The sequence below is a fragment of the Stigmatopora argus genome, chromosome 13 (assembly GCF_051989625.1).
Source record: "Stigmatopora argus isolate UIUO_Sarg chromosome 13, RoL_Sarg_1.0, whole genome shotgun sequence".
NCBI lineage: Eukaryota > Metazoa > Chordata > Actinopteri > Syngnathiformes > Syngnathidae > Stigmatopora > Stigmatopora argus.
In genome coordinates, this window is record NC_135399.1 from 5834733 (window position 1) to 5946377 (window position 111645).

The window sequence follows — 111645 nt, forward strand, 5'->3', positions numbered from 1 at the left end:
TATACATTTAGGGGAATTGTAGTATCACATCCTCCACATTGTGGATAATTTGTTAATTTTAGGGCATTTCTAACTCATTTCCTGTTGTTTTGGGGCACTGATGGTTCAGTTTTTGTTCATTTTGGGTTACTTTGTTCATTTTAGGGAATTTAGGGGGACTTCCTAGACACTGGGGCATTGGTGTCTAACATGTGGCATATTTTGGGTCATTTGAGAATTTTAGGCTATTCTTGTTGATTGTGAGGCATTTCCGTTTCACTTCCTGTTGATTGTGAGGCATTTCCGTATCATTTCCTGTTGTTTTGGGGCACTGATGGGTCAGTTTTTGTTTATTTTGTGTTACTTCTTTGTTCATTTTAGGGGATTTAGGGGGACTTCCTAAACACTTTGGGGAATTGGTGTCTAACATGCTGCATATTTTGGGTCATTTGACAATTTTAGGCTATTTTTGTTGATTGTGAGGGATTTCCGTTTCACTTCCTGTTGATTGTGAGGCATTTCCGTGTCATTTCCTGTTGATTGTGAGGCATTTCCCTGTCACTTCCTGTTGTTTTGGGGTACTGATGGCTCACTTTCTGTTAATTTTTGGTCACTTTCAGATGATTTGGGGGCATTCATTGGTCTTTCACATTTTGGGTCACTTCCTGTTAATTTTGAGGCAATTCAAATTTAGTTTCGGTGCCAGATGGATGCGACGCCACTGTCGACGGCGGTGAATTTTGCAATTTTTCGTAGCAGTCTGTGTTTTCACCCGAACCTTACTAAGGCCCCATTTGGGGGCCCGCGTTAGAGCGTCTCCTTCACACTGCTGCATTATTGTCGGACCCTCCGTCTACTTTTTCAAGACCGGGAAAGCAGCGGGGTCCGGCTTTCTCAGGTTACCCTCGCAGCCCCACGGTCCGCTTATGTGGGCTTCCAGAGAGTACGCCCAGGAACAGCTGACAATTTATGCCGCTGGGGCCCCCGCATTCTCAGTGGGGGGAAGGAAGAGCAATGGGGGGAGGTTAAGGGTAAAAAAGCCAGGACAGCTCATTCGCCGAGGGTGAGAATGGCCCGTCTCGTTTGCAGCGCGTCAGCAATTGCCTGAGACGAGATTTTTTTTTTGTGCTTCCGTGTGTGGAAGCCACTTGGCAGGAATGCTCGGAAGGAACCAAGCGCGGCCTGCCGAGGGAGGAGTGGGGTGGGGGTTACACAAGAGCGGCGTCGAGGAGGAGTGTGTGTGGCGCAAATGAGCCTTTAGCGGCGCTTTCATGTGTGTGTGAGTGAATGGGGGCTGGAAAGAGAGAGAGAGGGGATATGTCCTCTCTCCCTCCCGAGAAGCAACAAAAGATGGGGAATGAGACACCCCTCCTCCTCTTTGCACTCCTCTCCATTCCCTTCTTTCCCTTCTCTAGAGAAAGAAAGCAACTGAGGGGGGGGTATTGATGAAACTCAAAGTGGTCCTGCAGTGTGAATTGTTTGCATGTCTGTGTTTGCCATGTTGTTGTTTTTGGGTGTGACAACAAGTAGCCTGTTGCTTTTTAACTACAACCTTAAAAATTGAAGAAAAAAAAATAAAAAAAATAAAGAGGAATGTGAATGAGCAGATGCTGCGGGATTACTCCTCCGCTTTCACTATGTTCATATTTATATGGGCGACACACAAAATGAGAAGCATAACCCGCTAGTTTCCAGTGGGGATAAATCTAAGTCGCTTTAAAGATGGACTGTTTTTACATTCAGCATGTAGTTTTGGGCAATTTGACAACATTCAAACTAACAATCTTTCTATACTTTAAACAGCTTTTAACCCCATTGATACCCAAATTTAACAGTGATCAAATTATCTATATATATTAAGGAATATTTATTTTTCAATTCAATTAAAAAAAGAGAGAATATTCCGGTTTTTAAAAAAATGTTTCTGTCTAAAAAAATTAAACTAACTTTTTAAGATGTAAAAAAAGAAGATTTACGTTTTTATATTTTTCCTGTTCAATAATTGGGCAAAAAGATCATACAGTAATCCCTCGAATATCACGGTTAATGTAGACCAGACATGGTCGTCATAATTGAAAAATCGCGAAGAAGGATCACCCCTATTAGAAGTACTCTTTATTTTTATAAATACATATATAGTTATATATATATATAGTTATATATATATAGTTATATATATATAGTTATATATATATAGTTATATATATATATAGTTATATATATATATAGTTGTGTATATATATATAGTTACATATATATTTATATATATTATTATTTTTTTAAACAGACATCCTCCAAGAACCCCTGCGATCTTTGTGAGAATAAGTCGTACGAAAAAATATGCATTCCTTCTTTTGATGTTTTTTATTTTGTATTTAAGTAAGCCGTGCTGATACATCCTCAAGAAATACGTACATTGTGTACAAATATTTTATTATCATTCATTCATCTTCCAAGCCGCTTATCCTCACCGTGTTGTTATTAGTTTCGAAGAATAATTAGTCCTACCGCATTTTCTCTCATATAAGCCGTTGCCGCGTATTAATCACACTCTTAAATTGCCTTAAAATCATTGAATTTTACAATTACCCGCGTATAAGCCACCGCCTGTTTCACAATTTTCACCTCCATATTCATGGTTTTAATAGAGAGCACATGTGTTACTTTGAAGGGAAAATCTTTAATAGTTTTTACATTTGTTGAATAGTCAAAATTATTCATAAATTCACTATTAAAAATAAGAAAATATTTACCTATAAAACAATTATTTCATCAAGCAATGTAAGCAAATCCGCTATCAAAATAGCAGTCAATTAATTTGAAAATCTATTTAACGATCAATCGTGGCAGGCACACTCCTTAATTCCAAAACATCACAATGATCATGAGAAGTTTGGTCTACACATTCAATGCACAATTGAATATTTAATATTTAATTCAAACCAGCACACCATAATTACCATATTTTCTCACATATTAGCCGCCCCGCGGATAAGACGCACCTTAAAATTGCCTTAAAATCATTGAATTTTACAATTTCTCGCGTATAAGCCGCCCCCTGATTCCCAATTTTCAACTCCATATTCATGGGGATTACAAATGTGTTACTTAGAAGGGAAAATCTGAAGAAAAATCATCGCACGTGGTATTTCTGAGATACGATATGAATCAAAAGCACATTATAAAGGTCAATATCATAAGGAAGTTAGTAATTCATCCAGTAATGGTGGTTTTCTTCCTGCAAAACAGAAAATAACCACAAATAGTAAATATTAATTTGCCGACATCTACTGGTAAAAAAGAGTATAGCAACACTAAGTCTTGTGTGCATATAAGCCGTAACCTTGATTCAGTCATCATCTTTTTTAGTTACAAATGCGGCTTATATGCGAGAAAATAACCGTACTTAGCGGATATGTTTGACTAACGGTTTGCTTTACAGTAGTCGAAAGGCACTATAGCACTGAAAACACCCACAACCACTAGAACCGATCCGATCTTATGACCAAATCCGCCAAAAGTCGGCGTACAGACAGTCATTTTTCGCAAGATTTTAGTTCCTATGCCTGTGTGATGGCATCCATTTGGACTGGGGAGGGTTTGTAGCGATCGGCAGGCAAGGAGTTAAAGTCGAGCAACCTGAATGACGTGGGAAGGAATAAGCGGGCAGGCACTCGGGGTGGAGAAGAAGATGGGAAAGTTAAAGGCGAAAGCAGGAGGAGGAGACGGATGAAGGCGCCGGTGAGGGGAGGGGTTGATCTCTGGGGTTTGAAGCGCATTAGTATTCATGGGGAAGAGGAGGCCACAGACAGCCGAGAAACAGAGGGACCAGACACAAAACACTATCACACACGCACATACACACACTAAGCTGGAATATTATGGCCAAGCTACACATGCTGTTAGAACTGAGTAATGACATCTCGTGGTTGCATGCAGCCACTGGAAATCCTCCCCAGAGACGCTTCCCCAGACGAGGGAGGCCTCCCCCAAAATATTCCCCAAACAGGGCCGTCACTATTCATCGACTGGTCCCAAACTGACCGAATAGCAAATTCATTGACAACTATTTTTGATAGCGGACAAATCGTTTGGAAATGTTGACCTCATAATTATGCAAGTCGTCTTTTTGTTTTTTTCCATAGCCCTTAAATTCATTGGCTGCTTTAGACGCCCAATCCTTTTGAGGTGAGAGGGTTGGCAGTCCAAATGAATTGGATGACGGCAATTGATGAACTCATTTCAATTTACAGAAAGAATGAAGAGCCACATGATTGGATGTTTATGCTTGTCAATGACAGGCATTACCAATGGCATTAAAGGCAAAAATAGATATATAGTGGTATGGTACTTATGTACAGTGGTACCTCTACTGGTAACTCGAACGAAGGTTTCCCATTGAAATGAACTAAAAACAAATTAATTTGTTCCGACCCTCTGAAAAAACACCAAAAACAGGATATTGGATTGGAAAAAATGTTTTATTTCTTCTAATTTGCCATCTATTTACAAAGTAACACATAACTAGTGGTTTAATATTACTAAAATGTGTTTAATAGTACTAAAATTATACAGATTTCACGGAGGGGAGAGAGTCGCACAGAAAGGGCGGGGGCCGGTTTGGGGGACTTTCCACGACAACGCACTCGTAACCGAACAAACAAATTTAAATTAACTTGGATTAACATATACAGACACACTCAAACATACGTTTAATGTAACTTTACACAAAACTGAATTCTAATTTAGTTTTACATTTTTATACCTTCTGGCCGGGTTATCTGTTTGCCACGCCTCCACCCTCATGTTCGCTATCGATGGGCTGTTTGCTGTTGTACTACGTATTCCCTTCAAAATATTCCGAAAATGATGCACACAAATGTCCTCACAATAGGATAACGCACGACCACTTGCCAACGAGAAGTAGTCTTGAATGAGCGATCGTGAGAGCTAACAGGCTTAGGAAGGAATAACAGGAAATGCAACAACTCAGCCTAGTTTTATTCTGAGAAAGGGTGCCATTGGCAATCGGTGTTGTGTGCACGAGTATACTTCATTACCCAGAAAGCCCTCTTTTTGCCCGCGCATGCGCGTTGTGCGTTTTCTGGTCCATGTGTAGGAGAAACTCGTGTGAAGAAACCGCCCAGTGCTCGTAGATATCTGTTATACACGAAAGAGATGCGGCAAAAAAGACAGTGCGGTACAATGACAAACAACCTCTCATGTCATGGCCACCTGGCTTTCTCGCAACTCGAAATTGTTCTCGTATCTAGAGATAATTATTTGCTCGAAATGTTCCTCGTATCTCGAGCATCTCGTAGGTAGAGTTGCTCGTACGTAGAGGTACCACTGTACTTCTGATTCTTCATTTCATTCTCACTAGTAATTGTAAATAAAGAACAACGTTGCTTTGACCACACTCAAAAAAACAGTTGTTTTTGGGAGACAGCCAATGGAAGGCCAGAGGAGTGTAGGGAGATTGTCAAACAGGACGCAACGCTACCGCAACAATTTCAAAATAAAATAAAGAATACAGGAAAGGTATTGTACCTTTTGCGGGATTTTGTAACTTGGATCCTGTTTTCGTATATTGGAACAGCAATTTTCGTATGAAATGGTTTTGTAATGTGAACATTTTGTATGTAGAAGCATTTGTAAGGAAGGTACGATTATATATATATCAGTGGTCGGGAACCTTTTTGATGGCGAGAGCCCTAAACAATTCATATTTTCAAATATTATTCCTTGAGAGCCATACTAAGTAAAAATACACGCAAATGTGTGCCTTTTTGAGTCATATCACCACTTTTAAAGTTTAAAAAAAGCCTCTGAATTCTCCCGACAACATTGTTACGCTATTGCTAATCAATTAGTATCAACCACAGTATGCATGCAGAAGAGTCTATAATGAGAATAAATCATGATTTTAAAAGGCGCTTCAGAGGTAATGACGTGACGTTTCGTATTAGTGCGTTTGGGACTTACCTGCAGGTTCCATATTTGACTTCACAGGTTAGCGGAGAGCCATATGCACCCATGAAAAGAGCCACATATGGCTTGTGAGCCATAGATTTCCTACCCGTGGTTTCTATAGTGGCAGGGGGCGTAGCAGAAAGCAGTGACGATGTTTAAACCCACCTATAACAAAAACCAAAGAAAAAATCCGACCAAAGGAGTTTCTGCCTAGAGTCTAGACATTAATAAATAAATTGCATATATGGAATATGAACTCATATGGAAAAGGATTTAGAAGAAAACACAAATGTAGTCGTCTATTTTTATTGAGGATTTCTAATATCTAGTTGTATTTTTCATTGTGATTTTACACTTATATATTTCATGGGCTTAGATATTTTTTGTATGTATATTTGTTAAATGTAAATTGAAGGATAGAGGGGTTAAATCACATGTGTCAAAGTGGCGGCCCGGGGGCCAAATCTGGCCCGCCGCATCATTTTGTGTGGCCCGGGAAAGTAAATCATGAGTGCCGACTTTCTGTTTTAGGATCAAATTAAAATGAAGAGTATAGATGTATATTGAATTTCCTGATTTTCCCCCTTTTAAATCAATAATTGTAATTTTTAATCCATATTTTCTTTGTTTTTAGTTCAAAAATCATTTTGTAAAATCTAAAAATATATTTAAAAAAAGCTAAAATAAACATTGTTTTAGATCTATAAAAACTGAATATTCAGGGCTTTTAATCCAGTTCTTTTAATCCATTTATAAAAAAAATCTAAATATTATATCTAAAATGGTCCAGCCCACATGAAATGGAGTTGACGTTAACGCGGCCCGCGAACCAACCCGAGTCTGACACCCTTGGGTTAAATGATGGTCAAAATAATGGTTTGTGGTAGCCCAACCCTGCAATAGTGAGGGAAAGTAGATGATGAGGTAATGAGGTGACCTTAGCTTGTTTGTGTACCTGAAGATGTTGTAGGCGGCAGAAAAGGGGTGGGGGGGCTGTCAACACTGTGGCTGTTCTATTCATAGGCGCTCGCTCGGGCGCGTTTTTCAGATTTTCTCCGCGTGGGTGGGCAGGTGGTGTACAGCTGGCACTTGATTTGCTGTGACACCAGACACACTGGCTGCTGCCACAAGGCCTTCTTTGCACCCTCCGCGCACGCATTAGCTTAGCATTTTCATGCTTCCGTACCATTGTCGGCGATGGACGTCCGATCCTTTTAAATGAGGAACTTCATCGTGGGGATGCTGTGCAAAGCTTAGAAAATCCTTTTTTCGGTCCATTTTTTTCAACACCTTTTGACCGATTCACATTGTTTCCACTTCCAAGCGTTCCAAGAATTCACGCGGCTCTCATGTTCACGGTTTTGTGGTGAAATATGTTATCAAAAAAAAAAACACAAGGAGCAAGCTGTGTGGCGCTGGAGACGGAGGAGGCTGTTGCCATGGCGGCAGGGGCTGCATCCTTTTGTTAAGGATGTCACTCAGGGGGAATGAGGGCTAATGAGGGAGGACTCGGTGCTCGCCGCTGTCGGTTTCTTTCTACTGTAACTTTTTTTTTTTCATGGCACGTGTATTATGGTATCCGTAGGAACAGAGATGAAGAAAATCAAAGCGAGGGTCGGTGGGCTCCACATGGAGAAATGTCAATACGGCATGTGCCGCTCCGTCTTCCATTAAATCGTGTGTGTAGGTGGTTACTGTCATTGCGCTTTATCCGGTTGCAGATTTTGCCGGAATCAGAGAAGCCTGCAGTTAAAGCGTGCAACAAAGTTAATGAGAAAGCATTTTTTTGGTGGCTAAATGTGCCTTCTTCTGTATATTCCCATTTTCTTGATTTTTCTTTTCTTGTTTCTTTTCCTTTTTTTCACTTTTCATTCTGCTTTGCGTTGATTTTTTTGTTCCCTTTTTTCTTTTCTTTTGTCCTTTATTTCTTAGTGTCCTAACTCCTTTTTCCTATCTAAATATTTTCTTAAAAATTAGAAAAAATGGATTTAAAAAAAAATACCAGTTCAAAATTCTTTATTCTTAAAAAAGAATTATTTTTGTTTTATAATTATTATTTGATATATTTAATCATATTTAATATTTGTAAATAATTTGCAGTATTTTTAATTAGGATTTTTTTCTTTTCCATTTTCCTTTTTCCTCCAAAATAGAAAAAAATGATTAAATTTTTAACAGTTCAAAATTATTTTCTTAAAAAAAGAATGCCTTTTGTTTAAAAGTATTTTTGATATATTTACTCATATTTAATATTTGTAAATAATTTTCAGTATTTTTAATTAGGATTTTTTCTTTTCCTTTTTCCTTTTTTCTCCAAAATAGAAAAAATGATTTAAAAAAATATATTTTTTAACAGTTCAAAATTCTTTATTCTTAAAAAAGAATGCCTTTTGTTTAAACGTTTTTTGATAGATTTAATCATATTTAATATTTGTAAATAATTTTCAGTATTTTTAATTAGGATTTTTTTCTTTTCCTTTTTTCTCTAAAATAGAAAAAATGATTTAAAAATATATTTTTTTTAACAGTTCAGAATTCTTTATTCTTAAAAAATGCCTTTTGTTTAAAAGTATTTTTTGATATATTTAATCATATTTAATATTTCTACATAATTTTCAGTATTTTTAATTAGGATTTTTTTCTTTTCCTTTTTTCTCATTTGTCTTTTCAAATATTAAAATAAAATAAAATTGGGAAAATAAAATATTCTTTTTTTAAAATGATTTTTCAATAGGAAAAACACATTGCAAAACATCCCTAAAATGCATCCTTTTCTTGGATGGAAGCAGGCAGGCGGTCAACACAGTGACATGGAAACAATGATGCCAAGGAAAAGAGGTCTCACTCCTTTTTTCATTTTTATTTCCCACTCTCAACCATCCTTCTCTGTGTCCATCCGTCTGTGCCTTCTCTTTGATCTCCCCCATGCTCCGTCCCCCTCACACTGAATATTAACATGCCCCAACCCCTGCTTGGTATTCCAAGGCGGGCGCAAGGATGCCAGTCTCCGTATCCTCCCTGTCTGTCTCAAGATGCTTATCCCGCTAAATAGGTCTGGATTTGCAACTGGGAAATTAACTCCTTGATGCCTGAATTTACATCTATCAAAATACATAAAACATTGACGCAGTGCATAAGAATGTCATTAATACAAAAATACTAATTATATATAATTGAATAGATGGAATACGGCTCTAATTTTCAAAAACAAAAAAGTAAATGCAATGTAAATATAGAAATATTTAAAAATCTGAACATTTAGTTAACTCCTTGCCTGCTGATTAAAAAAATAGATTTCCATAATCACTTATGTTGGGAAAAGCAGTGCCATTGACGTGGCTAAATGTCTACTTTTAAAATAAATTGAATAATAAACCCTTCCTTTTTATGTAATTCATTTTTTAATTGATTTTTTTTTCTCGTTCCTTTTAGTTTACATGAATTTTGATAATTTCATCATATATATATAATTAGGATTTTAGTTTTAATGAATTTTGATAATTTCATCACATATATATATATATATATATATATATATATATATATATATATATATATATATATATATATATATATATATATATATATATATATATATATATATATATATTCATTCGTGGTCTAGCGTTATCAATGACTGGCATTGAGTTAAAATTGAGTAAAAGTAATTTCAGTTTGATTATTATTATTGAACACTTCTAAAATAAACTAAAAGTGAAGAACGAATAAATTCCTCCTTTTTATTGTAATTATGTAAATTGCTATAATATTGTAAAGTTTTTGTTAGTCAGTATCTTTCAATTTTTACTTTTTAGGATTTTTGTTTATTTTTGTCTGATTTAATTTTGCATATATATATACATATATATATATATATATATATATATATGCAAAATTTTGCATATATATATATACATATATATATATATATACATATATATATATATATATATATATATATATATGCAAAATTTTGCATATATATATACATATATATATATACATATATATATGCAAAATTAAATCGGAAAAAAGAAACAAAAATCCTAAAAAGCATATATATGTGTATATATGTTTGTGTGTGTATGAATGTATATATTTTCAATGTAGGTTGAGGCATCAAGGGGTAAAATATCACAACCACAAAGGAGCAAGAGAAAAGAAGAAGGTATGCACATATTAATAATAAACAGCCGTGTTTGGGATTAACGCTTCTCTCTCACTCTCGCTATCTTTTTGCCTTTTCTTTCTCGTGCTCGCTTCCCTCTAAGCCCCGGGGGAAGGCACAGCTTTAGTTAAACTGCTCTATTAAACGGCGCCTGCTGAGAAAATCAAATTATAACTTGCTTTAATCAGTGTGTATCAGTGGCCCACACAGGAGCAGCCAGCTCTGACGGCACAGAATTCCGACGTCCGTGCGAGCGGGGAGACCTGAGGGATCCAGACCTGCGCCGTCTGCTTCCGTTCCCATGGCAACAAGCAAAAGATGGGGCGGTGGGGGGTACGTGCACGTATTGTTTCCCGTCTGCAGAAATAGCGCGGCATCGTCATCCTGCTTCGTCTAGCCGTAAATCCGCCGCTCATTAGGACGCCGTCTTAATTGTCCTCGCCCCTGATTAGTCTTTAACGGACCGCTTTAGTGGAATGGGAAGGCACAGGTGGGTGGGCTCGTGCCAAAGGGGAGTTATGAGTGCCTAATAAACATTGTTTTTATAGGTAGAGCTGGGCTGCTTGGGCTAAAAAAATAAAAAAGGGACATTTTTTGCCTTTTTAAAATGAGACATTAAGAGTAAAATGCATAGAAGCTCAAACCTAGTTTAACCTCTTAATTTCTGGATTTACATTTAACAAATATACGTAAAGCATTGAAGGAATGCATTAGCACATAAAGGAGTTCTGAAGTTCCTATGAATGTTATTCTCTATCCCAGTTGACTTCAGGCCAGAGACAGGGGACATCCTTAATTTGTGGCCAGCCAATCGCAGGGCACAAGGAGACAAACAACCATTCACGCTCACACTCATACCTAGGAGCTAAGTAAAGTGTCCAATCAGCCTACCATGCATGTGTTTGTAAAGTGGGAGGAAACCCTGAGCACCCGGAGAAAACCCACGCAGGCCCGGGGAGAACATGCAAACTCCATATATATAGTATTTATCAGTGGCGGTCCGTGAATTTCCTAGTGACGCCTTCAGCTCTCGGAAACAATCCAACCCTCAAAAACTATTTTATGACTATAAAACCTCTACTGCAGCTACAGCTGTGACACAAAAAAATCATCTTTACGTCTTTTTCTTGAGTCTGTATCCGTTTTTGCAATGACGTATCCTTACGCCTGCGAGAAGGCCTTTGTGTCACCAAATCGAATTCTGATTGGTTAAAGCAACAGTCTTATCGACGCTTGTTTAATGCAGCAGAGCCTGCAGAACTGATTGTGAAGGCCTTGAGGCAGATTTCTGACCCTGGCAACAAATAATGGCTGAAATGTGATTGGTTAAATGCTTCAATATGAAAACACATCTGGAAGCTATGCAACCAGGGGGGAAAGCAATGAAAGGAAGCTAACAGACAATTTGGAATTATTTAATAAGTATTCATGGAAAAAATATAATTAACATCAGTCTGTGATTCAGATATTTCTTAGGCCAGCAGCGAAGGCCTTGAAGGCCCTGACGGCACACCACTGGTATATATATGTAGTGGTTGGTGTGTCGGCCTCACAGTTCTGGGCTCGAGGGTTCGATCCCAGGTCAGTCCTCACTGTGTGGAGTTTAGATATTCTCCCTGGGCTTGTGTGGGTTTTCTCTGGGTACTCTGGTTTCCTCCTACATCCCAAAACATACAGACAGGCTGGTTGAACACTAAATTGCCCCTAGGTATGAGTGTGAGCGTGAATAGTTGTCCGTCTCCTTGTGCCCTGTGATTGGCTGGCCACCAATTCAGGGTGTCCCTCGCCTGGTGCCTATAGTTGGCTGGAATAGGCTCAAGCACCCCCCGCGACCCTCGTGAAGATAAACGGTTCGGAAAATGAATGAATGGTTTTTCAACCGTTTTATTAATCGGGCCTCTTAATTGGACCTCTAGCTGTGTTAACGGCAGCCAAATGAATTAAATATTGAGATAGGTCTTCTAACATAAAAGTCCTTGGGAAAAAAAAACATAACTGAGTTAAATCATCGTCACCTATCCGGGATTGCCGCTGCATATTTGTGACTAGTGAGGAGGCGAGCTTGGTTCCATCGGACATGTTTATGCATGCAAGACAAGATGAGCGAGCCACCGCAACGCTCTCCCTGGTTTGGCTGATTCCCACACTGGCTTTCATTAGACACACGAGGCACCTAAAAAAAGCCGCCCGCAATTCACATCGGCGTCACACGACGACAGCGCGTATGGCGACGGCTAGCAAGGACGCTTTGTGTGCGAGCGACCCATCTGTTCGCCATCCCTCTTTAAAAGCGTGACGCCAACATTGACTGCTCACTTATCATATTACCATCTGCATTATTTAACGCTTCCGTAAACAGTCTTATGCTTCACGCCGGTAGGCAGAGGACGGAGAGATATGTTGTCCTTCTAGCTATAAAGATGCTACTCTGCCTCAATGTCAATGACTCAAACCAGAAATGGGGGTTTGATTATTAGCTCAGACCCGAACTTTGACAGGTACATTTAAATCAATCACTACTTATTTTATACTTTACTGCAGCGGTTCCCAACCTTTTTCTCACTGTGGACTGGTAAAGCTCTTTCGATTTTCCCGCGGAGCAGCTAATGGGGAAAATTGTGTGGGGGTGGGGTAGGTCCATGAACGACGTCCACAACGGAAAAAAACATAGTCCCAAGCATAATAGCATTTTTTTTTTATTATTATAACTTTTCTCATTTCAAGTAGGAGGGCGAGATTGAAAACGTTAATATTTTTTACTCTGACAGACCGGGACCAGGTGATTCACGGACCGGTACCGGTCCACAGACCAGTGGTTGGGGACCTGCTTTACTGAATGTCATAGATTGCACTTTGCTAAACCATAGATAGCCCAGACCTGGGCAATCCGGTCCTCGGAGGCCGCTTTGGGTGCAGGTTTTTTTTCCAACCGATTCAGCACAGACAGTTTAACTAATTAGATTTCCGCTGAAACAAGAAGCACCTGACTGCAATCCACTGATTGCACTTCTAACAGTGGTGTGCCATCAGGGCCTTCAAGGCCTTCTCTGCTGGCCTAAGAAATATCTGAATCACAGACTGGTGTTAATTATATTTTGTCCATGATTAAATCATTCCAAATTGTCTGTTAGCTTCCTTTTATTGCTTTTCCCCCTGGTTGGACTGCTTCCAGATGTGTTTTCATATTGAAGCATTTAACCAATCACATTTCAGCCATTATTTGTTGCCACGGTCAGAAATCTGCCTCAAGGTCTTCACAATCAGTTCTGTAGGCTCTGCTGCATTAAACAAGCGTCGATAAGACTGCTGCTTTAACCAATCAGAATTCGATTTGGTGACACCAAGGCCTTCTCCCAGGCGTAGGGATACGTCATTGCCTTGTCGCAGGCGTAGGGATACGTCATTGCCTTGTCGCAGGCGTAGGGATACGTCATTGCCCTGTCGCAGGCGTAGGGATACGTCATTGCCTTGTCGCAGGCGTAGGGATACGTCATTGCCTTGTCCCAGGCGTAGGGATACGTCATTGCCTTGTCGCAGGCGTAGGGATACGTCATTGCCTTGTCGCAGGCGTAGGGATACGTCACTGCCTTGTCGCAGGCGTAGGGATACGTCATCGCTTTCACCAACTATGATTGGCTAGTGATAGAGTGGACTAGCCAGAGCTAGCAAGCTGTATCTGGAGCGAGCTGCACAAGAAAATATATTGTTGTGTTGATTTAAAGCCATTTTCAAGACGGACTTTTCAAGAAAAAAAAAGCTGGACATCATTAAGAAAGGTCGGACAACTCCAAAGCAAGCAAGCCTGTCACAACCGGGAACGAACATTTTCAGCACCAAATCGAATAAAAACATATGCCAGAAATACGACAGGACAGGCTCGACTTTCAGCATTTGCTTCGATGGCGACAGAAAAGAAGGAAGAAAGAAAGGAGGATGGATATTGTGTACAGTTAAAAAGGATTTTTGGTGAGTAAAATATGGCTATATTCCTAAATAATATTTCAATTGTAGGAGGTTATTATTGATTATTTTTTATGTGTCACAGCTGTAGCTGCAGTAGAGGTTTTATAGCCATAAAATAGTTTTTGCTGAAGGCGTCACTAGGAAATGCACGGACCGCCACTGACTTCTAAGTTACCAGGTTGGTGGAAAGGTTTCCTCTTATGGGTTGGAACGAAAACCTGCACCCAATTTGTGGAATTAATTGCCCAGGTCTGCCATAGTCCATAGTCCTTTTCTTTGTATTCATTCATATATATTCTGAACTGCTTTATCCTCAATTAGGTTCACAGGGGGTCTTGGAGCCAGTTGACTCCGGACAAGAGGCGGGGGACACCCTGAATTGGTGGCCAGCCGATCGCAGGGCACGAGGAGACGGACAACCGTTCACGCGCATACTCATACCTAGGGGCAATTTAGTGTCCAATTAGCCTACCATGCATGTTTTTGGAACGTGGGAGGAAACCGGAGTACCCGGAGAAAACCCACACAGGCTCAGGGAGAACATGCAAACTCCACACAGGTGGACCAACCTGGATTTGAACCCAGGACCCCAGAGCTGTGAAGCCGACGGGCTAACCACTCAAGCTGCTGGGCCTCCAATTATTTATACCTTAGTCAGGAAATCATTCCTACAATTTTCAAGTAACTATAAACAATAACCATCTTATTATCAGAAAAATAAGCTCTTTTCAACCTTCCTCTGTGAATTGAAATGACTATCACTAGTAGGTACCCAACCCATTTCAAGATGTCCATCAATGTCAGCCAATGAGTTCATTTTGGAGTATATGAGGTCATTTCCTGTTGATTTTTGGTTACTTTCTGTTAATTTCTGATTGTCTTCCTGTTTATTTGGGGGGCATGTACAGGTCACTTCTTAATAATTTTGGGTTACTATACAGGAGTGACCCAGGAATGTCACAATTAAATTGCAAGTAACTTAAAATCAACAGAAAGTCAGGCTTTAAATGGTCTAGTAAACATCCTATTTATTTTGCCTGGGGGAGCGAATGAACGTTTGTTCGCGCACTTCCGGTCATAACGAATCAGACGTCTAATTGCGTCAGTGGCAGCCACTTAGTTAAAATAGACACTATTCTAGTGGAAAAAGTTGCTAATGACACCTGTTTAAATTCATATATTCTTAGCAGGCGCATATCAATAACTTTTTTAGATACAAAATATCACATACAATAGATCGCAATTTCAATATACAGTGGTACCTCTACTTACGAAATTAATTGGATCCAGAACTTTTTTCATTCTCGAAAATTTTGTGAGTAGAGTAGTACTTTATATGTAAATTCTCAAATTCGTTCCACGGTCCTCACACAACCGCCAACTAAACCCTTTAAAATTGATCAAAGTGTCCCAATTTTGTCTGAAAGATGTGATAACCCCAAAAATGAGAGAAAATTATAAGAAAGTGATTTATTAATGTCTTAAAATGAATATAATAGCCTGGTGAAAATGTGCCCTGCACCGTTGAAATAGTTCCCTCCGTGGCCATTAGAATGGGAGATGTAATACCCGTGTTTGTCCACCAGATGGCGGCAAGAGCCCATTCTACCAGGGCCAAAAGCCGTCCACTTTGTAGTACATTTTACACTTTTACGTGTGGCCTATGTGTGTGTGAGAAAATATGTGCTGCGTTGCATTTTTAGTTTTTAATCACTTAATAATGGGAATTGCAATCATTAATAAGGGGAGCATTTAGCCGAGGTGGACAGGTGTAAGAGAGAATCTTGAAACATGGATAGGGGTTGTTGTGAGACAGCCAATGAGAGCCCAGTAAAGGGTAGCGAGGGAGAATCAATGCATCTGTGATAATATTTTCAAAATAAAATAACAGATAAGGAAATGCATTTACTTTTTGGGGGATTTCTTAACTTGAATCTTTTTCGTATCTCGAGTAACTCATTTGCATCAAAATAAATTCGTAACCTGAAAATTTCATACCTAGAGGCATTCGTAAGTAGAGGTATGACTGTATTTTCACATACCTAGTGTGGTCCATTCACAATTTTGAGATTGAAGGAGAAAAAGCATGACGCTTGAAACGGCATCCTCTGACATGTCTTGCCGTTTGTAAAAAATATCTTTACTTTGAAAGCCCTTTGGGATTTAACAGAAGCCACACGCTGGCTGGCGTATACAACGAGGCAAGTTTAACAGTGTGTACACTTAAATAGCAATTAATACAATTCCCACTCGTCCTGATTATACATTTGGGTTACATTTGAAATGTATCTTGATGAATAATTGAGTAGGGCCACTCTCACGTTGCATGTCTTTAATGTTTCACTCTTCCTCCGAGGCTTGTGATAGACGTGTGCTCGTGCGCGCCCACGCATCAGACGTTTCGTCAAGTTTTATTTTCGGAAATTTCTTTCAAGTGCCATTGACATGATAGACGTCCAATCGTGAGGCTTTTTTCCATCCTGCTGGGAATTTAAATGAGTTTATTGCTAGTAGACATCTAATCCATTTGAAGTTGGAGGGCCGGCAGTGAATACGCTGATGGATTAATCGTCTATTGCCAGTAATTTTACACAATGAGTTAATAGAAACAAACGAGTCTGAGGAACTGTTCACAGATAAATTAATGTATTTAAAAAAAAATACTTTTGTGATTTAAAAAAAAACACTAAATAAAAAGCGAATAAAACAAAGCTACTCAGTAAAAAACGCTTATTGAATATTTTCACATTCAATTATTTTTTATTGATCTATAGACATATTATATTATCATTATAATTGAGATTCTATTATTATTCATTACCTATCAAGAGGGCACATAATGGTTTAGTGCAAGGGTGTTTTTAGTTCAAAAATCATTTTGTAAAATCTAAAAATATATTTAAAAAAAGCTAAAATAAACATTGTTTTAGATCTATAAAAAACTGTTGGTTCGCGGGCCGCTTTAACGTTAACCTGATTTCACGTGGGCCGGACCATTTTAGATATAATATTTAGATATTTTTTTATAAATGCATTAAAAGAACTGGATTAAAAGCCCTGAATATTCAGTTTTTTATAGATCTAAAACAATGTTTATTTTAGCTTTTTTAAATATATTTTTAGATTTTACAAAATGATTTTTGAACTAAAAACACAGAAAAAAATGATTAAAAAATTAAAAAAATTAATTTAAAAGGGGGAAAATCAGGAAATTTAATATACATCTATACTCTTCATTTTAATTTAATCCTAAAACAGAAAGTCGGCACTCATGATTTACTTTCCCGGGCCACACAAAATGATGCGTCGGGCCAGATTTGGCCCCCGGGCCGCCACTTTGACACATGTGGTTTAGTGGTTCACTTGCCTGACTTCGATGCAGGCTGGCACATGCTCAATTCCCTCTGGTGGCGGTATGATTGTGAGTGCAAATGGTCGTTTGTCTAGGTGTACCTTACGGCTGACTGGCGACCAGTCTGGGGTGTGGTCCACCTTTCGCCTGAAGTCAGCTAGGACAGACTCCGGCAACCCCCGCAAAACTTGAGACAACAAACAAGGAGAGGTGTGAAAAGTTTGTGGTGTTGCATTGTGGGATAGCTTTACATGGTTATCATGATGATGAGGAAGGTCATCTAATTACCGATGGCTATGGCACATTGCATGTATTATTTTAAAAATGAATAAAATAATTTACTATGCATTCAGGTTTATAGCAATATAAAATTAATTTAAAGATCAAATTTTCACCATTGTTTTTGCATAAAAATGTGTTATTTAAGTCCAAGTTCTCTCATCTCATTTTCTGAACCGCTTTATCCTCACTAGGGTCGCAGGGGGTGCTGGAGCCTATCCCAGCTGACTTCGGGCCAGAGGCATGGGACACCCTGAATTGGTGGCCAGCCAATCGTAGGGCACAAGGAGACGGACAACCATGCACACTCACACCCATACCTAGGGGCAATTTAGAGTGTCCAATAAGGCTACTATGCATGTTTTTGGAATTTGTGAGGAAACCGGAGTACCCAGAGGAAACCCACGCAGGCCCGGGGAGAACATGCAAACTCCACACAGGTGTGACATGGATTTGAACCCAGGACCCCAGAGCTGTGAGGCCGACGCGCTAACCACTTGCCCCACCGGACCGCCCCATTGATCATCAAAATACATTAAATAAATATTATGGATACATATTTTTAATTTATTGCAGACGCCAGAATGGATGTGCAGATCGCAAAAGTCAATTGCCCAAACATTACGTAAAATGAGTCCAATATTTCTATGGGTTTGCCCACATCATAGCCCTCGAAATGAAAACAAAACTACAACGTGGCCCGCGACAAAATTGAGTTTGACGCCCCTGTAATTTCGACGGCGACGTCCTCACGCCTCCCCAGCATGTGTTGTTGCTCCTCAAACTCCATAAAAGTGGAAAGAAAGTGGCCAAATGTGAAAGAGTCGTTTGCCTGATTGTTCGGATATCTGATTTGTCGGGTTTTTTCCCACCGGGAAGGCGTTGACTGGTGCGTCTGTGTTGTCCGACGGCGGGCGAGCACTTGAAGCAGTCAGGCAGGCAGCCTCACTGGCACACAGACCTGACCTAGAATTGCTACTTAGAATTCGGAGCAAACCATTCCCCCGCATTAGAGAGGGGTGTCTCTGCTGACGGGAGTGCTCGTAAGAGCGACGTCAGAAAATCTTTACTGGGATGCAATGGAGTATACCGGACCGCTGGAAAAACTCGAGTGAAAATGGAGGGGAGGCGGCGACGGAGGGGGACGTGTTTGTGTTTGATGACGCTGCCGTGGAAATGTTGTGATTTTGGCGTGCCGCGATGAGGAATCCGAAGTCCCAGGTGAGTGTTACGTTTGGGGCGGATAGGAAAAAGGAAAAGTGTCGCTAGTCAACGTAAAAGGCAGAGCTCGCCTCCTGGCAACGGGGCACACGCGGGGTCCTCCTCCCGGGGACGTCTCACTCCGGTATCCGTCCGTCCGAGTCCGAGCGACACCCCCTCCCCACTCACACTAACCCACCCACCCACCCGAAGGCTCTTCGGCTGCTGGCTAGCAAAGCCCCCGCGTCGCGTCCACAGCCGCGGAGGACAACCGAGGCGCTTCTTTTCCACGTTACAGAAGCTCCATTTCCCCCCTTTCCTCCTCTGCTCGTCTCCCCTCCTCCTCCTCCCATTCCCAGCAAGCAACCAGCGCGACAAAAGCGGATTATTCACGATGGTCTCGGCATGGCGCAAAAGCTACGGAGAATTGCTGTTTTTTTAGCCGCCGACACTGGAGGACCGCCCGTTCTTGGTGGGGAAAATGGAAAAAAAAGGATACAATGCCCGCCGCGCATATTGTGCATTCCACGGGAGCTCCGCGGACGTGGGGTATTGTATTTTCTCGTTTCTCATTCAGAAAAAAAACAGCTCTTCGGTGTGATTCGTGTGATTTATACACGGCGGCGATGAGAGATTAGAAAGGCCTTGAGCCTTCTCATCTTAATTGTTACATTGTTAACGGAGCTAGCATAACTTGAACAACGCGGGCCCTCGCGCGGGGGGAGGCTTTTTTCTTTATGGAGCCACGGTGTGACCGTGAAGGCAACCCTCGCGTTGCGTTCGAGGGACCGGCAGGACGTCGTGATTCTCGCCGCCCGGTGGCCTCCCTCTTTGGGAAGACTTTGTTTGCGCTGGCCGAGAGGCTCCATGAATGCTCAAGTCCTCCCTGCCCCCCCGAAGCTACTTCACCCCCCACCGCAGCAGCAGCAGCTCGGGCTCTGTGGCGAAACAGGAACAACTTCATTTTTTTAGGGGAAAAACAGGGGGAAGAAGTTTTTCAAGCGCCATTGGTTTGACTTTTCCTTTTTGTAGCTACCAGGAGTTGCCCAAGTGGGGCGCTGAGATTCAATGGGGGGGAGGCGAGGCAGGACTCTCGACTGATGCGTAGCCGATGTGTGCTTTAAGTTTATTTATAGTTTGGGGTTTGTAGCCGTGTGTGTGTATTTTTGGAGGCCGTTTGTGAAGAACTTTATGCGGCTTTGTGCTGTCTTACACACACACTTGAAACACGCCAAAGTGGGAGCTTTGTCTCTACTGGACCAGAGCCACAGGTTCTTCTAGTGTTAGCATACTTTTTCTGCGTTCCACGGAAGAAATCCGTTCCAAATTCAGTTGTTGTTCATTTATTAACATTGTTTTGACACCCAATTGTAGTTTGGTGACGCTCTTGGCAAGAATCGTGTTCAAGTGTCACCCACAGACAGAATTGCTAAAGCTTTTTAGCTTCCTGAACACTAGCCACAACATGAACATTTGGAATTTGCTTCCCTTTAAAACGTAAAGAGAGAAAGCTTAAGTGGTTAGCATGTCAGCCTCACAGCTCTGGGAGACCTGGGTTTAAATCCATGTGACGTCCACCTGTGTGGAGTTTGGATGCTCTCCCCGGGCCTCCGTGGGTTTTCTCCGGGTACTCCGGTTTTCACACTCCAAAGACATGGCTGATTGGACACTCTAATTGCCCCTTGGTATGAGTTTCGTCGTGAATGGTCGCTTGTCTCCTTGTGCGCTGCTATTGGCTGGCCACCAATTCAGGGTGTCCCCCGCCTCGAGCACGAAGTCAGCTGGGATACGCTCCGGCACCCCCCGTGACCCTAGTGAGGATAAAGCGATTCAGAAAATGAGGATGAGAATGTGTATTATGACTGTTTGAATGGCAAATATTTCAAAGTCATTTTTTATGGCTACATGCTAGGGTTGTGAAAAGTATCGATGCTAAAATCTTGTATCCAGGTATAATATTTGATTGCAAAGTTATCCACACTCCGGTATTGTTTTTGCACTACCACGTGTCACCAGGGTGTTTGTATCTCATGGGGTAAATTTGATATAGCACTGCTTTTGACCATAATGGAGGGTATTTTTTTTTTGCATTTTTCTTGGTAATTTATTGGCTGCCACTGACAATGGATGTCTTCGTGACCAACACCTTAAAAGTGACAGCAGATGATTGAATGCTACATTGGTTGGTATTATTAAAGGCACTCAAGAGTTGATGAAAACATTTAATTTGGGGATTTTTATTTGTTTTGTATCATAAAAGGTTCAGGTATTTTAGGAGTATCTATATCGGGTTTCGAGAAATTTCTTTTGTTCATTTACTCAAAATTGCAAATTTTTCATGCGGAACGTGTTTGTGCTGTTGTCGCAGAATGATCATGTACAGGAAATGCCGAAACCCGTTTTCAAAAATTCTCTTTGGTTGAATAAACAATCTTTAGGCAATATCATCCCCAGTCAAAGTTTCTAAAACTAATAAATTAACATGCAACTATTTTGATATGAATTAGCTAGAGCCATTGTTCAACTTAAAATTGTCCACATGCTCCAACTACATCCTTTTTCGATTTCTGTTACCTAAAAGCAGACTTTGTGTTTACCCAAAATAAGAAACGATGACCAACATGTTTCCTTTTTTTGTAACATTTGACAAACCAAACTGTTCACTGAAAAATCATTACCACATATTGATTTTCATGTATTTCATCTTTATTTGCAAATATACTACTAATCTGTAATGGCCATGAAGTTAAAGCGGCATTATGGAATATTTGCTTTCAGGTATTTGTTAAATGGCCCTGATATGGAAATACTTCTAATACGATTCTACATAGTTAAGCTTAAGATTTTCCCATTTTAATAGACAATTTGTGACCTGAAAAGTTATTGCGTTGATTCTGTGTTTACAAAGGGTGTCCTGCCCGCCACCGTTAGCCAATCAGAAGGCAGGTCTTTGTCTTTGTCCAGGTTGCCACAGCCAGGTAGGCTAAGGTTGCTACCACATTCATAGTTAGAATTAACAACATTGTGTACCAATAGAGCTAAATATTTTGTTCCTTATTTCAAGTGAGTCATGTCAAATTCAGAATGTGTTTTGGAGATGCGTTTCGAAGAATGTAGACACAAAGAGCCAAAATATTGAAGAAAGATTGTCAAAGTTGCCCGACTTCTCAAAAATAATGTAATTTCGAGTTTTCCTATATTTCTTTGCTGTATGTTAAATTGGCAATAGGAATATGAAAGAAATTTGTGCGTTTATGCTAATGTTGTGTAGCATCTACAAGGTCCATTGACCAGGGCAAAAATTGTGTTTTATGCATGTTGGTCGGTAATTTAAATAAAAATGAATGGAGGAATTAAATTCCCTGTGGATCCTGTCAAAGCATTAACTAATGAAATATTATTTGGCAGCGCGCTGATGTGTATTTTGAGAAAAGTACTGTACAGTAATACCTCAACATACGATTGCCCTGGCATACGAGCAATTTGAGATACGAGTAAAATTTTGAGCAAATATTTATCTTGAGATACAAGACCAATTTTGATATACAAGCATACAGCGGACACGAGAGGCTGCTCATTAGAACATCATGGACACTGTCTTTCTGGTCGCAACTCCCTCGTGTAATGTCTCTACAAGCACTAGGTGGAGCGTTGCATTTTTTCAGTGTTTTTTTCCCCATTAGTCAGTGCGAATGGCGGAGCTTGTTCGCTAATACGAGAGGAGTACCACTTCCCGGGCAAGTCAGCAAGTGGTCGTGCGTTATCCTATTGTGAGGACATTTGAGTGCATCATTTTTGGAATATTTTGAAGGGAAGACAAAAGCAAACAACCCTCGATAGGTTGCATCTGAAGGTCAGGGTGGCGGCGGGGCCAAAGAGCCAACCCCCAGAGAAGAAAGGTCTAAAAATTTAAAACAAAATTAGAGTTAAGTTTAGTGTATGGTTAGATTAAACTTATTTTTGAGTGTCTGCATCGTAATCCAAGTTCATTTAGATGTGTTTATTTTATGTTACGAGCGCGTTGCTGTGCAATAAGTCTCTCTTTTTTTAAAATTCCCGTTAACACAAAAGAGCTAACTTGCTAAAATGATTTGTACACCAACTTAACCTTAGTGCAATTTGACACCATGTTGTTAAGACTTGCATAAACTCATTTAAAGTCCCACTTTCACTATTTTTTAAAGACTAATTACGTTATTGAATCTTGTCAGAGTTTTCAAAAATCTATTATCAAGATCCACGGATCCATAACTATTGAAATTTAGCATTTTTTATTTTTATTTTAGCTTTTTGCCTCTGCACAGTTGAAACCGATGACATAAGCAAAGCCAAGAACTCTAGCACGATTATATGACACAATGGAAAACAGTCAAAACTCATAGACTTTTTCCTAATAGAATACTTATCGGCTGGTCTACTTCAGTGCACAATCCATTCTGCTCATCGCTTGGTCAGACGGAGAAAAACAGAGGCTTGTATTGGCAGTGTTTTTTTTAGCAATTTCTTACACAACACGTGTTAACCATTGTTGTGTATACAACACGTATTAACCATTTCTCTTATACAAACGATTGAATTTCTTTGTTTCTTATCTGGCAACCTGAAAGGGGAAAATATGTTGTTTTCTGTATAGCAATGTTTTTTTTTTTAAGTCTTACCTATTTCGTTGTTAAACTAATTAAGCAATAAAATTAAATCTTAACATATAACATGACAGGTCTCACCAAGTTCTTATAGTATAAGCACGCTTCCAGGTACTCAATGCAAAAGTTCACTTAATTCTTATACTTGTTTTTTCCTATTGCCCCGATCAGCTTTAGCATTTATATAAAAATAACTCATTAGCTGCATTTAATGTCGCTAGATGTCCAATCTATTTGAATTGGGCCGGCTAGCAACGATTTAAACAATCGCTTTTAGCTCCTCCCAGTCCTTATGGATCGGACATTTCTCGCTGTAATTGGTGCTTAAACATGATCATTCAATGCCAGCCATTGACTAATAAAATCATGTTGACCTCTGTTGCTTTAAACTGCAGCAAAGGAGTTAAATAAGTCCCACCTGTGATTTTTTTTCTATTAAGAAAATGAAGCAAAAATACAACAATCTGAATGGTTTAGTTGAAATTTTTTTTTTAAACTCTTAATATTTTAAAATAGATAATATCAAGCATGAGCACCAACGCTAAAAATGCCAACACTCTTCATATGCTATACGCCGAATATCACAGGATTAAATTCCAACGTATGCTTTGCTAATGAGCATAACCAATGGCTTTATGAGATTGTTGTGGGCAGTAGCGGTACTTTAAATTGCGATGAGATGTCTCAAATCCTATCTTGGTGGCCGTTTTGTGCCTCTAAAGAAAGCATTTAATGGACGCCGTGTATGCGCTGTCCAAGCTGTTTCCAATCACACAAGGCACACTTTCTTATTTGAGGACTGAGGGCCCCCTCAATTGCTAAGCAACACCGCTGTCTGCTTGCATCATTTATGCGATGCACACAGGTTATTTTTCTCGTCTTCCAATTCGTCGTTGTCTTCTTTTCATTATAGCCACCCGTCAAATGCTGTCGCTCGTTGCTGGTCCATTTCCCATTTTGGTCGACTTTGGAAAGAAAAAATCTCAATGAGAGAACTTCCCATGTCTCAATATTTATCTCTATCACTACAAATTTGCTGAAAACAATCAGCTCCCAAGTGTGCTGAGCACAATGACGACTGCTTTTCAGTGGTTAAATTTGGACCGGTTTATTACATTGTTTTTGTCTGTTGGCTAGTGAAAACGACAACATCGATCAGCTGTCAAATTGTATAAAAAGTGAAACGACTACTTTTGATTGGAAGTCTACTAGTAACAAACTCATTGACATCCCCATACATTTTGTCTGTCCCTGCCAATGGCAGCCAAAGAGTTAATATATTGGTAAATGAATTGCAAACAGAGGGCCTGTGGTCCAGATTTGTCCCACAACACATTTTTCATACCATCTGCATTCGACTTCATGTTTCTCGCTAAAATAACATTGAAATTAAAATTTTGTCGTTCTTGATGAAAGATCAATGGCTCCAGAAATCAGAGAATATTTAATGATTTTTCAACCTCCCCTTTTGACAAATATGTTTTAAAATTTAAATAAATAAATACATTTTCCAAAGAAAAAAAAAGATTTTTTTTACAGTTTTATTTGAAAACAAAGAACGAGGGAGAATAATCAGTTTTCATTCAATTTAAGAAGCATGTGCATAAAGTATTGGATGAATACACATGGACATAAAAAAATAATACAGATGATTAAAAAATGTAGAAAATTAAATTCAATATACATTTAAAATCCTTAAAACAAAAATCATAATGTTTAAAAAAATAATTGTATTATAGTAATTAAACTATTTTAATTTAAAAAAAATAAGTAAATGGGGAATGTATATTTTCCTCAAATTACCGTATTTTCACCCCTATAGGGGGCACATAAAAGCAAAGATTTCTCTAAAATGGACAGGGCGCAAATAAAAGTCTAAAAAACAATTCTAAAAGGGGCAAGACGCACATAAAAGTCTAAAACTTTCTCTAAAATGGACAGGGCGCCCAATCCGTCGGTGCGCCTTGTGTATGGACTAAATTCAACATTTTGTAGATGTCACTATATGACCCTTGGCGCTTGACTGCCAGGGTACATTTCTTGCCAATACGCTACTTCTATGGAGAAGAAAAGGATTGATGTGTGATTATGAACATATTTGGCTATGCATTTTGCAAAACCATATTGATTTGACCCCCGCCAATAGCACCTGCAGTGTTCAAACTGGGAAATCTCTACTTTGCGGAGGAACGTGGCTATCGAGCGGCATCGTGCGCCTCGATAAAAATGAGTCCTCGGTTTGCAAGTGCAGGGAGCTGGAAAATCAGCTTCGCCAATTAAAAAAGACAACGCTGAGTTTCCGCGGAAGTAAGGCGAGCGGCTTGGGAGCGATAAATGTCCGATGGCAAATATAATTATACAAAGACTGAAAGGCAGCGTTGAGCAAGTTATGCGATGATTTGTGAATGGCGTGTGGATGACTGGGCTAAAGTGTCGGTGAGCCGGCCGAGCTTTCACTTAAGCCGGTTGGCGTCACTTTTCCGAAAGCCACGGCGACAACTCAGACAGACGGATTTGTCTGTTTTAATGCTGTGACGTGAGTACACATTACGTCTATAAGAACAATCCAACTCACTTTTGCAGCCTTTTTTAAAACATGTGCAACATTATGGTAGTGCTAGCATGTGTTTCATGCTAGCAGTACAGTACTGTAGCGCCCATTGAGCCAAAGCACCTTTGTATTGGCAAAATACAGAAATTGAACCTGCAACTGAGACATTGCCCTTTAAACTGGTGAGCCCTATAAGCGTGAAAATTGGTATTTAATTCTGTATTTAAAAAAATGCATATGAAATTGTTTTTTATTCCTTATTAGTATATATTTTTTTTAAATCTTGGTTTTACTTCAATTCAATGTCTGAAATTTGACATTTTAAATAATTTTCTATTTTTTAATTTACTTTTTATTCATTTTCTTTTTTTGAATCGCTTTATCCTCATTAGGGTTGTGGGGGGTGCTGGAGCCTATCCCAGCTGACTCCGGCGGGTGACATCCTGAATCGGCGGCCAGCCAATCGCAGGGGATAAGGAGACAAACAACCATTCACGCTCACGCTCATACCTTGGGGCAATTTAGAGTGTCCAATCAGCCTATCATGCTTGTCTTTGGAAAGTGGGAGGAAACCGGAGTACCCGGAGAAAACCCGCACATGCCCAGGGAGAACATGCAAACTCCACACAGGTGGACCGACCTGGATTTGAACCCAGGATCCCAGAGCTGTGAGGCCGATGCGCTAACCACTTAATGCGCCGGCCCGTCCCATTTATTTTTTTAATGGTTTTTATATTTTTAATTCCGAATTACCACAATTGTAATTGTGTTTTTAATGAAGCTATGTGTATTTTTATAATTATATTTATTTTCTTGTGCTTATGCATTTGCCCAATTCTTTTTGTTAGAGTGGGTAACCTCACAGTTCTGAGATTGAGGGTTTGGACCTTCCTGTGTGAAGTTTATAAATTCTCCCCGGGTTTGCATGGGTTTTTTTCCGGATACCCCGGTTTCTTTCCACACCCCAAAAACATGCATAAAAGGTAGGTTGAACAGTCTAACCTTGTGACCCTTGTGAGGATAAGCAGTGCAGAAAATTGATGAATGGGGTTATGTTTTGGGGTTACTAAATTGTTTTGTTTTTAAGATTATACAAGCATTATCAAGAGTGAGGAAATAAACATCACATGGCTGATGCATCTCGCGCATCTTATTTTTTAACATTCACTCCTACAAAAGTATCAAATCAAATCAGGCACTAATGTAATATAACATTTTAAAACATAACCTTATCTAGAAGCCAGTGCAGCCCGCTACATGGTTACTGGGATGACAACACAAACAAATGAAATCAACTTTGTCCACAGTAGTCACGCAAGATCATAAAATGAATTGACAACCATTAATTCATTCATTTTCTCAACCGCTTATCCTCACAAGGATCGCGGGGGTTGTTGGAGGGGGACATCCCTGAATTGGTGGCCAGCCAATCGCAGGGCACAATCCTAGGGGCAATTTAGAGTGTCCAATCAGTCTACTATGCATGTTTTTGGAATGTGGGAGGAAACCGGAGTACCTGGAGAAAACCCACGCAAGCTGGGGGAGAACATGCAAACTCCACAAAGTGAGGACCGTTGTGGGATCGAACCCTTGACCCCCGAACTGTGAGGCCAATGCGCCAACCACTCACCTACCCGGCCGCCATAATTGAAAGCTATTTAAAAAAAATTGTAGACAATATTTAAGCGCTGGGGTTATAGTTTTGTCTTTTTTAAACACCATGAGATTGCACGAGATTGTGGTGGCAAAAAGGAAGTAGCAGGATGACTGGAGTTGTGGACCAATTTAAAAATAATAGCATTAGTCAGTGGGATTTTATTTTCATCTGGCTGGCGTTATCCGGAGATTGTTGCAGCGAAAAATATCGCCAAAGTAATATCAAACTTTCTCTTGACATTTCAACATCCTGCAAGTTGTTTGAGAGTAAAGCATGTAGGAGAATTTCAAATAGCAACGCATAAAATGCTGTAGTGCTTCATTTGACTGACTTCGGTGCGGGCAACATTGGGGGTGTGACTGTAAGTGTGAATGGTTGTCTGTTAATGTCTGTGCCCTACGACTGGCTAGCCAACAATCTGCCTTTTGCCCAAGGTCAGCTGGGATAAGCTCCAACACCCCGTGACTCTGACAAGGATTGGTGGTGTTGAAAATGAGTGAATAATCACAGAGGATACAGACAACACGATATGTTCTAAATTCCAATACCAATATAGTTTATTAAGTCTTGAAAGTAAAAACCATAAGTATTGGTAGATAATTAGATATCTGGAGATTTGAGCAAAAATCTGTATTCTACAGTGGTACCTCGAGATACGAGCTTAATTCGTTCCAGGACTGAGCTTGTATGTCGATTTACTCGTAACTCAAATCAACGTTTCCCATAGAAATGAACTAAAAACAAATTAATTCGTTTCAACCCTCTAAAAAAACACCAAAAACAGGATATTGCATTGGGAAAAACATTTTTATTGGTTCTAATTCGCCATCTATTAACAAAGTAACAAATAACTAGTGGTTTAATAGCACTAAAAGGTGTTTAATAGTACTAAAATTAGACGGATTTCGCGGAGGGGAGAGAGAAGGGGGGACTTTTTGCAAAGCAACGCGCTCGTAACATAACCTAAACAAATTTGAATGAACTTGGATTATGATGCAGACACACTCAAAAATAAGTTTAATCTAACCTTACACTAAACTTACTTCTAATTTTGTTTTACATTTTTATACCTTTCTTCTCCCGGGTTGCCTCTATTTGCCCTGCCTTCACCCTGACTTTCAGATGCAACCTATCAACGGTTGTTTGCTTTGTCTACCCTTCAAAATATTGCCAAAATGATACACACAAATGTCCTCACAATAGGATAACGCACGACCATTTGCCAACAATAAGTAGTATATACTCCTCTCGTATTAGCGATCGCTCCGCCATTCACACTGACTAACGGGAAAAAAAATACTGAAAAAAATGCAACGCTCGTATATCAAAATTTGTCTCGTATCTCAAGATAAATATTTTCCCGAAATTTTACTCGTATCTCAAATTGCTCGTATGTCAAGGTATTACTGTATTGAACTGCATCTGTTTAATCTGTATAGTTTTAGGTTGCAGCACAATTTGATGTATTTTAGCTTTGTTGCAGGATATTGTAATGTCAATTCACAAAGTGTGTATGTGTGTGTGAAAACCTTTCATAACTGTTGTATAATGTTTCACCAAATGCTAGAGCACTAGCTTGTATCGTATGTTGTCCAATCAGCAGCATTTCTTTTCCTCGCTGTGCTTGTTAGTGCCCTGAAAAAGCAAAGTTTTCTCTCTCCCTGTGTGTCGCAGGTGTGAATGACTTGTGGCTGTAGGGTGTCGTGAGCGGGCCGGCGTATTGCGAGCGTAGACACACCCGCACGCGTGCAGCCTCCAAGGGGGGAGGGGGCTGACTGCCATCGCTGCCCAGGGGACCTGAGGCCTGGCCCTCCATATGAGGCCCTGCACAAAGGGCAGGGGGGGCTTCTGAGGTAAGCCACACTCATTTTTGGCATTCACTGCCAACCCTTGATGGCAATAGACGTCTAAATCATTTGAACTGAAGTTGCATGCCTTTAGTAGTGTTTTAAAAGGAGATTGGGAATTGTACAGAAGGTCAAAAAGTTGTGCCGCTGCACAGAAAAATTGTGATATTACGAGATTGAAACAGGCATAAAACTTTGGCTATGTGAAGTCTATGTGACCACAAAACTGCTTTTCACATAATATTAAGAGATTGAAGTAATCTTGGGAGAATAAATCATAAAATTAGGAAAATAAAATCTGTACATTATATATGTTTTTTACATCACAAATGGGAACTTTTGGACATGTAAGGTCAGTGTGAAAAATTTGACTTTTTTGTGCTTTGATTTCTGTGATATATTTTGAGAATTACTTTATATTGTAAATATCGGTGGCAGAATTTTAATTAAGATTTTCAGATGGTGGTGGACCTTGAGATTTTTGCGATGAATAAAGTTTTCTATTTTGTGATCACTGGAAATAAGTTCAAAAGCTTGTATATTGTTATACCATATTTTCACGACTGTATGGTGCATCATATTTTAAGCCGCAGTGTCAGTAACGAGTGCTATTTCTGTATTTGACACACACAAAGGACGCACCGTTTTTAAAGACGCAGCCAGGCATGGCAAAACATACACCAGCTTAAACATACACGCTACACCCACACGCTAAAAACACGTTTTTAAAAAGGCAACGGAAGCAAAACTGAGTTCGGTTGTACTTTATTTAGCCATTTTACAATGTACTCACGTCATCATCACCCACAAATCCATAAAAGTCCTCATTTTCTGTGTCCGAATTGAACAATTGACCAAATGAGTCATCGAAAACGCTGAGTTTCATACGTTCGTCCAGGCGGCCACAATCCATTCGCAAATATTAGCTAGCTAGTAGCTAGCGTAACTATTCCAACGCTGCCTTCCATGCTTCGTAAAGTTGTGTTGATGTCGATGGGCAGGCCACAATCCATTCGCAAATAGTAGCTAGCGTAACTATTCCAACGCTGTCTTCCATGCTTTGTAATGCTGTGTTGATGTCGATGTCCAGGCCACAATCTATTGGGTGTATTGACAAAAGAACTACTACATATCCCAGCAGTCACTGCGCAGTACTTTTTCTACGGGGAAAATAGTAAAGTCGGGGGCTGCTTGCCGTAGTTGTGAGAGCTGTAGAGGATGGTGTACCCTATCGACTGATTTATTTTATTTTATCGTGAGGACAATTTTAGTATTGATCCATATATAAAGCACACTGGATTATAAGGCACCCTGTCTATTTTGGAGAAAATTTAGGACTTAAGTGCGCCTTATAGTCGTGAAAATACGCTAATACTGCCAAATAAAGACAGTTCATTTTATTGAATTCTTATCTCTGTAATTGCCAGCTGTTTGGATTGTGTCATAACTACTACTTTTCTGTGGTGCTAAGCCTGAGCTGTCAGGTGAATTGTTTACATTTGGTGGCCGAATCCAGCCTGCCCTATCATTTAATTTGACCTGTAAAAGTAACGCATGTGCGTCAACTTCATTTATTTGCTAGAATAAAATCCACGTAAAATTGCTGCAGTCTAAAAAAATAAGTAAAAGTATTGACATCTGATTACTCCTTTCTTTTTATGAATAAAATGCCAAAATGAAAAAGTTTATTTCAGCTTACATTTTTTGAGTTTTCAGATTTTTGTCCAAGATAAACAGAAAAATATATATATTTATTTTTCTATTTAAACTTTGTAAAATGTAAATGTATTTTTTTTGCTTTTTTGTTCTATTAATTGTTCCTAATGAATGTAAAAAATCAGCTTAAAAATTTTAAGTTAAAATGATCACATTTACAATTTTTCTATATATTTAAAAAAAATATAAAAGTATTTTTTTGATAATAGAAAAGAGTTTTTTTTTTTTTTAATAAGAAAATAAGTATTGAAGGACATTTTCATTTTCTTGTTTTTTTAATCCTAAATGTATAAATTTTTTACCGATAATCATTTGTTGTTTGAGAAATTAACTGATTGGATCCAACGAGATCCTAGTCCAAATGGAATACCGTCAGTGGAGCTAATGAGATAAACCATAATATTACTTTTTTCTTTTATTTTTGGGAATTTCCGTACACTCTTAGACAAAGTGGTGCCATTGTGCGCCAGCTTAAACACCATGCATATTTTCTCTCTTTTGACATTTATCTGCAAAGACATCGATAGCTTTGTCGTGATGCGAGGAAGCCCTTGAGTTGTGACATATTTATTCCGGAAAGAAGCGGTATCTGAACATTGTTTGGTTGCAATCTGGGGACGAAAAACGGTCATGCTGCAGTTTATTTCCATGTTATCTAATCCCAGTGCATGTTAAGTTAAAAACAGCGGAGAGGTGAAGGACGCTTGGGGAAATGGATATTGATGAAAAGCAGCGGAGGATTTATTTTCTCCTGTGTTCATTGGCCTCTCATGTTTCTTTTTGCATTTGTTTGCTCGGTGGGATTTCTAATTAAAACTCTAAAGATTTGTGCTGCGTTCGAGGCGCTTTGCTTACTTCCCTATGGAATCCTTTGTGGGGGTTGGGGGCTCCCTTCAAACTCGTACAGATAATTAATACCACTTCAAGTATCTGCTTGTATGTACTCAATATTGATTTGAATACTCTGGACTTGTTTTGTTGTTTCTTTTGATCCTTCCAAATTTTATATTTCATCTTGTTGTGGCTGTACTTCGCAGTTCTTGTTCTGGTGTAGTAAAATTAAACCCTTTAAAAGCCTGCCTTACTTGATTTAGATATCATTTTGGTTTTAGCTGAAACTGGTTATTACCTGGTACTTTTTGTGCCCAAACATTTCTTGAACTGATAGGTCCCAATAGGGCTGGTAATTTTGAGGTCATTTTTGTGGATGAAAAAAAAAGGATATTTGGAATCACTTGCGCCATTTTTATTTGAAAAGATGCTAAGAAATCCAGCATATACTTGTTTAGGTCCCAGCAAAACCACTACTAAAACACAACCAATCCATATTCTTGGATTGGTTGTGTTGTGGTACAGATTTGGATGTAAAATGACTAGTTTGGTAAACTTTGAAGTTCAATGTTGTTCAAATGCTTGATTACACTCCAAGTGAGGAAACGTGTAAAGCAAAACAGACATAATACAAATGTAGGTATATTGTGCACTAAAATACAAACTACAGTAATCCCTCGATTATCACGTCCTCTTTTATCGCGAATTCACTACTTCACGATCCCCCCGTGTTAATTATTTAAAAAATATATAATTTTCTTTTTGTTTTTTTTTTAAACCGGTACTTTTTATAGAATGCCGTCTATTATTCTGTATTATCATTAAGATATATTCTCGCAATATTATTGTTGACATTTTATTTTTCTGTAGTAATATTAGATCTTAAAATTTTAAGATCTCACTATTTTCACATGAAATGAATCGGAAGTTGCTTGGCTTTCATGGGATGAGACTTTTGGATACGGAGGATCTGTGACTTCAAAACTTCTTTTGACGTGATATTTCTAGAAAGAAATTGTAAAATTACAAGATTAAAGTCACTTTTACAAATCTTTACATTAAATCCTGTAAAGGCGAACACAAAACTCTTTTTGGTGCCGGGCTTAGCATGAGTAAGGCGTTTTTGTGCGATGTTTAAACTTTCATTTAAGCCTAGCTCCCCTTATCCATAACAAGTAGAGCAAATGGCAGGTGCTATTTTACCACGAGAACTAGCGGCTGGGCTAAAATCAAATATTCTGCACTCCATCACTTTATTCTTCCATAGGAGTTGAAATTCCGGTTTCTGGGGGGACAAAATGTTGTCTCATTTTCGGGCTGAGAGAGCCAATGGGGAGTTTATTTACCACCAAGTGTGCCGCTGCTAACGCTTACATTAATAAGTAAAAACGTATCTGATGGCAGCATTTTGTAGCATGTTTATGAAGGTCCCTTAAGCCTATTTTCCAACATGAAGTACAAATTTGTGTTTTTGAGGTTCTGTTATTTATGGGCGTTACCTTAAAAAATGTTTCTCTTTGGGTTTGGTGCTCTCCAGGTCTGCAGGAAAGTAGCAAGAACAGTTAGACTTATTTCTCTAGTGTGAGTGACAGACATGTTTGTCCACCTGCCTTGAACAGGAAGGGTCTACTTATGCTGAGTTGTTTTCTTGTGGAAGGCCTCATTGCGGTCAACCGAACCTGTTGGTTTAAAAATTGAGTGTTTTAACATTGACGACACAATAACGCTGGCATATTACTACTTGGAATACTGAAACAGAGGAAATGGATCTCCAACCTTCACAGTCCTCTAACTCATTTTAATGTTAAAATTAGTTGCCATTGATGGTGATAGATGTCTATTTGAACTAGGAGGGGCTGAGAGAGATCATGACATATGGTAAAAACACTCAATACAAACCTATGTATTGTTGAATATAGTAGTAATTTAACCCGCGACACTTGTGAGGATAACGCACTCGTAACGGAAAGAACAAATTTAAATTAACTTGGATTAATATATACAGACACTCAAACATGCGTTTAATGTAACTTTACACAAAACGGAATTCTAATTTTGTTTTAATTTTTTTTTACCTTCGTTCTCTGGGTTAGCTGTTTGCCACGCCTCCACCCTCATGTCCGCTATCGATGGGCTGTTTGCTGTTGTATTCCCTTCAAAATATTCTGAAAATGATGCACACAAATGTCCTCACAATAGGATAACGCACGACCACTTGCCAACGAGAAGTAGTCTTGAATGAGCGATCGCGGGAGCTAACAGGCTAAGGAAGGAAAAACAGGAAATGCAACAGCTCAGCCTACCCACGTATTGATTGTGGGTAATGAAGTTTTATTCTGAGAAAGGGTGCCATTGGCTATCGGTGTTGTATGCACGAGTATACTTCATTACCCAGAAAGCCCTCTTTTTGCCTGCGCATGCGCGTTGTGCGTTTTCTGGTCCATGTGTAGGAGAAACTCGTGTGAAGAAATCGTTCAGTGCTCGTAGATATCTGTTATACACGAAAGAGATGCGACAAAAAAGACGCGCTAGAATGATAAACAGCCTCTCATGGCCACCTGGCTTTCTCGCATCTCGAAATTTTTCTCGTATCTAGAGCTAATTATTTGCTCGAAATTTTCCTCGTATCTCGAGCATCTCGTAGGTAGAGCTGCTCGTATGTAGAGGTACCACTGTAGTTGGAGAATCACCCAAGGGCTGGTTCTAGAGGTGACTGTGTAGTTCCCTTCAAAAAGAGTGAATTCAGCCAAAGTACCTTCTCTGTCCTTGCCCCACACACCTGGAACTCGATACCAATTAACATACTCCCGTCTCTGAACCTCGTCGCCAATCATCTGTTAGACCACAGGTGTCAAACTGGCGCCTGGCTGCCAAATCTGGCCCGCCACATCATTTTGTGCGGCCCAAGAAAGTAAATCATGATCAAATTGAAATGAACATCTCATCTCATTTTCTGAACCGCTTTATCCTCATTAGGGTCGTGGGGGTGCTGGAGCCAATCCCAGCTGTCTCCGGGCCAGAGGCAGGGGACACCCTGAGACAGGGCACAAAGAGAAAAACAACCATTCACGCTCACACTCACACCTAGGGGCAATTTAGCCTGACATCTCAAACCCGTATGCCTATTTAATACATAAAACATAAATGTGAGTAATACATACGTGTATACATTTCTGCTAAGAGGTAGTTAGACAGAATTTTAACATCTCTTTTTACAAGACTCAGTGTAGAGACGACAAATAAACAGCAAACAAGATGAAACATGCCTCGCTTAGACATAAATGATCCAAATACAAGGCGTGGTGCTCTCTTGAAAACCATAATTCATTGGAAAAAGCCTGAAACGGCAGTCCAAACAATGGAAACCTTTGCTACCCCAGGCACATTTTGATACTCATCCACTTTTTTGCTGACCGTCTCATCCGCTTGGACGTCATCCTCGCATTGAAAAGACCCAACAAAAAGCATCATAGTTGACTTCTGTCATCACATGAAAAATGAAAGCGCCACATAAGGAACATGTCAAATCGGCACTTAAGGATCAATAGCGTTTGATCTGACGCTAGCTTGATGCATTCAGTCAGGTGATGAGTTTTGAAAGCGCAAATTTAATTAAAAGCACTTGCGGGTATCGATTGACGGCTACTCCGTGTTTACGTCACTTATGGTAATTGTAAGCAACTAATGCCGGGCTCACATCTAAAGACTTTTTGGGGCTTTGGAAAAGAATCCAAAAAGCTCACATCTAAACACTTGTTATTAATTCTTAAGCCTCAGTCTAAAAGACTGCGATAAAATCAGTTTCCTCCCACATTCCAAAATCTTGCACAGTAGGCTGATTGATCCCTTATAAATGATGTGACCTTCGTTAGGATAAACGGCTCGGAAAATAGATGATTTGTGCATGGTCCCTATTTATGAGACTACAACTGAATACTATTTTTATTTTTATGTCTGTGATGAAGAAATATTACTACTTGTATACAGCCACCCCCGATCGCTTTCAGCCCATCCCAGTCCAAATGGCTTAGAGACATTTTTTGTATGTATATTTGGGTGCTCAGTTAAAAATTATATAGTTATTAGTGGCTTAATAACTAATTATTCATTCATTTTCACAGTAAACTTTCGGCAGTAGCGGGGGTTACCCTGAATTGGTTGCCAGCCAACCGCAGAGCACAAGAAGACAGACAACCATGCTCGCCCACACATACCTAGGGACAATTTAGACAGTTCAACCAGCCTACTTTGAATCTTTTCGGAATGTGCGAGGAAACAGGAGTACCCAGACAAAACCCACCCATACTCGGGCAGAACATGCAAACTTCACACAGGAAGGTCATCCCACCTGGGATTGAACCGTCAATCTCAGAACTGTGAGGTGGACGTGCTAACCACTAAAATTTTATTCATCACAATACATTTAAAAAGAAAAATAGTTTAAAAGCCAAAGATGGCTATGTTTGCCAATGCTAAAAAGATTCATAAATGTGAATGCCGATGAAAGGTATTAATAAATGTCAATGCTAGAGACAGCTACCATATCCTTCAATTTAACAGATGGTCAAGTCCATCAATTTTAATGACTGATACAGTGGTACCTCTACTTGCGAAATTAATTGGTTCCAAGACTTTTTTCATAAGTTTAAAATGTTGTAAGTGGAGGTGTACTTTATATGTAAATTCTCTAATTCGTTCCACGGTACTCACACAACTACCAACTAAACCATTTAAAATTGGTCAAAGTGTCCCAATTTTGTAAGAAAAATGTGAGGAAACACAAAAATCAGAGAAAATTATAAGGAATCGATTTATTAATGTCTTAAAATAAATAAAGCATGTGAAAATGTGCCCTGCGCCACTGAAATATCTCCCTCCGTGCCCGTTATAGATGTAATACCCTTGTTTGTCCGCCAGATAGCCAGGGCCGAAAGCCGTCCACTTTGTAGTATATTCTAGACTTTTACTTGTGCCCAATGTGTGTGTGAAAATATGTGCCATGTTGCATTTGTACAGTTTTTAATTATTTAATAATGGGAATTCAAAATAAAATAATGGATAAGGAAATGCAATTACTTTTGGGGGGATTTCATAACTTTGATCTTTTTCGGGGTGGCGCGAGTGGTTGGCGCATCGGCCTCATAGCTCTGGGGTCCTGGGTTCAAATTGGGGTCATGTCCATCTGTGGGGAGTTTGCATGTTCTCCCTGGGCCTGTGTGGGTTTCCTCCGGGTACTCCGGTTTCCTCCCACATTCCAAAAACATGCATGGTAGGCTGATTGGACACTCTAAATTGCCCCTAGGTATGGGTGCGAGTGTGCATGGTTGTCCGTCTCCTTGTGGCTTGCGATTGTCTGGCTACCAATTCATGGTGTTCCCTGCCTCTGGCCCGGAGATGGCTGGGTTTGGCTCCACAACCCCCGGCGACCCTAATGAGGATAAAGCGGTTCAGAAAATGAGATGAGATGAGATATTTTTGTATCTCGAGTCACTCATTTGCATATAAAAAAAAATCGTAACCTGAAACTTTTGTACCTAGAGGCATTCGTAAGTAGAGGTATGACTGTATATCCATCTTTTCCAGTGGAAATTTGGAAAAAGTTACCATTCAAGTAGATCAAAGTATGCCCATGTACTCTGCCCACATTGTACTTTTTAGTCTAAAGTTATCATTAAATGTCTTAACATGTATGTGTATCATGTCAAATAACCAAAAAGTCCAACAGACTTTTTTAATGATTGACGGATGCTAAATTGATACCAAACCAACTTTGCCGCCCGCACATTTAGCACGTGGCAAGAAGAGGGAAAAAAGACCACACTTTGGATGAGCCTAATCTATGGTGCATTTTCCCGATGTTATTAGGACAAATAAGTAGTGACTGGTGGCTGTCGCGGTATGTGTATAAGCACGCATATATTTATCTGTGCCTGTATATTTAATTGGGCAGGTCTTAGCCAGTGTGTTTAAAATTCCTCCGGAATGACACACTCGTGCAAACTAGGGTAATTCAGGGACACAGTCTGGCTCTTGAGAGTGCTGCCTTTTATGAAGGGGGGGAATGGTAGAAGGGTTAGCGCTTGGGCTGCATAACTACATTAGTTGGGTTTCTTATTCTCATGACACTTCTCTGATAAATAATGAAAAATATGAACGGATGGAGTGGCAAGGGGCAGCAAACAGCACGGTGCAGCAGATTTATTTTCTATCAGTGTCAAACTGTTGATATTAGGACTGGGATTATGGGATGACAGATCGAAAAATGTTTAGGTTTGTCTGCGGTTATATTTTTAAGTGTAAACCATGGTGCTGATGAAAATTGTCTAGTTTGGAAGATCGTAAACATTAAAATATTGATGGTTTTAAATCACTTTATTATACTCCAAATGAGGTAAACTGTAAAATTGTACATACTGTGCATTAAAATGCTAGCATTAAGGATTGGATTGGATAACTTTATTCATCCCGTATTCGGGAAATTTCATTGTGACAGTAGCAAGAGGGTGCTTAGACAGAACAACAAAGCAAAAGCACAAAGTACAAAGCAAATCAAAGTAAATGGGATCATTAAGAATCACCAAATCAAATCATTAAGACAGAAAAGCTGATGTGATGAGCCAATATTCAGTTTTGGAGTTGGTGCCAGTTGTGGATATATTTTTGGAGTATGGGATTTGGTTACAAGATCAGAGCCTATCCAGTGGTGTTTTCAGTAATATGGTTTTACATGGCATATTTGAGAAGGTGCCATAAGAGCTCACTATTTTTGCAAAACAATGGTTTGATTATTTTGCATTATTTTTATCTGCTCTAAAAAAGATGGGCATTAAATTAGTATCGGCCAAACTTCTTGATAACAGTCAAACAATCAGTATGGAGACACCCTTGTTGGCATTATTCATCTTACATACTGCTTATCCTCAAAAGGGTCATGGGGGTTGCTGGAGCCTATCCCAGCCTAGCGTGTGGTATCTTAATGCTAATACAGTAATCCCTCGATTATCGCGGTTAATGTAGACCAGACATGGCCGCGATAATCGAAAAACTGCAAAGTAGGGTCACCCCTATTATAACTAACTACCTTTTTTCTTCAGTGCTGAGTCTTAGTAGTTAGAGTGGCTTCCGCTTACGAGTTTCAGCGTGGATTTTCACATTTTTATGAACTTTAAAAAATAAATGTAATAACTAATAGCAGAAAAAAATCGCAAAGAGGTGAATTTGCGATAAGTGAAGTCGCGACAATTGAGGGAAGACTGTAATTCACAGTAGAAGGTTGAAATGAGCTTGTTCTTTTTCTGGTTATTAGTTGGTTATTGTTATTAGTCATTTTAGAATGATTTCCTGACTAGTGAGTGTATGATTAATTGTTGTTTTCCCATATCGTGAGATAATCATTATCATGAGACCTTGTATCACAAACCGTATCATATCATGAGGTTCCGACTTCTACTGCCAAGTGCTCCCGCCCAGTTGCTAAGATGTGTATGCACTCAAGTCTGTTAATTTACTGTATTTTAAGGGGATTTTTCTATTATTTATAGTTCTTAAACTTAATATAATTGTATTATTTACCATTATTTTACTCCAGATTTTTTAACTTAAATTCTTTTTAAATCATTTTTTATAAAATTGAAAATAATATAATAAATCAAAATAAGGTGTTTTAAAAAGAAACAAAAAAATAAAATAAGAGCATATCAAAGTGAATAGAATAACATTGAGGCTTTTTTAAAAATACCATTTTTAATTCCACACTGCCTCAAATCAATTAAATATAATAGACTATTTTCTCTTAGCTTTAAAAATATGAAACAAAACAAAAAAATACATTTATATGAAAATTATATAATACAATCAAAATAAGGTGACTTAAAAAGGAAACAAAAAATAAAATAAGAGCATATCAAAGTGAATAGAATAACATTAAGAGGCTTTTTTTAAAATACAATTTTTAATTTCACATTGCCTCTAAGCAATTAAATATAAGACTATTTTCTCTTAGCTTTAAAAATATGAAACAAACAAAAAATACATATATGTTTTCCCCCTATTTTTTGTTGTTTGTTTGTGACACACCTGAGGATAAGCGACACAGAAGATGAATTAATAATTAAATCAAATTGAAAAAGGGTTTTTTTAACAATGAAAAATTATGGGAATTCCCTCTGCCCACCTTGACTGCCAATGCCCACTACGAGGCTCCTTTTTGATCCATATCAAAAAGTTCTTGCAAATGATTTAAAAATAGCAGTGCCTGAAATGTAAACGCTTGCTTCATGCTTCCAAGAGGTCTGCAGCGTCCCGAGAGGGATTGGCCAGTGGGATTTCCCACAATGCTTTGAGCCACCGGGAGACATCCTTCTAGCGGGAGTGGGGGGGAATTCGGTTCGAGTGTGGGACCAACCCCGTTCGAAGGGGGTAGGGAGATTGCCCTGACAAAATTCACGTCTACTAGTGAGAAGCATGTTTAAATTCACACCAGAAGGATGAGGGAGGAAAAAAACCACGTGATTGGACGCCTGTTATCGTCAATGGCCCTGAAAGAGTTAAGGTGTAAGGTCTTTGCGCCGGAGATTGCATGAGAATGCAAGGCAGCTCGGCTAAAGGACTTTGTCATCCCCCAAATATTTCGGAGCTCTTCCAAAGGCTTCACGTTGTAACTGGCTGCGGGGTTCTCCTGGGGAAGGAGGTGGACCTTTTTGCGCGTCCGAGGAAGGCTTTAGTGGCTTGCGGGTGGGGGTTGTCACTGGGAATGAGCAGAAAGAAAAACACGACTCCTGCTACAGCAGCAGCGAGCGCTAATCTCTCAACAGTCTACTACAAGCCAAGTGATTTACGTCCACATCGCACACGTATCGCAAAGGCACGTGAGCGTTAGGAGGCAACGCCAGCCCAAGAACAGAGAAGCCTTATGTGGCCAATTTACACTGTTTGGATAAACGGTGCAATAAGGAAAACACCAAAAAATGAGGGAAAATTCTGTAGTCTGCTCAAAACAGTTCGCGCATGAATCGGGTAGGGTTAATCGATCATCATACTTTGGTCATTGATTCGTTATTTCGAGATGTCTTAACAATTTTGAGCCTCTTTGTAGACATTCTTTGATTTTCTTTTCCTATTTGCAAAATGAGAAAAATATAATTAAATGAACAGGGTTTTTTTTGTTTACAATAAGATATTATGCAATTGAGGCCATACAAAAATAAAGTTTATTTTCATAACAGTATTTTAAGAAAAACTAATGCATGTAGCATATCGACCAAAAATGCTAAACGTCCTGTGGAGTTGGGTTACAGTTCATTTAATTCTGTTCCATACATACAAATGATTTAGTTTTAGGAAGAATGTAATTTCCTTAACTAATTTAAAAAATTGTTTTTTTGTTTGGCGATATGCTAGTACTGCGCATTCCATGCAAAGTTACATATACATTTTTTAGGGTGTAAATTTAAATAAAATATAGCATGTCGGGCCGATTTTTTTTATTTTTTAACACTATAAACCAGGGGTGTCAGACTCGGGTTGGTTCGCGGGCCGTGTTAATGTCGACTCGATTTCATGTGTGCTGACCATTTTAGATATAATATTTAGTTTTTTTTAAATAAATGGATGAAAAGAACTGGATTAAAAGCCCTGAATATTCATTTTTTTTATAGATCTAAAACTGTTTTTTTTATAGCTTTTTTAAATATAATTTTAGATATTACAAAATGATTTTTGAACTAAAAACACCGAAAAAATGGATTAAAAAATTACAATTATTGATTTAAAAAGGGGAAAATCAGGAAATTTAATATACATCTATACTCTTCATTTTAATTTGATCCTAAAACAGAAAATCGGCACTCATGATTTCCTTTCCCGGGCCAGACAAAATGATGCGGCGGGCCAGATTTGGCCCCCGGGCCGCCACTTTGACTCGTGCTACAGACTAAAAATGAATATTTCTGTCGTTCTATTGCTGTTTGGCGCACGCTACAATGCAGGACTGCCACACGTGCATATTTTTCAATTATTTCGTGCTTAATATTGATTGTCATCATACTTTTCTTTGCATAACTCTTCATTCCACCTGCTCGCTTTGGACTTTGTTGTTCACTTTATTCTGCACTGACTAACGAAAAAAAACACGGAAAAAAAATGCAACTGGCCCAGTGCTCGTGGAGATCTTTCCACGAGGGAATTGCGGCGTGAAAGACCATAAGCAGCCTCTCGCGTCTCGGCCACTTGACTGTCTCGTATGCTCGTATTTCCAAAATTGCCTTGTATCTCAAGGCAAATATTTGCTCCAGTGTTTGTATTTAATCACTAAATGCTGCTAGGAAGTGGATTTTTACCCCATTTTAGTGCAATTTTTGCCGTTTCGCCATTGACGTCCATCGCTGTATTTTCCCGGGGAAATAACCCACCTGCCCGGTTGTAATGTCTGAAAAGCTCCAGTATTTGTATTTAATAATTAAATGCTGCTAGGAAGTGGGTTTTACCCGTTGAAGGCGCTACGAGAAAATGCACGGACCGCCACTGATGCATACACCCCTAACTACAGACAATTTAGAGTGCTTAATCAGCCTACCCTGCATGGGATGTGGGCTGAAACCGGCGTATCCGGAGATTTATTTTGCAACAGAAACTTTACTTAAGATTTATTTGCATTGAAAGTCTTTGTGGCTGTATTTAATTTTGTTGTTGTTGCCGCCGAGTCATGATGTTGAAACAATTTTCTATTAGAATTTGAACGCTGAAATAAATTCATTGATAGAAATTCACATTCCGGTGGCACATATTTACTTCCATATTTGTTTTCAGAGCGAGCCATTTTCCTCACACACATCACAATTGTCTGCCACACGGCATATTGTCGGCGTTGATCAACTGTATTGCTGCCCGGCATTCCTCACATTCTGCGTGTGTCAGGTTCGACTTGGGGTGTGGCGCCACCTTTGCCCGTCAGCTTCTGAATTGACTTAATTGCGCATTTTGTGATGTCAGAAGTGAAGAATGTGGAAAAAAGATATCCGGTTGTTGCTTCCTTAGAAGTCTGACGAACAACAAGGCGGCTTGCTGTGCGTCTGTCGTGGAAATGTTTGTGTCCGCAAAAAGTGGAACAATCTAGACCTAGTTGTACATGTGCTGTTTTAAATTAATCTGTCATCTGCAATTTTGCTCTTAAATTGAGCAGTATCCTTTTTGGATTTAATTTAGGCGGACCGGCAGCGACGTGGTTAGCGCTTTGGTCTCCTAGTTCTGCGGTTGAGGGTTCGATCCCAGGCGGTTTCTCACTGTGTAGAGTTTGCATGTTCTCCCCAGGCTTGCATGGGTTTTCTCAGGGTGCTCTGATTTCCTGCCACATCCCTAAAACATGCATGCTAGGCCGATTGGACACTAGATTGCACCTAGGTATGAGTGTGAGCATGTATGGTTGTCTGTCTCCTTGTGCCCTGCGATTGGCTGGCCACTGATTCAGGGTGTCCCCTGCCTGGTGCCCGTCGGTAGCATCCCCCGCGACCCTTGTGAGGATAAGCAGTTCAGAAAATACATAAATAAAAAAGGGATTTAATATATATATTTTTTTAAAACAGAGGAACACAAAAAATATTTTTTATTTTATTTATTTCCTTAAAAAAGAAGCTGGAAGTACTTTCTGATTTTTGGACTAGGGAAATGTTACATACATTTTATTTTAGCCAAAAGTCAATGTACAAGATTTACAGTATTTTCTCGCATATACGCCGTATACAGAAAATGTTTTAAAAAATTAATTTTGACATCTATGAATGAAATTCAAGCAAAAAAAACGTATCTTGCATGAAACGCGAAAAAACTCACTTACTTGTGCCTGCCATTGCTCGCTCAGGGTACCGCCATCTTACCTAGGGATGACAAACTAGACCGCTACAGACACACTTCCTGGTTGTACTGCTCACGTGACTTCCTTTTTGAATTTGTGTACGTGCAATTCAGCAGACGATCCTTTAGATCAGGGGTGTCAGACTCGGGATTGTTCGCGGGCCGCGTTAACGTCAACTCGATTTCATGTGGGCCGGACCATTTTAGATATAATATTTAGATTTTTTTTTATACAAATGGATTAAAAGAACTGGATTAAAAGCCCTGAATATTCAGTTGTTTATAGATCTAAAACAATGTTTATTTTAGATTTTTTTTAAATATATTTTTAGATTTTACAAAATGATTTTTGAACTAAAAACACAGAAAAAATGGATTAAAAAATTACAATTATTGATTTAAAAGGGGGAAAATCAGGAAATTTAATATACACCTGTGGTCTTCATTTTAATTTGATCCTAAAACAGAAAGGTGGCACTCATGATTTACTTTCCCGGGCCACACAAACTGATGCGGCAGGCCAGATTTGGCCCCCGGGCCGCCACTTTAACACAAGTGCTACAGACTAAAAATAAATATTTCTGTCGTTCTATTGCTTTAGATTCACACAGCATCTCAGAAATACCACGTGCGATGATTTTTCTTAAGATTTTCCCTTCTAAGTAACACATTTGTACTCCCTATTAAAACCATAAATATGGAGGCAAAAATTGTGAATATGCGAATATGTTATATACAAGAGAAATTGTAAAATTCAACGATTTTAAGGGTACGGCTTATATGTGGAGATGACTAATATGCGAGAAAATACGGTACTTTAGCGTGCCACGGAAAGGGATACTGTGGGCCGGATTGACATTTATGCTTTATATTTTCCGAAAAGGCAAAGATAGTGGATTTGGCCTAAAAAAAAATTAAAACCGTGAAGAAGAAATTGTGGAGAGGGCTTCAGAGCCGATTGAGAGCGAGGATAGAAGAAATAGTTCTTTGCGGTAGAGTTGCAAAGCAGGATTTGCATAAATAATGCGGATGCTGCTGAAGAAAAGGAAGGAGTGTTTGTTTTTGCTATGACTCCCTGGAAGAAATGTCAGAAAAATTCCAGGCAGTAAGATGGATTCGTGTCTTTTTTTTCTTTTTACACTTTTACTGCAAATGAATATCGGCTCCAAATATTGATTATCGACCTCCTCTAACTACTCATAATCGATATAGGTCCTGAAAACCCCATATCGATTGATCACGAGTCTATTCCATCTTTCCTTAGTCAAAATCCACACTGTAATTGAGCTAAATTCTACTGTATCTATTTAACTCACTCCGGTTATGTTCTGTTGTTCCCTTTTTTTGTTAAGTCAAGATTTTCTTGCTCTCTTTCTCCTTAGTGTGCCTGAGGGCCATTGAAAGCCCCCTTGAGGAGTTTCCTAAAGACAGGACAAAGAAGCAAAGCCTCCCGGACTATTCTTATTGTTTTTCCCCATTGTGGCACAAAGAGACACCCACCAGGACCGAGGTGGGCGCACACCCTCACACAGACGAGGACGTGAGGGATAATGTTGGAGGTCCAAGAGGAAAGGCCAGCGGCGGCAGGTACAGCAGCGACCCATTTCGGCAAGAAGGAACGTGGCAAGAAGGAGCGAGAGGACGCCAAGGACGGAAGGGGGAACCTCAGCAACCTCACCAATCCCGGCTCCAGAAACGTCCGCGCCAAGGCGCCGCTCACGCACGCCGGCAGTCCGCACCAGCACCTCACTTCGCCCTGTTCTGTCGTACTGGTAACCCCATCAATGCACTCCAATCGGCTCAAGAACTCCCCATCCACCAACACACAAAGGTGAGCTGGCGGGGGGGGGGACACGTTTTCACGACCTTGTATGGCTGACACAAACCTTGTTTTGATAGACACAGATTACTTTTGAAATTAGTCGGCTCATGTATAAGTCATGTTATGTATGGTTCACTGGGCGCCACATAAGAGCTGGAAATGTGCATGAATTAAAAATGTGCTCAGAAAAGTTTGAATATGAAGATTATGTAAATGTATGAATGATTTCCAAAAGCAGAATCAAAATGTCATTTTGATTCACGACAAAGATCATCTCTTTTATTAAGAACCACAAAATTTAGAGAGTAGTTCCTGTCTTTTACATACATACACACACACGAACATATATACATAAATAATGTATATATTATATATGTATGTATATGTGTGTGTGTGTGTGTGTGTGTATATATATATATATATATATATATTTGATACTCATTTATATTTTACAGAAAATATGACAAAATACTTATTTTCTAATTAATCATTTTTAATTAAAAATAAAAAACTCTGCTCTGTTAAAAAAAAATTTTAACTATATTTTTTGATAAAATATTTTAAATAAATAAGGGAGTTTTAATATTCGCTAGTTTACTATATTTTTATTGTTGTTTTCGTACTATATATATATATATATACACACATACATATACACATATGAAAACAACAATAGAAATATAGTAAACTTTCGAATCTTAAAACTCCCTTATTTATTTAAAATATTTTATTAAACAATATATAGTTAAAAACATTTTTTAACAGAGCAGACAGTTTTTTTATTTTTAATTAAAAACTATTAATTAACATAATAAATATTTTCTCATCTTTTATCTAAGATATAAATTAGAGTATCAGATTTGTACTTTTTTAAATTTTAATTTAATATTTAAAAAGTAAGATTAAAACATTCAAAATAAAAAAAAGATGCACATTTCCTGTTTTGAACTAAAATGATGTATAATAAATAAGAATATTTAGTGTTTTCACTGCCACTCCTTTCAGTTTAAGAGTTGGACTTCTATGGCTGTCAATGGCAGGGAATAATTGAAGATGAAACAAAACATACAAGCAGGGAGCCAATAGTGCTCAATGGTGTTTCATTTCTCCATGTGTGCGTATGTCACACTGTAGGAGAGAGTCAATTGGGGTCCAACCTGTGTGATCCAGAAATGTCCTTGGGTTCAAGGAGTGCATTGTCTTTGGACGTTTGCCGCTCCAGTCTCTGGAAAGAGCGCCCCGGGCTGCCAAAACACTCCCTTGCTTTTCTCCGTCTGTTTGTACATAGTAGAGTGAGCCAGGCAGGCTACTACGCTTGGGCTTTTTGGACTTGTTGGCATTACTGCTTGTACAAGTGAGTACCAGAATGAGGGGGGAGGGATTAGGGTGTGGCAAGAAAGTTCGCTGAAAGTTGGATTTGTCCTACTCTGTGAGACTGAGCTGCTTTCATAGCATGCAGGCGAGTGAGGAAGTCAGCCACACTCGTTTCTATTCGGTTATGTCTGCTATGTTGTATTCTTGCCACAGAGCGTTTCGGATGAGGTTGAACTTACTGTAATTATTCGAGTATAACGTGCACCCATTATTGGTGACTAAAAATTGGTATGATATTTTTTTAATTTAGTTTTTCTCAGCTCACACTAAGGATTGCACCAGTACTGGTAACTGGCAAATTCTGAACACATGTCGCCATGACAAAACATTTATTCACAACATATGGTATGGAAACCTGGTAAAACAAACACTACCAATATGAATATAAATGGAATTTGCAATTTTAAATCCTTATAGTCTAATTCACAGGTGTCAAAGTGTCGGCCCGGGGGCCAAATCTGGCCCGCCGCATCATTTTGTGTGGCCCGGGAAAGTAAATCATGAGTGCCGACTTTCTGTTTTAGGATCAAATTAAAATGAAAAGTATAGATGTATATTAAATTTCCTGATTTTCCCCCTTTTAAATCGATAATTGCTATTTTTAATCCATATTTTCTTTGTTTTTAGTTCAAAAATTATTTTGTAAAATCTAAAAATATATATTAAAAGCTAAAATAAACATTGTTTTAGATCTATAAAAAACCTGAATATTCAGGCCCTTTAATCCAGTTCATTTAATCCATTTATAAAAAAAATATCTAAATATTATATCTATAATGGTCCGGCCCACGTGAAATCAAGTTGACGTTAAAGCGGCCCGCGAACCAACCCGAGTCTGACACCCTTGGTCTAATTCATCATCATAGTATTTAAAAAATTTCAGAATCTGATTGATCATCATCTGAATCCATTCTTCTTGAGCAAGAATAGTGCTCCCTGGGTGGACTCGTTTCCCGGGAGCAACTTTAAAAAAAAATGTAATCCTACTATTGCCCTATAAACCTGCCAAAGGCTATTTGGAGAGGGCTGGCTTTTGTAAAAAAAAAAGATGTAGATTGTCGCCATCTGGCGGACAAAAAGACAGGTTCTACGTCTCCCATTATACATAACGGCCGCAGAGGGCAGTGTTTCACCAGAATTCGTGTATAACGCGCACCAGAACTTTGCTTCAGTTTTTGGGTACAAAATTTTGCGCGTTATACTTGAATAAATACAGTAAGTTGTTAAGAATCGCATAGATGAAAGTTTATTAAAAGGCATTGAAATCTTTATTTTAAAAGTAAGGCTTCACTTAACCTTTTGCAAACTCATACAACTTAATGGAAGCCTCGGTAAGAATCAATGAGTAGAAGACACCCAAAATGGTGTGGCCGTTGTGCCGATGGCGTTTGTAAATCAGACACATGGTACCAAGAGTTTATCTTTTCCTTCCCAAAGACGAAAAAACAACTAGATCCCGAATGAATTGAACAGCCATTGAAATTGTACCAAAAAAAATCTTGCAACATTGCCATGACCTTTCTTAAAAAACGTCACAAGAGGGTGCTCAGAGAGCGTATGCCTCAATAGAAAACATGTGTAGACAACTTCTCATTGGTTTTATCATGTAATACAAAAAATAAAACTGGGGGCCTAAAGCATGAGATTGTACTGGACAAGTTCAAACCAGAGTGAGACTCGGAAAAGGAAAGAAACGGTCACATGCCCAGATGCATCTTGGGCTCCATTCAATCTCAGAACCGTGAGGCAGGCGTGCCACTCACACTCCACCGTGTCAGTAAAAATGTAGTTGGCGCTGTGCTGCTTCTGTTTATACTAGACCACATGTGTCCAAGTGGCGGCCCGGGGGCCAAATCTGGCCCGCCGCATCATTTTGTTTGGCCCAGCAAAGTAAATCATGAGTGCCGAATTTGTTTTAGGATCAAATTAAAATGAAGAGTATAGATGTATATTAAATGTCCTGATTTTCCCCCTTTTAAATCAATAATTGTAATTTTTTAAACAATTTTTCCTGTGTTTTTAGTTCAAAAATCATTTAGTAAAATCTAAAAATATATTTAAAAAAAAAAGCTAAAATAAACATTGTTTTAGATCTATAAAAAACTGAATATTCAGGGCTTTAATCCAGTTCTTTTCATCCATTTATAAAAAAAATCTAAATATTATATCTAAAATGGTCCGGCCCACATGAAATCGAGTTGATGTTAACGCGGCCCGCGAGTCTGACACCCCTGTAGACGGTTTTAGGATGCAACACCACTTGATGCATTTAACATTTGTGATAGATCCAGTTAGTGTCAATTCTAAAGTGACTGAGGGGAGAAGCTATCATAATTGTTGTATAATTTTTGACCAAATAATGTAAATTGTGGCATATTGATATGATGGGATAAAAGGATCCGTGTCATGATAGATTTTTTTTCTGATTGCTTTGCCCCAGGCTAAAACGTAATCTAGAGGCAATGCAGGTAGCAATAAATCCGCAGTTAATTAAGAATCCTTGATCCAAAATAATTGGACTCCAAGGATCGATAGATACCAACTCATGCTACAGAGCTTCAAAGTTAGTGTCCACGAGGACAGCGACCTGAATGGCGACGTGACAGGCCTTCAGCCTGTAAAAGAAATGATAAGCATCACCCAATTTTGCAATATGCCTTTGCCATATTGGATCATATTGAACTGCGCTTCAAGGCACAATAACCAGTCCTGCTAACTTCACATCTTTTGTGTCTTGCCAGCCCTAAACCGAAGACGGAGGCAATGGTCCGCTCCCCTCCTGTCATGTCCCCGTCCACTGCCTCCCAAATGGACTCGAAAATGCCCAATCAGGGCAAGCCAGGGAGCGGTGGCAGCCAATCGCAGCCCTCGCCCTGCGATCCCAAAAGCCTGGGCGCCAAAGGTGCACCCAGCGTGGCGGGGGGAATCGGCCTCAAGAACGGACAGAGTTTGACCTCGGGCTCCGGCTCCAAAGTCAAAGTCAAACGGGAGCGAAGCACGTCGGTGGAGTCCTTCGAACAGCCAGAGAGCGGAACGACCAGCACGGAGGAAAAGGGTAAGCTGAATTCTTGGGAAGCAGCTAATATTACTCACTGACTTTGTGATGATTTGCTGCCAGCGCCCATGATTTTACAGTGGTACCTCGACATACGATCTTAATCCGTTCCAGGACTGAGATCGTATGTCGAGCTTTTCGTAACTCGAGCGGTCGTTTCCCATTGAAATGAAATAAAAACGAATTAATTCGTTGCAACCATCTGAAAAAACACCAAAAACAGGATACATTGGATTGGAAAAAATGTTTTATTTCTTCTAATTCGCCATCTATTAACAAAGTAACACAACTAGTGGTTTAATAGTAATGAAATGATTTTCAAAAACAGAAAGTCGGCACTTTATGATTTACTTTCCCGGGCCACACAAAATGATGCGGCGGGCCAGTTTTGGCCCCCGGGCCGCCACTTTGACACATGTGGTCTAGACATTTTTTTTAGATGTAGTTTTTTCAAACACTTTCCGATTGTCACTTTAAATTTGAATCAAATCGTGTCGCTTCCAAAAAGAACCAACTTGTCATTGAACTTTTATGGCTTTCAATATTGTTTTTGGATTGAAACTTATATCTCGCTACATGTTAAATCAGCCTCATGTCATAAGTTGCCAACACTATCATCAAATATCAAAATAGCCAGCGAGTCATTTGATCAAATTGTCGATTAATCGTGGCGGCTCTAGTTTCACTGCCGTTGACAGCACTTGATGTGTAATCCATCCCTCCCAGTCAAAATGGATTAGACATCTTGATATCAATGCCATCCAGTCAGTTAAATATTTTTATGGGTTGGCTGACATATTGGCCCTCTGTAGGAAACTATAACTCTTGGTTTTGTGTGTCCATACAGATAGTAGCCGGGTGAAAAGGATGTGCGTGGCAGAGCGGAGGCAGCCTTACAGTGGAGCTGACTGGTGCTCCGGGGGTGAAAGTGACGAAGATGACAAAGGATTCTTCAGTAAGCGTGCTTTCGAGCGCCCAGCTGTTTATCAGAGTCAATAGTGGCAACACATCCTAAAGCCGTTTCGTTGTCTTTCCGCAGACTGTAACTCAAGTGACGTGAAGCCGCTGGACTCTGTCACCCATTCTACCTCCAACGCTGGACTCAGCCGCTCCTCCACGCCCTCCCACAATTTAATAGGAGGGCAGGGCGCCATGACGGAAGCGGCTAGTGGCCAAAAAGCAGGCTCCAAACTCGTCTATGTCTTTACCACGGAGATGGCTAACAAGTAAGGAAGCTTAATGACGAAAGTGTGCGAAAACTTTTGAACAAACCAAACTGCGGAAAATTCGGAAGGGTTGAACAAGAGTGATATGTTAACAACTTTGTCAGTTAAACAGAAACAAATGGCAATCAAAGCCTGATGCTAATAAAAAAACAATAATTTCCCCATGCTGAACAGCTGTTTTTTGACATCATGAGCCCAGTCCTTTCCAATGCCACTGAAATACAAATCTGCTTTCCTTTTTTTTCAGGGCAGCTGATGCAGTTCTCACTGGTCATACAGAAAACATCATCACCTTCCACATGAAAAACATCTCCAACAGCAAAGACAAAGCTCACCTCCTTCTGGTAAAGAAACACATTTATATTCCATCCCTTGATGGTTGAATTTTGATTTAACATACTGTATATACACTAAGTATAGAGCAGGGGTGTCAGACTCGGGTTGGTTCGCGGGCCGCTTTAACGTCAACTTGATTTCACGTGGGCCGCAGCATTTTAGATATAATATTTAGATTTTTTTTTAATAAATGGATTAAAAGAACTGGATTAAAAGCCCTAAATATTCAATTTTTTATAGATCTAAAACAATGTTTATTTTAGCTTTTTTAAAATATATTTTTAGATTTTACAAAATGATTTTTGAACTAAAAACACAGAAAAAATTGATTAAAAAATTACAATTATTGATTTCAAAGGGGGAAAATCAGGAAATTTCATATACGTCTATACTCTTCATTTTAATTCGATCCTAAAACAGAAAGTCGGCACTCATGATTTACTTTCCCGGGCCACACAAAATGATGCGGCGGGCCAGATTTGGCCCCCGGGCCGCCACTTTGACACATGTGGTATAGAGGGACACATCACATCAGTACATAAAAATAGTACATCGTTCATTTCCCATAGCATACCACACCTTTGTAATGAGTGCATCAAGGGTACGACTTATATGCGCACAAGACTTGCTATACAGACGCTCCCCTACTTACGAACATTCAACTTACGAACAACGGTACATACGAACATGTCTGCAAATTGCGTTTAAGTCCAAAAATGTTCGCAAGTCCAATTTTGTATTTCGCGCCTTTTTCGGAGTAGTACTTCTTTCCGCCGCTAATACCGACGCCTGGCGCTGTGAAAGCTCAGCTCACCCAGCATCTACCTTCTTCTTCGTTGCAATGCGGAAGTGCGTGAATGTATCTCCAGTGTGCAAAGGAACCTTTTTCATTTGTATCATTAAATATCTCATGCATCCAATATTGAATATGGTTGGTAAAAAGCTAAAGGCTTCTATTGAGGGAGTTGCAAGGAAGAGGCAAGCCATTTCATTTGAAACGAGTGGCAATAATAACGAAGCTTGATGCGCGTGAGAGTGGTAAGCGTTTCACGGGCATTGAATCGTTCGACCGTCAGTACCATTTATAAACAGAAAGATCGAGCAGCAGGACCCAAATATTGAACGTTGCACAAAGTTTGCAAATCAATTGAATGATGCCATACAGTGCTACCGCATCATTTATGATGAAAAAAAGAAGAAAACTGTGCAATCGTCATTAGGTCGCTTCTTTTGGCCAGTTTCTAATACATAAATCTCTCTCTCTCTCTCTCTCTCTCTCTCTCTCTCTCTCTCTCTCTCTACAGTACTGTACATATTCTCTCCATTTTATTAAATGTTTTTTTTTTTCAGTACAAACAATGCGTGTTACTTATACAAGCCTTAAACATACAAATGCACTTATATAAACCTTCAATATACTTATATCGGCCTTAAACATAAATTATAATACAAAATATAGCACTGAATCAACTTACAAACAAATTCAACTTATGAACAATCGCTCGGAACCAATTGCGTTCGTAAGTAGGAGAGCGTCTGTATATGTTTTGACGAAAGTTTGGCGACACTCTTTTTCCTTGTCGACGATAATGTCAAATATTTATTCATCTTATTAGACGTGCTTCATAACTGAGCAAAGAATACCCCGAGATTTGGTACAAACGTAAAGCTGGCATGCAAAATGACTTGAATGGCTGGACATCGTAAGGCTTTTTCTTTTTAAAAAAGTGGTCTATGTAAAGTAAAGCTTTTATTTGTTTAAAAAATAAATACTATGTATATATAGTCAGGCTTTTTTCTTTAAAAATGACCATGTATATTAAGGGTTTTTATTAAAAAATGACCATGTATAGTAAGGCTTTTTTATTTAAAAAAAACGACCATGTACAGTAAAGCGTTTTTCTTAAAAGACGACATAGTATAGTAAGGCTTTTTTCTTAAAAAATGACTAGAATTGTAAGGCTTTTTTCTTTAAAAAAAACGACATAGTATTGTAAGGCTTTTTTTTCGTAAAAAACGACATAGTATAGTAAGGCTTTTTTCTTAAAAAACAACATAGTATAGGCTTTTTTCTTTAAAGACGACATAGTATAGTAAGGCTTATTTTCTTTAAAAACGACACAGTATAGTAAGGCTTTTTTGTCTTTAAAAACGACATAGTATAGTAAGGCTTTTTATTTACAAAAAAAGACCATGTATAGTAAGGCTTTTTTCTTAAAAAATGACCATGAAGGCTTTTTTGTTTAAAAAAGACCATGTATAGTAAGGCTTTTTTTCTTAAAAAACGACATAGTATAGTAAGGCTTTTTTTCCTAAAAAAACGACATAGTATAGTATGGCTTTTTTCCCCTAAAAAAACGACATAGTATAGCATGGCTTTTTTTCTTGAAAAACGACATAGTAGAGGAAGGCTTTTTCCCTAAAAAACGACATAGTATAGTATGGCTTTTTTCCTTTAAAAAACGACATAGTATAGTATGGCTTTTTTTCTTAAAAAACGACATAGCATAGTAAGGCTTTTTTTCTTAAAAAACGACAGTATAGTATGGCTTTTCCCCCCTAAAAAACGACATAGTATAGCATGGCTTTTTTTCTTGAAAAACGACATAGTAGAGGAAGGCTTTTTCCCTAAAAAAACGACATAGTATAGTATGGCTTTCCCCCCTAAAAAACGACATAGTATAGTATGGCTTTTTTCCTTTAATAAACGACATGGTATAGTAAGGCTTTTTTTCCTAAAAAACGACATAGTATAGTATGGCTTTCCCCCCTAAAAAACGACATAGTATAGTATGGCTTTTTTCCTTTAATAAACGACATGGTATAGTAAGGCTTTTTTTCCTAAAAAACGACATAGTATAGCATGGCTTTTTTTCTTAAAAAACGATATTGGCTTTTTTTTTTTGGATAAGGCTTTTTTTCTTTAAAAAATGACATAGCAAGTAAGGCTAAGAGAGTCGGAGAATAAATCTGACTTCTGATTCTTCACCTTCTAGTTGTTGCTGTGGTCCACTGGCAAAATCATTGGGTCAGAACATGAGGCGGGAATCAGGAGTGAGTTCAATTCCACTCGTTGCAATTCTCAAATTGTTTATTGAGGTAATGAAAAGGATAAATACAACTTCCAACTTTACAGTGGTGCAGTGGCAAAGACAATGGGTCAGAACTTCAGGTGGACTCAAGTTCAAATCAGAAGTGAGTTTGATTCCACTCTTTGCAATTCTCAAATTGTTTATTGAGGTAATTAAAAGGATAAATATAACTTCCAATCACATCATTTCAGAAGACACTGTGGTCCAGTGGCAAGAACAATGGGTTGAAATTGAAGTTGGACACAAGTTCAAATCTGGAGTGAGTTCAAGTCCACTCTTTGCAAATCTCAAATTGTTTATTGAGGTGATGAAAATGATAAATATAACTTCCAATCATCACATTTCAGAAGTCACTGTGGTCCAGTGGCAAAGACAATGGGTCAGACAGACCTCAAGTTAGTGGATTTGACTGCCATGTGGGAATTGGGGTTCGAATCCCGCTCTCGTTTGACTAATCACTACACTAGTAGTTCAGTAAATGGGTCATCCTTTTTTCATTCAAGTAAAGACTTACTCATTTTTTTCAGCAAAACAATATTTCCGGTCAGCCTTCGGCTGACCGGAAGACAGTTGGGAGGGGGGGGGGGTTCCTGGTGGTGTTCGACAGTCAGCCTTCGGCTGACTGCCGACACCATACAGTTGTTGACTGGCGACACCGGGACGTGAACCCTCGACACCCATGTCGCAGGCAGGTGACTGACCCACTACACCACGAGGCGGCCCGCCTATGCATGATTGGAAGTTATATTTATCCTTTTCATTACCTAAATAAACAATTTGAGAATTGCAAAGAGTGGAATTGAACTCATTCCTGATTTGAACTTGAGTCCACCTGAAGTTCTGACCCATTGTCTTTGCCACTGGACCACAGTGACTTCTGAAATGATGTGATTGGAAGTTATATCTATCCTTTTCATTACCTCAATAAACAATTTGAGAATTGCAAAGAGTGGAATTGAACTCATTCCTGATTTGAACTTGAGTCCACCTGAAGTTCTGACCCATTGTCTTTGCCACTGGACCACAGTGACTTCTGAAATAATGTGATTGGAAGTTATATCTATCCTTTTCATTACCTCAATAAACAATTTGAGAATTGCAAAGAGTGGAATTGAACTCATTCCTGATTTGAACTTGAGTCCACCTGAAGTTCTGACCCATTGTCTTTGCCACTGGACCACAGTGACTTCTGAAATGATGTGATCGGAAGTTATATGTATCCTTTTCATTACCTCAATAAACAAATTGAGAATTGCAAAGAGTGGAATTGAACTCATTCCTGATTTGAACTTGAGTCCACCTGAAGTTCTGACCCATTGTCTTTGCCACTGGACCACAGTGACTTCTGAAATGATGTGATTGGAAGTTATATCTATCCTTTTCATTACCTCAATAAACAATTTGAGAATTGCGAAGAGTGGAATTGAACTCACTCCTGATTTGAACTTGAGTCCACCAGAAGTTCTGACCGTTTGTCTTTGCAACTGGACCACAGTGACTTCTGAAATGAAGTGATTGGAAGTTATATCTATCCTTTTCATTACCTCAATAAGCAATTGGAGAATTGCAAAGAGTGGATTTGAACTCACTCCTGATTTGAACTTGAGTCGACCAGAAGTTCTGACCGTTTGTCTTTGCAACTGGACCACAGTGACTTCTGAAATGAAGTGATTGGAAGTTATATCTATCCTTTTCATTACCTCAATAAGCAATTGGAGAATTGCAAAGAGTGGAATTGAACTCACTCCTGATTTGAACTTGAGTCAAGCCTTACTATATACAGACGCTCCACTACTTACGAACATTCAACTTACGAACAACGGTACATACGAACATGTCTGCAAATTGCGTTTAAGTCCAAAAATGATCGCAAGTCCAATTTTGTATTTCGCGCCTTTTTCGGAGTAGTACTTCTTTCCGCCGCTAATACCGACGCCTGGCGCTGTGAGAGCTCAGCTCACCCAGCATCTACCTTCTTCTTCGTTGCAATGCGGAAGTGCGTGAATGTATCTCCAGTGTGCAAAGAACCTTTTTCATTTGTATCATTAAATATCTCATGCATCCAATATTGAATATGGTTGGTAAAAAGCTAAAGGCTTCTATTGAGGGAGTTGCAAGGAAGAGGCAAGCCATTTCATTTGAAACGAGTGGCAATAATAACGAAGCTTGATGCGCGTGAGAGTGGTGAGCGTTTCACGGGCATTGAATCGTTCGACCGTCAGTACCATTTATAAACAGAAAGATCGAGCAGCAGGACCCAAATATTGAACGTTGCACAAAGTTTGCAAATCAATTGAATGATGCCATACAGTGCTACCGCATCATTTATGATGAAAAAAAGAAGAAAACTGTGCAATCGTCATTAGGTCGCTTCTTTTGGCCAGTTTCTAATACATAAATCTCTCTCTCTCTCTCTCTCTCTCTCTCTCTCTCCAGTACTGTACATATTCTCTCCATTTTATTAAATGTTTTTTTTTCAGTACAAACCAATGCGTGTTACTTATACAAGCCTTAAACATACAAATGCACTTATATAAACCTTCAATATACTTATATCGGCCTTAAATATAAATTATAATACAAAATATAGCACTGAATCAACTTACAAACAAATTCAACTTATGAACAATCGCTCGGAACCAATTGCGTTCGTAAGTAGGGGAGCGTCTGTACTCTTTTTCACAGTAGATGTCGGCCAAGTAACACTTACTATTTGTTATTTATTTTCTGTTTTGCAGTAAGAAAACAACCATTACTGATGAATTAATTCCTTATGATATTGACCCTAATAATGTGCTTTTGATTCATACAGTATCTCAGAAATACGACATGTGATGATTTTCCCTTCAAAGTAACACATTTGTACTCCCTATTAAAACCATGAATAATGGAGGTAGAAATTGTGAATCAGGGGGCGGCTTATAGGCAAGAAATTGTAAAATTCAGCGATTTTTATGGGTGCGGCTTATATGCGAGTAAATGCAGTACCTTTTTGTGTGAACACTTAGATCTGGCTAGCATTGAAATGGTCCTGGCATTAAAAGGAATTAAGATGCAAAAAATAGGAGACTTGATGAAATTTAGCAGTTCTCTTCTCCGGAAAATATATTTCTCAATTTCCTTCAACAGTGTGATTTTGTTTTTGAAATTTGCAAAATACGGCTGCATTATTTGTAGTAAAGGAAATAAGAATTTATTAGTTTGGAAAGATTTTTTTTTAACTTTCCACTTTTTATTTTTTTTGAGAACTACTTCATTAGCAGTTTAAAAACATACCTGTTATCTAAGGTAATGCTCAGTGTTTTTACATTAAAACAAGACTGATTGGAATATTAATGGTGCGTGAAAAAATTGGGATTGGCAAAAATCAATATCAGCAGGTCAGGCATTTAAAAACATCTATGTATCAGTCAGAAAATTGTGATTGGTGCACCCCTAGTTTAATATTTGACATGTCACATTTAAACATATTCAGTTCTTTGTTCTAATGTTTTATTCCTTCATTTTGTTAAAGAACAATGCAGCAAACGCCCTCCGAAGTGACTCCAAGCCTTCTCAACAGACGCCGTCCCATGGCCAAGATCAGAGCCACCAACCCGGATCCAAGCCGTCCTTACCGGGCATGGCGGAGCCAACCCCGCCCCAGTCGGCAAACCCTGGAAGCCAGTCCGGCGTTATTCCACAGGACGGTTCGTCGAGCACAACTATTGAATCCAAAAATCTCCCTGGCGCGAGCCCCAACAACAACAGCGGCGGCCCAGTTGACCAGACACCCCTGAGCCAACCCGAGGCAGGCCTCAATGCTGCGACAGCGGGCGAAATAGGTCCGGGCGTGGGGCCCGGGGGGCCGGGTTTGACACCCCAACAACAGCAGCAACAGCTAGCTCAAGAGCTTCTAAACATGGAGGCCAACACGGAAGGTCTATCCCAAGAGCAGTTGGAGCATCGCCAGCGTTCACTTCAGACGTTGCGAGACATCCAACGCATGCTTTTTCCAGACGACCGTGACGCGCCGCCCCCCGGACCTCCGCAATCCCACGGCGGGCCCCACGACGGAGGCCCCGACGGCCCTCCTCGGAGGTCGGAGCCCGGCCCTTTGCAGGCCATGATGGCTCAATCTCAAAGCCTCGGACCGCCGGGCGGGCCGGGAGGACCTCGCCCGCAAGGCCCCCCCTTCGGACCGCCGCACGTTCCCAGAGACATGCCTCCTTTTCCACAGGACGAAATGGGTCCTCACATGGGGGGACCTGGCGGATGCGGAGACGGTGATCAAATGACCCCGGAACAAGTAGCGTGGTTGAAGTTGCAGCAAGAGTTTTATGAGGAGAAGCGGAAAAAGCAGGAAATGCAACACCGACCTCTTCCTCCGGACATGATGATGCACCCCCACGGTCCACGCGGCATGATACGAGGACCTCCACCACCCTATCAGATGGGTCCAGGAGAAATGTGGGGAGGACCGAGTGGTCCGCAAGACCCTTATCCAGAACGCATGGGTATGGGTCCCGGCCCCGTTCCTGGCCCTGGCCCGAGGGGCATGTCCTCCCACTTGCAAAGGATGCCCGGCTTCACGGGAATGATCAATCCAGACATGGAAGGACACCCGCGGCCTGGAATGGGGTGGCCTGACGACATGCCGCCACGTATGGGAGATCCCCGAGGGTTTCCCGGAGGTCCGGGCACCATGTTTTCTGGCCCCGGTGGTAGAGGGGAGCGCTTTCCAAACCCTCAAGCGGTCCAAGAGGCAATGTTCCACCAAGGTATGGGCGAGAAGGGCCTACCCCCCGGCATGATGATGGACATGCAAAGGATGATGGGTCACCAAAGAGGTGGAATGGAACCTGGTAACAGCATGGGGATGTTTCCGAGAATGCCCGGCGACGGTCCCATGAGCCCGTCATCCAGGCTCCAGGGAATGGGGGGTCGAGAAATGGGCCCCGAGTTCGGCATGGGGCCCGGTCCTGGGCCTCACATGCACCCTTCCAAGCTACGAGATCCTCCGATGACCTTAAGTCCAGATGAGATCATGAGAATGAGAGGAGGCCCCCCCATGGAAGCCATGGCTGCGCAAGGTAGGGGAATGCAAGGTCCTCCCTTCGCCGAGCAGCCGCAACCCGGAGAATTTCCGATGGGTCCCGGTCGACCTTTTCCAGGGGGCCCCGGAGGAATGAGAGGCCCACACGGGGAGCAAGCGTTCGGCCCGGAGCACAGAGCCACACCGACGGGCGGCAACGGTCGCATGAACCACCTCCCCCCTAATGCCGGTCCTCAGCAGGGCCAAAGAGGGCGAAAGCCAGCAGATCTGAATGTCCAAGGGGGCGGAGGCAACTCCCCCAGCGTCAACCCACTCAAATCCCCACCTCTGAGGCAGGTGCAGTCTCCCATGATGGGCTCTCCCTCCGGAAACCTCAAATCGCCTCAGACGCCGTCCCAGCTGGCCGGCATGCTCACGGGTCCCACCGGTCCCCAGGGCCCTCCGGTGCCCTCGTCGTCGGCGCCGATGAAGTCGCCGCACTCCATGATGGGTTCGGCGGGAGCCTCCCCCGTTCATATGAGGTCTCCTTCACTTCCCAATCCATCGCCGGGATGGGCTTCCTCACCAAAGCCACCCATGCAGAGTCCTGGAGTACCCCAACAAGGTGGCAAGCCCCCTCTTAGTCTCACCTCACCAAACATGATGGGCAACATGGAGCAAGGTATAGTACGCATTTATTATTTACCTTAAAGCAGGGGTGGCGAACAAGTTAGACACAATGAGCAAACATTTTAAACTGAGATTCAAAGAGCCACACCGAAACAGACATGCACACAAAACTATATTATTCACCATAACACTTTTTTCCCCTTATAAAAATGAACCCTGATGAATTTGGGTGCGTTTTAAGCGACAATATAAATAAGACAAACATGCAACGAGGCAAATATATAATAATAATAATCGGACATAGGCCCTGTCGTCATTATCAACAACAAAAGCCTAATTGTCATCACACCCACAATCTGCGTATGACGAAATTGGTAGTGCTTCTCCATAAGGTGCGCTTTCTCGCCAAAAGACCCAAATAAGTGATCATTTCGGACTCGTAATTTGGCATTCTGCCGTTATGGATACATCGCATCACCCCCCGAGCGGATCACTTACCTCTCACTGTCTTTCACTTACCTTCAGTCAGCCAGTAGGAGGCAGATCATCGCCCAAACATCTTTTCATATTACCTCACCCTGAAGTTATTACACAGAAGGGATTGTGTGTTGTGTTACCGCAAGTTCAGAGTCCTGATGGATGTGGGGAAAAAACTCTCCTTAAGCCTATTTGTCCGTACTTTGTGGGGCCTATAGCGTCTGCCAGAGGGCAGCAGCTGGAACAGATTGTGACCAGGGTGGTATGGGTCCCCGATGATGTTCCTGGCTCTGCTGAGGTAACGAGGGCTGGCAATGTCTGCCAGTGAGGGCAGAGAGCAGCCGACAATCTTCTGGGCAGTGTTAATAACTTTCTGCATGGCCTTTTTGTCTGCTGCCGTGCTTCCAGTGTACCAAGCTTAATGAGCCACGGTATATACAAAATATGATAAGAAGCAAAGATTCATTTTGGCCGGGAGCCACGTGTTCGCCATGAATGAACCGCCAAAAACATTTTTTCGCTCTTCCCGTTCAAAATGAATTGGATGTGCAGCACTGTCAATGGCACCCACAACCAGTCCTCCCACTTTCAATGACAGTGGCAGGAAATGAGTTAAATTTTCCTTACTTCTCTGCCATTTTAGGGTACTTATGGGTCATTTCTTGTAAATGTTGGATTTTTTTTAGCTTTTTTTTTCAGCTGCTTCTTGTCCATTGGTCGTTTGTTGCTTTTGGGGCATTTCCCAGTTACTTCCTGTTGGCTTCATGTCACTTTCTGTTGATTTGGTGCACTTTTGGGTCACTTCCTTGATAACTAACTCATTGCTGCCATTGACAGCGTCATTTTGACTAGGAGAGGGCGAATAAATGATGAATGTGAGTGCGGACACAAAACTTTGCAAAGTGCAGTAGACCATGCACTCTATTACACAACTCACAATTTTCGGTTTTACTGTGCCAATGTTAAATTAAAAGCATGGGATTCTTTCTGTATGTATAGTATAAATGAGCTACAACGTGCTTGTGCCAGGCAAATTGAACTAGGAGGTTCAATTTGCCTCGTCGTACTTTGCAGGCCGCTTCCGACCTACTGTACGTTTGACGCCCCCGTTGTAACTTTTTGACTGCGATACATTTTATATAAATGATCCAATTGAGTCTTCAATGTATAAAAAGACAGTTCAGTCATACCTCTACTTATGAAATTATTGCTTCCAGAACTTTTTCGTAAGTAGAGCAGTACTTTATATGTAAATTCTCTAATTTGTTCCACTGTCCTCACACAACTGCCAACTAAACCCTTTAAATTGGCCAGTGTCCCGATTTTGTAGGAAAGGTGAAAAACAAAGATGAGAGAAAATTATAAGAAAATGATTTATTAATGTCTTAAAATGAATGACAAGCATGAAATAGTTCCCTCCGCAGCTGCTATAATGGGGCTTTGCATTTTTACGGTTTTCAATTGCTTAATAATGGGAATTGCAATCATTAACAAGGGGAGCATTTAGCCGGTTTAGTAAGAGAGAATCTTGAAACATGGATAGTGGTTGCTGTGTGACAGCCAATGAGAGCCCAGCAGAGGGTAGCGATGTTCTAAAGCACGTGTCAAAGTGGCGGGCTGGGGGCCAAATCTGGCCCGCCGCATCATTTTGTGTGGACCGGGAAAGTAAATAATGAGTGCCAACTTTCTGTTTTAGGATCAAATTAAAATGAAGAGTATAGATGTATATTAAATTTCCTGATTTTCCCCCTTTTAAATCAATAATTATATTTTTTTAATCCATTTTTTTCTGTTTTTAGTTCAAAAATCATTTTGTAAAATCTAAAAATATATTTTTAAAAAGCTAAAATAAACATTGTTTTAGATCTATAAACAACGGAATATTCAGGGCTTGTAATCCAGTTCTTATAATCCATTTATAAAAAAAATACCTAAATATTATATCTAAAATGATCCGGCCCACATGAAATCGAGTTGACGTTAATTCGGCCCGCGAACCAACACGAGTCTGACACCCTTGTTCTAAAGTGAGAATCAATGCATCCTCGACAATCTTTTCAAAATAAAATAACGGATAAGGAAGTGCATTTACTTTTGGGGGATTTCATAACTTGGATCTTTTTCATATCTCGAGTCACTCATTTGCATAGACAAAAATTTGTAACCTGAAAATTTCGTACCTAGCGGCATTCGTAAGTAGAGGTATGACTGTATCTGAATACTAGTACTATCGAGACTTATCCATTTTCTACCCAAGACACAACACGGATGCACAGTTCGCTGTCTCCGCCTTGTGGCCGTACGGTGTACTGCGCGTAAAAATAGCGCACCAGCACATTTCAAAGTTTGATTTCCGTTTCTGTATCTGCCACCTTGCAGGTGGCAACGGCCCCGCCTCTGCTCCGCCTTCGTCCGGCGCACCGACTGGCCCGATGTCCCTGCCAGGAAACGTGCCGTCGGGCAGCCCTTACACCATCCCGCCTGAGCCCACGCTCTCCCAGAACCCGTTGTCCATCATGATGTCACGCATGTCAAAGTTCGCCATGCCCAGCTCCACGCCCCTCTACCACGACGCCATCAAGACTGTCGCCAGCTCCGATGACGACTCGCCGCCGGCGCGCTCTCCGAATCTGCCTTCAGTCAACAACAATGGTAACGTTGCATTAGGACAACTGCGTTTCCCAACTGGTTACTGAGCCCAAGCGCCTGTTTCATAGGAGATAAACTTTATAGTAATACCTTGAGATACGAGTTTAATGCGTTCCGGGACCGAGCTCGTATGTCAATTTACTCCATTTTTTTTAAACTAAATACAAATTTACCCATCCGCACTCTCCAAAAGTACACAATCAAACAGAATTTACAATGGAAAAACATCTTTTTATTGTTTCTAATTCACCACCTACTAACAAATACCTGTCTAGATGTTATGATCTTCAATACTAAAATGTGATATCATTCAGTACAGACGTTAGCGGCTTAACGTGGACGAGAGAGAGATATGACAGGAGAGACTTGATGGTAACATAAACTTTAAATTTAACTGAAATGAACTTAGATTACTATACACACACTTAAAAATACGTTTTAATCTTACGTTACAGTAAATTTAAACCTTCTTGTGCGATAACCGAGGCAAAGATGTTGTTAATGTATTACACTGCGGCGTTTGAGGCGGATCTTCCTGATTGTCCATGCCTCAGAACTAAATGTTGGTTTCGCTGGTGTCTTTTTCAGATGCTTGCTTTTATTTCAAGTCCATGTAGATTCCGCTGGCTTTCTCACAGATTATCGACTCTCACGCTATCTCCGGTAAAAAAAAAATGCAACCTGTACGTAGATATCTTTACGCGAGGGAGATGCGGCGAGAAAGACAGACACTCGGACGGCCGCATCAGGAACCATCTGGTATCCTCCTATCTCAAGGCAAAAATGTTGCTCAGAATTTTCCTCTTATATATCAAATTTCTCTTTTGTTGGGGCACTCGTATGGCATGGTATTACTGTACTGACAGGTTCACTATGTAAATTCTGCCCTCTAGTGGAAGAGGGTTTAAATTGTCATTACTGGAATGAATAGATGACTAGAGTCTGCATTCCTGGACCACTAAAGTGAAGTTTTTCCACATCTGCAGTACAGTACATTAATTTTCTGTCTGTTTTTAGGTATGCCAATGAACCACCAAGGCAATCCCCGCATGATGGGACCTGTGAACTCGGGACCCATGCCAGCACTCAGCCCCCTAGGCATGAATCCGATGGGATCCCAGCCCCTTTCTCATGGCATGCCCCCTCAAATGCCCTCTCCCAACGCCCCCAACATGGGCCCCGGTATGATACCTCACGGCATGATGATCCCGGCAAACCCGCAAGACCCCGGAATGGCCAACCCCGCAATGATGGCGCAGGGACGTCTGGGTTACCCCCACCGAAACCAGGGCTACCCTCTCACTCAGTCCCCGTCCCAGCCGGGCCCCTTCTCGCCGCACAACGGGCCGGGGCACCAAGGGTTCCCCGGGCACCCCATGGGCTTCCAGGGAGAAGGAGGGCCCATGGGAGGACGGATGGGCAACATGCCACACGGTGCCGGGCCAGACGGGGTCATGTGCAAGCCGAATAACCCCGGGGGGCCCGAGTTCAACAACATGCAAGGCGGCTTCAGCGAGGCGGACCTTCACGAGGTGATGCGGCCGGGGGCCTCCGGCATTCCCGAGTTTGACCTGTCCAGGATCATCCCGTCCGAAAAACCCAGCCAGACTCTGTCCTACTTCCCCCGAGGGGGGGGCGACAACCCCGGAGGCAAACCGCCGCACCCCGCTGGCTTCCCCATGCAAGCCATGATGGGCGACGGCCCACCGAGGATGGGGATACCCATGCAGGGGATGGGAGGGATCCCGGGGGGACCCGGCGGGGGCATGGGCCCCCAAGACATGGCTATAGGCAACCCGGGCCACAACTCCATGCGCCCACCGGGGTTCATGGGCCAAGGGATGATGGGCCACCAGCCCCGGATGATGTCTCCGGGCGGTCCCGGGGGGATGATGCAGGGCCGGCAGATGGCCCACCCCGGTCCCGGTGGCTCCCCTAACATGATGATGTCACTGCAGGGCATGGGCGGCCCCCCGCAACAGACGACGATGATGATGGGGGGGCAGATGAGGCCACGCGATATGGACATGGGCTTCAGTCCGGGCCCTGGAATGTTCTAATGCGGAATTTCTGGAATGTTCCGGAACCCTGTAAGACATCTTTCTATGCGGGAGGCTAATTGAGGAAGTATTATCCTAAACACGAGTCATGGATGTACCCTGGAATCAACGGAACCTTTTACCCAATCGACGTCGGAGTACTTTTTGCCACAAGAACAATTTTGACTTACGAACTTTAGAATGTATGGAATTGTTGTGCATTGGTTTCGCCAAAAAAAAGACAAAAAAAAAAACGAACAAACTTTTTGTGTTTTGGGGGGTATAGGTGGAGATGGACAACAACCTTGGAGATGTTTAACTATATGTCAATCCTTTATTTTCCCTTCTCCGGATCATGAACAACAACAACAACAACAACAAAATAACGCGGTATGGAACAGGATTGAACAGACGGGATAGAGAAAAATGTGCTTTGTGAGGACTTGGGTGGGAACTCCATTTTGTCTCCATTGTTTTTGACTGTTTCTGTACAGTATATACATGTGAGTGTGTGTATGTGTGCGCAGGTCTGCGTGTGCGCGTAGGCATTCTTTCAGTGACCTCGACTCTTAACTCTTTGGCTTCCACTGACGCGTATAGACGTCCAATCCAGCGGACAAATCCCAACGGGTTGGACGTCTACTCCCGTCGAAATGGCCGCCAACGACTTCAAAACAAAAAATACTGTACTGTTTACCATTGGTGGGCTATTTGAATATTAGTCTATTTTAATTTCCTTTGTAACTCCAGTGTATAACAAACCAAACTATGACCTCATTAAGATGATAGTATTATTAAGGAAAAAAAATGACAAAAAAAGAAAAAGCACAAACGTGGACCGCCTCCGAAAGCGGCTTTTTATTTTTCATTTTAATCACACAAAAGCTCGCAAGCTCCAAAATTTCCACGACTTCCTTAGTCAGATCGCTAATACCCAGACGTGCTACGTGTGTTCTTGTTCCTGTTTTTCAAGTTTAGTTGTTTTGCGGCTCTCTTGTTGACTCTGGGTGAATCATTCCCACAGCAATAATCCCCCCGCCACATTTCCTTCGACGGTGGAGTCGGCTATGAACGGTGGTATGCCAGGTAACATAGAACTAGAGTTAGCTAGATCTGGTGTAACCGTATGAAAAGCGATGTTTTGCGCACGCTGCTTTTTACCATCCAGTTGACTTCCTCTCTCTTTTTCTCTGTTGTATAAGCTTGTCATGTGTTTCTCCGTTGGCTTTGGTGCAAATAGTCTACCAGGGCTGTGGTGATGGACTACAAATAAAAGATATTGTTTTGGTATATTCAGGTGGTCCGTTGCGTGACTTGCCAAAGATTCCTTTTGCCTCATTTTTAGACTCAAAGTACAGACACTCCCCTACTTACGAACAACGGTACATAAGAACATGTCTGCACAAATGGCATATGTCGAAGAAATGTTCGGAAAGAGATGCTGTAAGTTCGATTTTGTATTGCGCGCCTTTTTCCGAGTAGTGCTTCTTTCCGCCGCCAATACCGACGCTTGGCGCTGTGAGAGGGAGGAGGCTCAGCAACATGTCCAGGAGGAGGAGGAGGAAGAAACGCCTGTCCCCATGAAGAATTTCGAGACGAAACTCTTGGCTGAGGGGTTTTCGCCCATAGATAAAGCCATCGCACTCTTCGAGCAGCAAGACCCAAATATTGAACGTTGCACAAAGGTTGCAAATCAATTGAATGATGACATACAGTGCTACCTCATCATTTATGATGAAAAAAAGAAGAAACCTGTGCAATCGTCGTTAGATCGCTTCTTTCGGTCAGTTTCTAGTAAATCCTCAAAGGAAGATACTCATCAACCCTCATCTTCTCCTCGACCCTGAACTTCTTCCTACATTGAAGTTACGGAGGAGGAAGTAACTTTTGAAGCCCATTCCAGCGACGACGAAGACCCTCTCATGATATAAAATCCTCCTCTTCCTCCTCCTCCTCCATCATCTCCTTAAGCATCGAGTACATCTTCCAAAAGTAAGTTAAACTTCATTTTATTTATCTTATTACGTACATGTACATACTGTGTTACTTATACAAGCCTTAAACATACTTATATAAACCTTCAATATACTTATATAGACCTTAAACATAAATTATAATACAAAATATAGCACTGAGCAACTTACGAACAAATTCACCTTACGAACAATCGCTCGGAACGTAACTCGTTCGTAAGTAGGGAGCGTCTGTACTCGTTTTTGTGGTTTTTTGGGGCCAAAAAAGTGACAGGAATGACTTGTATGTGAGGTGTAAAAGTAGCAGGTGGTAGGTGCGTGTTTTTATGATTTTGGACCGATACCTAGGATTGGTTTCGGTGAGTATTAAAAGCACGCCAAAGCTAAATGTACTCTTATTGTTTCTCGCCGCCTTAAAACCTTTGGTGACAACTTTAGATGGCATGTAGTTTTCGAGTACTGAAACACAGTGGCAGCTAAATACCATTTTTCAACATAATACCAACCAGACAAAACAAATAAAAAAAAATTATATCATATCATGCAGAGGAAGTGAAAATAATGGTATCAGAATATTTTCAGACCGAAAAGATTGAAATGATTTTTTTTTAAAGTCCAATTTGTAGGGTACTTCTTTCAGGTGGTCTGTTTAAAAAAAAAAAAACTAAAAATTTTAGTATTCAATTTTTTTTTTTCATTGGCGACATTTAGGGTCCAATTTATTTGAACTGGTACGGCTAGCAACAAGACCCTCCCAGTCCTAATGTAGTGGATAGCTTTCACCGATAATGGCAACCAATGAGTTAAATAATATTAACACCAATTCTATTGTTCTATTATAATTATAATTCTATTGTTGATTATATGAAGACACTGCAATGGTATGAAAGTGCCACCAGAATTTGAATTTTTAACACTAGTTTTCAGGATTAAAACTCAGATGCAAAATATCTGCCGTGGGAAATTACAAGTCATACATTGTAATAATACAAGAAAGAAATTCCAATATTAAGAGATTAAAATCAAACTATTACGAGGTTAAAATTGAAATATGAAACCATAGATTGTACTATAACAAGATTCAAATCATAATATTATGAGATTAAAGTCATTTTGTTGCTTAGTTTTATGTTAAGTAAACCGGAAGCTGTTTGGTTTTCCTGTGTGAGCACAAAATGGCTCTTTTTGTAATGTCAGGTGGTTGAAGTAATATTGGGAGGGGAAAAAGTCGTAATATTATGAGATTTAAGTTTTTCCTGTTTTTACCGTGATTTTAACCTTGTAATAGTTCAATTTTAATCTCATTATATTCATTAAATTTTCCTCTGAATTTTAAATTGTATAACTTATTGCAACTTCCCATGACACACCAATGTGCTGTGGCACAGTGGTTGGGAAACACTGGTATAGGTAACCAGGGAAACGCAATCGACTCCAATTTAATTTTAATCAGATGTCCTGGCAATCATCTATCAATCCATCCCCACTGACTTCAGGCGAAAGGCAGACTACGCCCTAGACTGGTCGCCAGTCAGCCATAGGGCACACAGACAGACGACCATTCACACTCAATCATACTGCCACCAGCACCGAATTCGGGCGAGTGAACCCCTACACCATCAGGTTTTTTTTTTGAATTTTGAGGCTCACAAAAATTCAATTTCTGGTGGCACAGATTTTATTCCTTACAATAGACTTTGCTTAATTTGTGCATAAAATAATTTTTCCCAGAGGAATGAAGTGACATTTTTTGGTTTGTCAGCAAAACCATATCAAGCCAGCAATAATATAGTTTGTCTTTAGCGTTTCAACCTGTCGCCTGTGCTGTTGCAAAGCGACTGATAAAGATCAGTGTCAAGCGAGCACGCTGAAAGAGCCTTCTGGAACTCCTCCAGGGGGCAGTAGAGTCCACTGCAGCCCGGAATTCGTTGCTCCTGGAGAAAACGAATGCACTTAGGTCTTCCCTCAACTATCGCGAATTCACTTTGTGATTTTTTTTTTCAGCTATTATCATTTTTTTAAGTTCATAAAACTGTGAAAATCCACACAAACTCATAAGCGGAAGCCACTCTTGCTACTGGGACTCGGCCCTGAAGAAAAAAAAGCTAGTTATAATAGGGGTGAACTTACTTAGTGATTTTTTGATTATCACGGCCATGTCTGGTCTACATTAATCGCGATATTCGAGGGATTGCTGTATTGGGTTATCACCAACAACTGCTGGAGTGCCAAAATTAAATCAATGGGTTCGCTTATTATCTTCAGAAGGGTTGCGTGGGGGTGCTGGAGCCAATCCCACTAACTATGGGGACCGGACCAGGCCTGGGCAGAAGGAGACAGACAACCATTCACTCTCACACCTAGGGACAATTTAAAGTGTTCAACCAGCATAGAATGCAAGTTTTTAGGCTGTGGAAGGAAAGAGTACCCAGAGAAAACCCACGCAAACCCAGAAGAACCGACCTGGGATCGAACCCACGATCCCAACTAACCAATCGGAGACCGGGGCTGCCTAAATCAATACCTATTTCACAAATTTCAGTATGTAAGTAAATATGTTTCTATTTTTGTTATTAAAGTTTGGCAAAATTCAATGGGAAAAAAGGGAAATTGGCTAAATAAAAATGGAAATACATTTTTTTTTTTTAAATGTGAATACATTTTAAATAACTAAAAGACGGAAATGCTTGGTAACGCAAATACTAAAATGGTAAGCTATTTAATGACATTTTCTTACCTTTCCCATGTAGGAGACTTTGACAAAAGGCTCTTTGGTGCGTCGGTGCTGGTGGAGCTCCAGCGTGATGTCAGCGGCGTACGGTGGCCATTTCATGTCAAAGATACCCAACGCCATCAGGCACGGGATTAGTGTGGTGTCGTGGGCGGAGTACAGGAACAACTTCCTGTTTGACAAAGAAAAAGTCCACAAGTAAAGACTTGTGATACAATTTCTGTTGCGACCATGAATTAAATCTCAACTTTTGTTTAGTGCCATTGACGATCATAAATGCTGTCAGGTCATCATTAATTATTATTATTAATATCATTAATCAATAATTAATGTTATCATTAATCTCTGTTAATTAAAACTAGTTCTATCATAGACATCCAAACTATTTGAAGTGGGAGGGTGGCACCGAATGGAGTACAAGTTTTGTTGTCTGTGTGATAACATTAAAACAATTGAATTGAATCAAATGTAAAATATAGAAATATTAAAAAAATTGAATATCGATGTTGAAAAAAGAAATTGTGAAAATCAATTAATTGAAATCCAAAAATGAAATTTACACCCAAAAAAATGAGCGTGGAAATGTCAAAACATAAAATTGAAAATAAAATATAAAAAAATTAATATTTGTTATTTGTGAACTTCCCTAATTATTTACTTATTCATTATGACTTATTTATTGATTAAGTATTTGCCTGTTTGTTAGTTGTTGTTTTTCATGCACTTTGTGGTGAAGCTTGAAATCTCACTATACTTATATAATGACAATAAAAGCATTCAATTCAAATACAGTGAAGGTTTAAAAAATGAAACAAATACGTACGTGTCGAAATCAATCAATCAAAATAGGAGCTAAAAAATTAAATAACACGAAAACATTAAAATAGGAAAGTAGAATTAAAACAAAACTGACAATGATGAATGTCCATTCATCCTTCTGCTGTGAAATAAAACTCTGAAACGAGTGTCTCATCTGGACGTCCAATCCATTTAAAGCGGGAGGGTTAGCTGCCACCCTCCCACTTCAGATGGATAGGATGCCGAGCACCGTTAGTCGCAAGCGATGACTTAACCTGTTGGGCTCTGATGAGGTGCCTTGTAGTTTCTCATCCATGTTCAGTAAGAAAGTATGAAGCAGAGGTCCCACGCACAACTGCAAGTTCTCCCTGTCACACACGCACAAAAAAAACTCTTGCGTCACTCTGCCCTTAAGAGTCGAAAGCAGTCAAAGTGTCACAACGCCTCACCGATTGCTGGGTTGGTAGCAGTGAAACATCACCTCCACGGCCCGTTGCTCCACTCGCTTCGTCCACGTGGAAAGCGCGGGCGGGCACGGCAGGCCGTGAGCCTGACAATCAAAATGCACTCCCTATCTTAGTACTCTTACAATCGAGACAGCTTTCAAATTGGAAGACTTTGCAAAAGCGCAAAGACTGACCTGTCTGGCAACCATGTCGTCCCTGATGAGTATGAAGTCGACCTCCGATTTGTCCTTAATTCCCAGATCGCTTCTGATGCTCTTGAGGTCGGCCGCCAAATCCGGCAGGAGGCTCACTTCTTTGAATCGTGGGCTAACAGCAAAAACAGTTGACAGACCAAATTCCTATTTTGTTTAGCAGCCTGACTTTGGCCATGTACGAGATACATGGAAGTCAACAGTAGTAGTAGTAGTAGTAGTAGTCTTTTGTGGTTTCGGTTGTATTTCCGATCCGGAGGGACCCGCCAGGGGACTTCGTGGTGCGCCATGAAGGGGCACGTTCTCGTCTTTTTCCCAGTATACTTGACAATGAGGGTCCCATGGCCCTTTTCCAGCATCCAACTACAGTAATCCCTCGATTATCGCGTCTTCACTACAATTTTTTTTCCGCTATTTTTTTATTTAGTTTATAAAAATGTGAAAATCCACACTAAGTGGAAGCCACTCTTGCTACTAGGACTCAGCAATGGCGGGAAAAAAACAGTTATAATAGGGGTGACCCTACTTCGTGATTTTTTTATTATCGGGGCCATGTCTTGTCTACATTAACCGCAATCTTTGAGGGATTACTGTACTGTCATTGGCTGCCATTGATGGACGGGGCTGGACGTGCATTTTTATTTCTATTTTGATTGGTTTGAGCCATTAGCCATCGATGGTGCTGAAACCAGATCCAACTCCACAGGAGGACCCACCTGGGATCAGCCTTTGATCCCAGAACTGTGTGGCTGACGTGCTAACCACTTGGCCACTGGTCCGTTGTTAAATGTATATGGCAGCATTGTCGCCACCTAGTGTTCCGGAGTACAGAAGTCAGTTGTCACCCAAAACAATTCTGTGTCATCCACGAAAGGGTGTAGCATTGTTAAGACTTCCACATTGGAAGGAGTTTTGAAAAGTTTTACTTTTTCCCCTAAAACCTTGTGACTGTGTAAACGATTGGTTCTTTCTGGAATAGTTTTTATGGTGTAAACGGCCCCTTAGTGTGTGTTTGTTCGGCCTACCGCTAGCATCCATTTTGAAAACCAGCCCAAACCACAGAAAAACAGGCTGCCTTGTCAGGCTAACAAACCTGCTTAGCATTCTGAGCAGCCGGCATCCGTGGTAATTGGGGTAAAGGATTTCTGACTCCACGTCGGTGGTTAATATGGGAACTGTTTCTGCATGAGGAATAGAAATAAAGTGGGGGGGAAAATTGTGTGAAAAAAAAGAATACAGACGCTCCCCTACTTACGAACGAGTTACGTTCCAAGCGATTGTTCGTTAGGTTAATTTGTTCGTAAGTTGCTTCAGTGCTATATTTTGTATTATAATTTATGTTTAAGGCCTATATAAGTATATTGAAGGTTTATATAAGTGCATTTGTATGTTTAAGGCTTGTATAAGTAACCTGCATTGGTTTGTACTGAAAAAAAAAAACATTTAATAAAATGGAGAGAATACGTACAGTACTGTATACATACTACGTATGTTAGAGAGAGAGAGATTTACTAGAAACTGGCCGAAAGAAGCGATCTAACGACAATTGCACAGTTTTGTTTATAAATGGTACCGACGGTCGAACGATTCAAGTTGTATGCCCGTGCAACGCACACCATTTTCTCACCCGCATCAAGCTTCTTTATTATTGCCACTTTCGTTTCAAATGAAATGGCTTGCCTCTTCCTTGCACTACCACCCTCACTAGAAGCCTTTCGGTTTTCACCAACCATATTGAATAATGCACGAGATATTTAATGATAAAAATGAAAAAAGTTCTTTGCGCACTGGAGATACGTTCACGCACTTACGCACTGCAACGAACTGGGCAGAGGAAGGTGGATGCTGGGTAAGCTCTCACAGCGCCAGGCGTCGGTAATAGCGGCGGAAAGAAGCACTACTCGGAAAAAGGCACGCAATACAAAATCTAACTTACAGCATGTCTTTCCGAACATTTTTCGACATATGCCATATGCGCAGACATGTTCGTATGTACCGTTGTTCGTAACTCGAATGTTCGTAAGTAGGGGTGCGTCTGTAGTAAGGTTACCTTTCTGTTTTTGCTGGAAAAGACCCGCCACCAAACACCTAGCAGACTCGATGGTTCTTACAATGTTGGTCGAGCGCACACTTCCAGAAAACAAAACAACACAACAAATTGATTTCACTGCTTGCATTAAAATATTGGCATCTCTCTCCAATCCACTTACTAGACCTCGTCAGAACAGAAGGTATCACTGAGGAATGGAAGTTCCTCGACGTATTTTCTCCTCAAACGCTCTCCGAGCTCGTACAGCTGCTGCATGCCCAAAGTGGTCAGCTGACCGGCAAACACGCCGCCCTGATAATATGGTGGGCGACAAACACCAAGTTAAGCAACACTACTGGTGTGCAAGACCAGCAGTCAAAATGAAATCAAGAAAAAAAGGAAATTGGAATGAATCAGTGTATGAAATAACTCAATACAAATAAATAAAACTGAAATAAATACATCAACATCCAAATTAATCGTGAAATATATAAATATTGAAATAAATAAAAAAGGTGAAATATATATGAAAATGAATTTTAAAAATCTGTATGTATGTTGTAATACACATACACACAAATATATAAATATAAGGAGAGAGATGTCTCGAAATGTGAAATAAATGTGAAAATAATATTTGAAATATACCAAGAAAAATAGAAATACATACTGGACTAACGAAGTACAAAGTATTATACATAAAAATTACTTAAGGACAAATTGGCATCAATTTTGAAATTACATTTTTTTAAATAATCAGAATAAGTGCTAATTGACAAAAAAATGAAATCAATAAAATGTAACATATTTTGCAAGAGATTATTAAGGGTGGGGGAAAAGAATACAAACTGAAATGAACACATTAAAACTGGAAAAAAATGGGGTGAAATAAAAACTGAACAAATTTCATGAATGACACTCCTGGTCCTCCAAAAGCTTGACACGAAAAAAAAAGCGAAACCAACATGTTTCTCAAACGTGCCTAAAACAGCTACTCACGCTCAGTTTCTTCTTCCTGTAGCCGTCTTCCAATGGAGATGAAGGTCTGCGCCCCCCGTCCAAATTTGTCACCACATAGTTAATGTGCGTGTGAGGGGGAGGCTCCAAGAGGCTGGGCACCCATTGCGCCTTCCACAGGAAAAAAATGCATTAAAATAAAAATATGCAGCCATGGCAATTATGACATTTTACCTCCAACACATCAGGGATGGAGCTCAGCGGCGTGCGAGCGCCATGCCGGAACAGAACCTGGACAAGTTTGAGCTCATACTGCGAGACGTTCCTTTGCCTCCACCACCAGACCGAACCCAAAGCGATGGACACGGTGCCAAAGACGCCCACTTTAGTCCAAATTTTCCTCATGGCCGTTCTGCACAAGAGAGTAGCATCAATTTATAGCATTTATTTTGAAATGGGCACAGTAGCCTTGGGTTCTGCTTGACAATCTCCCCAATGTGAAAAAACAAAAAAAACAGAAAAACATTAATAAAAATGATTAAAAATTATTATTTTTTGTTGTTGTTGTTGATCAGATTTGTGTTTATGTGCCTGTTGTCTGCTTTGTCTGTTTCTTAACATTAGCTTCTTCCTTACACTTATGCACCTGCACAAATAGAAAATGCTTTTGCATGTTTATTATTCATTTTAATTCACTAATAAATATTTTTTTCATCATTTTCGTTTCTCACATCCATTCATACAAAATTGGGGTTATTTTTAAAAGGGTTTAGTTTTTTTTTAAAGAGTGGAACGAACTATAGTATTTACATGTTAAACGCTATACTTACTAAAAATCCAAGTTACAAAACAGGTTCTGAAAACAATTCATTTCGTAAGTAGAGGTACCACTACATTTGTTCTCCATAAGGGTAATGTAAATAATGTGACAAGACTAAAATGAGTTATTGCAGAATTTTGTAACAGTTCAGTTTTTTTAACCCACGTTGGATTGGATTGGATAACTTTATTCATCCCGTATTCTGGAAATTTCGTTGTCACTGTAGCAAGAGGGTGAGGATGCAGAAATAGGAAAGGCATTTTAGATATAAATAGATAGGTAATAAGGAAGTTAAGTTAAGTTACCCAAGTTTTCGCCCTTCTGCTGTGAATTTAAATTTGTTTGGTCTGCGAATAGTCACCGTCAGGCCTCCCGCGTCAAATGACTTGGACGTATAGCGCCGTCAATGGCAACCAATGAGTTCAAGTCAAGTCAAATCCTCGGTTTACCAGACGAAATATTTATTTACTCGTTTCAAATTCTTATAGTAATAGTAATGGACTGTTCGGTTTTTCTACAAAACAAAAAAATAACTAAAAAATGTTCTTATTTATTTAGCTGTTGTTAGGAACTTACGCAAAAAATCGGGTTACGTCGCAAGCGTAGTCAACGATTCTGTCGTAACAGAGGAACCTGTGTAAAACCTCGAGTAGAGGCGTTAGCATTTAACTACTATATTTGGCGTTAATGTTAAGTGTAGAAGCTGAACGGTCATTTTTTTTGTTACAATAGGAGATAGTTTGGAGTAGGCCAACTACTCCCCAGACATGTGATGTCAGGTTCTATTCTTTTGCAGCAGGAAATGATAATGATACGACAGCTAGCGAGCAATGATAACACCAAAAAAAGAGAGACGTTTGTTTCATTAAAGCGACAACTTACACGAGAAGTAACAGGCCAAAATAATACTCGGTTTTCGGTCTTAGTCCAAAAGACACTCGAGCTGCCGGTTGAAGTCAGGACATCGAAGCAAATGGAACGTGGAGCTTATCGGCGTGCCGCACTCGAAGGGGGCGGGACTACATTTCCCATCAGGTGTGTGCCGTAGTCACGTTCGTATTTGACGAGAGTAAGGATATATTGTGAAAAAGCAGTCTACTGTATGGCAATTAACTTATCGTTTCACGAATGGCCATTTATTCTCATAATTATTATGATATATTTATTTATAATATTTATATTTTTATTACTATTTGTTTTATACAGCATTTTTGTAAACATGTTTTAGTGAACCTATGACTTCTTCTATAGTATTTCGAGGGGGCAGAAGGGCGCTTCTTCAATAGTGTGTCTGCCCTCTACTGGTTAATAAAGATATTACACACTTTTAACAGATCATTTATTGGGGAAAATAGAGCAAATAGTACATACAAATAGAAACGCATGTGCATATACATGATAGGATGAAGAAATTGTTGCTTTTGTTGCGTACGAAATCTTAAGTTTTATTGAAGCCTTTCTTCCAACGAGCTAATGAATTTAATAGTCCAAACCTGGTTTTGGTAAAAGAAAAAAATAGAATACAAGAAGAAATAGTAATCTAGGTACAACAAGTAATTGCATAGTGGCAAACCATTTCCATCCAAACAAAAAAGAGAGAGAAACGTAACAAGTGCAATGTTGCCACCTAGTGGCCATATATTAAAATACGACAGGCACTCCCATGAGAATTTTCATCGTTTTCTTTCTTTTCAAATGTATACATCTCATTTTAAGGCACTTCACCTTTTTGCTAACTTCACAGTTATTGAGAGCACAACAACAATTCCCTGAAAATGCAAACTGATTGTCTTTGAAATTTGGATACAACATGTATATAATAAACTGAATGCACTGAAACCACATCTGATCAATGGTCAACTCTTCATGAAATAGTTCTATTAAACTCTTTTTTTAAAATAAGAACTCTACTTTGTCCAGTGTCTTCATTGCGAATGCACAAAACCACATATTTAAGTGGGTAAATATATCCTCTTGACATCGCCCACAACAATGAGGTGCTCTAAAATGACCTCACTGTTTTACTACAAGCAAAATTTGAAATGCAGAATTCCAGCCATGATTTGAAACATGAAAAATGTATAAGAAACAAATCTCTGATTTCACTTTGGGCCCTAGTTTGTAATAAACATAGGTTGTAGACTACATGCCTTATGTTCACATGATCAATTCCAACCCTAATATATAGTTTGTTAGCCAGTCTTTTCTGATTGAAATGCAACATTGGTATGAAAACACAGCTTGACTTTCCATCTGGCAACCCAAGTCTTGTCATCTTATTTTTTTTCTTTTTTGGTGTATCTCCTTGATATTAAAACCAAAAAAAAAGGAAACGTAACCTTCTACTCAATTTCTAAATGTAAACTCAAGTTTTTTTTCACTATGTATGTTGGTACTTTTAACTGATGTCACAAAATCGCAGCCACGCTGTCATCTTTTGCCTATTTAAATACTCAATACACTCAATTTATTTTGTGGTGTATGCATATTTTTGCTCAAATATAGAAATGTTTCATGATGTATTTTATTAATACTTCTGACTATATTTACTTATAAGATGTTTATATATTAAGTCAGTTGTTATTCCTGTGTTTTGTGTTAATTTTTGTTTCTATTTCCAATTATTTTGAGTGCATTACTCACTTGTGGTTGCCAGAAAGGTCCAACTAGCTATCTATTGGGACATGAAACTGACTGGTGGTACTACTATGGTATTGGGAATCCTTTCAATGTCAGCTCAACAAAAACTGTTGGCCAAAATGAGCATTGGAGGAACATATGTATTAAGGTGGTGATGATGATAGTTTTTTAAGTTGTTGACCGAAAGTATTGTGGTCTTTAATGGGTCGTTTTAGGGGAAATTGACATTTGAACTGCTTGTGTGGTATACAAATACAGCAATCATATCTATTGAGTGATTGTCCATTCCTTTAGTGTAAAATGAAACGACAACAATGCCTACAGGGGTATATAAATCAATAGAAACCCCTCCCCCATTTTTTTGTAAGCCCGGCGGCCCACTAGACTAAAACAATCACACAAAAAAGTGTTTTTTTTAAAACCACATTTCAATTGTTTGGTGAAACATTTGTTTGACAATACTATCATAATGTTCTCTTATTTAAAAAAAAAGTTTTTTTTCTTCTAAAATCATGTCTTCTCAACAACCAAGTTTTCTGGGGGAGAAATGTTAATTATAATTCGAGACATCTTTTTAAGACACCTGGAAGTGTTTGAAATGGTGAAAGATTTGGTTTTTTTGGCATTTTGATTGTGTTTTCTGCAAAGGTTGTCTTTATTCAATTATTTAGTGCAATTGACTGCAATAGACGTCCAAACTTAAGCATCGCTCCCACCCTTCACAGTTCAAATGGAGTGGAATTATATCGCTATCAATTACCCTGTGGTCCAAATAGATTGGGCATCTAACACGGTCAATGGATGTAAAAACACATTTTTGGTACCAAATGTGTTCCTAATAAACAATATTCAGGCGTCTATTATGATTCGTGTTGCGTTCAAAGGCGGTCCTGTTAAATGGCCAGGTCATCCGGTCGGCTCCGCCCACTGCTTCCGCTGTACTTGCTGAGACGTCGCTTGTCTTGGTCATACCTATGCAAAAAATCCTCATCGTTCTCCAGGTCGCTGCGGTGGCGCTCGGCCGCCATGTTGGCCGAGTTCTGCTGCAGCGCCATGCGGTCGCTGTAGGGAACGGAGGGCACACAGCGGCTGAAGTCGGGAGGCGGAGCCAACGGGGGATCGATCGGTGGCTGGTTCGAGTTCGGCGGTGCTTTAACGGAGACCCTCTGTCGTACACATTCCCTCATGCTCTTCCAACCCAAGTAGTAGAGCTCCAACACTGACAGTGCTAATGACACGGCAGCTACAACTAACATAAAAACAATGAAAATATTCTTCTCGGTGGGCCGCGACATGTAGCAGTTGACCGGATTGGGACAGGGCGAGGCCGTACACAGGTAGAGCGCCTTGAGGAACACCCCGTAGATCATGTATTGAACGGCGACGAAGATGACCTCCATCGTGGTGCGGATGAGAATGCTGAGGACGTACGTGTGCAAAAGCGGACCTCGCAGGCGTGGACGGGCCTCGTTCTGTCGCAGGCGCTCCTTTTCGACCTCCTCCGATCCGTCCGGGTGCTCCTCCTCGAAGCGTCGCCGTCGCTTCTCCTCGGCACGCACGGCGTGCACGGCGTGGCCCATGTAGATGAGGGACGGCGTGGAGACAAAGACGATCTGCAGCACCCAATATCGGATGTGAGCGATGGGGAAGGCGCGGTCGTAGCAGACGTTGGTGCAGCCGGGCTGCTGCGTGTCGCACAGGAAGTCGCTCTGCTCGTCACCCCACGACGACTCTGCTGCCGTGCCCAGGACCAAGATGCGGAAGATGAAGAGAACCGTCAGCCACACCTTGCCCACCGACGTGGAGTGCTCCTGGACCTCCTCCAGGACGTTCCCCAGCAGGCTCCAGTCGCCCATCGCGGCTCACTGACGACCAACCGCCGCCTGATGGGCGAGATGAGAAGCGGGGAGAGCGTTTCAGGAACCATGTTTGGGCCTTCAAAATGGCCGCCTTAGGACCAGGCCTACCTCCAACCATTATTTTTGCGATATGTCAACTAATATGAATGTTATTTTACTATGGGCTGAACAATTTAGCTGTAAATGTGCCTTCGGAACATAAAACTAGGCGCCGAGGCGTGACCGGACGTTTGGTCGCCAGACGTTTGGTCGCCAGACGTTTGGTCGCCAGACGTTTGGTCGCCCTGGTGAATATAATTTTGAGAGCTGGTTTCAACAGTAAACTCTGTCATGTTGTCAAACGTCCGGCGACCAAACGTCCGGCGACCAAACGTCCGGGCGACCAAACGTCCGGCGACCAAACGTCCAGCGACCAAACGTCCGGCGACCAAACGTCCGAGTACCGTGCCGAAGGGGGGAAGAACATGAAATTTAAGGTTGACCTATTGTTGTCGCGTCAGCATCACAGCTCTGGGGTCCTGGGTTCAAATCCATGTCATGTCCATCTGTGTGGAGTTTGCATGTTCTCCCCAGGCATGTGTGGGTTTTCTCCGGGTACTCCGGTTTCCTCCCACATTCCAAAAGACATGCATGGTAGCCTGATTGGATACTCTAAATTGCCCCTAGGAATGAGTGTGAGCGTGAATGGTTGTTTGTCTCCTCGTGCCTTGCGATTGGCTGGCCATCAATTCAGGGTGTCCCCTGACTCTGGCCCCAAGTCAGCTGGGATAGGCTCCAGCACCACCCGCGACCCTAGTGAGAATAAAGCCGTTCAGAAAATGACCTATTTTTGTGGCCTATTCAAGATTTGACACCAAACTACAAAAAATGAGTTGACTTCAACTCAACTTTTTAAATGAACTGACTGTTTATGAGCTCTGCATTTTAAGTAAAGTGGAAGAGGTGGGCAAATGTTTATTCACTGTTCAAATGGATAGATGTCAATAGCATCCAATGAAAATGCCGGACTTCCCATTAGGAAAAGGAACTTCTTAAATGGCCCTCAACACACGCAAATATTTGTTGCAACGTATGCCTTCTATCTGCGTCACGTCTGTGCATGAGTGAGCGACACGAGTGGGGAAAAGGCAGCCGCCAGGCAGGTCGAATGAAGAAGCCTTTGTCCTTTGGATGGCACGTGGTTTTCGCTGCGGTTGTTGCCCGCAGTGGCAACTGTGGGCGTCGTTAACACGGCTTCATCTCCAAAATCCTCTTACATGGATCTCTCTAAAGCACTTTTTCCACTCCAGCCTTGGCTAGAGTCAAATCCAGAGCCAAAATGGTGCCGCTAAACTGGCAATGACCCTATAAGGCTGCTTAATCAGTGACCCAATCCACCTCTGACACTCGCCTTCAAATAAGATACGCTCCCCTACTTGGCAAACTTGGAGAAAACATCAGAATATGAAGAACATGTCTTTTGTCATTGCCATAATTAGTCCAGATTCTGCTTGCATGCATTTTTGCCAGCAAATGACGCCAGATTGTGCCAACTTGCTGCATTTTGGATTTCCTTGTGCCAGTCTTTCCCAAGCACTGGTGTGCCGCAGGAAATGATGTTCCAAGAAGTCTCATCTCATCTAATTTTTCTCACTAGGGTCGCAGGGGGTGCTGGAGCTTATCCCAGCTGACTTTGGGCCAGAGGCTGGGGGCACCCTGAATTGATGGCCAGCCAATCACAGGGCACAAGGAGACAAACAACTATTCATGCTCACACTCATACTTAGGTGCAATCTAGAGTGTCCAATCGGCCTACCATGCACGTTTTTGGAATGTGTGAGGAAATCGAAGTACCCGGAGAAAACCCACACATGCAAACTCCACTCAGGTGGACCGACCTGGATTTGAACCCAGGTCCCCATCTGCCAAGAAGTCATTCATTGTAATTTTCTGAGGGAAAAATCTTAATATTACGAGATTAAAATTAAAATATGGTGAACATTATGTCATATATTGTACTATTATAAGATTCAACTGTAATATTATGATATTAAATCATTTTGTTCCATATTTTTATGTATCGTGAACCAGAAGTTGTTTGGTTTTACGGGCTTCAACTTTGATCGATGTTAAGTCTGCGTGAGCACAAAACTGCTTTTATGTAATATTGGGAGGGGAAAAAAGTCATAAAATTACAAGATTTAAGCCGTTTTGCTGTTTTTAAGTTATGTGAATTGGAAATTCTGTAGTTTTAAGGGCATCAACTTTTAGTTGAGTAAGGTTGGTGTGACAAATGGATTTTGAAATACTTTATTTGATTCCTGTTGATAAAAAAATGATGAGAATGACTTCATACTGTTAATATAGTCAACATTTTTAAATTCGAAGATTTTCAGCTGGTGGTGTGCCTTGACATTTCTTCAATGCAAATGGTGAGCAAAGGTTTGAGCACCCTAAATTGTCCATAGGTACGAGTGTGAGCATGAATGATTGCCTGTCTCCTTGTGCCCTGTCATTGATTGGCTGGGCACCAATCCAGGGTGTCACCTGCCTGGTGCCCATAGTTGGCCGGGATAGGCTCCAGCACCCCCCATGACTCTTGTGGGGATAAGCGGTTCGGACAATGAACGAATGAATGAACTTTAACAGCGCCTCCAAATTAGCTCAGGGGTCAAAACTTGCAACATATAGAAATCAAATTAAATAACTGTAGAATGTCAGTATTTTGTTGAAATAAGTGGTCACTTAAATGATAATCATCCCATGTGATAAATTCTTATTGGTGAATTTTTTTGGCTGGACATATTCTTTTAGTTTGAACAAAATTGTGTAAAAATACGCTATATGGCACTTAACTAATCCACAACAATTGACAGTTATGCACATCAAAACTATTTCAACTGCCAAGGCTGCTGTTGCATGATCATGTTTTTCTGCCGTTTATAATGATAGACGTGCAATCCAATATGACCAGTCAGAATGGATTGAATATCTATCGCCTTCAATGGCAGACAAAGAATCAATATTTAAAAATGCATTGTAAAAACCCACTCTTTTTTAACTCAATTAACATCTCTCTCACAAATAAAAATTCAAGAATTTCATGGTGGCAAATGCATCCTTAGATTTTTATGAGGACACATTTTTTGGGGGGGACAACACTACCACAGTAGTACAACTAATCAATGTCAATATCCCCTATAGCACAGGTGTCAAAGTGGCGGCCCAGGGGCCAAATCTGGCCCGTCGTATCATTTTGTGTGGCCCGAGCAAGTAAATCATGAGCGCCAACTTTCTGTTTTAGGATCAAATTCAAATGAAGATTATAGATGTATATTATATTTCCTGATTTCCCCCCTTTTAAATCAATAATTGTAATTTTTTAATCAATTTTTCTGTTTTTAGTTCAAAAATCATTTTGTAAAATCTAAAAATATATTTAAAAAAAGTTAAAATAAACATTGTTTTAGATCTATTAAAAAACTGAATATTCAGGGCTTTTAATCCAGTTCTTTTAATCCATTTAAAAAAAAAATCTAAATATTATATCTAAAATGGTCCGGCCCACATGAAACCGAGTTGACGTTAATGCGGCCTGCGAACCAACCTGAGTCTGACACCCTTGCCCTATAGTATTAGAACAATAACAATTGGCTCCTCCTACCACATTTACTAAGTAATGCATGTAACAATATTTCAAATAGCAACATCTAATTAATACAGAACACAGTCAACACGACTCGTTCCAATATCAATACTAATCAATTATTAATTTAACGTGGCATTTATTCATCTTCCATACCGCCCATCCTCGTAAGGTTTGCAGGGGTTGCTGGAGCCTATCCCATCTGACTTTGGGCAAAAGGCAATCTACACCTTAGACTGGTCGCCAGTCAGCCGTGGGGTATTCTGAGAGACAGACAACCATTCGCACTCACAATCATACCGCCACTGAGCGCGAATCGATCCAACGCTTGCCCACACCGAAGTCAGGCGAGTGAACCACTACAACAAATAAACAACAAACAAACAAATATAGAAATGAATACAGCAGAAATAAAGATCAAAACTGCTACTAACAAGCATTTGCAGATAATTAGGTATATTTACTGTTATAGACTGCTGCACTATTTGGTTATATGGGACCTTGATTTACATATATAGGGTTACATTAAACATTTGTGGCAGATCAGTTTAATGTCAATTTAAAAAAGAATGTGAGCGACGCAATAGCTTTCAGAGGTTTTGTATAATTTTTCACCCAGTAATTTAAAAAAGTATATCATGGCATATCGATACCATGACGTAAAACACCGCGGCTTACCGATCCTTCTTTGGGCGAGCCTCGATTTCCCATTTTAATCCCAGTGTTGGGCCCTAGAAGGCTCGGATGGAGCTGGCTGAGCGCGCTGACATTGCTTATGTGAGTGAGACACAGGGGGTCTACATGACCGTGACCATGTGGTCAAGCTCTCTCCCTCCCTCACTCCACACTATCGCCATTAAGTATGGCAATAAGTTGCAGGCTTCCCGTTTTAACGGCACACAGAAAGGCTTTCCAGGAAAACAATGGAAAGGTTGAAAAAGTCATTGATTTCCAAAGTTTGAAGTCATCCAAAAGGGTTTCAGAAACACAATTGATGTGAAAATATTCTTGAATACCATATTCAGGAATCATACAGAGTGATAACTTCCTATTAATAAAGCAGTGATTTTCAGGGTCACTTAACTCATTGTGAACATTGATGCCTTTAATCCATTTCAACTTGGAGGGCCGAATGAATAAACCCATCAATTTACTCCAAATTTGATAAAAGCTTCACCTACATTTTTAATGGCCCTATTGATTTTGAATGGCATAACAGAAAAACATTTCCATTTATTTATTTTTGAAATCAGACCTGCAAAAATCTCCATGGGTAGTTATTTTTTACCCCCCCCCAAAAAACGCTAGTCATATTCAGAGGTAGTGACCTCTTGCTACTGTGACAATGAAATTTCCCGAATACTGGATGAATAAAGTTATCCAATCCAGTCCAATCCAATCCAATCCAATACAAATTTCCCCAAACTAGCTGGATGTGACTAATGAAGAGGAAGTGATACCCTAAATTCAATCAGAAGTGACTACTACGCATCCTAAAATAAAAGAAATAAACCCACAGTATTGCCTGCTCTTTAAAAAAATAGGTTTTCAATTCATTTAAAATGGTAAGCCTGACATCTGACTAAAACATTCCCATGCATTTTCAATGGTCCTTTTTATTCCCATTCAATTTAAAAAGAAAAAAAGAGTCCATTCACTGTTTTTGGTTTCAAACTTGGACCTGCAAAAAAAGCTTCATTGGTGGTGATTATTTTTGACATAAAATAACCCTTGACAGAAAGTGACTTGTAAAAAAAAAAAAAACATGACGATGTCACCTGGAGGTGCCCAAAAATCACCAGGCAGTGACCAATGAACAGGAAGTGATCCCGAATATTGCAAATGCACAGGAAGTGATCCATATGTACCCTAAAACTAAAAGACTGACAATTAAGACAGCCTGCTAGTGACAATGATAGACACCTAATTCTTTTAAACTGGGAGGCCCGGCTATTAATGCTACTATTGAATTTGAGTGGATGACATACCTGTCAACCTTGGCCGATTCCTCCCCTTATTAATGATTGCAATTCCCCTTTTTGAGCGATAATAAACCGTACCAATGCAATGCAGCACATATTTACTAACATAGGGCGCATTTAAAAGTCTAAAATTTTCCCCAAAGTGCACTAAATTCCATATTCTGTAGATGTCGCTGTACGACGCTGACAGCTTGACTGTCTGGGTACATTGCTTGCTGATGCGCTATATTTATATAGTGAAAAGGCAGACGTATGAAAGGGAAAAGCGCGTGCGCATATCATGCTTAAAGCATGATAATATTAATAGTTGACGATGACGTTTTCGTCTGCTACCAAAATGGCCAAATGGGTAAAACGAAATCTGTTTTACAAAAAAAACATACCGCATTTTCGTCTTAAATTTTCTCCAAAATAGACAGGAAGCCTTATAATCCAGTGCGCGTTATATATGGACCAATACTAAAAATGTTATCACGATAAAATAAAATAAATCAGTCAATAGGACAACTACGGCAAGCAGCCCCCGACTCTACTATTTTACCGTAGAAAAAGTACTGCGCAGCGACTGCTGGGATTATAATTCTTTTGTCAATACACCCAGTATGACGGCGAGCACACTAATGTGGTGCTCGCTGTCATTTCGGCTGTATTTACAAAAGAAATCCTGCCGCTAGATGTTGGCGTCAACAGAGCATTCAAAGCTAGACTGCGAACTATGTATATATATTATATATGGATGAATATCGAACCGCAACATGAGATTATGGCTATGTGAGGCGTACGTCAAGCGACCGGATGGCTTTTTTCACGGCTCGCCGTCATTTTTGATTTGCGACCAAGTCACGAAAATGAAATGATGAAGTGAGTACATTGTAAAATGGCTAAATAAAGTACAACCAAACTCAGTTTTTCATCCATTGCCTTTTTAAAAACATGTTTTTAGCGTGTGGGTGTAGCGTGCATTCGGTGCATGTAGCACTAAATTAGTGTGTTCGCCGTCATCCTGGGTGTATTGACAAAAGAACTATATATCCCAGCAGTCACTGCGCACCGGAAATAGAGTCTGGGGCTGCTTCCCGTAGCCAGCGCTATTGCGGTTCGATATTCATCCATATATAATATATATATATGCCATGCCTGGCTTCGTCTATAAAAACGGTACGTCCTTTGTGTGTTTAAAATACAGAAATAGCACTCGTTACTGACACTGCGGCTAAAAATACGATGCGCTGTATAGTCGTGAAAATACGGTACTTAAAAAATCCTGTACAAAAAGTTGTTGTACAGCGTATACAATTTGAAATGATCAGAAAATGTATAAAATACGGGAAAACATGTAAGTTGACAGGTATGAGATGTAGTTGTTCATTCACCACTCCCAGTCAAAATGAATTGGAAAGCAAGGTTTGTCAAATAACCAAACAATAATAAGGAACTGACCGAAAATATAAAAGACGATAAAACCCCATGGTTTAAAATATGCCCGTGAACACTCTAATAATAAGCACGGATTCATTGCCCCACCAAGGACGAGCCTGCTTATTGTCAAAGCTGTCACGTCTATTTACAAAGTGCCTTGGCAGCCTAATGGAGACCTAATGGACGACTGATACACTCCGGAGGTGGCGCGAATGCCACGTTCAAGTGGCACAAACTAAGGAGGAGACAAGACAATGTGTGATTTTCCACTGGCTGGCGATTGACGTGCCAACCCATCTGGGCTGGGATGTGACTGCTATCAGTGGCGACTTCAATGTTGTGTACATTTTCTGGTCCTCTCGTGCAGTGTTTAAAGTAACATTAGTGAATATTTAGATTGGCGCACAACAAGTAAGAGGGTGATTTATTTTAACAGTTATTTGACATTATCTCCAAGTGGACGGTAAAAGCAACCACCTTAGATGGAAATCCGGAAGATTTGAACATTTGACTCAAGCAGAGGTGTTAAAATGGATTTTTATGTCATTTACCCATCAGTTGGATTGGATTGGATTGGATTGGATTGGATAACTTTATTCATCCTGTATTCGGGAAATTTCATTGTCACAGTAGCAAGAGGGTGAGAATGCAGATACAGGAAAGGCATTTTAGACATAAATAGATAGGTAATAAGTAAGTTAATAAATAAATATATAAGTAAATAAAAAAATACATAAATAAACATATAAGTAAATAAAAAAATACATAAATAAATATATAATTAAATAAATAAATAAGCGTATATATTTCAGCAACACGCATATTTATTTATTTAGATATATTACATATAAATATATATATAATATGTACGTATACATACATACATATATATATATATATATATATATATATATATATATATATATAAATATACGTATACATATACATATATATAAATATACACATACATATACATATATATAAATATACACATACATATATATATATATATATATATATATAAATATACACATACATACACATAGATGTACATGTATACATATGGTTGGTCTTAACATTCAGCCATTTGTTTTGTTAAAAGCATCAAGTGGGCTGGGTTTGCTTAAAAGTCACTTGCACATTCACTGCCAACCCTCCCTTTTCACCATGAGATGTTTTAGAGACAATAAATACTGCACATTTCAACATTTGGATCAGTTTAATAGCACTTTGTATCATTTAATTCATGCATTCATTGATTTTCTGAACCACTTTATCCTCACTAGGGTCGCAGGGGGTACTGGAGCCTATCCCAGCTGACTCCGGGCCAGAGGCGGGGGGCACCCTGAATCGGTGGCCAGCTGATTGCAGGGCTTTGTATCATTTCACTGTGGAAAATTGATTTGTTCTATCAGTAAACTTGAGTCCTAACTGCATTTTCGCCGCCTATTATTCGCCTTCCACGCGTGCCGAGAGTGAATGGCAGCGCGCACGCCCTCCGCAGCTGTTTATCGAGCAGCTCGGCCTCTGGGGTGGCGAACATATTTCAGCTTCCAGTGCCAAAACGCTCGTCTGCGACGAGTGTGTTTAGCTTGAGGTGCTGGTGGCGCCTTCCTTCACTTAAAGCTACTAAGTTCAGCGCACTGAATCACCTGTTGGCATCACGTCTATATATCAGCCAAAGCAGCGCTGGCCCGTTTCCTTAAATGGCCGCCATTACTGCACCGTGCAACAATCTCCTGATGAGATATTGGTTCGCTGCGTATGGCAGCTCTGAGGTGCTCGCGTTGGGCCTTATTTGGTGACTTGAGGGGAATCAGCCAAATGGATCTATGTTCATTAGTGGCCAATAGTCGAGTTGAAATCATAATCCGATTTGTTTGGAATGCGCTGGTTGTGTGTGCTAGCATTCCGAGTTGGAAATAAATTGACATTATTTTTTTAAATTAGGCTACAACAACATGCATGGAGAATGTGACCCAAATCATGTTTTTTTTAAATGAACCATGCAAACTCGTTTTTTTTTGTGCTAAATTTGGCTGTCTCGGAATATTCTAGTCCCAAACAAAGACAACTCAACTCATTTAGACGATTGATGGAGACCGATGGACAAGAGTTGGAATAAAAAATTAGGTGTTGTTATTTTGACTAGACCAGGGGTGCCATTTTAGATATAATATTTAGATTTTTTTTTAATAAATGGATTAAAAGAACTGGATTAAAAGACCTGAATATTCAGTTTTTTATAGATCTAAAACAATGTTTATTTTAGCTTTATATATATATATATTTAGATTTTACAAAATGATTTTTGAACTAAAAACACAGAAAAAAATGATTAAAAAATTACAATTATTGATTTAAAAGGGGGAAAATCAGGAAATTTTATATACATCTATACTCTTCATTTTAATTTGATCCTAAAACAGAAAGTCGGCACTCATGATTTACTTTCCCGGGCCACACAAAATGATGCGGCGGGCCAGATTTGGCCCCCGGGCCGCCACTTTGACACATGTGGACTAGACTGTAGTGTGGTAAAATTCCCAATTACAAAAATGAAAAGAAGGGAAATACATCAACAGGCTTCCTACTGTCTCAGCAGTCTTAAGTTTATTTTTTGAATTAACATTGGCTGCCATGATACACGTCCTTTTTTAAATGTACGATTCGTGGTATTTCAACACATTTCACGTTTTCCTATTTCCATCTTAAGAAATGTATTTGTTTCCATGTTTATATATTGCTATTTGTTTTTTTATTTCAACATATTTAGTTTTTATAATGCAATTTTTATTCATGTGTTGATTTAGTTCCTTTTTGAGTTTCAACATTTATTTCCATTTCAATTAATTTTTAGAATACATATTTCAACATGCTAATTGCCATTATTTTAAAATTAATATATTACAATGCTGATATCTTTTATTTTTCCCCCATTCTCCTTAATTCTTTTTTAAACTTAATTTATGCATGTATTTCTCTTATAATTTTGTTATTTTGCTCCTCCATGGACTGCATTTAAAAACAACAAATGAACACAGAAGAACATTTTTGTGATAGTTTTTTCTGCGATTGCATTTTACAAGTCTCAATTAAAAATCAGTCAGGAAGCTGCAACTAATACAGAATTCTGGCAGGGTCCCTACGAATATAAGGAAACTGGACCGTATCACACCGGTTATAAAATCCAAGTCACAGGTTATCGATTCATTTTCCACTCCGCTTATCCTGAGGGTCGCGGAGGTGCTGGAGTCCATCCCAGCTAACTATGGGTTGTAGGCGGGGCACACCCTGAATTGGTTTGCAGGCATTTACAGGGTCAAAACGGTCCTCAAGGGCAAAAGTTGGTCCTGGTCTTTTTTTCTAACCGGTCCAGCAAAGACAATGAACCAATGAGGTTTCTGCAGAAACAAGAAGCACCTGACTGCACTCCACTGATTGCACTTGTATGATACCAGATTGGTGAAAAGGTGTCGTCTTGGTAGTTTGGGAAACAAAACCCATAGTTTGGCCACCCCTGGTATAAACCATAAAATATCGTATTTTCACGACTATAAGGCGCACTTAAAAGTCTTAAATTTTCTCCAAAATAGACAGGGCACCTTATAATCCAGTGTGCTTTATATATGGAAAAAAAAAAAATTGTGTCATTCATTGAGGGTGCGCCTTATAATGCGGTGCGCCTTATAGTCGTGAAATTACAGTACTATTGCTGGTCTACAAATCATTGAATGGCCTTGGACCAAAAAACTTTTCGTATAGTCGAGTATAAATCTCACCACCATAAAATGCATAATAAAGCAGGGAAAAACGGGTTGCATGTATTCACAGGGGGCGGCCTGGCGGCTGAGTGGTTAGTGGTGGACCTGGGTTCAAATCCAGGTCGGTCCACCTGTGTGGAGTTTGCATGTTCTCCCCGGGCCTGCGTGGGTTTTCTCCGGGTAGTCTGGTTTCTTCCCACACTGCAAAGACATGCGTGCTAGGCTGATTAGACAATCTAATTGCCTCTAGGTATGAGTGTGAGCGTGAATGGTTGTTTGTCTCCTTGTGCCCTACAGGTCAATTATCGGAGTGTTTCTTGTGGTTTAGTGTGAAATGTGAAATGATATAATAATGTCTTAATGATTTCACAAAGAAAAGTCGCACACATGGATAAAACTATAAGAAAAAAACTACGACTTATAATCCAGAAAATAATATCTGGTGTGTAGTCCACTAGCAAGACACAAGCAGGGTGAGGTAGAATTCAGTTACCATGCTCCTTACCTATGGAACAAGTTACCTGAAGTTCTAAAAGACCTAACATGCCTTTGAATGAATGAATAATTAAAAAAAAATAGAAATTATTTTTTTTAAATGTGATTGTTTATGAAAGTGTATTCTTAACTGCCCATACGTTACAGATTTCAAACAAAATAAAGTTAGCTTTTCATTCATTTTCCATGTTATTTTATTATTAGTTTTTAACTCTCTTGATGTTTTAATGTGACTTTTATGTATCATTTGTGTTTTGTTATTTTCATGTGATGTGAAGTGCTAACCATTCATTTGCCGGGCACAAGGACCTCACAGTCATACCCAGGGGCAATTTAGAAGCTTCACCAAGCCTATCAAACATGTTTTTGGCAGTGGTGTGCCGTCGGGGTCTTCACTGCCTTCTCTGCTGGCCTAAGAAATATCTGAATCATATATTATATTTTGTCCATCAATACTTATTAAATAATTCCAAATTGTCTGTTAGCTTCCTTTCATTGCTTTCCCCCCTGGTTGCATTACTTCCAGATGTGTGTTTTCATCTTGAAGCATTTAACCAATCACATTTCAGCCATTATTTGTTGCCATGGTCAGAACTCTGCCTCAAGGCCTTCACAATCAGTTCTGCAGGCTCTGCTGCATTAAACAAGTGTCGATAAGACTGTTGCTTTAACCAATCAGAATTCGATTTGGTGACACCAAGGCCTTCTCGTAGGCGTAGGGATACGTCATTGCCTTCTCGCAGTCATAGGGAAACGTCATCGCTTTCACCAACTATGATTGGTTAGTGATAGAGTAGGCGGACCAAAGCCAAAGTGAGTCAGCCAGAAATTGCAAACTCCACCCACAATGGCCGACAGAGGAAAACAAATGGATTTGGTTGCAGATTTGCTGTCAAAGCCATTTTCCAGACGGACTTTTCAAGAAAAAAAAGCTGGACATCATTAAGAAAGGTCGGACAGCTCCAAAGCAAGCAAGCCCGTCGCAACCGGGAACGAACATTTTCAGCACTAAATCGAATAAAAACATATGCCAGAAATACGACAGGACAGGCTCGACTTTCAGCATTAGCTTCGATGGCGATAGAAAAGAAGGAGGAAAGAAAGGAGGATAGATATTGTGTACAGTTAAAAAGGATTTTTGGTGAGTAAAATATGGCTATATTCCTAAATAATATATCAATTGTATGAGGTTATTATTGATCATTTTTTATGTGTCGCAGCTGTAGCTGCAGTAGAGGTTTTATAGACATAAAATAGTTTTTGAGGGTTGGATTGATTCCGATAGCTGAAGGCGCCACTAGAAAATACACGGACCGCCACTGTTTTTTGGGATGTGGGAGAAACCCGGAGAGAACCCGCACAGGCAACCTTTGCGCTCAGACTGTAAGGTGGACATGCTAAATTCTTAAATAATCTCTTTTTCAAATGGTTTGTTTTATGTCTTTCCTGAAAAAGGGTCTTCCAGAATTAAAATAAGACTAAACCTCTGTTTCGGGTTAGTCAGAACTACCAAAATTACTTATAATTTCTTAAGAGACACTTTAATAAGATAATTTTTTTTAGAAATCTTGGAAATGAAATAAATGGAATGAGATTTTAAATGAGGGAATTGTTTTAAAAGGCCTTGCATAAAGTATTTTCCTCTTTAAATAAATTATTTTGCCAGTTAGTTTAATATTTCACTTACACCTTTAAAAAAAGAAAATCAAACATTTATATGACGATATGTGAAAAAAAACATGTGCCTAAACTTTTGAAAAAATATATAGAAATGATAACCATAATAATATATAATTCCCTGCAATATTTTGGCCAAACCAATTACTTGAAAAAAGTCACCTCGCAAAGTTTTTTAAGACATTCAAACAGGCTTATTTCAGTGTATAACAATTTCTCGGATCTTTCACGAGGGGGCTAACTTTCAAACAAGTACTCCATTGTAAAATTGTCACACAAACTTAACTGAGTAGAGCCAGCAGTGATGAGCAATGCATAATATTTTCCATTTCAAGTCATCCATCCTTGTTACCTGTTTGTTTTACCTGCTGCCACCCGTAATATTTATTCCCAAGGAGTTTAGAGATTATTCCTCTTAAAGCCGTCCTCTTTTCTTTTAGAGCTTTTGTCGTTTAAAGTTTTCCTCCTCACGGGTGTATCAGAAGAAAAACAGGGAGGGGGCATCCCACCCAGCAGACTGCTACCCCAGGCAAGGCCCACCCTCTCCTCTTTGCTTCCTCCCCCCTTTTCCTCCCCTCGTTTGCCAAGTTCAGTGCGCCTCTCTTTGGTTGGGCATCTCTAGTACTTTCTGCTCCCATTCTGACCACCACATTGAAGGAGGTGGGATCGTTCTCTGGGACTTCCCTTTGTTTCCATATCCATCGTGGTTTTCCATAAGCTTCTTTAGCTTTTTTACTTAACTCATTCAGACATCCAAATGGGTTGTACGTCTATTGCTGTCAATGGCAGTCAATGCTTCCCAAAGATGTTTGCACTAAGGCTGCCTCAATTTATCGACAACCAGTTTGATAGTAAATTAATGCAATGTGGATCTAAGAATGAGCCAAATCCAATATTCTTCTAAAATCATTGTTTAGTTAAAACAACTGATCATATAAATGTAACATTTGAAAAAATTGTAATTAATAATAATAATAATAATCAGACATAGGCTTTGTCATCATCATTGACTCGACAAAAAAGCCTAATTGTCATCATACCCAGAAACAGCGTATGACGAAATTGGTAAAAAGTAGAGTAAAAGTAAAAAAAAAGAAGTAAAAAGTAAAAAAATGATTAAAAAGATAAGGTAAATATTCTATTCATTCATTCATTTTCTGAACCCCTTATCCTCACAAGAGTCGCAGGGTGCTGGAGCCTATCCCAGCTAACTCAGCCCCCAAGCGGGGGTCACCCGGTGGCCAGCCAATCGCAGGCCACAAGGAGACGAAACAACTATTCATGCTCACCCTCATAGCTAGGGGTAGTTTAGAGTGTTCAACCAGCCTACCCCGCATGTTTTTGGGGATGTTGGTGAAAACCGGAGTACCCGGAGAAAACCCACCAGATCCCGGGTAGAACGTACAATCTCCACACAGTGAGGACTGACCTGGTATCTAACCCTCAAACCCAGAACTGTGAGCCCGAAGCGCTAACTGCTCGTTCGCCGGGCCAGAAAACTAAATTCATTAAATTAAAGCAATGTCTGCTGTCAGATACACCAAGTTTGACTGGGGTGGACATCTATCACCATGCCATCTAATAATTCAAAGAGCTCAAGTTTGGAGGTCGATTTATTTCTCTGATTCTTTATTCATTATTCTTGATCGTTGATTAAATCCTTCTGAGCATTAGCCGGGAAAGTACCGTTGATAATTTTGGGTTAATTCGCATGAAGATATGTGGAGAAAAGTCACTTATGTAACTGATGTTGGAAGAGATAATGTTTTTTTCATGTATTAATAGCAATAAAACATGGAGAAATTAGGTCTTATAATTACTGGGGTGAAAAAAAAACATCCATCTTGTCGTGTATCATCTAAATGTTTCTGCATTTAAATGTCACACTTAAGAAAAAGCTGTTAGGTTTTACAGCAGCTTTTTGATCAGTGATGACTTCATGGGTCACTTTCTTAACCTGACCAAATCAAAACCTTTTAATCCGTAATTGGACTAAGATGTACATCAAAACATTCAGGCTTCCTATTGACATCAACAACTGTAAATTTAACACTATAGAGGACACTTAGGTATGAATTTTGCAGCACTGGAGGGAGAAGTAAATTTAAATAAATTTTAAATAACTTTAAATGTATTCATTTGCAGAATAAATACAATAATTACTATATATGAATTTATAACATACACATACAAATATACATTTATTATAAACAGTTTTCCTTTAATTCATTTTAAAAATGCGTCATTGAACAGAAACATGAAGGATAGCATTTTATAGACCGAAAACGGGCGGCCCGGCGGATGAGTGGTTATTGCGTCGGCCTCAGAGTGGGGGACCTGGGTTCAAATCCAGGTCGGTCCACCTGTGTGGAGTTTGCATGTTCTCCCCGGGCCTGCGTGGGTTTTCTCCAGGTACTCCGGTTTCCTCCCAGATTCCAAAGACATGCATGGTAGGCTGCTTGGATACTTTAAATTCCCCCTAGATACGAGTGTGAGCGTGAATGGTTGTTTGTCTCCTTGTGCCCTGCGATTGGCTGGCCACCAATTCAAGGTGTCCCCCGCCTCTGGCCCGAAGTCAGCTGGGATAGGCTCCAGCACCCTCCGCGACCCTAGTGAGGATAAAGCGGTTCAGAAAATTAGATGAGATGGACCGAAAACGTGGGATATTCTTAACAGTCCACATCATACAGTCTGCGCCATAGGCCACTGTTTTGTGGAAAAAGTCCCAATGCCAAGAGACATTAGCGTAAAGTCCCTCACCCCCCAGCCTGTCGTTCTGCCTGACACGCGTTCGAGGCGGACATGTGTTCCTAAACACGCTGCCTGAGAGAAACCCTGCGAGAGATCCGGCACAGGAACAAAAAAGGGCTATCCGAGCTCAGGGCTGTTTTGTTGCTGAAGGTTGAGTCATCATATTAAATAAGAAATGATAATAATTGGCTGATTGTTTGTTTTAACTTTGTCTTCTTATTAATCCGGACAAGAAATCCGTTACACCCTCTCCACCAATTGTGCAGGCGTGTGACAGTATTTCCATGAGTTCTGATGAACTGGGACCAGTTCCTGTCATGCATGTGGTGAATACATATTTGCTTGCTTGCGGACGCCGATGGCTGCCAGTATTGTTCTCATGGACATTGTCATCGTTGACAGCGGCACTACTGAATTTATTGGCTGTCATTTACGGTAGCTGCTTATGTTTTTAGAAAGGAGTTTTCTTTTTTAATGTGAAAATTAGATATTAATCAGGGCGGCCCATTGGTGGAGTGATTCGTGTTTCGGCCTCACAGTTTAAAAGTCAAAAGGCTTTATTGTCATTATACACAGCTGCGTATAACGAAATTGGTGGTGCTACTCCTCAAAGTGCGTTTTACCAGTAAAACATAGATAAGTAATATAAAAATATAAAAAGTCATGTCCGGAAAGACAGTTCTAAGATTGAGGGTTCAATCCCTGAAGGGTTCCGACCTTCCTGTGTCAAGTTGGCATGTTTTCCCCGGGCTTGCGTGGGTTTTCTTCGGGTACCCCAGTTTTCCTTCCAGATCCCCAAATCATGCAGGGTAGAAAACTAAATTTCCCTTAGGTATGAGTGTGAGTGTGATTGGTTATCCGTTTCCTTGTGCCCTGCGATTGGTTGGCCACATATTTAGTGTCACCTGCGTGGTGCCCATAGTTGGCTGGTATAGTCTCCAGCACCCCCATAGCACCCCTCCATAGTCCCCCTCCACAACCTTTGTGAGAATAAACTATATGGAAAATGAATGAATTATTTAAATGTAACCAAAAGGAATAAAACTTTACACGATACATTTAATTTAAGATCATTCACTGTCATTTATCTCATTTTTTTCAATGGTTTTATTTTATTTCTTAATAATTTATTTTCAATAATTTAGGGGGACTGTTACAATTATTATTTATATTTAAAATAATACAATGGGATTCAAAAAAAGTTTTTTTTAGGGGTGGGAGCTTAAAGGCATGACAGTAAGAGGCTAGCAGCGAATGATTGCGTATGTTCCAGTCATTGGGACTAAATGATCAGTGGAACTGAAATGCTCATAATAGCTAGACTAAGCTTCATGTGAACAGGTGAAGGATTGTGAGGGATTGACGTCAACTGCGGTTGGGTTGTTGGACGGAATTGTATTTTGGACTCCTCGTCGCCACTTAGGAATCCGTGCGTTGTATTGTTGTTGATCCATGCTATTCTTACCGGATGAACTCTGAACCTGTCGACTGACTGAAATGTCCTACACTGGAGAGGAGCATGAGGTCGTTAAACTGGAGATGAGTAACACGTGCATTGCGATGCGTTCACTCTACATCAATGTCTGGTTGGGTGGTACACAGCTACATAACACCGTAGCGCCATGTAAACAGTGCAGTATGATACTTTGTAATACTCTAATGAAGTGAAAGATTGATGCAAATCAAATAGATCAGAGATAAACTTGTGCGATATCTAAGCATGGGAAATATTATTTATTGCATACATTAGCTGAAGTTGAAAAGATCTACTGCAGGAGCTCTTCTATGAGGCTCAAGTGCTCATGGTTGAGACTAATTTGTTGTAAACTGTAAAATTTCCGTCTATGTCACCAATATATATTATTTGTAATACTTTGAAATCGTTTGATGTTGGTTTTTTTATTCCAAACTGTTGTAGTATTTTTTAGAGATGAAGTCAAGACTATTAGATTGGATCTTTTAGGAGGCAAACCAAGACTTACTCTTATGCAATTTGAGTCCGAGCTCTGACCAAGGTTTGCTCAAAATCAGGAATAAGTCAAAATCAAAAACTTTAGGAGTTAAGACCAAGACTGTAACTGGAGCAAAATGGAAGCCAAAATTGAGTCTTTTGGTATTCGAGTCACTCACCAAGATTTGCCCCAAATCAGGTATCTCTGACATATAGTCAAGATAAAGACTTTTGGGACTTGAGACCTGAACCCAAAAAAATGCGAGATCAAGTTCGAGTCTTTTGGGAATTGAGTCTGAGACCATACCAAGACTTGCCCAAAACGAGAAATCACTACAATTAAATAAAAATCAAGATTTTATGGGGTCAAGACCGAGACCAAATCAAGATGTAAAATGAGAATGAATCCAATATTGAATCTTTTAAGATTCACCCAAACCCAGGAAACTCTGTTATAAAGTCTAGATCAACTTTTTCTATATTTAAGACTAAGAGCAAAACACGACTGAGATTGAGACTATTTAGTATTGATTCTAAGATCAAACTAAGAATTGCCAGAAAACAGGAAGCACAAAGATTGAGTCAGGATCAAGACTTTTGGGAGTCAAGACCGAAAAATCCAGTCAGAGACCATAACAAGACCATCAAAATGTCTCTTGAACCAAGACCGGTGTGCAGTGTACAAACTCCTTGAGACACAAATCGTCAGTTTAACACGGTGCGAATTCACCCGTGAGGAAAATCGGTACTCTAATTCAACTTCCACTAGACCCCCGCTCTCTGCCAACCCCCCTTTGTGTCACTAGTATCCTTGCGACCAGTTTTGTAGAAAGCACTGCCTAACAAACGCAGGAAGAAGGATATCTCCAAGATCCTTCACCCAAAACACAGAGGTTGTTGGCCTGTGAACTGATTAGCTCTGTCTCTGCTCTGTTAGGTTGGCGTAGATCTATGTGCATGCATACATCCTTTAAAACAAACAACAAATCAAAGGTTTACATTGTTCTCGGTCACAAGTGAAGAAACCAGAGGTCTGCACTAACTGGCTTCATGCCCCCCGGCTCTGTGCAAAATCTTTTTTTTCCCACGATTTCAGACACTTCTTACTTGTTTTGATTGCAAAAATAGTAAGTGTACCCTGACGTTCCAAGATGATGTAAAAGGGCTCGATTATCAGAGGCGGGATACACGCTGAATTGGTGGTCAGCCGATCGCATGGCACAAGAAGACGGACAACCATGCACTATCACACCCAGACATACGGGCAATTTAGAGTATCCAATCAGCCTACCATGCATGTTTTTGGAATGTGGGAGGAAACCAGAGTACCCGAAGGAAACCCACGCAGCCTCGGGGAGAACATGCAAACTCCACACAGGTGGACCTGACCTGGATTTGAACCCAGAGCTGTGAGGCTGACGTGCTAACCACTCCCGCCACCGGGCCTGTTTTGGATTGGATAACTTTATTCATCCCGTATTCGGGAAATTTCATTGTGACAGTAGCAAGAAAAGGCATAGTTATAAGTTAGACAGTACAGTCGCAAAGGCCGCACAACAACAAAGCAAAAGCTAAAATTACAAAGCAAATCAAAGTAAATGGAAACTGGAAAATGGAAACAAAAACTGGAACCACACACAGGAAGTCTTCCACAAGATGGGGAACTTCTGCAGACTGTGACCGAGGTAGAGAATATGCAGAGTCACTCTTCCAAGCTTATCCGCACAGTTCCTCAGTAGTCTGGAGCTGAAGACAACAGTAGCAGAGTAGGGCACCTCGACTCCGTTGCTGGTAAGCGCCGACAGCTCTTCCATCTTATCCCACGATGGAATGGTTGGTCAGAAGCGTTGCCTCTTCTCCCGGCACTTTTGTCCAGCTCCGAATCCCCGGCGGCACCGAGTGTTGCTCCTTCTGCTGCGTATTGTAACAGCTAGTCCCATGTGTGTGACAGCGTAGGCATGGCTGAATAGTTCCAAAAAAGAAGTAGCCGAAAGAAGCCAGGCTAACAGAACAAGGAAAGTTGTAAAAACATTAAAGTAAAAAGTATAAAGTACAAAGTAAAGTAAAAAGGAATGTATTAAGAAATATTAAAATGTAATTAAAAAAAGATAGAAGGGCTGTAAATCACGGAAAACATAAGAGTGTACAGAGCTACTTCCACTGGCTCCCGCGTGAACAGCGCCATCTTGGAATTTTTCCATAGTAACATAAAATACAAACAATAAAGAAGAGAATACGGTGATACCTCCACTACACTAACCTTAGTTAGCATGGATATACAGCTTCCATCTAGCCAATGGGAAGCCAGCGAGGTTTTGGGAAATAGCAATGGAAGAGTAACTCATTTTTAAAAAAATTGTCTTTATTTTTGTATTTTTTTCCCCTTCAAGGCTTTTCATAACCAGATAATTTCAGATGTAGAAACGTTGGTAAGTAGAGGTAGAGTGTACAGTGGTTCCTCTAGTTACAAAATTAATCCTTAAACATTTCCTATTCGTACAGGTGTACAAGTGTAAGGAGGAAACTAATGAACACATGCACATAAACACACATTTAAACAACTTCAAATTATTAATTCAAAACAGCTTTGCATTTAATAGCTGCTTTTTCAGAGATAATCAACTCTTTTGCTGTATGTCTGGCATTTTCTTCCTACTCTATTCGCTTCTTCATTTAATTCGCACCAGTAAGTTTCTTTGACCACATTTGAAAAACTAAAAAAGGAGACAGAGGCACTGGGAGGCCAACAGAGTGTAGGGAAATTGTCAAGCCAGACGCAACGCTACGACGACAATTTCAAAATTAAATAATGGATATAGGAAATGTACTGACGTTTTGGGGGATTTTGTATGTAGAAGCCTTCTCTTTTTGTTAATTCTTTTTTTATTTAAAAAAAATCTTAAATACTCACAAAAGATTAAAATATCTAATTAATTATCTAATATCTTTGTAATGAATTAAAATTCGATAGGTGCAAAAAAACTGCTTTTTTGTTGAAAACAATCAGTGCCACACCCTAAAATAAAATTGGACTTTTTCATCGTCATTTTCAGCGAATGAGTTAGATTCTTATCCACAAAAACATGAATGATCGTTCTTGCTCTTTTGCATATTTCCAGCATAATAAATAATCGCAATGTAAATGTTATATGACTTCCTGTCTGCCCGGGCTATTGTTAATTCAAGGAAACAGCATTCATTTAAACACACTTGCCGCTCGTTGTTAGCATGCCACAAGTGCCGTGACGCTGGTCGCTAAAGCGCACGCAGGCTCCTTTAGCATTCGATAACATTGTGTCGGACAGATAGACGACCGAAGTCACCCAACGGCCCGTAATATTGTGAAAACGGAAATCTTCGCCTTTGTCAGCCATTTAGAAAGGAAGTCGTCCTTCCACTTCCTTTCAGGCGCCTTTGAGGAAAACAATTCACTATTGCTCTCTTGTGAAAGTGATTTACGAATGCTTGGAGGCTCAACATTTGATTGGAAAAGTCTCAGACGTATCTCGGAGGCAGGAGATAACCAAGTGTTCTTTTTCATTGTTTGTTTTCCAACCGAAGCATTAATTTGCATGCGTCAGTAAAGATAGCAAATGTGATAAATGTATCCAATCAGTATTTCATGCTTCTTGATTTCAATGTCTTACTAGTCCCTTCATTTTATTTGCACCAGTAATTTTCGTGACCGGACGTTTGGTCGACCGGACGTTTGGTAGAACGGACGTTTGGTCGCCGGGTTCGCTCGCTGTCAAATTATGACAGAGAGTTTACTGTTAATATTTTGATATTAGATATTTAGATATTAAACTCACTCTCTCTCTCATGATTATAATTTTGAGAGCTGGTTTCAACAGTAACAACCCGGTGACCAAACGTCCGTTCTACCAAACGTCCGTTCTACCAAACGTCCGGGGACCAAACGTCCGGGGACCAAACGTCCAGGGTCCAAACGTCTTTCGACGAAACGTCCGAGTAACGTAATTTTAAATAAAGGAATACGTTTCTCTAACCTCGCTCAAAAAACTTTAAAAAAACAAAAAAACATGGTGAGTTGTTTTTGTGAAAGAGCCAACGGGAAGCCAGTGGTGTGTAAGGACATTCCCAAGCAGGACGCAACGCAACCGCGACAATTCCAAAATAAAGTAATTTATACAGGAAAGTTATTGAGGTATTTTGTGGGATTTCATAACTTGGATCTTGTTTTTTGTATATTGAAACAGTAATTTACATATCAATGGGTTTCATAACCTGAAAATGTTGTACGTAGAAGCATTCGTAAGGAGAGGTACCACTGTATATAGATTGTGTACTATACGTACTATACAATAGTATACTAGTATGCTACTCAACACAGCACTACACTATATAGAGTGAGAAAGTGGCTTAAACAGTCTTGTGTGTCCTAAAGCACTGTCTTAGGCAATTGCCCGTGCAAGTCATGCTAACATATCCGCATGTTTGCCAGCTAAATAGAGGGTTTGTTGATTTGTTATCATTTGTAGAACTTGGCTAGTGCTTCCCAGAGGTTCTTGAAGCTCTTTTCATTTACTCCGTTCATACTTTTTATTTTTATTGCCAGTGTGACACATCAGATTTACAATATAAACAGTTGAAAGTAGATGTTTAGATATGCTTTATGAAAAGACATCTATTTTCCCTTTACTCTCTGACATGAATTCAGAATAAACATGAATTGTTTTAGGCATAGAGATTTGTGAACAGTCATTTTTGTCACAAGCCACATTGTAGTTATGCTTTGGGAAATATTTCATTTTCTAATTGGACGATGCCCCACATTTATTTAATATTACTTTTTCCCCTTGTCTACTTTTTTTTAATTCGCCCAGCAAGCACCATTTGACCACGGTACTCGGACGTTTCCTCGAAAGACGTTTGGTCCCCGGACGTTTGGTCCCCGGACGCTTGGTCCCCGGACGTTTGGTCGACCGGACGTTTGGTCGACCGGACCTTTGGTCAACCGGACGTTTGGTTGCCGGGTTGTTACTGTTGAAACCAGCTCTCAAAATTATAATCATGAGAGAGAGAGAGTGAGTGAGTTTAATATCTAAATATCTAATATCAAAATATCAACAGTAAACTCTCTGTCATAATTTGACAGCGAGCGAACCCGGCGACCAAACGTCCGTTCTACCAAACGTCCGTTCTACCAAACGTCCGTTCTACCAAACGTCCGTTCGACCAAACGTCCGGTCGACCAAACGTCCGGTCGACCAAACGTCCGGTCGACCAAACGTCTGGGGACCAAATGTCCGGGGACCAAACGTCTTTCGACGAAACGTCCGGTCACGTTTGACCACTCATCACCATTTCAACAAATTCCATAAAACAGGTTCACTTTTGACTTTTCCCCTAACATTAAGAGTGGTGGCAATAATGCCTGTTTTTTAAATTTTATTTTTTGACAAAAGTTTTAATTATTTTCAAGGGTAAAAATAACTAGTATGTTTCAAGATCTAACTACCTCTACAATTTTTAAATTTTTTAGCTCTACAAACTGACATCATTCGTATGTCACCCCCAAAAAATGCTGGCCAACATTTGACTAAAATTTTCACAATTTTAGGAATTTTGGCCTGTTTTTGCATTCTTTACTATTTTTCACAATTTTATGATTTTTTCCTAAAATCAAGAACGATTTTCATGTTGCTTCAAAAGATTTTCATGGTATAAACGTCAATTCCAGAGAGCGCGATGCCCGTCAAAGCCATAAAAAAATACATCACTCAATATGCAAATATTAAAGAGATTTAGCTATTAATTGTGATGCCAATTGGGAAAAGGTTATACAATAATTTCACCAGAAATTAAATTTTATAGAGTTAAATTAAAGTTGTCATTACAAACAAAAGAGGTGAACAAACCTGAATTTTGCCCATTTTATAGCATTTAGTAATATATACAAACAACTAAAAGTCAGACCAACACAATACTAGGTGAAGCTGGTATATAACAGGACATGGCATGGGAAACCTTAAGCATAAATCCAGGTATAGTAAGTCTAAACAGTTGAAACCTTCTCACCATTTAAACACGTTATCTCCTCCACAATCAATCTGGATGGAAATCTACCAGGACAATAGCCGGAGAAAAGTATTTACTGACAACTAAATGTTTCTTTTGTGTGTGTGTGTGTGTGTGTGTGTGTGTGTGTGTGTGTGTGTGTGTGTGTTTTAACACTCCTTTCTCTTGTACAATATGTCTTAATGATGCCTATAATGATTATTTTGACAGTCATATATGTGCACGTATAATCATATATACATCTTGTATTTACGTTTGTTATACTTTAGATTTCCGCAGAAACAGAAAATTAGGGACTCTGAATGTAATTTGAACTATCAGTATTTACCCAAAATACAATAACAAGAAATAAAAAGTAGATGTTTGCAAATAACATTACAAAGAAAACATCTGTTTTTGTTGAGAACTACCAAAAGCAGAGGTTAATTACATTCTCTGTCTTGTTTTTATTTTTAAAAAAAGTTCTAATTAAAAAATCAAATGAGTAATATTTGTAATGTTTTTTCTTTTAAATTGTTATAAGATTAATAAAAATTTATAACAGCCTATTCAGTGTTTTTTTTGTTTTTCATTAACAATGTAAAGCATAACATTTTTTATTTTAAATAATTTTAAATGACTAAAATAAAGAGAACATTTATATATTTTCAATTTGTATGACATTTTTGAATGAATAAATACAAATATATAGTTGTTTTTTATAAAATATTATTTAACAAATTACGAATAAAGAAAATCAAACATTCACTTTTTTATTTTTAAAAACTAATATTATGAACAAGAGTATTTTGACATTTTGCCTCAAAACAATTATTGACTATCAAGTTAGTTGTAGTTTAATTTCTTGATTGATAACCTGTCAATGAACCAATCTATCTAAGGCAGTTCCTTTTTTAACGTCCATTGTTATTGTCATTATTTACTCAGAAATTATCCAAATTCTCCTTTTTTCCCCCCTAGGAGTGGCACACTAAGACAGGAAAGACCAAGTTGCTTTACGCAGGAAGGTCAGCATACAGGAATGTCGCAACCGCCGAGGCAGGTGAGAAAGTCTTTGCTGTGACGGTTACATGGCCGTCTCGCAGCGTCACTGCCGGAAAAGGCATAACAACTAGTACCAAACAGATGAATGCGACAACGACAACAACAAAAAAAGACTGAAAAAGTAAAGCGACAAAAAGGGGAGACAGCTTTTGTCAATGACCAGCACAAAAGTGGCAATTCAGTTTTGCAGTTAAACAAAAAGCTGATGCTTGTTTGCCCTTCTACGGCAACCTGAACGCGTGTCACGGGGGGCTCAGCACTGCCCCCAGGTCACAAGCCGATAGCATCTCCTAAATCTCCCTCTGAATGCCTCCTTTTTGATGCCACCAAGTAGGTCAAATGGACGCCAGAAACGATGATCTGGTAAAACCTTTTTACTCTTCATTTGCGGTGCAAGCTCGCATAAAAGAGCTAAAGTGGTCCCATTGGCTGTTGAGAATTGAAAAAAATTCCACCATCATGAGTTTTTACACACTTATTAAATGATGGGATTGTGTCATAGAGTAAAAATATCAATATACGCAGTCACAAAATAATTTTTGTAGCGGATTGGTTTTGCTCAGTGGTTCTTTAACCCGAGTTCAGTGCTGGGAAAGTGAGATCGCTTCCCTCAAGGTGGCAGTGTGATTGTGAGTGTGAATGGATGTTTGTCTATATGTGTGCCCTGTGACTGACTGGCGACCAGTCTACAGTGTAGTCCGCTGGAAGTCAGCTGGGATAGCCTTCAGCACCTTTCGACTATGACAAGGACTAGCCGTGTTGAAAATGAATGAAAGGTTTGTTTTTGCAGTTGAAACTGATGACATTGTCAAAGGCAAGGAAGGATTCTGGCAGAGGGACTCGATGGAAAAAAACAGTACTCGAGATTTATTGACGTTCATCGTGTGTAAGTCAGAATATGAAATTTAAAGTTGGTCAGAGAAAGAAGTAAGTCCCGAAGAACATGATTCCCTGGAGATTTTACCATACATGTTAAAACCGGAGGCAAAATCACCACAACACGACCAAGGGAGTGAGAAAGACAGAACATTGTGGGCTTATTATCTAATCTCAGGTGCCTATGAATGGTAAATATTAACCACATTATAAAATATTAAAACCAGGATTTTTCTTTTACAGGTGCGCTATTTCCAACATTGTGGATAACATTCTTCAAGGTTTCATTTCACATTATAAGAAGAATTATTTGTCACTTGCTGAGCAGTCTTCTGTCAAATGTTTTCAGATCAGAACAACAGAATCACTGCCTCAGCTAACAGCTCTCTCTCTCTCTCTCTCTCTCTCTCTCTCTCTCTCTCTCTTTATATATATATATATATATATATATATATATATATATATATATATATATATATATATATATATACATATATATATATACACACACACACACACACCGTATTTTCACGACTATAAGGCGCACCGCATTATAAGGCGCACCCTCAATGAATTACACATTTTAATTTTTTTTCCATATAAAGCACACTGGATTATAAAGCGCCCTGTCTATTTTGGAGAAAATGTAAGACTTTTAAGTGCGCCTTATAGTCGTGAAAATACGGTGTGTGTATATATATTATATATATATATATATATATATATATATATATATATATATATATATATATATATATATATATATATATATATATATATATATATATATATAAATACAACTAAAATCTGCCTGCCCTCCCAGAAATATATTGCTGATATCACCATCAATGCAATGGTAGGCAGCCAATAAGTTAATTTAACATTATAGTCATTCCAAGAGTATGAAGGTTATTTACATACTATTTCCATAGTTTCAAGGTTATTTGCGATGCTATGCCAAACTTACTGTGGGATCAATGACAAGACATTTTTAGAACAACATTAGTTGTCTATCACTCTTAAAATGGTAGTCTTTGAGTTAACCCTCCCTATATTGTCAAATGTATCATATTGGATACATATATTTTGAACAATGGGATTTTTTCCCCCTTGGAGAAACTTGTGTAATATAAATGTGATTCAAATTTAGGACAAATTATATTTTACATTTTGCTGTCTTTTTTAGTGAACATTAAAGGATTACAGTTTTACAATGTTTAATTTGCTCTCAATTATTTTGTGGTTTGGGCCTTAATACCGCTTTTGGAGTCTGGAACTAACTGGGTCTTGCAAAAATTGCCAAAATATGGACTTTTTTTGGGAGGAAGGGTTGTATGCATGTTTCAAAGTACACACTGAAGCTTAAGATATGTCACAAAAGTTTTTTGTAAACTTTTTTTCCATTTTTAGATCAAATGGATTGGACGCTCAGCCTCATCAATGGCAGCAAATATGTTAGAGTGAAATATTTACAGTACCTTGCGAAATTATTCAGCAATCCGCAATCACCTCCGCTACCCGAGGCTTCCGGCCATCCAGTCTGCTGAGAGAGCTCTCTTTTCGGGTAAGGCCGACGGTGCCCGCCATAAGGTCGCCCAGAGCTCGCTTTTCTGAAAAAAATCCACCTTTACCGAGGTTCCCGATCATCTAGTCCACTCAAAGAGCTCTATTTTAGGATAAGGGCGATGGTGTCGGCCATAAGGTCGCCCGGGGCTCACATTTCTGATAAAAATCCACCCTCACCAAGGCTCCCAGCCATCCAGTCCGGTCGGAGAGCTCTCTTTTCAGATAAAAACCCACGGCCTCCGTCTGGTGCCCACCATTTTTCTTCTTTGCAGCTGAGTTAAGTCATAGTCCCCTGCCTTTCACAGTTTATTTTGCGCGGCAAGCGGAAGACTGAGAAGTGTCTTCCGCTTCCGAGTTTTAGCCTGACATTTTTATGAACATTTTTCATCTGGAAAGTATATATATAATATAATATTAAAAACGCGATGTAGTGAAGCTGCGAATGTTGAAGCTACGAACTGGTCAAAGATGACAGTAAATCACACAATACTGTAACTGTAGGGTGGCCTGGTGGATGAGTGGTTAGCGCGTCGGCCTGACAGCTCTGGGGTCCTGGGTTCAAATCCAGGTTAATCCACCTGTGTGGAGTTTGCATGTTCTCCCCAGGCCTGCGTGGGTTTTCTCCGGGTACTCTGGTTTCCTCCCACATTCCAAAGACATGCATGTTAGGCTGATTGGACACTCTAAAATTGCCCCTACGTATGAGTGTGAGCGTGAATGGTTGTCCATCTCCCTGTGCCCTGCGAATGGCTGGCCACCAATTAAGGATGTGCCCCGCCTTTGACTCAAAGTCAGCTGGGATAGGCTCCAGCACCCCCTGTGAGGATAAAGCGGTTCAGAAAATCAGATGAGATGAGATATCTTATAGAATAACGAAGGCCACCGCCCGAGTTAAAATGGTGGACACTTCCTGTCGTCCAAACCCCAGTGTGAGCAGGAAGCGGGTGGTGGCTCGGATGCGCGGGCAGATCGCCCCACGATATGTTTGTTAGCGTGTTAGCATTCTGGTCAGCGGCCAGTAAGTGCCCTGCCTCGGAGGTCTAATCTTGCCTCGCGCCTCATTGCACGCGCTCAATAGTGTCCCCACCCTGCATCATGACATCATGTCTTTGTGTGAAATCCTGCTTCCATTCACGCTACCACTGTAGGGCTTAGCATCCAAACATCCGCTATACCAACACGCAGCTCTTTAAAGGGAGAACCGGCGGATACGACACAGCTCTCAACATGGCTGCCGCCAACCTTCAACATCGCACGGGTCTGCTCGTGTGGCAGAACACGTGGGCTCTTTGTTTAACGACTCGACCATTTAAGTCATATTCGAAAAGGTCCGGTTGAGGAAAATTTCGATGGAAAGTTTCGAAAGATCGCAATATCGGAACTATTCAGGCATGATAGTGACATTTAGATGGTTTTGAATACTATATGAGATGAGCTAAAACAAACCTATCATCGTCTGCTGTCGAACCCAGAATTCACGGAACAATGTTCCAAAGCTCAAAAACTATTACAAAACATGACACTCCAGGTCGGTCCATCTATGTGGAGTTTGCATGTTCTCCCGTGTCTGCGTGGGTTTTCTCTGGGTACTCCGGTTTCCTCCCACATTCCAAAGACATGCATGGTAGGTTGACTATATATATATATATATATATATATATATATATATATATATATATATATATATATATATATATATATATATATATATATATACATACACTTGTGAAGAACATAATGTCATGGCTTTCTTGAGTTTCCAGTTATTTCTACAACTTTGATTTTTCTCTGATAGAGTGATTGGAACAGATACTTCTTTGTCACAAAAACATTCATGAAGTTTGGTTCTTTTATGACTTTATTATGGGTGAACAGAAAAAAAGTGATCAAATCTGCTGGGTCAAAAATATACATACAGCAGCGCTAATATTTGGTAACATGTCCCTTGGCCATTTTCACTTCAATTAGGCGCTTTTGGTAGCCATCCACAAGCTTCTGGCAAGCTCCTGGTTGAATCTTTGACCACTCCTCTTGACAGAATTGGTGCAGTTCAGTTAAATTTGATGGCTTTCTGACATGGACTTGTTTCTTCAGCATTGTCCACAAGTTCTCAATGGGGTCTAAGTCAGGACTTTGGGAAGGCCATTCAAAAACCTTAATTCTAGCCTCATTTAGCTATTCCATTACCACTTTTGATGTGTTTGGGGTCATTGTCCAGTTGGAACACCCAACTGCTGCTCTTGGGACCTGCAGCTGCTTTGAAATGGCTCCAAGTGACTTTCCTGACTTGTTCAAGTCAAGGATTTGCTTTTTCAGATCCATGCTGAGCTCCTTTGACTTTCCCATTGTAGCGTTTGTGGGCGTTTGCATCCAATGAGCCCTATTTAAATGGCCTCAGAGAAGTCACCAGCTGTAGTCACTCATAATCACTCACACGATGTTAAGAGGCCATGTTATGAAGCTAATTTCACTAAGGCAACTTTCTAAGTCACCAAAATTGCTAGTTCGTGTTGCTGTATGTATATTTTGGACCCAGAAGATTTGATCACTTTTTCTGTTAACCCATAATAAAGTCATAAAAGAACCAAACTTCATGAATGTTTTTTGTGACAAAGAAGTATCTGTTCCAATCACTCTATCAGAGAAAAATCAGAGTTACAGAAATAACTGGAAACTCAAGAGAGCCATGACATTATGTTCTTCACAAGTGTATGTCAACTTTTGACCACAACTGTATGTATATGTATATATATATATATATATATATATATATATATATATATATATATATATATATATATATATATATATATATATATATATATATGTGGTATGAGTGTGAGTGCGTGATTTGTCTCTCTGTGTGACCTACGACTGACTGGCGACCAGTCTAGGGTGGTAGTCTGCCTTTTGCCCCAAGTCAGCTGGGATAGGCTCCGGCAACCCCTGCAACCCTTACTAGGATGTGCAGTATGGAAGATGAATGAATGAATAAATGAATGAATGATGTCAGATAACTAAGTTAACACATTGGCTCCCATTGATTGACCTCCAAACTATTTGTACTGGGAGGGGCCTGGCTCATCATCATTCCCAATTGTTTGAACGTTTATAACCGTCAATGGCAAACGAAGTTATCCAACTGTAAGCGGTGACAAATATTGTGCACATGCATTCAGGGATCATAAACTGTAATCATCCGACCAAGCGAGCAAACGGGAGTGCTTGAGCAATGGTGGACATTCCAAACATTCCAGCTATTACAGTATGATGAAACACAGACACATACACACAAGAGGGCATGCAGACCCCACACTATGAAAACTCGCGTTTCAATATAAATATCTCAATGCTTGTAGTCTCAAGTGAGGTGCTACTGGATTCTCTTGTTTTGATTGAAAACTGGATTGTCTAATTCATCTTTTTTAATGGGTCGGGGCAACCTTCCAATATGGCTAACATTCAAATTGCCTCAATGAGCCTTCTAAAAACTGAAATGGAGAGGTTTGCGCTTGTCCTAATCTTTACCTACAGTTCTCAGAGTTTTGGACTTCATTCGGTCTTGGTTGAAGTTTAGTTCTCATTTCAGAGACTTGTATTGCTTGGTCTTGGTTTTGACATTGCTCATCTTTCTCAGTTTCTGATTGAGTGATATAAGAGTCTTTTGCTCTTGTCTTGATATTGACCTTCTCTAGGAGTAATAGCCTCCACCCAATCTTTTAAAAAAGATTGGAAGTGGACTTCTTCCCGAAAGGCCTCACTGTCGAAAGCCCTGTCTGTATCTGGTCGTTAGTAAGGAAAAATGGGCCCCCTTCCCAAGAATCTACCTTTTGTTGGATCGACGCAGACTGTTTTCCGTAACGTTGATCTTTCTAGATCCATTACAATCTGGTCGTCTTGGAAGGGGGAACCCTAACCCCATAGTTGGTTCCAACTCAAGGTTTCTTCTTGAGATTCTGGGTTCTAAGTTTTTTATTGGCCGTTTCAGGGGTTTAGTTCGGAGCATGTTGGGGGGTTTTCCAACTGTGGGACTTGATGGGACTTTGGTTTAGATTTGGTTTCAGTATTGGTGTCGTGATGTTCAAACCTGAGAATCTTGGTTTCGATTTGAGTTGTCCTAAAAGACTAAGTATTGATCGCATTCTTAATCTTCTTTTGCTCTTGATTTTTGTCTTCGTCTTGCCTTCCAAAGTGTCGATCCTCACTTACTCTCGGTGATTCGTGATTTCGGTAAAGTTTGTTTTTTCATGGTTGTGGTCTTAATCACA

General features: G+C 39.9%; 3 protein-coding genes across 4 annotated transcripts; 1 reads left to right on the top strand and 2 right to left on the bottom strand.

Moving 5' to 3' along the window:
* The first annotated feature begins 18581 nt into the window (after positions 1-18581).
* Positions 18582-67012, top strand: bcl9 (BCL9 transcription coactivator). Of its 2 annotated transcripts, none has more exons than XM_077616677.1 (10): positions 18582-18935; positions 29440-29618; positions 45389-45837; positions 49944-50257; positions 51105-51212; positions 51297-51483; positions 51731-51827; positions 58426-60607; positions 63412-63684; positions 64699-67012. In XM_077616677.1, the coding sequence occupies exons 3-10, from the start codon at positions 45557-45559 to the stop codon at positions 65739-65741; spliced, it is 4485 nt and encodes a 1494-aa protein (XP_077472803.1). In that variant the 5' UTR covers positions 18582-18935; positions 29440-29618; positions 45389-45556; the 3' UTR covers positions 65742-67012. The 2 variants fall into 2 exon arrangements, with proteins under 2 accessions (XP_077472803.1, XP_077472804.1); XM_077616678.1 differs by lacking the exon at positions 18582-18935 and adding an exon at positions 18975-19463.
* Positions 67013-68516: 1504 nt separating this feature from the next.
* On the bottom strand, positions 68517-76735 carry acp6 (acid phosphatase 6, lysophosphatidic). The gene is made up of 11 exons (XM_077617603.1): positions 76569-76735; positions 75101-75278; positions 74909-75037; positions 74091-74221; positions 73931-74010; positions 72974-73061; positions 71863-71995; positions 71672-71772; positions 71498-71590; positions 70431-70596; positions 68517-69627 (listed from the first exon to the last, which is right to left on the bottom strand). Exons 2-11 carry the CDS (start codon positions 75269-75271, stop codon positions 69493-69495), a joined length of 1227 nt encoding a protein of 408 aa, XP_077473729.1. The 5' UTR covers positions 75272-75278; positions 76569-76735; the 3' UTR covers positions 68517-69492.
* Positions 76736-78165: 1430 nt separating this feature from the next.
* Positions 78166-80182, bottom strand: gja5a (gap junction protein, alpha 5a). Its single transcript, XM_077617036.1, has one exon. It carries the CDS (start codon positions 80180-80182, stop codon positions 79220-79222), a length of 963 nt encoding a protein of 320 aa, XP_077473162.1. The 3' UTR covers positions 78166-79219.
* Positions 80183-111645: the final 31463 nt, after the last annotated feature.

Bases quoted from the DNA above. Each gene is read 5' to 3' on its own strand.
- gja5a (XM_077617036.1), bottom strand. From the start codon at position 80,182: ATGGGCGACTGGAGCCTGCTGGGGAACGTCCTGGAGGAGGTCCAGGAG.
- acp6 (XM_077617603.1), bottom strand. From the start codon at position 75,271: ATGAGGAAAATTTGGACTAAAGTGGGCGTCTTTGGCACCGTGTCCATC. The intron at 71,996-72,973 runs GTTTGTTAGCCT...TTTTGCTGTTAG, and splicing joins CTGCTCAGAATGCTAAGCAG to CCCACGATTCAAAGAAGTGA. The intron at 69,628-70,430 runs GTAAGAAAATGT...CGTTTTCTCCAG, and splicing joins AAGTCTCCTACATGGGAAAG to GAGCAACGAATTCCGGGCTG.
- bcl9 (XM_077616677.1), top strand. From the start codon at position 45,557: ATGTTGGAGGTCCAAGAGGAAAGGCCAGCGGCGGCAGGTACAGCAGCG. The intron at 51,828-58,425 runs GTAAAGAAACAC...ATTTTGTTAAAG, and splicing joins ACAAAGCTCACCTCCTTCTG to AACAATGCAGCAAACGCCCT. The intron at 63,685-64,698 runs GTAACGTTGCAT...GTCTGTTTTTAG, and splicing joins GCCTTCAGTCAACAACAATG to GTATGCCAATGAACCACCAA.